Raw genomic sequence first — 144,179 nt, forward strand, 5'->3', positions numbered from 1 at the left:
TGCGCAAGGCGCACAGGATCCAAGAATTAGGCATTTCTAACAGAATCCTCATTTTATTGCTAAATAGTATTGTGACCGCATTTTACAAACGTTATTTGAGTCTTGTGCTAAGCCTTAAATAAAGATTGCAAGAAATATAGCGGCTCGTGCTTGAAGAGGCACGGGTCTACCAATGATAATACATGCATGTAAGCAGGACTGTAGTGAGCTCCATTCATGTAAATGTAAATGTAAATGTAGTTGAGCTTATATAGCGCACAGCTACCCGCAGTGGGTGTCCCGGCGCTTGCTTAGGGAACCCGTCCTGGTATTCCCCTGTGAGATAGCAGGGTATCCACAAGGTGAAAGTCAGGCATCCCGCCGCGAGGGGCCGTTGTGGAGATTAAGCAAGCTATTGCCCAGAGTGCAGAGTGTGAACCTGTGAGTCAAGGAGGCACCGGGGCGAGAATTATCGAGTCCGTGGAATTCTTAGCCCAAGACCCACCGAGGCGGGGAATTGAACCCTGGTCCACGGCCAATCTCAGCTTCCGGGTCTGCTGCCTCTAACCCCTGAGCCACACTTCTCCATTCATTGCGCGTTATACACAGCAAGCCGCCTGCAACCCAACTTGGCCGGCCGCGTTTTAAAGACTTAGAAGCCGTCTTTGGCTGCATTGTATCATGAAACAGGAAAACACAACTCCAACAAGTCCCCCCCCCCACCTCCCCCACCACCCCCCTCCCTGTCCACCGAGTAAGGAAACAAGCAATAGACTGACACCACTTTAAAGGGTTCCCTGGATGGCCTCTCACCCCCGGACTTTCCGCTTATGTGGCTGTGTTTTGTGATCTGCGAGCTGGGTATCTGCGAGGCGCAACAGTCGCAGGTAGCGAGGACAGCTCAGTTCCCTGAACTTTCCCGTAAGTAGGGTCAAGAACGGCCGCCAGAGGTCCGCAAACTCTTCACTCTTCCCCGCCCTTGCCAATGATAGTTTATCCATACCCAGTACTGTCCAAAGCCTATGCAGCCAACCAAGTTGTAGGGGTGGTTGAGCGTCCCTCCAGTGAGCCACAATATTCTGTACCGCCGCCCCCAGCGCAATTGTTATAAGCCTTCCCCTCACGGATTTCAGGGGATACATCAAAGTGTTAGGGAGGCCAAGCAGCACTTAGGCGGGGAATCGGGGAAGCTGTGTGTCTAAGTGCATGTCTATTAAGTCTAGGATTGAGGTCCAATAAGGTCGTAAATGCTCCCAGCTCCACAATAGGTGCTCCAGTATGCCGAGCTCCCCACACCCTCTCCAGCAGCGATCACTAACTCGAGGGTCCCAGCGGTGTAGGCGTTCAGGCGTGTGGTACCAATAAGTGACCACTTTGGTCAGCGTTTCAGTAAGGCCCATGTGGTAGGCTGAGTGTCTGGCTCTGTGGTATATGCCTTCCCACTCCTTGCGTGTGAGCTCTCTCCCCAGGTCCCTCTCCTACCTGGCCCTCCCCGCATTGTACGAGTAGATGTTGGTGAGTAGTAGGTGTTGGTAGAGGTCAGAGAGCAACTTTTTGTCGGATGTGCGCGTCAATAGCCAATTTTCGTACGGTGTGAGGAATTGCTGCGCGCCGGGTTTAATCGACGGGTGTAGGACCCAATGATGGACTTGCAAATAGGGCAAGCGGTCCGCCTCTGGTATGCCATAATCCTCTTTCACCTTCTGGAAGGGGAGGATACCGTTAAGGTCAAACATATGCCCCACGTCTCTGCAAGGTGTCGTCCTCCAAACCGCGAACGCCCGAGGGTCGAGGCCGGGGGAAAAGTCCGGGTTGTCGAAAAGCGGTGTCATCGGGGAGGGAAACGAAGTGAGACCCCGCCGGACTGCCACTCTGTCCCATGTGTCCAGGACCGTGCTCGTGATCTGCGACGCATAAAGATTGGGTGGCCTATGGTGGCGCGGTAAGAACGGAACACCCTGAAGCGGCCGACCTGCCACCGCCTGGTCCTGAAAGAGCCAGTGTTTACTGGACTCTAATTGGTGCCATTCCACAAGCGTGCACAGCTGGGCTGCCTGAAAGTACAGAGTAAGGTCGGGTATTCCCACTCCGCCATGTGCGGGAGGGAGTACAGCAATCGAGTGCTTAAAGCGCGGGCGGCAACCATTCCAGATGTAACGAGCCAGGTCTGACTGCGTCTTCTGAAGCCAACCCGCCGGCGGGCGCAGAGGGAGAGTTTGGAAGACATAAAGAATCTGTGGCAGCAAGGTCATTTTGGCGGCCGCTATGCGGCCCAGCCAAGAGAGTGTGAGGTGTCTCCATCTCCTAAGTTCCTCGCTGAGACGCGAGCTGAGCCTCACGTAGTTGGCGTCTGCCGTGGCTCTCACAGTTGGCGCCAGCAGGACCCCCAGATAGGGAATGGAAGAGTCAGACCACTGCAAGTCAAATTCAGCCTTGGCCTCCGCTGGTACGCTTGGTGACAGGGATATGTTCAGGGCCTCCGACATTCCCACGTTGACTTTAAAGCCAGAGGACAATGCAGAGGTATGAAGCTCAACATAGAGCGCTCGAAGAGATTGCATCGGCTCCATGAGGGAGAGTAAAATGTCATCTGCGTATAGGCTGACTTTGTGTGTGTCGCTGCCGAACGGGATGCCCTCAATAAGGCTGTGTTGCCTTATACGTTGCGCTAACGGCTCCATATACAGCGCGAAAAGTAGGTGGAAAGCGGGCAGCCCTGTCTGGTCCCCCTGCCAATCGGGAACCGTGGGGAGGTTTGACCATTGACTCTGACCGTCGCAGTCGGCTGTCGATAACAGTTAAAAATACGGTTGCGGAGAGTCTCTCCCATGCCGAACCTCTGCAGTGCCAAGTCCAGGTAAGGCCAGTGCACTCGATCGAATGCTTTCTCGGCATTGATGGTGAGGAGCATGCAGCCCGGTCTCGTCCGCGACCCAGCCTCTATTAAGTGGAGAATTCGCCTAGTATTGTCACTGGTCTGCGGTTGCGGAATAAAGCCGCCTGATCGGGTTCCACTAATTGCTGCATACACGGGGCCTGTCTACTTGCGATGATGCCCGTGTATAGCTTAAGATCGATATTTAACAAGGATATTGGCCTGTATGAGCTGCACCGATCGGGGTCCCGGCCTGCCTCAGGTATCACCGATATCGCGGCCTCTAGCAGGTCTGGAGGTATGGCACCCGGTTGATCGAAGGTATTATATAGGTCACGTAGTAGGGGAGCTATTTGTGAAATGAAATGAAATGAAGAAAGTTCTTAATAAAGCGCACTGCGACCAAGCGGCTTCCTGGCCCTGAGGGTAAAGAGCTGAAGAGTAGGTATTGCCAAAAGAGATCAGCTAGAGTACGCTATGGAAAACAAATGAGTCTTGAGAGCTTTGCGGAATTGGGAGTAGACTGGTATAGATCTAATCGACAGAGGGAGGGTGTTCCAAAAACGGGAAGCTAGTACAGACAATCTAGTGCCTCCAGTTTTACATCTACGGAACCGTGGAACAGTGAGGAGAGATTGATTGGAGGAGCGAAGGGCACTTTAGGAGTATAGGGGAGAATACGAGAGTTGATGAAGGCCGGGACAGTGCAGGTACGAGCCATGAAGGCCAGGCAGCCCATCTTAAAGAGGGATCTCTGGCAGATGGGAAGCCAGTGGAGGGATTTTAAAATAGGAGTGATGTGGGAGGACTTGGGAAGGTGATAAATGAGACGGGCGGCCTGATTCTGGATAGCCTGCAGTCGACGTAGTTCGTAAATGTAAATGTACATGTATTTATATAGCGCAAATCACTGATTTCACACAGTATCTAAGCGCTTGCTTAGGGAACCCGTCCTGGTATTCCCCTGTGAGATACCCCGGCAGGGTATCCACAAGGTGAAAGCCAGGCATCCCGCCGCGAGGGGCCGTAGTGGAGATTAAGCAAGCTATTGCCCAGAGTCGCAGAGTGTGGCCCCGTGAGTCGAGTAGGCACCGGAGCGAGAATTGTCGAGTCTGTGGAATTTTTGAGCCCGAGACGGGGAATCGAACCCTGGTCCACGGCCGATCTCAGCTTCCAGGTCTGTCACCTCTAACCACTGTGCCACGCTTCTCCACTAGTAGGCCACTCGTAGGCCGGGATGCCCACATACAGGCTATTCCCGTAATCAAGACGGGAAAGAATCATTGCCAAAATAATACGTTTGAGGGCATCAGAGGAAAAAAAGCGGGACACTTTCCGGATAATCCGGAGAGAGAGGAAACAGGAAGAAACAACTGAGCTAATCTGGGCATGCATGGAGAGGTCCCGACTGACTTTAATACCCAAGGTCTTTGCGGAGGCAGCCGGTATGGGCGGGGGCCGAAGATGGAGGGCCAAAAGGCGGCCGACCACGGGGAGATGGTAGGGCCAGTCAGGACCAACTCCGTCTTGTCCAGATTAAGCATGAGTTGGTACGGTTCATCCACTCCGAGATGAAAACTAAAATGGAGTGGAATTTAGGAAGGGAGTGCAGAGGAGAAGAGAGATCAAAAAACTAACTGGAGGTCATCCGCATATATACGGAGACCCCCATGTCAAGGAGAGAAAGAATAAGGGGACGGATATAAAGATTGAATAGAAGAGGGGACAGGGAGGAACCTTGGGGGACCCCGCAAGGAACCAAGCGGGTTGGGGCGGTATAGCCAGAGAGATGGACGGCCTGAGTCCGATCTTTGAGAAAAGAGGCGAGCCAAGAGAGGGCGGTGCCCCGAACGCCTGCCGCGCAGACACGGCCGAGGAGAATGGAATGATCGACCGTGTCAAACGCAGCGGACAGATCTAGGAGCACCAAGGCTTGAGGTAAGTTGGAGTCTGCCTTACTCTTTAGCTCGTCTAGAACGGACAGGACCACTGACTTGGTAGAATGGGCCGGGCGAAAACCCGCTTGGTGGGAGGCCAAGAGATGATTATCCTCAATGAAGGAAGAGAGACAAGATGTAATATAGCTCTCCAAGATCTTCCCCAGGTAAGGGAGAAGGGAAATGGGTCTGAGGTTGGAGGGAAGAGAGGGGTCTGAACCAGGCTTTTTTAAGATGGGGTGAACTATAGCTGATTTAAAGAATTTCTGAATGAAACCTGAGGAGATAGAGGCGTTAAGGAGGGAAAGAGGGGGGTCGGGGCAGTGAGTGAAAAGTTCTCTCAGAATGCGAGCTGTAGCACAGTCAGCTGGAGAGCCTGACTTCACTTTCTGAAGTAACGCCAGAAAAGAGTTCAGAGGGATAGGTGGAAACTGATCGAGAGAAGGCAAAGACAGAGGAAGGGTAACAGGAGGAGAAAGAGGTGGCGAGGGTGCTAAAGGAATATTGGATTTAATCTTCGCGATCTTTTCTAGAAAGAAGTCGTTCAGAGACAGATAGAGAGCATGGGAAGAGATGAGATTAGGGTTGACCCTATCGGAAGCAACTAAGTTGCGAACTATGGAGAAAATCTCTTTGGGCCAAGTCCAGGTAAGGCCAGTGCACTCGATCGAATGCTTTCTCGGCATCGATGGTGAGGAGCATGCAGCCCGGTCTCGTCCGCGACCCAGCCTCTGACAAAGATATTCTCTCTGAAAAGTAGGTGGTTTTGGCTAAAAGGATAGCCTTCTTATAGTTAGCCAGAAGAAGCTTGTATTTGGCTCGCAAGAAGGGACAATAGTTGCACCTCCTATGGCGTTCGGAACGCCTAAGGTCCAGTTTAAGGATTTTCAGCTCGTCTGTAAACCATTTTTGGGCGTCATGGGGGCGGCAGGTCTTGACTTTCCTGAGGGGGGCAACCCGATCGCAAGAGGAGGAAAGCCAATGATTCACGGCGTCTACTTGAAAATCAAGGAAAAGAGTACATAAGTCGGGGGAGAGGTAGTGAGAGAGGCACAGAGAGAGTTGAGGTCAACCCGATTCCAATTACGAGCTGTAACATTCTTGGGCAGGGGGAGTTTCTCTTGTGCTCCGAGCTCAATAGGGAATGAAATCAAAAAGTGATCGGACCAGGTGCAAGGGAGGACTGTGGGGAGGAGAATAGTACAACTAGCTGACCATATTTGATCTAAGGTATGGCCATGAACGTGGGTAGGAGAGTGAAGGTGAGGAAGGAAGTTAAGACACTGAAGAATGGCCGAGAAGTCCTTAGAGGACAGGTCTTCCCTGGGGTCGCCTGGCCAATAGTTAAAGTCTCCCAGGAGAGGCAAGCACTCACTGTCGACTGTGTGTAGAAGCCACCACTCACTGTGGGCTTTGTGGAGAGGTAGCCACTCACTGTGGACAATGTGACAAGCAGGTAAACATTGGGGACTGTGTGGAGAGACAGTCTCTCACTGTGGGCTGTATATAGAAGCAGTCACTCATTGTGGGCTGTGTGGAGAGGCAGTCCCTCACTATGGGCTGTATATGAAAGCAGTCATTCACTGCGAGCTGTGTGTAGAAGCCACTACTTACTGTGGGCTGTGTGGAGAGGTAGTCACTTACTGTGGGCTGTATGGAGAGGCAGTCAGGCAGTCACTCACTGTGGGCTGTGTGGAGAGGCAGTCTCTCCCTGTGGTCTATGTGGAGAGGCAGCCACTCACTCTTGGCTGGTGGTAAAAGGCAGCCACTCGCTGAGATGCTGGGGTCCCTCGATGGGCTTGCTGCCGAAGGACCATTTCCCATTTAGAAAACTTTGCTCGCAAGTAATATCTCGGGTGAGACTTTTATAGAGAACTATTAGAATCTAAATTCCTTTTAGACATTAGGTACAATACAATACATAGGCATTTGTAAACTGTGCAGCTGCTCACAAGGAAGCGTCCTGGTGTTAGCAGCAGGACCACACAAAAACAGGCAGCCAGCCTAGGCAATAAACAGATGAGTCTTCAACCTTTCCTAAAGACCATTTCTGATGGTGAAAGCCAGAGAGCAGTTGAAGCGAGTTCCATGGTTTCGCTGTTAGTAAGGCAAAGGGTCTCCCACCACTCCTGGACCTACGAACGCTGAGGGTATTCAAGGGCTTCAGTGAATTGGACCTCAGGATCTGCCCTGACAATAGATCCTGAGTCTTCGTCTCAGACACTGCAGACCTTTCTGCTCCAGGGCTCTGTAGGCGAAGATTAATGCCTTGAATTTGATATGGCTAATGACCAGTGTTAGACCTGGCATCCTTGGCGTGGTTTTCCCAGACTTTTCTCCTCTACCTCCTGTATTGTTTATGCTGTGCTAGTTTAGATGCTTTGGGCACTTTGCCCCTGCTGATCAGTGTCAAAGTGCAAGTGCTCCCTGTGTAAATGGATTTTGTGATTGGTTCTCCCTGATTGGCATATTTGTTTTACCAGTGGGTCCCTAGTAAACTGCATTGAGTGTGCCAGGGCTGGTAAATCAAATGCTACTAGTGGGCTTGCAGTGCTGAACGTGCCACCCACATGAGTATCCCTGAAAAGAGGTCTCACGGCTGCCACCGCGGAGCCTGTGTGCAGTTTGTTAACTGCCATCTCAACTACCCTTCCCTTTTCTTACACATAGGACACCCCTATGGTAGGCCTAAGGTACCACCCTGGGCAGGGTGCAGTGTATGTAAATGGTAGGACATGTGCTGGCGTGTGTAACATGTCCTGATAGTGAAATTCTGCCAATTTCATTTTTTACTATTGAAAGGCTATCTTGCCCATAGGACAGAATGGGGAATGCTTTTTAACATTTTACAAGCATATCTTCCTATAGGAATAAGATCGAAAAATTTAGTTTAGTATCCCTGAACCCAAGATTTAATAACACATCTTTTAGTAAAGATGGTTTTTAAATTGTGTGTTTGAAAATACCACTTTTAGAAAGTGGCTATTTTCTTGTTCAGCCATCCTGTGTGTCTCTGCTTGGTTGTGGACTGACTGTCTGGCTTTGGAGTGACAGGAGCTGTGGAGGTGCAGTGGATCCAGGAATCCGGATGAGTCAGCACTAATCTGAATAGGCCTGATCTGCATTTGGAGTGGTGGGAGGAGGAGCACCTGTACCTGAATAGGCCTGTGCCTCCCTTACACAATGCTGACGTCCCTCCCCTGTGGTGTATCTGGAGCCAAGGCTCACACTGACAATGGATGTTGTTGTGCACTTGTAGAGTGCTCCGCAGACCTGGTTTGAACTGGGCTCAGAGCCCCTTGCACAAAGAGAACAAATACCTTTTGGGGTATAAGTATCAGACCCGAAACCCCAGACCTTTAGATCATTCCTGGAATTCAAGAGGAACTTTTGCCAAGGAGAAGAGCTGGAGAGACTGAGAAGTACTGCCCTTGCTGTGTGACTGGGGTTGGCCTGCAGTTGCTGTTTCCGCCAAGGGAAAGGAGAAGTACTTTGCTGTGTGCTGTGTCCCCTGCTTTAAGAAGATCTCCAAGGGCCTGAAGTGAGCTGGCCTCCTGTTCAGAAGTCTCCGGGACACAAATACTTCACCCCAGCTCCCCTGTATTCTGCTGTGAGTTCTAGCCTGCCAAGAGGTGCCTGCGCAAGTTTTGGGCCTCTTGAGGTTGTTGCTGCTGTTTGGGAGCTATAAGAAAGAAAAAACGCAAAGTACTGCTAAAATGCGATCCATCGCTCTTCTTGCGGCTGTTTTCTCGATGCATCTCCACGGCGTGAGAAGGATTTCCACGCATCGTCGTGCCACTGTGAAAACCGTCGCAGCACCTGTCGCATCTGCAAGAATCGATGCATCGAGGGATCGTAGCTGAAGACGACCGACGCAGCAACGCTCGACGCTGCCGCATCAATTGCTGATGCATCCTGGATTTACACGCATCATACCTGTGCGGCACGCTTTCCTGATGTATCACCTGCGAAGCAGAACCATCACGAATAATCGATGCATCACTCCCCATACAGACCAGATTCGACGCAACTCGCTCTCTGTGTGTCGCAGAATTGTCGCATCGCCTCCCCAAGGTCTCAGGAGTGTTGCATCTCTTTTTTATCTGAGTCTGCGGCAGTTTGGCTTTTGGAACTTTGACACATCTATAGGAACTTTGGTGAAAAGTTATGCATCCATAGATTTCTATGGTACAAGTTATTGAAACCTTTATAAAGACATATTTTTAACTGTGTATGTTGGATTTTTGTCATTTTGGTCTTATTTAGTTTAGATGAAGTTACTTTATTTTTCTAAACTGGTGTGTTGTCCTGTTGTGGTGTTTTCACTGTATTACTGTGAGTGTTGGTACAAATACTTTACACCTTGCCATTGGGATAAGCCTGTCTGCTCGTGCCAAGCTACCGGGGGGGTGAGGCAGGGGCTATCTAAAGTGTGTATCCCCCTTACCCTGACTAGAAGCAAGGGATCCTATTTGGACAAAGGTACCTACCTCTGCCAACTAGTGACCCCCATTTCTAACAACCGGTAACCAGCGCAGCTAACAAAGATGAGCAGAAACAGACTGACGCATGGTTACCTTAAGAAGAAGGCGCTGCCGCATTTTGAGGGATCTGCAGCCGTTGCAGTAAGTATGCTGGTAAGCCCAGACATAGACTATTCACATAGTCCAAATTTGAGGTAACCAGGGCATGAACAATAGTCTTCTGTGGCATCACCAGAACCAGATGCAATATCCTCCTGAGGGAGTTTAAGGTACCAAAGCAGCTAGCCGAGACTGCTTTGACCTACAGTTCAAAAGACAAGTGAGGGTCAAATGTGAACCCAGATTCCTCACACAAGAGGAGGAAATTGGAGGAGCCCCAGCCTCTTAGAGCTATCAGTTGAGAGAATGGGGGTGGGGCTTGATAGAGGCAAAGAGAAGAATTTTATTTTTTTCAAAATTCAATTTAGGGCGGCTCTCACCTATCCAATTGCCCAATGCTTTCAGGCAATTCTTAGAAGAACTGAAAGCATCAGAGGCCTTATCAAGGGAAGAGGTGTGGCGCCGCGGCCAGGGCGACTGACACCGAACGCTGGGGCTCACGTTTCGATCCCTGGCTCTGGCGGCAGGGGTCTGCCCAGGATCATGTGACTCTGGGCAATAGCTTGCTTAATCTTCCCAACGGCCCCCAGCGCCGGGATGCCTCCGGGCAGCTGTGCGCTTTGCAAATACTGGATTTTTTTTTTCATCCAGGAAGGACAGAAAGTGCTGAACGTCATAAGCACAGGAAATCACTTTTCAGCCCCAGGCTTCGCCCAAGTTAGCCTGGGCCCCAAATACGCATTGAAAAGAGTGAGGCAAAGCACTGGGGGAATCCATATTTAAGGGTCTTTTGACCCGAAGTAAAAGGAGCAAGAAAAACAGCCTTAGATCTGTCCTCGAGATATGATTTAAGCCAGGACAGATCTTTACCTTGAATTGCAGTCTTCAACAGCCTATGCAGCTGGATAGAATGCAAGACCGTGTCAAACGCTGATGACAAATCCAATTCTACAACCGTAGCCGATGCACCCTGAACCAGATTAGACTTGATAACCTTTGGAGACCCCCAGTAAGGCCAACTCTGTACTGTACCCTAATTGGACACCCGAATGCGTATCATGGAAAAGGGAGTTTGATTCCAGAAAAAGGGAAAGCTGTCTATTAGCCACCTTTTCCAGCGTTTTGGCTACTGTGGGAGGAATTGAAAGTGGTCTGAATTTGCTAAGAGTTTTCGGGTCAGCATTAGTTTTGTTAACAGTGGTACCAGGAGGGACTGTTTTCACCCCTTCAGAACAACAGCAGACTTCCGTGAAGCGTTCAGCAGTTTGTTCAAAATGTGGTTAACAAACAGCAAAGCTGATTTCAGGATTTCAGGGAGGCAACAGTCTCGGGGCAAGCTGAACTTGCAGATGGAAGAACGTATAGGTCTAGATCTTTCATATATTACTTAATCAGGTTGTCACCCTATTTAGGGACTCACATTTCTGACAGAAGAGTGACTTCACAGAACTAACTTAATTTTGGGAGTTTTTAGGGACCAGTTAAAGGTGAATTGCTAAATTACCTTTCTTGCTGATTATGGACCACACACATGTCCTAACCACATCTGTTAGATTGATCCAAATCTTTTAAGAGAGGAAAGTGCTTTAATCCTGTGGGCTCGATTCACAGAACTAACTTAAGACAAATTCCTAAATGTACTACTTTTGGTATTCACAGAACGTACTTACTACTTTTGGTGGGATAGAGCCATGTCTTCAACTTCTTCCTGAACTGCAGCAAGTTCTCCATCTGCCTGAGTGCAGTTGGGAGTTTTTTCCAGGCCAGTGCTGTTGCAATACTAAAGCCCCTTCCTCCTGATTTAGCTCTTTTAAATCTAGACACTCTTACCAGCTTAGCTGATGAGGAGCGGAGGATACGCTAGGCAGCATACTTTAAAACGGCTGCTTAGAAACATGTTGTGTTTGGTGTCAAACACCTTGGAATCCTACCTCCTGCGGGGGAGGTATGATTCCACCCTTCTAGAGGGACTTATGTGAAACACCGGTACACCCGGTACCAGCTTTTTTGACCTGGGCATCACAAAATAGATGATGCCAGGCACAGACACAAGTCTGCCCTCCTGCTGCTGAGCCAAGCCTGACAATAGGTTTCCTGTCACAGGGAGGTGTGACCACCTCCCAGAGAGGCCATAGTGTATTGGGGCTTGGTGGATGCACTCTTAGAGTGCCAGAAAGTCTGCACTGGGGGCACATTTGGTGTCCCTGTGCATAGTCCAGCTCAAACCGGTTGCAGGAGCCATTTGCTCCTGCTCTGGTGTGAAACTGGACAAAGGACATGGGTGTAGCCACCCCTCTGTCCTAACCCTCCCCTAGGAGGGTCCCTAGAGTTAGTCCAATGCCTTCCCTGGGTATAAAGTGGGAAACCTGACTACAGGACTTTGGATTTTAAGTCAACTAAACTCTGCAAGCAGAAACCAAGTACTTCAATGGTCTACACTTCGCTGGATGATAGAAGAATCTCTCTTGAAGTAAAGGAGTTACTCCCCTGCATCAGCAGGCACCTAAAAGCATCTGACCGATATGCATATCCTGAGCTCCTGAGGACTCTGAAGATTTCTGCAACACAGGAGGTGGGTTCCCGAGCATCTCTGAGGTCGATCTGCTCTTTCAGCAATCCTTAGACCTGTATCCCTCGTGGGGACCGTGCAACCCGAATCCCTGTGCACTGAGTACTTTTTCAGCAGCATTTGCTTTTTGGCAATCCCCGAGGTTGTGCAATGGACTACTTATAGTCCCAACCCTGAGCAGTATTTCCATTGACGATCTCCAGCCTCCACTCCACGAGTGCTCTGTGGGCTGGTGCTTTGTGATTCCCTTCGCGATCGTTGGTCTTTTGGCCTGTGGGTCCTAGCGAGGGTCACTTTGATTTGCCTTGGGCTTCCCTGGTTCCAGATGTGCCCTTACTCCCCATAGTTTGGAGAGTTCCCAGGACCTTGCTGGTCCTCACAGTACGATTCCAAAAGGGGGTGGTGATGGACAGAGTATCTGAATTAAACAGAACACTCATACCCAGTCAAAAGATCAGGTCTGGTCCTCACAGTAACCTGTTTCCTCTGCCGGCATGGGTTGCCTTTGCCAAGGCTTGTTGATGTTCAATCCGGAAACTGACCCCTCAGCACTCAACAGCTCACCTCCAGACTTTGGTCATCGTCAACGTCTCTTGTTCCCCATGGCTGCAGAGTCAAGCATCATATCTTCACACCTGAAGCTCCCGGCATCGGTGGGCATTCATCTATCGAGCCCCTGGTCACCCTGAAGTGACCCAGACTCTGTCCCCTCTGCTTTCAGGTTCTTATCACCTCAGATCTAGGCTTGGATTCCACCAGACAGTTTTCATCTTCCCGGCAGCACCACACCATTGAAAACGACAAGGGTTTCCGACACCACTTGACCCCTATGCACCCGGCTCCTCTGGGATAGGTAACACGGGTACCTCAGTACTCACAAGGGGGCTGGCTTAGAACCTTGCATATTCCAAAGGGTTTGCTTGAAGTCCTCTCCGAAGTGTCCTTGAACTGTAATTTTCCGACCGTGACTTTCCCATAGAGTTGTACGGAGCACACATCTATGTTCCCACACTGCCCCCGCCCTCCATGGGCTCCCAGTGTCACTCCTTGGGTGGTTCCTTGGGGACTCAGCGATTCTATGTGCTCTAGGCACTATGTCTAGTGAAGTCATTGTTGTTATACCATTTGTTTAGTATATGGTTCGGTCTCCCCCCTGGAGCCTGCTGTGTATTGTGCTATTTACTGTTGTTCTATTGATTAAGTAGTGTGTGTTTTCTGCTCTAATCTAGTATAGGGGCTAGTAGAGAGTGTTTAGTAATAAATAACACTTGTGTGGTTCTCCTTTCATTTGAGTACTCAGGAGGTTGTGCTCTGGTAAAACAAGCTGCTGTACACTCCTTCAAGACTTAGCCTGAAGGGAGCTCTCCATAGCTACCAATAGGATAGCTTTCATAAAGGTTATCTTTGACCTCATACATCATAAGGGTCATTTGGACTGGTGCAAGGTGCCCACTTTAACTAGTGCACAGCATATACCAGCCCAATATCTCACACTCAGCCTGGAATGTATAGAAGTATGTCATCTGCGTAAAGTGTGTCATCCTCGTAAAGCATAATTCTATCCTTATGATTGTCTCCCCAGTCCGGATCCCTGACCTGTGCATCTAAGTGGAACCACTCCACCGGAGGCTCAATGATAAGGGCGAGCAATAGGGGTGTGAGAGGGTAACCAAGTCTGGTGTCTTTCTATGTCGAGAGTGGGGCCAATAATGGGTTATTTAATCTCACTTGTGCCCAAGGGGAGGTATAAAGGGTATTGACAAAACAAATATAATGAGGCCCAGAATACATTTTATAATACAATTAGCATAAAAGGCCAATGTACCATGTCAAAAGTCTTCTATATATATAGCAAAAGTAGGGCAGTTGGGCTGTGGAAATCGTGCACATGTGAGGGTATAATGTTGAGGTGCCGGAGACAATTATGAGCGCTCTTATTAGGCGTAAAGCCATTTTGATCATCATGCAGTAGTGTTTGGACGACATTATGTAATCTCAAGGCTAGTACGTTTGTACAGGATTTAGTTTCGATATTATTAATTACTGAAATTGAATTATAGAAGGCACCGAGTTGTGGGGACTTTGCGGCTTCAGAGTAACTGAAATAACCACCCCTCACAAGAAGTCAGAAAGCGTGCAATTCACAAAGGCCCCTTGAAACATCAACTTTAAATGCAGAACAACCAGAAAGGTAGATTTCTTGAAGAATTTAATAGTACACCCCGTGGGACCTGGATCCTCCCTTGACAGTGCCCACACTGAAAGATCTCTTATGATGGGATTTTGAAGTTTAGCAGGAGGAGGATTTACACAAAAATATAATATTTCGTAGTAATGGGTGAATGTCTCTGTAATATCTGTACCCTCAGTGGATACAATCGAAGGGACAATTCTTGACATATGGCCTTTGTTTGGAAGCCAGCACAAAAATTCCCAGCCTGGTCACCCACTTCATACTTTGTGAATATAATTAACCTGTCCATCCAGTAATATGAATCTTCTGCTTTAGTGTGGTTCTCGGATGTTTAAGGAGTTGAGCTGCTTTGGTATGGTTTGCATTCACCTCCCTCTTTTCTACCTGAATAGTTTGGTCTTCTAGGTCAGTATTCTCCCTCTTCCAATTTTCGAGCTTACGCCTAACCTGAGCCATGATATTTCCTCTAGTCACTACCTTGAATGCTTCCCAAGCTGTAACTACTGAGGAGACTGAACCCGCAATAACGTAAAAATAATCTATGATCTTATTCTGCAGATGTTTCACAAGAGTATCATCTAACATTCAAACTCCATTTACCCTTCAACTCCCATTGTCGATGTCAGGAGGTTTATAGGACTGGTGAATGATCGGAGAACCCACTGGAGAGAATGACATGTTTACCTTTGTCGTCTACATGAACTATCTGAACTGAAAATGGGAAGGACCTACAGAGGCAAATGGAGAATGGCGACCCCTGTGGACCACAGAGTAAATCCTGGATGATTGACATGCGTGTAAACATCCTACCCAAGAACACACACTTTGTACCTAGTAAATGAGTCTCCTGAAGTAACAGGATATCAGGGGTGTGATGATCAACAAACAACATAAATGCCCGTCTCAATTTTTAGTTTTCAAACTATTATCATTCCTTGACTTTATACTATATCCCATCTCACAGTCTGACATCTATCATTAGAATCAAAGTGATCCTGTACAACTCGCGGGAGCATGTGCCTGGTAACACAAAGAAAATGAAACCCTGAAGAATCTAAACTAAAATCCATACCCCTAACACCCCCACCCTATATTTCCATCCTAGAAGCATCAGTCTCCCCAAATCATATGTAATAATCACATGTGAAACTCAATGGCAAAAAGTGAAAATAGAAACAAGCAAGCAAAAGGATTGATGCACTTTGAATGAAGAGTCCCTTTTCTTTTCTCTTTCAGGAGCTTTGTATTGTGCAGAAAAGCTGGACATGAAGTCAGTCCTTTCATAATGGTCTCTGTTGCCACATGCGTGTTATTCCCCCTGAACCCCTGGGTATGGTGAAGACTATCTGCAGCAGGAGTAACCTCTACCCCCAATGACTTACGGTGTGCTAAATTCTTTGATGCCACCTCAGTTTATGTAGTGTTATTTGCGGGTTGAAGATATTTCATCAGACGTCCTTTCAATCCCCCGGATGTGTCAGCTGAACACATTTCAAAGGAAATATCTTGACCCAGCACAGTGGAGCAGAGGTCCTATCCTTCACGCCCATTTGTGACACTAAGAGCATCTGTGAGAAAGTGCCTCGTTTGACATGGTTAGCCCCTGTTGTTTGCTGCCTGGTTTTGATGTGGTTTCAATTTGAGTGCACAGGGTCTCCAGTGCCAGTGCTTTTTCCCAAAACATATCCACAATTGGTATGTCTGCCCCTGTAAGTCCCTAGTTAATGGTACCCTGGGTACCCAGGGCCTGGGAGCTGAAGAGGGTCCCCTCGTACCCTCCTCAGTGGGACCATGCCACTGCCCTTGCAGCTTGCATGCCCCTGGGAGAGCGAAAACAACAAGGTTGACATGGCAGTCTACCTGGGTGCCGTGCCAGACAACACTGCCTGAAGGTATAGGTAAGTCACCGCTCTAGCAGACCTCACAGCCCTGATGCAGGGTGACCTATACCACAGGTGAGGACACATCTGCTCGAGCAGATATGTCCCTACAATATTAGGGTCCATTCTTTAATATTGTAAGTGCCAGTGAAGCCAAACGGAGTACATGGGCTGGAAACTCTACAGCTCGATTTCCACAGCACCTTGATTGCTTCCGTGAACACAGGGGTGTTTGGTGCCAAACTACTACTTTCAATATATCCACACTAATGCCGCTGTGAGATTTATTATACCATGTACTCCTCAGAGGGCACCTCAGAGGTGCCCCCTGAAAACCTACCAATCCTGCTGTGGTTTCTGACCGGCTGTAGGCATTTAGCCACCACCAGACATGTTTCTGGACCCCTGGGTGGAGAGCCCCTGCTCTCTTGGACCAGAAACAATGCACATCCTGGGCCAAGGTGTCACACCTCCTCCGCCAGGATGTGCCAGTGCTCAAAGGGGAAGCTTCAAAGGCCTGCCTCCTTTGTAATATTCAATCCCATGCCTCTGCTGCTAACAGAAGATGGCAGCCTCCGGTTTACACCCCCACTTCATGTGGGAAAACCGGTGGAAAAACTTATGAGAATAAGAGATGTGCCCACCTCTGCCAATCCACCCCTCGGGTGGGGGAGGTGAGGTTTGGCAAATCTTTCAGTCCTCACCATCTTGAAGATGGTTAGACCCGCCAATCAGGCATAATTGAGGGTGTAGTCACCCCAGACAAGGTGCCAATTGGCCCTACCTGCTATTCCCCTAAAATGCCCCTAAATTTAGTATTTAGGTGGCTCCCCAGACCTGAAAATTGGATCTGCGAGGACATAAGAAGAAAGAAGACGTCCCTGCAGAGAAGACTGAATACGATGACTGCCTTGGCCCCATCCCTACTAGCCTGTCTCCAGCTTCTGCGAACCTGCAACCTGTCTTGTAGCAAGTGACATCTGAAAACCCTGGGAGGACTGCTGCCTTTGAAAAAGACTCCAATCTCCCATGGACTGCGTACCTGTCCAGAAGAAAACAACTCCAAGTGCTCCGGATCCAGCTGGAACCGCGATCCCTGCACGCAATGCCCACGGCCCGAGTCTGAGTGGCCCACCTCCCCAGTGAAGTCTCCCCAGTGATTCAGACCTTGAATCCAGTGTTGACTGACTGCTCCTGACCTCCATGACGATGCCTCTAGACTGAATCCAGAGGCTCTGCCTGATCGTGACGGGCTCAGGTAAGAAGACTTGGAAGTTGAAAGGCACCCCTGCACCCGAAGCCCCTGGGCCATGGTGAGCTGAACCAATTGCGCCCCTATGACACCCGGCCTCCCTACTTACCTCTCCTGTAGTTGGTCTCCCTCTTGCAGCCTCCGGTGAGATGCCTGCAGCCTGTTTGTCAAAAGCTCCAAACTCCATTTAAAAGCATTGGGCACCCAACGCTGATGTAGCATCCAGCTGCCCTCTGCCCCTGGTGGTGTATGCTTGGTGCTGCTTGGGTCCCCTCTGTGCTTGTGCTAACCCCCAAAGCTTAGCCTCTGCCACTGATCCATTTACCTGCAAGCAGTGTGGCTCCAGGCACCCCCAGTCTCAATTGAAAAGCATTGGGCCGAACTCTGACTCTGACCTCTACATTCGGCCGCCCCTGTGCTACTAGTGGTGCAGTTTTGGTACTCACCTAACCCGTGCTCCTTGCTGACCTTTGGGCCCGAATACTGGATTTGTAAGTGTGGAACTTACCTGTTAAACTGCATTATTGTTTTCACCAGAGGGAACATTGAACTGCTTCAAACATATTCTAAACACCAACTTTTGAAAGTGAAAAGTATTTTTATTTAAAAAGTGGTGTGGATCTCCTTATTGAGCCGTGTGTCCATTATTGGTCAATGTTGCGCAATAAATGTCTTCCACTCCTCTGTGTGAGGCCTAAGGCTGCTCGCCCGCACACCCACTAATAGAGCACTTTGGGTTTTACATTGAGCCCTGTACACTTTTGGGGAACCCCTGATCTCTGTGCATGGAATGACCACCTAGTAAGCATACCATATACAAAGCCAGATTCATACAGCTTCAATGTACATTTTGAAGGGCTTCTCTTAGTGAACGCACCTTGGCACAGAATTTGACTCACTTTAGTCAAATCCAAGAATCAGCAGAAACATAGAGAGCGCCTTTAACCACTTTCTCCAGGAAACATAAATGTTACTTCTCTCTCAGAAAAGACAGTATGCTCTATCGAGGGCAATATAGTTGGAGAAACAGCACAGCGTGAAAGTTAAGAGACTGCAGGTACTCGTAGGAATGCAAGTGAGGAACCACTTTGTGACCATTGTAAAGTTCAACAACACTGACATTAAGTGCAATTAAACTGAAACAAACATTTCATATCTTTTTGCAGAGATCAGCACTTTTCTGGTCTGAATGCTGGTAGCATGGGGAACATCCTTTACGACGCAGATGTTACCCCGCGCTACCATTACGACGCATCTCTTACAACGCAAGTCGTAACCACGACTTGCGCTGGAGGGCGCTCAAGGACAAGGAATAGTTATTTTACTATTCCAACACCTTCCCTACTATCCACGGGGACTGGTGTTGGAATAGTAAATTAAACTATTTCTAAGTCCGCACCCTACAGCGCAAGTCGTGGTAACGACTTGCGTTGTAAAACACGCGTTGTAACGGTACGCGTGGTACTAGCCCGCGTCGTACCGTCATACATCCGGTAGCATAGCTTGGCAGGAACGTGTCAGGGTAGCGCCTGCAAAGACCATGCTCCTCCCCCTTACTCAGGGGCGCAACTAGAGCCAAATTTCAAGGGGGGAGGGGGGCTACAAATATTTTCGGGGGGGGGACTAATGCTTCCAGCAACAGGCTGAGTGGAGTTGCAGGAGCTCTAAGAAGGGGTGAAAAAGCAACAAAGCCTCGCTAACCATTAACAGCCTTTTAAAGACCTGTGAAGTACTCATGTGCGGTGGCAATAAGACAGACGCTAGACCAGCCGGGCTACAGCAGCTTAAAAACTGTCTGTGTGTGCACACAGGAAGCTGTCTCAGCCTGGGCTGACACCACGACAGGGAGAGGGGTGTGGTGAGGGGGGGCTGAAGCCCTTTGAGCCCTATGGGCGTTGTGTGCCTGCCCTTACTCCAAATGAGCGCTCATGTATGTGCTTCACAGAGCTTGAATCTTTTAGACTCTTAGGAGCCGAAATAAACTATCCTACTGATGGCCTCACATGAAGTGATTGCAAAAAAGAACAAGTGATGGACTGAATGTGGATCAATGTCACACACTCCCCCAGTCAAAAGATCTGGGCCCAAATCCATCGTTTTTTTGCACTCCACACCACCCTGGGTCAGATAATGGCTTTATGCAAATCAGCTCTGACCCTGTTGCCCCATGGGAACAGTCCAGTCCGAACTACAACAGCCATATCTTTCCCAGACCGGAATCAAGCATCCGAGGACCGGACCGGTTTCGAGGTAACACCTCTCTTCAGCCCGGCTAGCTTGACTCCAAGTGGTGTGGAGTGCCTGGGACCCACGTCTGGGCATCCCCAGCGCACTTAGGGCGGCAATTGCAAAAAAGAACAAGTGATGGACTGAATGTGGATCAATGTCACACACTCCCCCAGTCAAAAGATCTGGGCCCAAATCCATCGTTTTTTTGCACTCCACACCACCCTGGGTCAGATAATGGCTTTATGCAAATCAGCTCTGACCCTGTTGCCCCATGGGAACAGTCCAGTCCGAACTACAACAGCCATATCTTTCCCAGACCGGAATCAAGCATCCGAGGACCGGACCGGTTTCGAGGTAACACCTCTCTTCAGCCCGGCTAGCTTGACTCCAAGTGGTGTGGAGTGCCTGGGACCCACGTCTGGGCATCCCCAGCGCACTTAGGGCGGCAATTGCAAAAAAGAACAAGTGATGGACTGAATGTGGATCAATGTCACACACTCCCCCAGTCAAAAGATCTGGGCCCAAATCCATCGTTTTTTTGCACTCCACACCACCCTGGGTCAGATAATGGCTTTATGCAAATCAGCTCTGACCCTGTTGCCCCATGGGAACAGTCCAGTCCGAACTACAACAGCCATATCTTTCCCAGACCGGAATCAAGCATCCGAGGACCGGACCGGTTTCGAGGTAACACCTCTCTTCAGCCCGGCTAGCTTGACTCCAAGTGGTGTGGAGTGCCTGGGACCCACGTCTGGGCATCCCCAGCGCACTTAGGGCGGCAATTGCAAAAAAGAACAAGTGATGGACTGAATGTGGATCAATGTCACACACTCCCCCAGTCAAAAGATCTGGGCCCAAATCCATCGTTTTTTTGCACTCCACACCACCCTGGGTCAGATAATGGCTTTATGCAAATCAGCTCTGACCCTGTTGCCCCATGGGAACAGTCCAGTCCGAACTACAACAGCCATATCTTTCCCAGACCGGAATCAAGCATCCGAGGACCGGACCGGTTTCGAGGTAACACCTCTCTTCAGCCCGGCTAGCTTGACTCCAAGTGGTGTGGAGTGCCTGGGACCCACGTCTGGGCATCCCCAGCGCACTTAGGGCGGCAATTGCAAAAAAGAACAAGTGATGGACTGAATGTGGATCAATGTCACACACTCCCCCAGTCAAAAGATCTGGGCCCAAATCCATCGTTTTTTTGCACTCCACACCACCCTGGGTCAGATAATGGCTTTATGCAAATCAGCTCTGACCCTGTTGCCCCATGGGAACAGTCCAGTCCGAACTACAACAGCCATATCTTTCCCAGACCGGAATCAAGCATCCGAGGACCGGACCGGTTTCGAGGTAACACCTCTCTTCAGCCCGGCTAGCTTGACTCCAAGTGGTGTGGAGTGCCTGGGACCCACGTCTGGGCATCCCCAGCGCACTTAGGGCGGCAATTGCATAAAAGAACAAGTGATGGACTGAATGTGGATCAATGTCACACACTCCCCCAGTCAAAAGATCTGGGCCCAAATCCATAGTTTTTTTGCACTCCACACCACCCTGGGTCAGATAATGGCTTTATGCAAATCAGCTCTGACCCTGTTGCCCCATGGGAACAGTCCAGTCCGAACTACAACAGCCATATCTTTCCCAGACCGGAATCAAGCATCCGAGGACCGGACCGGTTTCGAGGTAACACCTCTCTTCAGCCCGGCTAGCTTGACTCCAAGTGGTGTGGAGTGCCTGGGACCCACGTCTGGGCATCCCCAGCGCACTTAGGGCGGCAATTGCAAAAAAGAGCAAGTGATGGACTGAATGTGGATCAATGTCACACACTCCCCCAGTCAAAAGATCTGGGCCCAAATCCATCGTTTTTTTGCACTCCACACCACCCTGGGTCAGATAATGGCTTTATGCAAATCAGCTCTGACCCTGTTGCCCCATGGGAACAGTCCAGTCCGAACTACAACAGCCATATCTTTCCCAGACCGGAATCAAGCATCCGAGGACCGGACCGGTTTCGAGGTAACACCTCTCTTCAGCCCGGCTAGCTTGACTCCAAGTGGTGTGGAGTGCCTGGTACCCACGTCTGGGCATCCCCAGCGCACTTAGGGCGGCAATTGCAAAAAAGAACAAGTGATGGACTGAATGTGGATCAATGTCACACACTCCCCCAGTCAAAAGATCTGGGCCCAAATCCATCGTTTTTTTGCACTCCACACCACCCTGGGTCAGATAATGGCTTTATGCAAATCAGCTCTGACCCTGTTGCCCCATGGGAACAGTCCAGTCCGAACTACAACAGCCATATCTTTCCCAGACCGGAATCAAGCATCCGAGGACCGGACCGGTTTCGAGGTAACACCTCTCTTCAGCCCGGCTAGCTTGACTCCAAGTGGTGTGGAGTGCCTGGGACCCACGTCTGGGCATCCCCAGCGCACTTAGGGCGGCAATTGCAAAAAAGAACAAGTGATGGACTGAATGTGGATCAATGTCACACACTCCCCCAGTCAAAAGATCTGGGCCCAAATCCATCGTTTTTTTGCACTCCACACCACCCTGGGTCAGATAATGGCTTTATGCAAATCAGCTCTGACCCTGTTGCCCCATGGGAACAGTCCAGTCCGAACTACAACAGCCATATCTTTCCCAGACCGGAATCAAGCATCCGAGGACCGGACCGGTTTCGAGGTAACACCTCTCTTCAGCCCGGCTAGCTTGACTCCAAGTGGTGTGGAGTGCCTGGGACCCACGTCTGGGCATCCCCAGCGCACTTAGGGCGGCAATTGCAAAAAAGAACAAGTGATGGACTGAATGTGGATCAATGTCACACACTCCCCCAGTCAAAAGATCTGGGCCCAAATCCATCGTTTTTTTGCACTCCACACCACCCTGGGTCAGATAATGGCTTTATGCAAATCAGCTCTGACCCTGTTGCCCCATGGGAACAGTCCAGTCCGAACTACAACAGCCATATCTTTCCCAGACCGGAATCAAGCATCCGAGGACCGGACCGGTTTCGAGGTAACACCTCTCTTCAGCCCGGCTAGCTTGACTCCAAGTGGTGTGGAGTGCCTGGGACCCACGTCTGGGCATCCCCAGCGCACTTAGGGCGGCAATTGCAAAAAAGAACAAGTGATGGACTGAATGTGGATCAATGTCACACACTCCCCCAGTCAAAAGATCTGGGCCCAAATCCATCGTTTTTTTGCACTCCACACCACCCTGGGTCAGATAATGGCTTTATGCAAATCAGCTCTGACCCTGTTGCCCCATGGGAACAGTCCAGTCCGAACTACAACAGCCATATCTTTCCCAGACCGGAATCAAGCATCCGATGACCGGACCGTTTTCGAGGTAACACCTCTCTTCAGCCCGGCTAGCTTGACTCCAAGTGGAGTGGAGTGCCTGGGACCCACGTCTGGGCATCCCCAGCGCACTTAGGGCGGCAATTGCAAAAAAGAACAAGTGATGGACTGAATGTGGATCAATGTCACATACTCCCCCAGTCAAAAGATCTGGGCCCAAATCCATCGTTTATTTGCACTCCACACCACCCTGGGTCAGATAATGGCTTTATGCAAATCAGCTCTGACCCTGTTGCCCCATGGGAACAGTCCAGTCCGAACTACAACAGCCATATCTTTCCCAGACCGGAATCAAGCATCCGAGGACCGGACCGGTTTCGAGGTAACACCTCTCTTCAGCCCGGCTAGCTTGACTCCAAGTGGTGTGGAGTGCCTGGGACCCACGTCTGGGCATCCCCAGCGCACTTAGGGCGGCAATTGCAAAAAAGAACAAGTGATGGACTGAATGTGGATCAATGTCACACACTCCCCCAGTCAAAAGATCTGGGCCCAAATCCATCGTTTTTTTGCACTCCACACCACCCTGGGTCAGATAATGGCTTTATGCAAATCAGCTCTGACCCTGTTGCCCCATGGGAACAGTCCAGTCCGAACTACAACAGCCATATCTTTCCCAGACCGGAATCAAGCATCCGAGGACCGGACCGGTTTCCATCACTGTTGTGTTTGCAATTACCGCTCTAAGTGTACTGGGGATGCTCAGACGTGAGTCCCAGGCACTCCACACCACTGGAATCAAGCTAGCCGGGCTGATGAGAGGTGTTACCTCGAAACCGGGCCGGTCCTCGGATGCTTGTTTCCGTTCTGGGAAGGACATGGCTTTTGTAGTTCGGACTGGACTGTTCCCATGGGGCACAGGGTCAGCGCTGATTTGCATATCGCCATTGTCTAACCCAGGGTGGTGTGGAGTGAAAAAACAATGGATTTGGGCCCAGATCTTTGGACTGGGGTGAATGTGTGACATTGATCCACATTCTGTCCATCACTGTTGTGTTTGCAATTACCGCTCTAAGTGTACTGGGGATGCTCAGACGTGAGTCCCAGGCACTCCACACCACTGGAATCAAGCTAGCCGGGCTGATGAGAGGTGTTACCTCGAAACCGGGCCGGTCCTCGGATGCTTGTTTCTGTTCTGGGAAGGACATGGCTTTTGTAGTTCGGACTGGACTGTTCCCATGGGGCACAGGGTCAGCGCTGATTTGCATATCGCCATTGTCTAACCCAGGGTGGTGTGGAGTGAAAAAACGATGGATTTGGGCGCAGATCTTTGGACTGGGGTGAATGTGTGACATTGATCCACATTCTGTCCATCACTGTTGTGTTTGCAATTACCGCTCTAAGTGTACTGGGGATGCTCAGACGTGAGTCCCAGGCACTCCACACCACTGGAATCAAGCTAGCCGGGCTGATGAGAGGTGTTACCTCGAAACCGGGCCGGTCCTCGGATGCTTGTTTCCGTTCTGGGAAGGACATGGCTTTTGTAGTTCGGACTGGACTGTTCCCATGGGGCACAGGGTCAGCGCTGATTTGCATATCGCCATTGTCTAACCCAGGGTGGTGTGGAGTGAAAAAACGATGGATTTGGGCCCAGATCTTTGGACTGGGGTGAATGTGTGACATTGATCCACATTCTGTCCATCACTGTTGTGTTTGCAATTACCGCTCTAAGTGTACTGGGGATGCTCAGACGTGAGTCCCAGGCACTCCACACCACTGGAATCAAGCTAGCCGGGCTGATGAGAGGTGTTACCTCGAAACCGGGCCGGTCCTAGGATGCTTGTTTCCGTTCTGGGAAGGACATGGCTTTTGTAGTTCGGACTGGACTGTTCCCATGGGGCACAGGGTCAGCGCTGATTTGCATATCGCCATTGTCTAACCCAGGGTGGTGTGGAGTGAAAAAACGATGGATTTGGGCCCAGATCTTTGGACTGGGGTGAATGTGTGACATTGATCCACATTCTGTCCATCACTGTTGTGTTTGCAATTACCGCTCTAAGTGTACTGGGGATGCTCAGACGTGAGTCCCAGGCACTCCACACCACTGGAATCAAGCTAGCCGGGCTGATGAGAGGTGTTACCTCGAAACCGGGCCGGTCCTCGGATGCTTGTTTCCGTTCTGGGAAGGACATGGCTTTTGTAGTTCGGACTGGACTGTTCCCATGGGGCACAGGGTCAGCGCTGATTTGCATATCGCCATTGTCTAACCCAGGGTGGTGTGGAGTGAAAAAACGATGGATTTGGGCCCAGATCTTTGGACTGGGGTGAATGTGTGACATTGATCCACATTCTGTCCATCACTGTTGTGTTTGCAATTACCGCTCACATGAAGTGATGTCACATAACATTTGACTATGATAATGTCAGAGGAAGAGATATTAGTGAAATTATAGGAATGATGAGTACACAGGTAAAATCCAAATCATTAATACAGAAATCTAAATTAACATTACACAGAATGTATAATCTGTGCAGCCGTCAAGGTGAAATATTGAAAATGTAGCGTTATCAAAATGTGGGACAGTGGGTTTGCTGAACTCTATGAAGTGAATAGTGTCTCTCTCTTTAGTTGTAAGCGGCTACTCCGCACACAGTGGAAGTACGAGCAAGGTCACATATGGAGTACTAGGACCCTCTCCCGTCTCCCAGTGATAAGATTCAGCAAGGTGTGAGTGAGACTTCAGCAAAACCGCTAAATGTGTGAGTGTCACTCATGATGAATGAGACTTGAATGCTCTGATGTGTGCATGTCGGATCTGATGTCACTGCGGAGGCAACAAATGCAACTTGCCTAACAGTGCTACGAAGTCCTCCTGCAACCGCACATTGATGGTGCGTGGTCGAGGAGTGACTTATGCTGCGAGAGAGGGTTACCACCTTGCTGGTATATTATAGGCGTGGCATGGCCAGTATTTTAATGTTCCAGCCAGTACAAAAAGTAGGAAAATAACCTAACGCTGGTATTGTTTTTTTCAATCAGTGCAAACTTAAAATATCAAATATAAGTAAAAATCACTTGTTCAATGTGTTCTAGAACTGCCTTAATGAATCATAACTGATAGTTAAAGTAAAGAAAGACCGCAAAGCTATGTTAATAAATAATACAAACAATTTTACACAAAGTCCTATTGAAGAATAATATCCGGGCCTTTGCAAAATCTTAAAACATGACCAAGAGGTGGTAACTCTAATAAGAGCCTGTATGAAGAAGTCTGACATTAGTTAGTGCTGGAATACCCTCTCATCCTCAGACCCGGCACCGTTCACTCACTGCCATGACACCATCCACTGAGGGAGAAATCTGTGAGAGTCAGACCTGATGGTTCTGTCTTATGAATTCATTGAGACTGTAATCTACTTCATCTTTCTTTATTTTATAAGTGAAACGTTGAAGGGAGTGAGGTGGTAAACAATACAGACAAATGCAAAACTTAATTTGGGGCAAACCGTTGAAATGCTGCTTGAGTATACACAGCCCTAACAAATATAAAGAATTACCCACAGAAACAGGGAAATTAGAAAAACGTTGTCTAGATTTATTTTAGCAGTGAGTTGCATACACATTTTCATCTATTTAATGAAATTCAGGCTGTCATTTCTAATTCAATCCTGCAGACTGGAGTCGGCGGTTCCATCAGTGGCCACCAGAGGGCGCTCCTCGCCTGCTGATGAAACCACTGAGCTGCACATTGGATGAAAGGGAGAAGAGTTTCCTCTTCCGGGTCAGCGGCGGCAGAGATAGCACCAGCAGCGGTGGTGACATCATTTCCTGTCTCTCTTCGTGTGCTGCAGAGGAGGAAGGAGCCCTGTCTGGGGGCAGCTACCTCCATCTTCAGACCCCTCAAACCCCAGATCTGCCCCTCCAAACCCCCCCAGGGGGAGGAGAGAGCCTGGACACGTCTGCACAGGTCTCTGCTCAGGTAGGAGATTGTCAGCACCTTCTGCTGTGTTTGTAGAAATAGACTGAATAATCCTGGAGGGAATCTCTGCAGGAGCCGGGCTGAGCTGGGCTCGTCTATCCGGGGGCCCCTGGGGCTGACCTGGGCTCTTCTATCCGGGGACCCCTGGGGCTGAGTTGGGCTTTTCTATCCGGGGCCCCTGGGGCTGAGCTGGGCTCTTCTATCCAGGGCCCCTGGGGCTGAACTGGGCTCTTCTATCCGGGGGACCCTGTGACTGAGCTGGGCTCTTTTATCCAGGGCCCCTGGGGCTGAGCTGGGCTCTTCTATCCGGGGGGTCCCTGGGGCTGAGCTGGGCTTTTCTATCCAGGGCCCCTGGGGCTGAGCTGGGCTCTTCTATCCAGGGCCCCTGGGGCTGTGCTGGGCTCGTTTATCCGGAGGGCCCTAGGGCTGAGCTGGACTTTTCTATCCATGGCCCCTGGGGCTGAGCTGGGCTCTTCTATCTGGGGGCCCCTGGGGCTGAGCTGGGCTCTTCTATCCGGGGTCCCTGGGGACTGAACTGGGCTCTTCTTTCCGGGGCCCCTGGGGTTGAGCTGGGATCTTCTATCCATGGCCCCTGGGGCTGAGCTGGGCTCTTCTTTCCGGGGCCCCTGGGGTTGAGCTGGGCTCTTCTATCTGTTGTCCCCTGGGGCTGAGCTGGGCTCTTCTATCCATGGCCCCTGGGGCTGAGCTGGGCTCTTCTATCTGGGGGCCCCTGGGGCTGAGCTGGGATCTTCTATCTGGGGGCCCCTGGGGCTGAGCTGGGCTCTTCTATCAGGGGCCCCCCTGGGGCTGAAATGGGCTCTTCTATCCGGGGGCCCCTGGGGCTCAGCTGGCCTCATCTATCTGGGGATCTCTGGAAGAGAGGGGTGGCTTTCCTTCTGGCCCTGATGGTCTTTGTGGTTATCATTTGAGTTTAAGACTGTAAGAAATCTGCACACTGCACTTTATCTTACTGCTCTCTGTGGAATTTGTGCACACTGCACTGCTTTTTACTGCACTATGAAGAATCTGTTCACGCTTCCCTGCATCGTACTGCATAATGAGTAATCTGTGAACCCTGCCAAGCATCGTACCTCACGATGAGGAATCTGCACACATCGCCCAGCTTTTTACTACACTTTGTGGGAGATTGACAGAAGAGGATGTCAGTAAAAACGGCACTGCTTTTTGCTACCTTGTGAGAAATGTGTGCTCTGCTATATTACTAATCTCTGTGCACCGATAAAATCTGTATATTGCATTGCTTTTGCCTGCTCTATGAGGGCTGTTGACAGGAAAGCTAATGTGCACACACTGCACTGCTTTTTATTACACTGTGAGGGGTATTTAATATAAAAGAGGAAATCTGTGCAGACTCCTCTGCCTTTGACTATTCTGTGCAGGGTGTTTAGAGACCATCTGTGGTCTGCAAACAGAATCACTTTTTACTACAGTCCAAGGGGCATTTAAAAAAGAGAAAATCTGGGCACGCTGCACTGCTCTTTACTCTTCACTGGGAAAAACCTGTCCATACTGCACGTCCTTCTACTACACTTAGGGGCATATTTATTCAAAAAATCATGCCGCACATTCCTGTTTTTCCCTGCGCTAGCGCACAATGTTCTACCTAGCTCCTAAGCAGGCACCCCTGCTCCTTGTTGCAAGCGTGCGTGCATTGTAAACCGGATTGTTTTTGTGCAGAAAGGGGTACCTTCCTGCACAAAAGCATTCCCCTGAAGCCTTTTCCTCTTTCCATGTGTGCTGCAGAATCCAGCACAGATAGAAAGGAAGGAACGAGGAGGAATAAAGATATTTATCTTGGTTACACCGTTCAGGGGGATGGGTACCATTTTGACGCACTCCCAGGTCTACCAATGTTGGTGAATCTGGGAATGCGGCAAAATCTCTGGGGCGATGCGTGGGAACACCCACGCTCCTCCCATGGAACCCATCACTGGGGCAGAGTAACGCAAAGCAGCGATTTGCGCCGCGTTGCGTTACCCTAGATTTATCAGGCCACATATGGCCGTGCAAGGCGGGCTTGCGTGTCTTGATAAATCTAACTTAAGAGTTGCGTCTCTCTTGCGCTTCATTGTGCGGCTCAAGGCTGACCAACTCTTTGATATGCCCCTAAGTGCATAGGACACCACATATGGACATGCGAGCAGGGCTTGCGTGTCTTGATAGATCTAACTTAAGAGTTGCATCTCTCTTGCGCTTCATTGTGTGGCTCAAGGCCGACGCAACTCTCTGATATGCCCCTAAGTGCGGTATTTTCAGAAGAGATGACCTGTGCACGTTGCTTCGTTCTTTACTACATCACGAGGGGCGTTTACAGAAGAGGAAGTCTGGGCACTGCACTAGAAGTAGTGTTAGGACCACAGGAGGAAATCTATTTTACAGCAGAATGAGGAGTGGTTACAAAAGAGTAAATCTGTCCACTCTGCACTGCAGTTTACTGATACTTTGAGACGCCTTTACAGAGAGAATCTGTCAGTACTGCACTGCTTTTACCTATACTATGAGGGGCAGAAACAGGAGGAAAGCTGTGTGCAGTGCACTGCTGTGTATTACACTACCAGGGACATTTACAGAGGAAAACACAATGAGGGGTGTTTACAAAAGAGGAAATCTGTGTCCAAAGCACTGCTTTTCACTATATTATAAAGGGTACCTATCGATCTGTAAGGTGCATGGATGTTTACTCACAGTTCGAGAAGTGTTTAGAGTAGAGAATATCTGTTGACTACGTTTTACTCACACTACGGGGGGCATTTACTGTAGAAACATTTATAAACTGTACCACTTATTACTGACACTGATGGGTTTTTATTATACAATGGAATCTGTGCACATTGCACTGCATTTTACTCACACTATAAGGATTGCAGAAGTCAACATTGCTACACTGCACTACTTTTAGATGACAAAGGGACCGCAGCCCTTCTAGGACCGTAATTCAATCAGGTCCTCCGGCGCTACTTCAACCCCCATGAAACGCCCGACCGCGGCGCTCTATTTAACCAGACCGATGAGTCACGGTCTAACGCCCAACAGCCCGCCACCTTGAGGCCCGCACTCGCTGCACCTCAAGTGCATTTCAAGTACTCCAATGTCGCCGCACCACGGTGCTCCCCTTCAATTTTCTGACCACTGGAACTAGCTGACAACCAAGTCCTGAAGACGACCCCAAACAATAGAGGGTCGAAACGCCGTCGACTGTACAGCACATTTATTGGCGCAAATTCTACTATGGCTATTGCTTAAATGTGAATTGAACACTTAAGTCACTTGAATTGTTTACTTCACTAAGCCACCCACTGTATGATACTTGCACTCACACACTACTTGTGCTGTTCACGCTGTTTTCCCTACCACTTGCGTCGCTATCTCTCCCTTGCACACCATTGAGCACCAAGTATTTTATGGTTGTCATTTGATTTGTCTAAATGCAGTGCTGCTCCAACTGTATGATCATGACCCTGTTGTACTATTCCCTTTGAATACAAAATTAATAACAACAAAAGACTAATTGAATATCTGTCTCCTTTATTTCCTTACATGTAATGTTTTCAACATACATATATAATTGTCTACCAAATATTACCTGTTGGGATATTGTTTTTTGTTCAACCTTCTTACCCTGATCCCGGCCAGGTCTATGGGTCTTACTCCTGTAACACTTTACTATTGCATTGTTTGCGTCAGATTCTCCTAGTGCCTGACCAGTGTTATTGTATTGTTTGTATCATTTTCTCCTAGTGCCTGGCCTGTGTTATTGCATTGTTTGCATCAGATTCTCCTAGTTCTTGGCCTGTGTTATTGCATTGTTTACGTCAGATTCACCTAGTGCCTGACCAGTGTTATTGCATTGTTTGCGTCAGATTCTCCTAGTGCCTGACCAGTGTTATTGCATTGTTTGCGTCAGATTCTACATGTGACTGGCCTGAGTTACTGCATTGTTTGCATCAGATTCTCCTAGTACCTGGTCTCTGTTTTTGCATAGTTCGCATGAAATTCTCATAGTGTCTTGCCTGTGTTATTGCATTGTTTGCATCAGATTCTTCTATTACACGGCCTGTGTTATTGCATTTGTTAGACCTAGTACCATTGGCGTGGTTCTCCCTTCCTCTTTTTGACAGATTGCCTCTTCTGTTTTTGATGTTTGCTGGTTTAGACGCTTTGGGCACTGCGCTACTGCCATTCAGTGCCGCAGTGCAAGTGCTCCATGGAATCTTTGTGTTTAATTTGAGATTCCATGATTGGTGTATTTTATTTACTGTCAGGCCTTAGTATCGTGCACAGGGGTGCCCGGGCTTGTAAATCAAATGCTGCTGGTGGGCTTGCAGCACCAATTGTGCCACCCGCCGGAGCAACTCGTAAAGTATGACTCAGGCCTGCCACTGTGGAGTGAATGAATGAATGAATGAATAAAACTTTATTTGTGGTTACTCAAAACCATTAAATAAGACACCACGCAACAATAAAACATTAATTGTCAAGCCAAGGGTAAGGAAGAAAGCTTAAAGGTAAGTGAAAACATAAATATAATTAAAAACTTGGTTCGTTAGTCCATTTCTACCAGTCTCAAAGGTTTAAGAATCATTGTTCCAGGATGGTGACCTATTTATGAAGGATCATCAGTTTCTGGCGTGCCTGTTGGATGAATTTACTGAACACAGCTATGTCCTTCACTGTTTCCATTGTGAATAGATGGTAGACGGCCTCCTTTATAGATCTAATTCCGTGTCTAAGTAAAATTGGCTTTAAGTAAAGGTTGCGCTCAATAGACAACCCCGAGCAGCAAAATAGGATATGTGCGAAACTCTCTTGTTTATATTTGCATAGGCGGCACTCCGACTGCCTTGTCGCAGGTAACCTTGTGGGATAAAGGTCTTTAAGGGGGAGAGGATGTAATCTAAGCGCTAAGAGCCTATTTACTGCTTGTTTGCCCACTGCTTGCGTAAGATGGGGTTTCGAAATCTGTACTGTCTGCGGGAGGGTTAGGGACTCATGGAAGCCTTTTGCTTCCAATGCTTCCAAGTCAGTTGAGCGTTAACAAAGCCGAACCTGTCTTTTTGTCCCGCTTTTAATGGCAGCATATTTAATTAACAAGAGTTAATAGGCACGGCGCACTGCTGAGTTGATGGGTACAAAGATATGTTGAATTTCAGGGAGTTTTTAGAAAGTTTTTAGGTGCACCAGCAGGTGGCGTTACTGTCCGAAAACGCTGAATTCTAATTGACGGGTTGAGTGCATTACCTCACGTGTAGATGCATCCCTGCGTTTGGGCACACAATGATGGTTCGTAGTTGAAAAAACAACCGACTCCAGAGAGTGTAGTTTGCTGATACACTATTTATTAGTGCATTTTTAAATTGATGACTTCTCAATTTTTCAAATATATGTTCATTTTCTCATAGTTCATGGTTTGTTATTCAGTTAAAGTTAACCATGCAAGCTCCGATGCATTTCGGGCTGGAATTGCCCTTTGTCAAGGAGCGCTGTGAAATAATACAAAATTACGGACTCATCAATGATCGGCATATGCAAAATTCTTTACATTACATTACATCATCCAAGGTGACATTAGTGATGTATGCTTGTGAAAATGTGACATGCAAATGAATACGAGTGCAGTGACAAGTGTGTGCGGTGAGAACAGGGTGAGGGGTGTCTAGAAGGGAGTGCATGAAAAAAACGGTTGTGATTGAAAATATAATGCGGTAGGATCGAGGTGAAAAGTATCCGAAGATGGTGAGCCAGATTAAGAGTGGTGGTTTAAGAGTGGCTACTGGTGGATCGGTGAAGTGAACCATGCGAAGGTCAATGGGGCGGGGTGCTCAGGGTGTTGTGATGCGCTGATGCGGCGTGTTGAAAACGGTAAAACGGTGCCTCGTGTTAAGCGAGACTTACGTGTCAAGTCTAGGTCCCAATATGCGGGAGCCTGAAAATAATGGGCAAACGTTGGTTATAGAGCTCAACTAGGCAAACGCGTGGTTTGGATTCTTAAAGGCGGTAGTGAGACACTTACGGTTAGAGGTTGTTAGCGTCGCATGAGCGGGAGTCTTCACCTAGCGAAGGTTGAGGACGGCGGAGTCCATGAACTCCGCGAGGGATCAAGCGAAGTGTTCCGTGGGTTCGAGTTAAGTGAAGTGTGAAGCTAGAAAAGGGACTGGGGAGTGAGACGCCTAAGGGGCGGCCATTTTGGAGTGGAGTGAAGTGAATGGGAAGAAATGGGCAAAAAGTGCCAGGGTTAATTCGAAAGATGCACGGATCATGCAGAAGAATTAAGCCGTTGCAGGTAGCAATGTGTTTACCATGTACCATAGAGGTACTATAAATAACAACTGAATTCAAGGCGATCGTTGAGACCATATTTAATTAACTCAGGGTCCCAATTATCCACTGCAAAATTCAACTCTTCTTTGGCGGCGGTGAGGCTGTTTGACCACGGATATCCTGCTTCCAAAAAAATGTTCTTTCAGGGAGTTCTCTGGTGCCGCTTTGGTGAGGTAAAAGTATTTGCTCATTAGGGCCAGTTCTTCTAATTTTTGTTGTCTCAGCCCGAATTCAAGCCGCACTACGGTGTTTCTGGTGCAGGAGGGTAGATGGAATAGTTTTTTATAAGCCGAGCAATGTATTTTTTCCAAGGTGCTAGATAGTTGTCCCGGGAAAGCCTGCTGTGCGTAGTTCAATGATGGTATCAGCTTCGCCCTTACTACTCTTTGGATTGCTGTTGTTGTTGGGCTATGCAAATTTGCATGCAACTTCCCAAGGGCGTATAAGATGCGTTTCCCTTTTGCCCGTATTTTGTCCAGGTTGAACTCCCGGTCCCCCTGTCTCACTTAGCCAAACTTCCAAATAGTTGTATTGTTGTATACAGTCTAACATCAGCCTTCCTATCCTCCATTTTGTCAGTTTTTTGGGGGGAAAAGGCCCAAATATTATTATTTTTGATTTGGCTGCGTTCACAATCAATTAGTTTTTTGCGTTGTAATTATCCAAAGACGTTAGCGCTTTTTGAAGCCCGATTTTAGTATGATCTAATAATACCAGGTCGTCGGCTTACTGTAATAAGTGAATCTTGGTATGGGCAAGCCGAGGTGTTGCTAGTGATGCTCCTATCAAAGCTTTTCCCATGTCTGCGGTGTATAGGTTGAATGACATCGGAGCTAAGACGCATCCTTGCTTCAGGTCGCGATTAGTGTCGATTTTCTCTGTGGCTGCTGTATTTGAGAGTTTGATTCTAACCCACTTCCCTGAGTATAGAGATATGATGGCTTTTAATAGAACGGGGTCGATGTTCCAGCTTTCCAATTTCTGGCACAGAATGGAGCGGTCAACGCCATCAAAGGCCGCTGTGTAATCGATAAAACAGGCAAAAATGAGAAGAGATTTTTGTGCCACCGCCTTGTGTGTTAGATATGAGAGCGCTATGATATTATCCACTGTTGAGGCTCCTGGTCTGAACCCAGTTTGGTAAAAGGGCAGAAGGCCCTCCTTGTTGTCCCATATTGAGATGTCCACTAGTAGGGTGCTTGCATAGGCCTTTCCCTCAATATCAAGGAGAGCAATCATGCAGTAATTTTGTGGGTTAGATTTCGGCCCTTTCCTGAAAATGGGGTGAAGGAGCGACCCTCGCCAAGAGTCCGGGACATTCCCCGTCATTCGGCATTCGGTATATAGCACCGTCAGGTTTTCAGTCCAGAAGTCTGTAGCTTGCCTGAATAAGGAGCCTGGCAGGCCGTTGAGCCCTGGCGCCCCATTTGGTCTAATTTGTTTTAGAATTGTGTTAACTAGCTTTTTTTCGGAAAGGGTCGCCTGGCTCATGTTTTTTGATAAGTTGATGAAGTTAGTCAATTGTGTTGCATTCGCCAGATCTCTGCTTGGTACAATTAAACTGCCTTCCTCTTTTTACAAGGATTTCACATGGGCTGTCCAAGTGTCAGAGTCAATTGAGTTCTCCCTCTGTGAAATCCCTTCAAGTTGTTAAGGTATTGCCAGAACTCTTGTGATTTGCTGGGGCTCAATAATCCAAAAATCTTTATACATTTTGCTTCAATTTGCTCCCGTTTTTCGTCCCAAACTTGCTTCGAGTGTAATTTTACTTTTTCTTGAAGGAGTTTTTTGTCCTGGGTTGTCCCCGTTTTCAGGTAAACCCTTCGTTTACTTCGTACTTGCTTCGCACTTTCTCTGATAGCGGGGATATGGCCAAGGTTATACTTAGGATATAGTTTGACTTTGTTTGTTTTGATTTTATTTATTTTTCCTCCTTGTAGATGTGATACTAGATTATGAGCAAGTTGATCCCATTCTTCGATTGTGCCCCTATATGTTTCCTTTAATGTACCATCTGCCCATGCTTTTTTCTATTCGTCAAACTTGTTCGAAGGAGCCGTGCCCCATTTGATCCTTCTCACCAAGATATACTGTTCGACACAGTTTGTTAAACCTAGTTGATTTAAGGTATAGTGGTTGTCAGCTGTGGAGTTCAAAGTCATTATTAAAGCTGCATGATCGCTTTCCTTGCACTGTGCAACTTTATATCCTATCCTTAGCTTCTGTAACCGACAGCTTAATAAGATGTAATCTATTGTGGTATGATTATTATACGTTGGCAGGCAGAGAATTCCTGGAGAGTTATTTAGTAGTAAAGAATGGGCTGATGACAGTTGATAGACAAGCAGAAGGGCGTTAAATGCTACCGTTGCGGGAGAGTCATTACATTTGGCAGATTTTACCCCAATGTTATGGATATTGAGGTCCCCGAGAATTATCAGTTCCATGTGGGCAAATTGTAGGAGGAGGTTTTCAATATCGGCTTGTAACTGGGAAAGTTTATCCTTTGCTCCCTGTCCATGTGGGTTGTAGTAAACATTAATTAGCAATATGGTCAGAGGGCCTTTGCTTGATGATAGGCCTTTCAGAATGCCGGCCATGTACGAGTTTGATGTTGTTTTTATTTCCCGAAATTGTAGCTTCCGAGTGAGCCTGGTGTATACTGAAATACCTCCTGACGGTCTGCCAAAAATATTCTCCTTAACAGCTGGTTTATGGTATTCCGCAAATCCCGTTATTGAAACTGGTTTGATGGCCCACGTTTCTTGTATACAGATTATGTCTATTCCTTCATGGAACGGGGGGGTCACCGGATATTGTAATAAACTTGCGACTCCAGCTACGTTCCAGGACATAATAGTCGAATTCTGTCTGCCAGTTTTCTACATTTTCTTTGTGCCTAGTAAGTCTGCCTGCCGGTGCAGTGTACTATTCCTAATTTCGACGGTGCCGTGGTTAGGAGTTGTGTATTAAGGCCATGGGCACCCAGGACCAGTCTTCAATAGGGTTGTTTTGTATTGAGCAACTCCGACTGCCTTTACCCGGATTTGTGGTGACTTTAATTTGCCCATCGCTTGTTAATTTACTATTTGTTCCACTGATTTGCCCATCACTTGTTAATTTAATATTTGTTCCACTGTGGAGTGCCCTATGAAGCCTGGGGCTGCTGTGTGACTCGGCGAGTGCAACCACTCACCGGTCTGTGAACCTTCCCTTCACTGCATGTTGGTCACACCTAATGAAGATCTGCGGGCAGGGTGCGTTGTAAGTAGAAGGCTGGTCATGCCCTGGAGTGTGTGGCATGACCTAGTAGTGAATCACTCTGAGCGTGTTTTTCACTATTGTAAGGCAACCTGTTCCCCGTAGGCCAGAATGAGCAGTTTGGTTATAGCATCCTACAATTCTTACTGACTCAGGGAACCAGGTGGAGAGTCGAGTTTAGTATGCCTGCACTCAAAATGGTAAGATGCATCTTTTAGTAAAGTAGGTTTTACCATTCTGTGTTTGAAAATACCACTTTTAGAAAGACGGTATTTTCTTGCCTAACTATCCAGCCTGCTTCTGCTAGCGTGCGTATTGTGTGTCTGGGTTTGTGAGTGACAGGGCTGGGGGACTCCAGGAGGTAGGCTGCGACAGCACTTGACTGATTGTCCTGAGAGTGGTGGGAGGAGTAAGCACCTGGGTCTGAATAGAGCTGGGCCATCTTCCACAACGTTGGCTCCACTTCCTGTGGTGTGTCTAAAGACCCTGGCATGTAGAATGCACCTGAAACTGGGTTTGACCAGGCAAAGGACCCTCTGCCTTCAGAGAACAACGGATTTATGGGTATAAATACTGGGGCCCAGATCTTTGGAATCACTCTGGAACGAACAAGACAACCCTCTGCCGAGGAAGGGCACCTGGAGACCACAGGAGTTGTACTGCCCCTCTGCCTGAGCGCTGTAGTGGGTTGGCCTGTGGTGGTGTCTCTCATGCCAAGGAGCGGTAGAAAGGACCAAGGAAGAAACTTTCATTATCTTGCCGATTATTCCCTGAGGGCTAGAGTTGGGCTAGCCTCCTGTTTGAAGACGCAGGGATACCAACAACTTCACCTCCCTGTTTGAGCAAAGCTGGAACTGTTGTTTCAGCCGCTACAGAGGAACTCTGCAACTCAAGCCAGCTAATTTCGCCGCCATCTGCCACGAGACCGTGAGTGCTGCTCCGACTCGCATCGTAGACCGACACCTGCTGCTGGGCTGCAACCGGCTCTGAGATCGCCATCTGGGCAGAGCCGATCATCGACAAGAGTGACCAAGCACTCACTGACTCAACAACATCAGCAACAACCTGTTGTGCCGGCGCTGCCGTAACACCACCTCCTCTCCGTAAGAACCGAAGCCGCCCCCTGCCTGCATCCGCAGCTATGGTCCCGCCACATCGCTTTCCCCCGGAGCAAGGAACCAACTCTACCAATGTGCCACACGACATCACAGCTCCCTGACAACAAGAAGAGCCTTCGTTTGTTTTCTGAAAGGTACTGTTCTGTGAGAGTCTAGCTGTGACTCCCGGCCCAACGCTGTGCTCCTCGTAGGTAGACTGTACCCTGAGAAGTCTTTTGTGCATTGAAGCGATAACTCCTGTTGGTACTATCTGTTGCCAGAGACACTTGAAACTAAGAACCTATTTTTGAGTAAACCGTAAAGCATATTTGTACTGTGGATTTTAGCCGTTAAGGTCTTGTGTTAATTATATAAAGCATACCTATTTTTGATACATCCCGGTGTGGTGTCCGTTTGTAGTGGTCCATCTATATTACTGTATGTGTTCACAAATGCTTAACACACTGTCTCTGAGATAAGCCTGTCTGCTCGTGCCAAGCTACCAAGGGGGTGAGCAGGGGTTATCTACAGTGTGTAAACTCCCTTTCCCTGACGTAGACAAAGGGTCCCTACTTGACAGAGGTACATACTGTTACCAATTAGAGACTCCGGGTTCTAACAGCATTGTTTGCATCAGATTCTCCCAGTGCCTGGCCTGTGTTATTGCATTGTTTAAATCAGATTCTCCTAGTGCCTGGCCTGTGCCATTCCATTGTTTGCATCAGATTCTCCTAGTACACAGCCTGTGTTATTCCATAGTTTGCGTCAAATTCTTCCAGTGCCTGCCCTGTGTTATTCCATAGTTTGTGTCACATTCCCCTAGTGCCTGGCCTGTGTTATTGCATTGTGTGCATTACATTTTTCTAGTGCGTGGCCCGTGTTATTGCATTGTTTGCGTCACATTCTGCTAGTGCCTGACCTGTGTTATTGCATTGTTTGTGTCACACTATCTTAGTGCCTGGCCTGTGTTATTCCATAGTTTGTGTCAGATTCTCCTAGTGCCTGGCCTGTGTTATTGCATTGTGTGCATTAAATTTTCTTAGTGCGTGGCCCGTGTTATTGCATTCGTTGCGTCACATTCTGCTAGTGCCTGGCCTGTGTTATTGCATTGTTTGTGTCACATTATCCTAGTGCCTGGCCTGTGTTATTCCATAGTTTGGATCAGATTCTCCTTGTACACCGCCTGTGTTATTGCAAAGTTGCATAAGATTCCCCTAGTGCCTGGCCTGTGTTATTGCCTTGATTGCATCAGGTTCTCCTAGTGCCTGGTCTGTGTGATTGAATTGTGTCCATCAGATTCTCCTAGTTCCTGGCCTGTGTTATTGCATTGTTTGCATCACATTCTCCTAGTGCCTGGCCGGTATCATTGTATTGTTTGTGTCAGATTCTCCTAGTGCCTGGCCTGTGTTATTCCATAGTTAGCGTCAGATTCTTCCAGTGCCTGGCCTGTGTTATTCCATAGTTTGTGTCACATTCCCCTAGTGCCTGGCCTGTGTTATTCCATAGTTTGTGTCAGATTCTCCTAGTGCCTGGCCTGTGTTAGTGCATTGTGTGCATTACATTTTCCTAGTGCGTGGCCCGTGTTATTGCATTGTTTGCGTCACATTCTGCTAGTGCCTGGCATGTGTTATTGCATTGTTTGTGTCACATTATCTTAGTGCCTGGCCTTTGTTATTCCATAGTTTGCATCAGATTCTCCTTGTTCACAGCCTGTGTTATTGCAAAGTTTGCATAAGATTCCCCTAGTGCCTGGCCTGTGTTATTTCCTTGTTTGCTTCAGGTTCTCCTAGTGCCTGGTCTGTGTTATTGCATTGTGTCCATCAGATTCTCCTAGTTCCTGGCCTGTGTAATTGCATTGTTTGCATCACATTCTCCTAGTGCCAGGCCCTTGTTATTGTATTGTTTGCATAAGATTCCCCTAGTGCCTGGCCTGTGTTATTGCCTTGTTTGCATTTATTTATTTATTTATTTTATAACACTTGTAATGCGCACAGCTACCCACAAAGGGTTTCCCGGCGCCGGACTAGCAAAACACAGAACACAACTAAATAGAGAACAGTCAAAGGCACTTATTTGTCGAACAACCAGGTTTTAAAATTTTTTCTGAATTTCATGTAATTTTCTTCCTTGCGTATATGAATAGGCAATGTTGGCCAAGAGTTGGACCTAGAAAGGCAAAGGATCTTCCGCCCATTCTAGCCCGTTTGAACCTCGGCACCGCGAAATTCGCTGCTGTGCATGAACGGAGGTTGCGATTGGGGAGGTAGGGCTTAGCAAGGTCTTGTAAGTACTTGGGGGCAGTGCCAGCTTTGATTTTAAACAGGTAATTCAAGGTTTTAAAGCGAATCCGATTTTCAACCTTGAGCCAATGCAGGTCCCTAAGATGTTTAGTGATCCTAGCGGATCTAGGGATTCTGCAAAGCAGTCTGGCAGCAACGTTTTGCACCAGTTGCAAACGTCTTATTACTGCTTTGTTTGAGCCCAGGTACAAGATGTTACCGTAATCAAGCCGAGATGTCACTAAGGCATTGATTACGGTCTTCTGGGTAGTAGATGGTAACATCCAGACAATTTTGCGAAGCCATCTAAGAATGGTGAAGCATATGCCTGCCACTTTGTTGGCTTGCTGTATCATAGATAGGCTGTCGTCTATGATGACCCCAAGGTTTCTGACCTGATAAGCTGGAGGTGGGAGTTTACCTAATGACGTCGGCCAATGGGGATCACTCCAGAGATCTTTACTATTCCCTAAGAGGAGAATCTCTGTTTTCTCCCCATTTAATTTGAGCTGATTAGCCGACATCCAACTGAATATTTCATGAAGGCCTATTTTTAATGCAGATGGAGCAGACGAGTCAGATTTAGAAAGTGAAAACAAGATTTGAGAATCGTCTGCATTAGGTTCTCCTAGCTCCTAGCCTGTGTTATTGCATTGTTTGCATCACATTCTCCTAGTGCATGACCTGTGTTATTGCATAGTATACATCAGATTCTTCTAGTACACAGCCTGTGTTACTGCATTGTTTGCGTCAAATTCTCCTAGTGCCTGGCCCTTGTTATTGCATTGTTTGCGTCACATTCTCCTAGTGCCTGGTCCTTGTTGTTGCATTGTTTGCATCAGATTCCCCTAGTGCCTGGCCTGTGTTATTGCATGGTATACATCAGATTCTTCTAGCACACAGCCTGTATTATTGCATTGTTTCTGTCACATTCTTCTAGTGCCTGGCCTGTGTTATTGCATTGTTTGTGTCACATTCCCCATCCAGCCTGCTTCTGCTAGCGTGTGTATTGTGTGTCTTGGTTTTACGAGTGACAGGGCTGGGGGGACTCCAGGAGGAAGGGGGCGCCACAGCACTAGGCTGATTGTCTAGTGTGGTGGGAGGAGTAGGTCCCTGGGTCTGAATAGAGCTGGGCCATCTCCACAATGTTGACTCCACTTCCTATGGTGAGTCTGAAGACCCTGGCTCACCTCGACAAAGGAAGAAGACACGCACTGGTAGAATGCACCCAAAACTGGTTTTGACCAGGCAAAGCACCCTCTACCCTCAGAGAACAACAGATTTATGGGTATAAATACTGGTGCCCAGGCCCCAGATTTTTGAAATCACTCTGGAACAAACAAGATGACCCTCTGCCGAAGAAGAGCACCCGGAGACCACAGAAGTTGTACTGGCCCTCTGCCAGAGCGCTGTAGTGTGTTAGCCTATGGTGGTGTCTCTCGTGCCGAGGAGAGGTAGAAAGGACCAAGGAAGAAACTTTCATCATCTTGCCGATTATTCCTCGAGGGCTAGAGTTGAGCTAGCCTCCTGTTTGAAGACGCAGGGATACCAACGACTTCACCTCTTCTTTTTGAGCAAAGCTGGAACTGCTGTTTCAGCCGCTACAGAGTTACTCTGCAACTCAAGCCAGCTAACTTCGCCACCATCTGCCCCGAGACCGTGAGTGCTGCTCCGACTCGCACCGTAGACCGATGCCTGCCGCTGGGCTGCAACCGGCTCTGAGATCGCCATCTGGGAAGAGCCGATCATCGACAAGAGTGACCAAGCACTCACTGACTCAAAGACATCAGCAATGACCTGTTGTGCCAGCGCTGCCGTAACGCCAACTCCTCTCCGGTACGGACAGAAGCCGCCCCCTGCCTGCATCTGCAGCTAGGGTCCCGTCACATCACTTTCACCCGAAGCAAGGAACCGACTCTACCAACGTGCCACACCACATCACAGCTCCCTGATGCCGAGAAGAGCCTTTGTTTGTTTTCTTAAAGGTACTGTCCCGTGAGAGTCTAGTTGTGACTCCGGGCCCAACGCTGTGCTCCTCGCAGGCAGACTGTACCCTGAGAACTCTTTTGTGCGTTGAAGCGATAAATCCTGTTGGGATTATCTGTTGCCAGAGATACTTGAAACTAAGAACCTATTTTTGAGTAAACCGTAAAGCATATTCGTACTGTGGATTTTTGCTGTTAAGGTCTTGTGTTACTTATATAAAGCATACCTATTTTTGATACATCCCGGTGTGGTGTCCGTTTGTAGTGGTTCATCTATATTACTGTATGTGTTCACAAATGCTTAACACACTGCCTCTGAGATAAGACTGTCTGCTCGTGCCAAGCTACCAAGGGGGTGAGCAGGGGTTATCTACAGCGTGTAAACTCCCTTGCCCTGAGGTAGACAAAGGGTCCCTACTTGACAAAGGTGCATACTGTTGCCAATTAGAGACTCCGGGTTCTAACAGCATTGTTTGCATCAGATTATTCTATTACACGGCCTGTGTTATTGCATTGTTTGCATCAGATTCTCCTAGTGCCTGGCCTGTGTTATTACATTGTTTGCATCAGATTCTCATAGTGCCTGGCCTGTGTTATTGCTTTGTTTGCATCAGATTATTCTAATACACGGCCCGTGTTATTGGATTGTTTGCATCAGATTCTTCTAGTGCCTGACCTGTGTTATTGCATTGTTTGTGTCAGATTTTCATAGTGCCTGGTCTGTGTTATTGCATTGTTTGAATCAGATTCTTCTAGTGCCTGGCCTGTGTTATTGCATTGTTTGCATCAGATTCTTCTAGTGCCTGGCCTGTGTTATTGCATTGTTTGTATCAGATTTTCATAGTGCCTGGCCTGTGTTATTGCTTTGTTTGAATCAGATTCTACTAGTGCCTGGTCTGTGTTATTGCATTGTTTGAATCTGATTCTTCTAGTGCCTGGCCTGTGTTATTGCATTGTTTAAATCAGATTCTCCAAGTGCCTGGCCTGTGTTATTGCATTGTATGAATCAGATTCTTCTAGTGCCTGGCCTGTGTCATTGCATTCTTTGCATCAGATTCTCCTAGTACACGGCCCGTGTTATTGCTTTGTTTGCATCAGATTCTCCTAGTGCCTGGCCTGTGTTTTCCATAGTTTGCTTCACATTCCCCTAGTGCCTGGCCTGTTGTTGGACGGCGACCTCAGGGGCGAGCAGGAAGTGCACCTGACCACCCTGGGGCCCACCTTCCTAAGTACAAAGACGAGCACTGGGGGGAGACTTCTCAGGGGGAGAGTCTAGAATCTAGGATCGTACACACTATACCAGCACCCCACGACAAAGAGACACCACACCGTAGCTTCTTAAGAACGTTTCTTTAACTCGTGATTCAAAAGGATCTTTATGATCGGCAACGGCAGGTAGTTACAAAGAGGGCAAGGGTCCATAGAGTCTCGGTCAGGGTAGGGGTAGCGGGACAGTCTTATGGTTCAGTGTCAATATCGGTGCGTATCCGGCGCACAGCTCTCAATCCTCGAGCCGGGGGATACGATGCGATCTTTGGGGTCCAGCCGGACCAGGAGAGTCAGGGAGCCGCGAGTCACTCAGCAGGGCTCAAGCAGGAGGTCGGAGATCTTACGATCTTCAGGGGAGCCGCGAGTCACTCAGCAGGGCTCGAACAAGATGTCGGAGGTCTTACGATCTTTCAGGGGAGCCGCGAGTCACTCAGCAGGGCTCGAGCAAGATGTCGGAGGTCTTACGATCTTCAGGGGAGCAGCGAGTCACTCAGCAGGGCTCAGAGGTTCCAAAGTTGCAAGGGAGCCGCGAGTCACTCAGCAGGGCTCAGGTTTTCCAAAGATGCAAGGGAGCCGCGAGTCACTCAGCAGGGCTCAGGTGGTTCCAGCAGAAGTTCTTCTCTGCCAGGTGAGCCGCGATCACGTCAGCAGGGCTCTCGTTGTTCCAGAGTCGAATCTGCCCGATAGTCCCGGAGCATCCCTAGTTATAGGACTGCTCCTCTTTGATCTCCGGAGTTCTGGTACATCGGGGTCTTGGCACCTGGGGGCCGCTTGTTGGGGTTTCCTGCCACGCGGCCCTTTGATCCATTCATGTCAGGTTCGGGAGGAGTCCCAGACACACAGCAGGCGTGGAGCCAGCCCTCAGGGAGGCTGGAGGGGCGATCGAAACCCATCTCTCGAGGGGAGGTCGGAGGTGTGAGAGAAACTTCTCCTCCCTCTCTCACTCAAGGGGAGCGCGCTGTCCTCCAGCCAGGGTGGCGCCTCTCGGCCTAGGCCGTGCTGGATCGGGTGGCCATCTTAGATGCCGGAAAGTGGGCACACAGGACCTCCGGGCCGGGAAGATGGAGGCACGGACGGGGCAGTCCGGGGACGGGGGTGTGTAACATGGAGGGAAGGATTGGCTAGGCCGGGGGACTCAGGGGTCTGTGGTGGGGTACAGCTCGGAAGGGTGTGGCTAAGGGTCAGGGAGGACCACGCCACGAGGCCGGGTCTAACACCTGTGTTATTGCATTGTTTATGTCACACTATCTGTTAGACGGGGACCCAGAGGGTCGGCCGAATACTGGGGGAGAGGCCTCCAATGAGGGCCGTCTCCGGCGATCGTACAGACAGGTCACTTCCCTCCCCACGGATAGACACCACACCAGGATGAGATCAACACTCTTTATATATAGGTTTTGTGGCAAGGTTATCAGCGGTACAGGAGATTCAGGACTCGAGGGTCCTCTCAATTCTAGTCTCTGTAGGGAAAGGGGGTAGCGGGACAGTCTCGGTACCGGATCGGTACAGGAGGTGGCAGGAGGGAAGCTCACAATCCTCGAGCTGAAGAGTCTGCAAGGTCGGGCCGCGGCAGCGCCAGCTGGCTAGGATGAAGTCTTACAACGAAGGGGCCGTGGCCGTGCCAGCAGGCCAAGACGATGGTTCAAGCTGCAGAAGACCGCGGCAGCGCCAGCAGGCCAAGATGATGGTTTCACGAGGCAGAGGGCCGCGGCAGCGCCAGCAGGCCAAGTCGATGGTTTCACGAGGCAGAGGGCCGCGGCAGCGCCAGCAGGCCAAGTCGATGGTTTCACGAGGCAGAGGGCCGCGGCAGCGCCAGCAGGCCAAGACGAAGGGTTCACAGGGCAGGGCTGCGGCAGCGCCAGCAGTCCGTCAAGGATGAGTTCTTCTCGGTGTCTCTCGACTCCAGGATACAACTGCCTTCCTGGTCTGGCGCTGCCCCAGTTATAGGTCTGGTCCCCTTTGATGTCCGGACCCTTGCGCCTCGAGGTCGGGAGGTCCGGGATGAGGGAGTCCAGACACCCAGCAGGGGGGTGGAGCCAGCGCCCAGGGTGGCCGGGGGTGATCGACACCTGGCAGAGGAGAGCCGTTGACGACTCCTTCTTCCATTGACCTGCCAAGTGGTCTCTCTACCTCCTGGGTGGAGGTTGGTGCCTCGATGTCGGGGCCTGGCCAGGCCCAGGGTTAGGGTCGAGTTGAGGCCACGCGGCCTCGTGCTGTAGTGTCCAAAGATGGCGGCTGGGCCGGGGCCATGGTGCGGATGGGGACCAGGGCCAGCCGGTACGGGAGGGTTCAGGAGCTGGAGTCCCGTTGTGGACGGGTTGTGGATTACTTCGGGGGGTCTCCGGGGAGGCTCTTGCTGGGAATTCAGGGAGAGCCGGGGTCCGGGCCCCGTTGTGCGGAGGGGGGACGGCCCGACCACGAGGCCTGTCCAACATGCGTCCCCCCCAGCTGAAGGCAGGGAGAGTCAGCCATCCTCCTGGGGACTCTCCTCGCCGAGGCGGAAAAAGCGTGACAGGCCGTCTGCGTTGGCGTGGTCCTGGCCTGGACGATGCTCCACAGTGAAGTCCATCCCCTGCAGGGAGATGGACCAGCGCAACAGTTTCGGGTTCTCCTCCGCATTTGCATCAGCCATTGCAGGGGTCGGTGGTCTGTTTGTACCCGGAAGTGGGTGCCGAAGAGGTAGGGTCGGAGCTTCTTGAGGGCCCAGACTACGGCGAAGGCCTCCCTCTCGATGGTGCTCCATCGCTGTTCTCTGGCCAGCAGCCGCCGGCTGATGAAGGCCACTGGTTGATCGACTCCCTCGGTGTTGAGTTGGGAGAGGACGGCCCCCACGCCATGATCGGAGGCGTCCGTCTGTACAATGAATTCCCGGCCGTAGTCGGGAGCCTGGAGCACGGGGGCAGTGCACATGGCGGCCTTCAACTTCTCGAAGGCCGATTGGCAGTCCGGGGTCCAGTTGACTGCTTTGGGGCTCTTCTTGGATGTGAGCTCCGTGAGGGGCCCCACGATGCTGCCATAGTCCTTCACAAACCGCCGGTAGTACCCGGTGAGTCCCAGGAAGGCCCGGACCTCGGTTTGGGTCGTAGGGGGTTGCCAGGCCTGGATGGCAGCGATCTTGAGCTGGAGGGGGGCCACCAGCCCACTTCCCACTTGGTGTCCCAGGTATGTCACGGACCCTTGGCCAACCTGGCATTTGCTGGCCTTGATGGTGAGCCCGGCCTGTCGGAGGGCGTGTAGGACTTCCCGCAGGTGGCGGAGGTGGTCGGTCCAGTGGTGGCTGTACACAGCGATGTCGTCCAGGTAGGCGGCGCTGAATTCTTCGAGGCCCGCCAGCACCTGGTTCACAAGTCGTTGAAATGTTGCCGGAGCGTTCTTCATGCCGAATGGCATCACCTTAAAGTGGTAGTGACCGTCCGGCGTAGAGAAGGCGGATCGTTCTTGGGCCCTAGGGGTGAGGCCGATTTGCCAGTAGCCCGCTGTTAGATCGAAGATGCTCAGGTAGCGGGCGGCCCCCATACGGTCAATTAGCTCATCTGCCCGGGGGATAGGGTGAGCGTAGGTCCTGGTAACGGCATTCAGCCCCCGGTAGTCCACACAAAACCGGAGCTCAGGGGCAACGCCCGGGGCGGCAGCCTTGGGGACCAGGACGACTGGGCTGGCCCAAGGGCTGTCAGAGGGTTCGATCACTCCTAGGGCCAGCATCTTGGATACCTCGGTCTGGATGCAGGCGCGCACCCGATCTGGTACGCGGTACGCCCGGTGTCGAATAGGGGGGCTGTCCCCGGTGTCCACATCGTGAAGGCACCAGGGGGTGACCCCGGGGGTGAGAGAGAATAGGGATGCGAACCGTTTCAGGAGGGCTTGACAGTCTTGGCGTTGCTCCGGGGACAAGGCCTCGGAGAGTCGGACCCCTTCCACCGAGCCATCCTGCTCGAGGGTCCTCAGCAGGTCCGGAAGGGGCTCAGTCTTCTTCCGTCCCATTATCGGTAGCCATCAGGAGGCTGAGTTCTGAGCGTACAAAATGGGGCTTGAGTCTGTTGGCGTGGAGGACCCGTAGGGGGTTCCGTGCGGTTTCCATGTCGATTAAATAGGTGACGGGCCCTTTGCGTTCGATCACCTTGAAGGGCCCGGACCATTTGTCCTGTAGGGCACAGGGTTCAACCGGGGACATCACCCAGACCTGTTGTCCCGGTTCGAACTCAATGGAGGAAGCGTGCTGATCGTACCATTTCTTCATGTCCTCCTGACTGGCTTCAAGGTTTGCTTTGGCGATCTCCCTGAATCGCCGGGTCTGGTTGCGAAGGGCCAGGAGGTACTTGTATATGTCAGGGGGAGTTTTCTGGGGGGGCCTCTCCCAACCTTCCTTGACTAGGCTGAGGGGACCCCGGACGGGGTGTCCGTACAGGAGTTCAAATGGGCTGAAGCCTAGGGATTTCTGAGGGACTTCTCGATAGGCAAACAGGAGGCACGGGAGTAGCACGTCCCACTGGCGACGGAGGGGTTCTTCTAGGCCCATGATCATTCCTTTGAGGGTGCGGTTAAACCGCTTGACCAATCCATTTCCTTGCAGGTGATAGGGGGTCGTGAATTTGTAGGTGACCCCGCACTGTTGCCAGAGGGACTTCATATATTTTGAGATAAAGTTCGTGCCCCTGTCGCTGACGACCTCCCGGGGAAAACCCACCCGGGAGAAGATCCCCATCAGGGCTCGGCCTACCACGGGGGCCGTCACGGTTCGAAGAGGGATGGCCTCGGGATAGCGGGTGGCGTGGTCCACCAGGACCAGGATGAACCGGTGTCCTTGGGCGGTTCGGGGGTCCAGGGGCCCCACAATGTCTATTCCCACCCGTTCGAACGGGGTGGTGACGACGGGAAAGGGCTGTAAGGGTGCTTTGGTTTTTCGGCCACTTTTTCCGCTGGCCTGGCAGGTGGGGCAGGCCCTGCAGTGGTTGGCGACATCCTTTCGCATTTGGGGCCAGAAAAAGTGGGTCACCAGGCGGTCGTACGTTTTGTCCTGTCCCAGGTGTCCGGCAAGGGGGACATCGTGGGCTAAGTTCAGGAGGAAATCTCTGAAGCGATGGGGCACCACCAGCACCCGACTGGCCCCCAGTTCTGCAATCCTTTGCTCGCTGTAGAGCAGGTCATGGTCCCAGTAGATCCAGTGGGCCCCCGATGTATCCCCTGCGCTCTGGGCAAGGGCTTGCCGCCGGAGTCCCTCGAGGGAGGGACAGGTTCTTTGTTCGTGTCGGAATTGTTCCTGGGTGGGGCCCCCCTCCTGACGCCACTGTGCCAGGTCAGGGAGGTTCTGAAGCCGGTCGGATCCTTCTTCGGTTTGGGTCGGGAGACTTGCTTCTGGGGCGGCCTCCTCTGGGATGATCGCGGGAGGAGGCTCCGGCCACTCGGGCTCTTCTGGACTGGGGACCGCACGGGCGGTCATGGACCGGGTCGTGACACAGACCCATTCGGGGAGGCCCAGCATCCCCAGGTGTTCTCTCCATTCGACTGCTGCCCAGGGAGAACTTTCGAGATCGTTCCCTAGGAGGCAATCCACGGGGGCATCATCGCGGACAGTCACTTTTAGCATCCCGGATACTCCCCCCCCCATTCGAAGGGGACGCAGGCCATGCGACATAGACTTTCTGAGTTGTCGGCTGATCGGACAGGGCAAAGAATGTTCGGCAAGATTTGGTCTGGGGTCACCAGGTGACAGCGGACCGCGGTCACACTGGCCCCGGTGTCGCGGAGGGCTTCAGCCCGGCGGCCATTAATGTTGACCCACTGGCTGTACTTCTGCGTGTTGGCGGGAAGGGGGGCCCGCGGGATCATGTCCCTTTCCCCTAAGCAAACCAGGGACATGGCGGCCGGTTCCCACTCAGGTTGGTCGGTCTCGTACTCTTCGTGGTCTTCCGGGACTGGTTCTTCCCCTAGGGCGGCAGCCGCGACCTGGCGGGGTATAGTGTTCTGGTTCTTTGGGCAGTTGGGATCATTGGCGTAGTGGCCGGGTCGTTGGCATCGGTGGCAAATAATGTTGGCCCGGAAGCCGGGTCGCATCGGAGGGCTCCCTCTGCCGGCCGGGGGCGGGGGGTTGCTCGCGGGAGTCATCGGGCCGGTGTCTCTACCCCGACCCTGGCCTCCTCCTCCCCCACGGGGGCGATGGGGCCCTTGGTAAGTTCTGTGCGATTCGCTGGGCCCGTTTCGTCCAACTCGTGTGCTTTCCCATCGGTCAGCTTCGGCGGCGAGTTGTCGAGGTGTGGTAAATAAATAATTAAATACCGGTTCTATTTTTCAGGATACTCTATAAACAGATAGCTCAATAAATAAGAGTCAGGATTCGAGGTATCTTGAGTCACAGGCTTTAATCAGGCATAACAGGACAGGAACAGGACAGCCTGCATGGGAATAGGATGGCAGCTGCCGGGGGCAGGATCTGGGAGCATAAAGGATAACTTTTTAATATGGGTGCACAATATATATATCAAAACAAATGCATTACATTCAATACAGTAGGCGTAACAGTAGGTGGTTCTCGTAGCAGTCGCGAAAGATAAGAGCAAAATGGGTGTAACAAGAGGCGTGTACAGGGCGTATACATAGACATGTGATGTAAACGTAACAGAATATGTCATAAATGGGGCGGAAACATGGAGGGGGCTACCTGAGCAGCTGGGACCTCTAACCTAGTGGTGCGCGCAAACGGGCAATGACGTGTTACCAGGGAGAACTGGGGGCTATGACTTCTGCGCTAGAAGAGGAGACTAAAGTCTGGAGTGTCAGAGCGACATGTACCTATCTTATATCTGGTATCTAGTGTTTAGAGTACATGTTGATGGAATCCAAAAGTTATCAGGGCAAAGGCTACTTGATACTTAAGACTGGTGCATGTATTATTCTACATGTATTGCGGGTGCTAGGAATATTCTATGAATATTAATACAGTATTTCTCTTACATGGAGACATAAAGGCTAGACTATGACGGAAACTATTGATGCGATTCAGTAGCTTAGGAATGCAGAGAAGGAGGGCTGGACTGATAACTAGAAGCATAACATACTTTTGGCAGACTGGGAGGCAGAGCCAGGCCGGGCCGGGCACTGCGAGGCATGAAGTAAGCGAAGGGTCAGGGATACAGGTGGGGGCTGTATCGCTCCTCGGAGAGGTTTCAGGAGACAGGAGCTGAATCTGAGTCCGGGCCCTTTTGAGGCCTAGAAACGGGGACAATTCAATGAATTAACGTGCACACTGTAAAATGTGGCAACGTAGGTTACATAGGCCTAATATTCGTTGTTTTCATGATGACTGGAAACTGGCATACTAGAGATGGACACAACTGTAATTGCATCTTTAATCGATCAGAGGAGAATACATGCATATCGATCATGCACATATAACATAAGATGGGGAACACGTAGGCACATACAACATGGCAAAATTTACTTTTCCACATTCCCTCCTTGTGCCCTACGTTTCCATCAGGAAACATCTATATTCATGATACCATCTATCATTTCATATAGCATCATTTGCTCGTCTCGAATTGTCTTGGAACGGGATTTAGGACTAGGAATACAAGAGGTAGCACAAATGCCGCAAATCGCAGGGCCACATTGTATACAGAGGCAGCAACTGAATATTATCATTACTGCAATACCTAGGAATGACAATACTTTCCATCCCCAGGCAGAAATTATACTCCAGAGCCAACCGGACCATGTCCAGGTGCCTGGATTCTGGTGTAACTGATGGGCAATTTTATGAAGTCTGGTTATAGCTGAATAAACAGACGGCGCGTTATTAGGAATGAAAATGCAGCAACTAGATCCGATGACTCTACATGCTCCTCCTCTATCGGCCAGTATGACGTCAAGAACGAGACGATTTTGGAGCACGACAAATCTCATAGCAGATTGCTCTTCAGTTAAGTTACCTAGAGCGGAAGTAGTCTCATTCACTACTGCTTCAAGGGTTCTGGTTAACCTACGGATTAACTTACTATTCTGGATAGGTCCTATAAAGAAGAAGAAACCTTTATTAAAGTCTTGATATTGTTCTAGAGTAGTTTCAGTTTGATCGACAATCGGGGACTCGATCTCCCTTCTATGTCTGACGTGTACTAGATGTGTGTTTCTGTGATAATCAGATGGGGCTAGAAAAACTGGTGGCAGTAGGAAGGCAATGTAACATGTTCCATCCCAATCGAGGGGCAGACGGACATATGCGGTCTGACCACAAACAAAATAAGAATGACGTGAGGCTTTGAAAATAGATTTCCCACTGTCACTGTACTTGACAGTAGTAGTACAATCACTATGTCCTACATGTGCGGAACCATTCTTTCTGACACATAATTCGCCTTTGACTGGTAGTACTGACATAGCAGGCAAATCTGGAGTAGTATCGGACTGAACATTCAGGACCATGAAATTCGAAGAATAATTACCTAAATCATATACTTCATTTTCTAGATCTAACCCTGTTCTATGGGAAAGACCTTCCTTGTCTGGGAAACATGTTCGATTCAGAAGGGACATATCAGTTGAGGATGACGTTAAAGTGGACCATGCTCCACACGAACCATTATGTGAAAACGGATAAGGAAAGAGTGGCAGAACTCCCTTCGGTGTCTGGAAAGGGGGGAGTCGACCACACACCCAACAATTAGTGGCATTGCTGGTCTGGTGTGAATAGTGTAACATTCTGATAAATGTATTATTTCGCATAGCAAGACGATAGGATAGCTCGTGAGGAGGCAGATCACTAAATGTGTGCTCTACTGTAGCATTAGAAAACATATTTACATGTGAAATTGGAAAACATAAATGTAAAGCATAACTTGTGCAGGTAACCATAAGACTCAAGAGTAACAAAAAACTTAGAACAATAATACATTTGATAGAGTTTTGACTAACTCTCTCACTATGGGGGTCTATCTCATACATGTCAGGGACCTGTCTAACCGTTTCACCCGAGAGGGACTTAGACAATTAAACTGGCTGACTTATTTTACTAGACCGGAGTTTCTTTTTATACTCCTGTTGCGGAGTTTCCTCTAACAGGGGAGGCTTGAGTTCAGAGTCTGTTTTTAGGCAGTCTTTAGAATTTTGGCAGTCCTTTGCAAATGTCTTTTCACGCATTCCATGGAATTTCTTGATGTGGGACAGGTGGACCCATCCTTTCCTGCCCTCCAACTTCACGGCGGTCCTTGTTGTTAACAAGACGAGACGGGGCTCCTTCCAGCGGACTTGAACGATCAAAATTCCGCACCAATACGAGGCTTCCTGGAATGACTTCATGCGGTTTCACCTCGGTGTTGTCTGGAAATGTGTCGGCAACCTGTGAACGACAAGAGTGTAGGGCAGACATCAAGGAAGCTAGGTAATCTGTCAGCATATTACTGGAAACATCTGTAATACTGCGGGGTCTAGGTGTACCCCACATGTTTGGGGGGCGGCCGAATATGACCTCATACGGGGACAGACCTGATCTGGAATGTGCAACCATCCTCATGTAGAATAGAGCAACTGGCAGGGCAACTAGCCAGTCTACACCTTTCTCTTTACATGTCTTGGCAATACGGATTTTCAGGGTCTGATTATGTCTCTCTACGAGACCGGCTGCTTCAGGATGGCGCACACAATGGAACTTCCACTGGTACCCTAACAGAAGGGAAACATGCTTCATGAGCTCAGATGAGAATGGCTGGCCGTTATCTGAATACACGACCCTAGGGAGTCCATAGCGGGGAAAGAATTCACGAACCAGCTGCCTGGCAGTGGTCGCGGCTGTGTAATCTGGGACTGGATATGCTTCTGTCCACCTGGACAAAGCGCATACAACTACGAGGACATACTTGAAACCTCGACATCGCTCCATCTGAATATAATCCATCTGGAGGACTTCAAAAGGGTGGTCAGGAGGCTGGAATCCACCTTGTTCCACCGGGACACTTTTACCTGGATTGAACTGACAACATATCATACAGGTGCGGACTTTCTGCTTGGCTGCAGCTCGTAAATGCTTGTTGAACCAAAGGTTCTGAATACTGTCTAACATAGCTTTTTCTCCTAGATGTGCTGGACTATGTGCGGTATTGATAATGACTTGAACCATAGAGTCGGGGAGAAACCATGTGGCTTTTCCCTTCGTCACCCATCCTTGATCTGTCTGGACCCCTCCTTGTTCGGACCATTTCTTGATCTCTTCGGGAGTGGCATGTAACTGTATATCTATGACATCTTGTGTAGGGTCCTTAACTGTCATACAAGTAGTCGGATCTGGAATGAGTGTCTGTGTTATGTTAACTGGAATGTCTGGGGTCTGAGCTGTAAGCTTGGCTGTTCGATCTGCTAGATCGTTTCCTTGGGAAATGATGTCAGTGACTTTCGTATGTGCCTTGCACTTCATGATAGCGATAGCTGTCGGTAAATGTATTGCATCTAACAGAGCTTGAATGAGGAGACCATGCTGAATCTTGGTTCCATGAGAAGTCATGAAACCTCTCTCCTGCCAGAGCACTCCGAAGTCGTGTACAACTCCGAATGCATAACGTGAATCTGTATATATGTTTACTTTCAGGTTCTTAGCACGTATGCAGGCTTGGGTCAGAGCAACTAGCTCTGCAGCTTGAGCAGACAGGGTGTCAATACGATGTGTTTCTATAACTTCGGTTTCAGTAGTCACTGCATACGCGGCTACTAGTTCTCCTGTACTTGTTCTCATACATGAACCATCCACATAAAGTGTCAGGTCGGGGTTAGGTATTGCAATATCTGTCAAGTCTTGTCTTGGCTTTGTCATGGTGTTAACAACTTCCACACAGTCATGTGTGGCAGGATTTGAAGTAACTGACGGTAACAGTGTAGCAGGATTTAGAATGTTGCAGCGTCTGATTTCTATGTGTGGCTGGAACAGTGTCAGTTCATAACCTGTTAAACGTGCAATTGTCAAGTGCTGAGTCTGTGTTCGGTTTAAAAGAACTTCCACGGAATGTGGAACTTGTACTGTCAGGGAGTGTCCTAATACTATGGAATCACTTTGTCTGATAGCTAGAGCTGTGGCTGCAACTGACTTGAGGCACGCAGGCAGAGCCTGGGCTACTGGATCTAATGTGCTCGAAAAATAAGCACAAGGTTTGTACTGTCCTGCTTGATCTTGTGTAAGAACAGATAATGCAGTACCATCACGTTCTGTGACAAAAAGTGTAAAAGGCTTACTGTAGTTCGGTGTTGCTAGAACAGGTGCTTGACATAAGGCTTTCTTTAATTCATTGAAAACAAGTGTATGTTCCTGGGTCCAAGGGAGGACAGTCGATACGGCTGCCTCCTGTGTCGTTAACTGTATCAGTGGCTTGGCTAGAAATGCATACTGAGGAATCCATTGTCTGCAATAAGAAGTGAGGCCGATAAAAGCTCGTACCTCCTTCTGTGTCTTGGGCTGTGGAAGACTCGCTATTAACTGGATACGGTCTGGTGTCAACTGCCTACCCCACATGGACAGTAAGTGTCCTAAGTATACCACTTGCTGGACACAGAATTGTAATTTCGAAGGGGACACCTTGTGCCCCATCTCGGCCAGAAAATACAGGACTGTGAGTGACGCTCGCTCGCAGTCACGTTCAGAACGGGCTGTGATCAGTAGATCATCGACATACTGGAGCAGGGCAGTGTCAGTTGGCATGTGAATATTGTCTAGTTGTCTCTTAAGTGCTTGACTGTAAATGCTAGGACTTTCTGTGAAACCTTGAGGAGCTCGTGTGAATTTATAGCTCCTTCCATTTAAACAAAAAACGAAAAGGTACTGGCTGTCTGGATGAATGGGGACACTGAAAAATGCATTCTTGAGATCGATAACAGTGAAAAACGTAGCTTCAGAATCAATGGCTGTCAATAGGGATGAAATATCTGGGACTACTGGGTACTGAGGTATAATACATTTATTATGTTCTCGAAGGTCAATAACCAATCGATATACTGGAGGTGCATTTGGATCAGTACGTTTCATGACTGGAATGATAGGAGAATTACATACATTGGAGTCAGTTTCTACAACCACTCCTTGAGCAATAAGCTTGTCAATAATTTTGGATAAGGCTGCTACAGCCTCAGGTGGCAATCTGTACTGTCTGATTCGTGGCAAAACTATACCTTGCTTGAGAGTCACACAATGGGGTGTGATGTGCATATATCCTACATCAGTTGGACCTTGCGCCCATAGATGCTGTGGTACATTCAGTAGTCTTGGATCAAAATCACGTAATACATAGTGACCTTTAAAGTCACGTAAAAACAATCGGACTCCTTCTGGGGAACAGCATATAACTGCTCCTAATTCTTTTAACGTCTTGATGCCTAATAAATTTTCGGGACATGCTTTTGTGAGTAACAAATCAGTAGTTCGGGACAATGGACCAACTTCTAGAGTAACTGGTTTCGAAATTTCATTAACAATAGGCTTTCCTGAAAATCCAAGGGAAACATTTCTAGAGCCTGAGAGCGGAGCCCCTGGAACCTCGTCATGACTGATGGTAGTCCTACTTGCCCCTGTATCAATCAGAAACTTTCTGTCTTTCCCTAATACTTGACTGTGTACATAGGGACCCTCTTGATCTACAGGTATCTCGATGAGAGGCAAGCCTACCTCCCTCTCTAGGCTGTTTCATGAATATTGTTGGTAATCTGGATACTCTGACTGTGCATACTGGTACATCTGCTGGGTAACATGCTGTGTTGCAGCGATAGGCTGCTGTGCTGGAACTGTCTGTTGTGCATTCTGTGGTGACTGAGAAGTCTGTGAAACTTGTTCTTGTCTAGGCGGACGTGGTCTTTCTTTAGTTTTACCAGTAGCTATGTTGTATTTCAGAACTGCACACTCGTTTATAAAATGACCTGGCTGTTTACAGTAATTGCAAGTCCCTTTAACGGGAGCTGCAGGATGACTGGCTTGATTCGGACTCCTCTTCTGACTGTCCTGCGGAACAGATTGTGCAACTAATACTTTCATTTTCGTGTCTTTCATACGTCTCCTTTCGTGTTCTTGCTCTTCCCTAATTCTATTCTGGTGATACTGGAGCATCTGTAACATTTGGGACGGAGTATTAGCTTGCCAACTACTTTCTACTTTCAAAACTCGATTTTTAACTTGTGTACTTGAATTCTCGACTAGTTTGGTAACAAAAAGATGAGGGTACGACTCGCTACCTGTCTTCAGACCACTGTTAATAATAAAACATTTTTTCAAATCTAGAATAAAAATCACTAGTGTCTTCATCCTGTTTCTGTTTACATGCTGAGATTGCATCCCAATCTTCCTTTTTCGTGGTTAGTAACCTTGGCAAAACCTGAATCAATAACTCGGGCAATTCTTTAACTTTACCCCCTAGACCGGTACCTGGTACTCGTGAATTATCTTCAGCTTCTAGAGCTGTCCAATCTATCTTTTTCTCTCCCACCTCCCATTCTTTTTCCTTGAGTTTTTCATATACCCCTGCGGGAAACAGGACCTTTAACATTTTAATGATATCAGGATACGTGTATTCTCCCATACGGAGCATGTCTTTTAATTCTCGATGGAACCCTGCTGGATCTTTGTCGTGACAGGGAATTAACTTCTTCATCTCTAAGAGTTCCATCTTGGTGATAGGGGTGTAAACAAATACTCGTTCTAGATCCCCACCCGTCGTCCTAACTGGGTGTACTTCTCGTAACGGATGCTGTCTATCTATGTACAATGATTTACTTTCTGGAGGTGAGACATAAACAAAATGCGGGTTCAGAAACGTTCTATATTTGTGGCGCTGTTCTAGAATGATACTAATTAGATCAGTACCTAGACCTCTCCATCTATACTGGAGTAACTCGTTCAGAACATCATGTAACGGACCTGGATCCGAATGTTGTCCCTCATACAGGGTAATGAGGTGCTGGATCATATACATACCCACCAGTCGCTGCTCGGCTGGGGGCAGTTTCAGAAACAATTGTGCCACTATTTCGTCTGGAAAAGTGGTAGAATCAGTAGTCCATCGGACTGCTGATCGGGCTAGTTCTTGTTCATGCATGGTACTGAGTTCACTATAACCGATTCGTGATTTCAGAATGTGATCGGTAGCTTCAAATACTTGTTCAAGAGAACCTTGTTCTGGTGCTGGAGGAGGGAAAACTTTCTTGTGTTCTAGGCGTGAATGTCGGTCGGGAAGTCTAGTTCTACCTACATACGCTATTCTGGTAGGATTCTCGTCGTTTACCTCTTCAGTAGAAGAGTCGTTTTCTTTCTCGGTTGCTTGTAGTGCTTCACGTTTCTCGTGTAACTTTATTATTTCTCTACGGATTTTCTTGTACATACTCTCTATACAGTTCTGGGTCTTGTGTCTTCCCTCGGCTATATGGTCACTCCACCTGGTCAGGACCTTCATTTCTTCCGGATCTTTTTCCGGATAATCTTGTTCTCTTATTAAACAATTAATTAGAAACTTTAAAAGCATGAGCTGGGTCTCGGCTTTTCGTTGAGCCATGGCATCGCCAATACTTTCTGGATCTACTCCTGTACGGATAAAACGATATATTCTGTCTAGATAACCTTTCATATTCGGCAGGGTGTCCAAATATTCGGTCACCCGTCTTACACGCAGTGAATATATGACCATATTATCATCACCTGGGACTGGATCATAACGGCATTCGGTAAGAGCTCGCTTGATATCGGCAACTGACTGATGCTTGGGCGAACGCTGTAACGCTCGGGCATGTAGCTCGATTAATGTCACACGTCTGTGCTGAGGCGGGGTTCCAGGAGGACTTCCCCCCGAGGCCCCTTGACTAGAATCGTCGACGGGTATTATACGGGCTGGGAGAGTGACTGATGTAGCGGGCATGTGTACTGTAGGCTGGACCGGGGGTGCCGTAACAGGTACTGTAACGGGTGCCCCGGTGGCTGGAGGAACAGGAATTACATTATTTACAGGAGCTGGCGGGACAGGATTGGCATATTCTGGGACTGTATCGTCCAAATAGGACGAGAGAAAAATATCGGCTGCGGTTGGTTTGTGACGTAGCTTAATCGGAACTAATGATGGCGGAAAATTACTGGATGCTTCCGGGGTTGCTTTTGGCAAGCCCTCGGCAAGAAGAGGATACATACCCTTAATAAGGGCATTTCTCTGTCTGTCTGACTGTTCGACTTTAACTCGTTCACCTACTTCGATTAATTCCCTTTCTTGGGCTCTTTCTGAGGATTCCCTACTTAACTCTGTTTTTCTGAATTCCTTTTCTGTTCTTTATGAGATTCTTTGCGCCACAACTCGATGGCATCTTTCTGGGACTGTCTGGATTTCTTTTTCCACAATACTTCTTCTACTCGCATGATGCACTCGGCATCCCATGTGCCTGATACAGGTCATCTATATTTCTCTTCTAGATCTTTAGTATACTCGACCCATAAGTCTAAGTACAATATGGCACTTAAGCCATGCTTATGATACATAAAATGTCCTGGACTGTCCCTAGGCGGGACAGGAACTGCTTCCTCGAGCAGACCTTTTCTAGTTTTTAACTGATGTAACTTCGAGAATAGAGGCATGATTTAGGCTGGAATCTGGACACAATACAATACACAATAAACACAATAATAACTTGAAAAACAAATCACTCATACCACGACATTGAAAACACATGAAATAACATTTAAAATAACAGTTCGGACAGAATATTACCTGGAGTACTGAGAACAGAACACATGAATTTCTCGAGAACAGAACTTACTGGAATGACTAGATGCACTGCTAAAACAGTACGAAACTTACCGGTCCCATAAAGAGACACGTCAGGACCCGCATCCACCTAGGTGGACACTTCGTGTTGGATCTGCGTACCCAAACCCACGGACCAGAGACAAATTAATTGACCCTGTCTAGATACTACCCCAGCAACGGTACTCACCGGGCAGCAAGAACGGAAGGCCTCGGACTGGACTGGACTGCTACGACGACGGACTACGAACTTCGGACTTCAGTTACAGGTGGGCCTCCGGATACCTCGGACCTTGGACTCTCGGCTTGGGCTCTGGTCGGGACTCGCCGCGTTCCTCCACCGCCTCGTCTGGACGCTGGACCGCAACCTCCGTCTCCTCCGTGGGCCTGAGGGATACTTGAAGCAGAAATATCTGCACGTGCACGGTATGGTTCCGTCACGGCTGCAGAGGATCAGGGGGCCTGCGTGGCTTCTCCGGCGCGTGGGGAAAGGGCAAGTCCCTATTCGGGCGCCATTTATGTGGTCAATAAATAATTAAATACCGGTTCTATTTTTCAGGATACTCTATAAACAGATAGCTCAATAAATAAGAGTCAGGATTCGAGGTATCTTGAGTCACAGGCTTTAATCAGGCATAACAGGACAGGAACAGGACAGCCTGCATGGGAATAGGATGGTAGCTGCCGGGGGCAGGATCTGGGAGCATAAAGGATAACTTTTTAATATGGGTGCACAATATATATATCAAAACAAATGCATTACATTCAATACAGTAGGCGTAACAGTAGGTGGTTCTCGTAGCAGTCGCGAAAGATAAGAGCAAAATGGGTGTAACAAGAGGCGTGTACAGGGCGTATACATAGACATGTGATGTAAACGTAACAGAATATGTCATAAATGGGGCGGAAACATGGAGGGGGCTACCTGAGCAGCTGGGACCTCTAACCTAGTGGTGCGCGCAAACGGGCAATGACGTGTTACCAGGGAGAACTGGGGGCTATGACTTCTGCGCTAGAAGAGGAGACTAAAGTCTGGAGTGTCAGAGCGACATGTACCTATCTTATATCTGGTATCTAGTGTTTAGAGTACATGTTGATAGAATCCAAAAGTTATCAGGGCAAAGGCTACTTGATACTTAAGACTGGTGCATGTATTATTCTACATGTATTGCGGGTGCTAGGAATATTCTATGAATATTAATACAGTATTTCTCTTACATGGAGACATAAAGGCTAGACTATGACGGAAACTATTGATGCGATTCAGTAGCTTAGGAATGCAGAGAAGGAGGGCTGGACTGATAACTAGAAGCATAACATACTTTTGGCAGACTGGGAGGCAGAGCCAGGCCGGGCCGGGCACTGCGAGGCATGAAGTAAGCGAAGGGTCAGGGATACAGGTGGGGGCTGTATCGCTCCTCGGAGAGGTTTCAGGAGACATGAGCTGAATCTGAGTCCGGGCCCTTTTGAGGCCTAGAAACGGGGACAATTCAATGAATTAACGTGCACACTGTAAAATGTGGCAACGTAGGTTACATAGGCCTAATATTCGTTGTTTTCATGATGACTGGAAACTGGCATACTAGAGATGGACACAACTGTAATTGCATCTTTAATCGATCAGAGGAGAATACATGCATATCGATCATGCACATATAACATAAGATGGGGAACACGTAGGCACATACAACATGGCAAAATTTACTTTTCCACAGAGGTTCCGTCAGTTTACTGTCCAGGAGGTGTTGCCGGAGTTCGATGAAGCAGTTGTTAGAAAGGTGCTCCCATACGATGAGGTCAAAAAGCTGCTCATAGGTGGTCACTTTGCTGCCCTTGATCCACCCCTCGAAGGCTCGGCTAAAGAAGTTCACGTATTCCACCCAAGTTGTACCCGGGATCCGCTTGCAGTCGCGGAACCGCTGGCAGTACATCTCGGGTGTGAGTCCGTAACGAGTGAGGAGGGTGGCCTTCATGTGGTCGTAGGTTGTCATCAGATGGTCCGGGAGTTGCAGCAGGGCGTCTCGTCCTTCGTTGACGAACCTCCCCCATAACCCGGCTCCCCAGTCGCTCCTGGGAATCCGGTGGGAGGTCATGGCTTTAAACCACTGCTGGATATCATCGTTCTTGTAGTACTCCCTGATGACATCTTTGGGGATGTGAACCTTGGGATCGTTAGTGGCAGGCAGGATCAAGCGTTCGGGGACCCCGAGCTCTTTGTTCTGTTTCTGAATCTCTAGTTCCTTGAGGTTGCGCTCATGTTCGTAGGCTAGCTTCTTTTCCTCTAGCTCTCTCTGTCTTTGCTTCTCTTCTCGCTCCTCTCGGAGCCGTAAGTGTTCCAGCGTTATTTTTTGTTCCGCCAGTTTGAGCTCTCCGTCTAAGCGAAGTCGCGCCAGTTCCAATTCATGGAGTCTGCTTTTTTCTCGTTCTCGGACCTCCTCTGGGGAGAGACCCGATCTTCTTTCTTCTATCGGCGTGGGGCTTGTTTCGGGGTTTCGTGTTTGGGGTACGGCCGTACCCGTCTCTGCCCAAGATTCCAGGGCTCGTTTGAAGTCCTCTTTCGTGCTCAGTCCTGTGGTTGGAAGGCCAAGTTCTATGCAAAATTGTTTCAGTTCTCGGTGGTTGTATTCTTCCAACTTTTCCATCTGGAATTTTTCCGTCGTTCCGCTCTCTTTTGTTGTCATGGTGGTTGTGTGTCGTGGGGCGAGTGACCCTCTGTACGATTATGCGTCGGTTCGGATCGCGCCGCTGGCCACCAATGTTAGACGGGGACCCAGAGGGTCGGCCGAATACTGGGGGAGAGGCCTCCGATGAGGGCCGTCTCCGGCGATCGTACAGACAGGTCACTTCCCTCCCCACGGATAGACACCACACCAGGATGAGATCAACACTCTTTATATATAGGTTTTGTGGCAAGGTTATCAGTGGTACAGGAGATTCAGGACTCGAGGGTCCTCTCAATTCTAGTCTCTGTAGGGAAAGGGGGTAGCGGGACAGTCTCGGTACCGGATCGGTACAGGAGGTGGCAGGAGGGAAGCTCACAATCCTCGAGCTGAAGAGTCTGCAAGGTCGGGCCGCGGCAGCGCCAGCTGGCTAGGATGAAGTCTTACAACGAAGGGGCCGCGGCCGTGCCAGCAGGCCAAGACGATGGTTCAAGCTGCAGAAGACCGCGGCAGCGCCAGCAGGCCAAGATGATGGTTTCACGAGGCAGAGGGCCGCGGCAGCGCCAGCAGGCCAAGTCGATGGTTTCACGAGGCAGAGGGCCGCGGCAGCGCCAGCAGGCCAAGTCGATGGTTTCACGAGGCAGAGGGCCGCGGCAGCGCCAGCAGGCCAAGTCGATGGTTTCACGAGGCAGAGGGCCGCGGCAGCGCCAGCAGGCCAAGACGAAGGGTTCACAGGGCAGGGCAGGGCTGCGGCAGCGCCAGCAGTCCGTCAAGGATGAGTTCTTCTCGGTGTCTCTCGACTCCAGGATACAACTGCCTTCCTGGTCTGGCGCTGCCCCAGTTATAGGTCTGGTCCCCTTTGATGTCCAGACCCTCGCGCCTGGAGGTCGGGAGGTCCGGGATGAGGGAGTCCAGACACCCAGCAGGGGGGTGGAGCCAGCGCCCAGGGCGGCCGGGGGTGATCGACACCTGGCAGAGGAGAGCCGTTGACGACTCCTTCTTCCATTGACCTGCCAAGTGGTCTCTCTACCTCCTGGGTGGAGGTTGGTGCCTCGATGTCGGGGCCTGGCCAGGCCCAGGGTTAGGGTCGAGTTGAGGCCACGCGGCCTCGTGCTGTAGTGTCCAAAGATGGCGGCTGGGCCGGGGCCATGGTGCGGATGGGGACCAGGGCCAGCCGGTACGGGAGGGTTCAGGAGCTGGAGTCCCGTTGTGGACGGGTTGTGGATTACTTCGGGGGGTCGCCGGGGAGGCTCTTGCTGGGAATTCAGGGAGAGCCGGGGTCCGGGCCCCGTTGTGCGGAGGGGGGACGGCCCGACCACGAGGCCTGTCCAACACTATCTTAGTGCCTAGCCTGTGTTATTCCATAGTTTGCATCAGATTCTCCTAGTGCCTGGCCGGTATTATTGCATTGTGCTCATCAGATTCTCCTAGTGCCAGGGCTGTGTTATTGCATTGTTTGCATCAGATTCCCCTAGTGCCTGGCCTGTGTTATTGCATTGTTTGCGTCACATTCTCCTAGTGACTGGCAGTTGTTATTGCATTGTTTGCATGAGATTCTCCTAATACACTGCTTCTGTTATTGCATTGTTAGCATGAGATTCCCCTAGTGCCTGGATTATGTTATTGCATTGTTTGCGTCACATTCTCCTAGTGCCTGGCAGTTGTTATTGCATTGTTTGAATCAGATTCTCTTAGTGCCTGGCTTGTGTTATTGCATTGTTTGCATCAGATTCTCCTACTGCCTGGCCTGTAATATTGCTTTGTTTAGAACCCGAGCCAGGCGCAGGGATATAGATCGGAGCGCACGCGACGGAAAGTAGAAGGAGAAGCGCCTCTGAAGATAGAGGGGCCCAAAGCCATGGAGAGCACGGTGGGCCAAAACCAAAGATTTGAACCTGACCCTGTCAGCGACAGGAAGCCAGTGAAGAGATCGTAATTGGAGAGCCACACTGTTCCTCGCCGAAATGCTCAATAGTAGTCTGGCGGCCGCATTCTGGACCACCTGGAGCTTTTTAAGCAGGTAGCCAGGGGTGCCAGCATAGAGGGCATTGGTGTAATCCAAGCGAGATAAAATCAGGGCACATGTAACAGTTTCTCTTGCCGCTTGAGGGAGAAGCGGAAAGAAAGTCCTCAGAGTCTTAAGGAGGCCGAAACAACATCCTGCCAGTTTCTTGATGTGAGTTGTAAAAGAAAGACTCCCGTCAAACCACACTCCCAGATTTTTGGCGGGCTGTCCAGACGAGAGGAGAAGCGGGGAGTCAGGTGGCCACAGCTGCTCGCGGAAGTCAGTGGGAAACTTCGAATAAAGCAAGATCTCAGATTTTTGTTCGTTGCACTTAAGCTGTACATCGGCCAGCCATTTAAAGATGGAAACTAGGCACTGTTGCGCCGCTGAAACGGAGTCCAATGTTTTGTCCCAGGTAAATAGCAGCTGCATATCATCCGCATAGGCCATCACCTTAGCCCCAAGCTCCTCTGCCAGATATATCAGTGGCGTAACATACATTTTAAAGAGGAGCGGGCTAAGGGAGGAACCCTGCGGGACTCCAGCTGAGGGGAGGAGGAAAAAGCGGGGAGCCAAATCTGCTCGACCTGCTCCCAATAAAGTGTATATTACTGCAAGGATACTGCACAGTTCCTGCAGCTGTAGTCCATTAACTATTTATGTAGAAACAGGCAGCACAACATGTCTACCAGAAATTTCTTTAAGTCAGAAATTGTATGTTAGAAATGGGGTTACCAATTCTACGGGGGTTAGCATGGAGCAGAGCGGCCAGGCCAAACTCATGAGGACATGTGTGAAGCATCCACGCAGTACGCACAGACGATACACCAGGCACACCACAAAAGAGACACAACACCACTTCTGGTTGGAAAAAGAATAACTTTTGTATTAGGTCCAACCTGCAAAGGTAAAACTCAGTAATGCACAGTATTCACAATAGGGCGCCAACGGGCGCCAGGGCAATGGATACCAGGGGGAATATTTACAGGGAAAATGGGCAAAGCAAGAAAAGGGTGAGTCCATTAGTTTCCAGGCTGAAATAAAAAGAACGTTATCAATTGGCATGAAACATAGGGTCAGTATTGCAGGGCAAACACAGGCATTAATCCTTGGCATCACCTTAGCAGTAGGCTGTAAGCATAAAATAAAACATTAGGAATAAACCCATTTTCACTTGTATTAGCACCTCCTGCAAAAGGGAACAACAGGCACGCAATACTACCATCTGGCCTAGGCAGGCAGAATCACCGTTAACATGGGGCATCAACTTAACATCTGGCATCACCCTTAAGAAAAGCACATTAGGTACATCAGTGGTAACAGGGAAACCCTAGGCATCAAAACCTTAGGCAGGACCTGCTGTAAATAAACTTCATAGCCTGACCTCCACTTTCGGCATGGGATCAGGCTCACTCTTTACTGCAGGCACAACCCTATCCCGGGGCGTAAAGCATTGAGGCATTTCCAACATAGCCCCCTTCCTAACAGGTCAGGCGTCCTACATGGGGTGGCCCTTAAATTATTAATGCCCCAAATCGCTGCCACTACCCTCTGTCCAGCGGGGCAGTGATGCAAAGGCGTCTTGTGTGGGTGGCACAAGGGAGTCCCTCTTCTGGGGCTCCCTGAATATCGATGGTCCCTGGGACGGGCACCAACCCTGTGCCCCGACACACCCCTCCACCACAATCTAATGGAGCCCCCACTCACCGGGCTCCTGATGTCCTTGGGGGATTCTGCAGGGCTCTCCTCAGCGCATGAGAGCCCTAGGGCAGCTCCTGGGATCTATGCGGGCCACAGGGGGCCCACAAGGCCTCACTCAGGCCCCTGCAGCACAGCGCTGGACTCGTGGCAGCACTCAGGGCTCTCCATCCACCGCGGGGGCCCCGACAGCACTTCGGCTTCGTTCCGGCGGTTTCCTCTTGTGGGACAAAGACCATCTGGGTGGGCTCCCGCTCCGTTCGCTCTCCACGGGGCTCCCTCGAGACTCCAGGAGCCACGCAATGTCTCTGCTCACTTTGAGCTTCACCCGCGTTCCCCCGCCCTCACGGGGACCTGGGGCTTAGGGTTAGCTTCTTTTCCGGCTTCTTTCCTGCCTCTCAGCCAATCAGCGCGCGACTTTCAGGGGGCGCCCCGTCAGCAGCGAATCTGTGTGCGGCGGCTGGGGGGCGCGGCCGGTGACGTCACCGGCGCCCCCCAGCCACGTGATGCCACCCGTCCTGGCTTCTGCGAGGGCCAGCGCGGCTTCCTCAATGCCACGGCGGCCCTCTCCTGGCTCCGTGGGCCGCCGCGAGGGTCCAGTCACTAGTGGCACTCCCTTGATCAGTGACCCGAGGTCGCGGCAGTGATCCCAGGCACGGCGCATCTTCAGACGGCCCAAGGGGCCGCGGCGGTGAGTTCGGCTTCGGCGCAGGTACGGGGTAGGCACCCGCTGAATAATTATTTATGAAGCGGGGGTAGTTGATCACGCCACACGCGGGGTAGGCACCTGCGGTGCTTTTGCGCCCACAGTTCTTCTGCGGCGGTGAGTAGGGCCTGTAGCGCGACTTGGGCACAGCGCTATGAAAGGGGCAATAGTGCTTAGAAGGGCAGCAAGGCAGTCCCGGTCACGGCGCTCTGGGAAATAATAGCGCTTCAACACACACATCTCTTAGGATTGAGGCACTTAGGGGGCAGACAGCAACTCCAGCGCGTGGAGGCTCAATGATTCTTGCAGTCCCAGGCAGTATAGCACTTGACAGGTGCACCAAAGGCAGCAACTCTCCCGGTCCACAACGCTTCTTCTAGGCACAGCGCTTTAGGATTGTAGCACAAGGGGGGGGGCGGACAGTCCCAGCAGCAAGCCCCAGGGTAACACTCCTCACCTCCTGGGGGGGATCCAAGATGCTCCTTCCCTTCTAGGGGCTTCGGGGCGCAGCGCTTGATTGGCATAGGGTCCCGGCACTTCAGGGCCCTAGGAGGGCCCTCCTTCTTCAGGGGGCCGGGAGACAGAGCAGTAGGCACTACTGGGCCAGGTCAACAGCCAGTGGGGGCTTCATCAAAACAGGGCGGTAGGCTGACACCAATCTCCACTGCAACGTGGCCCTCCTCCTGAACAGCAGCCTGAACTCTTGAAGTGGGGCTTCCACTAGCCCTGGGGACAGTAGAGGGGTGATAGATGGTTGCAGGGCCCAGCACACAGGCCCAAATGGCGGTCTCCCCTGGCAGCAGGTCCCCTCACGTTCCTGTTCCAGCTCTGTCTCTGCACATGGTGGCCCTTATTTATAACACCCTCACCCCACCTACCAGACAGTGCCAAAACCTTCTAGAATTCTCATACAAACTGGTTTAACCCCTTCAGTGCTAATGACAAGGGTAACTCGTCATGGAGTTTCCATTGGTTTCAATGGAAATTCAATGATAGTGTTGGGGATTGCTTAGCAGCCAAGTGGTTAAACTGGCTCAGGGGGAGGAGTAGAGCACCCTGGGTGCCAGGCTTTCCCTCCAAAAGCAGGGATCGCTGGGTACCTAACGACTAGACTGCTAACTTACTGCAGTCAGGTGGTACAACGCACAGCCATGGCATCCATCTTAAATGCGACATTTCATGAGGGTACATTTTACACAATGGGGGTAAATACGTGCACACCATTGCATCACATTATCACATTAACATGACTGCTCACACCACACATGGCCTATACAGTAACCTTTACCATTGGGGAGACATCCTTAAATTATGGGGGCGAAAAGCGAAAAAATTGGGGGAAAAGGGCCAGGTCCAACACAACTCCCCCCCAGCCAAAAGCCAGGGTAGACCAATCATTGCCTTGATGGGCTTCCCTGCTTGGGTTGGAAAAAGTTGGACGCAGGCCCGTAACTACAGGAGCACCTGCAGTTTCTTCTCCACTCTGCAACCCAATGGTTCTCTCTCGCAACCCTCCCATACCAACCAAACCATCCCACTGAAGCTCTCTAGCGGGATGTGGCCAGGACCGGCCAGTAGGCCATCCAGATGTCTCTGGCGCTCGCTCTCTCACAGAGTGGGAGCCTTTAGCCTCAGGCCCGTAGTACCCTTTGACCACTCTCCTCCTACCAAACTGCCACTGGTCCTCCCACCTGGGGTCCGATCCCTCAGGCTGACCAGCACTCAGGGGCGAGGCTCTCATCCCCCTACCTCTTTTTCTGGGGTTACGCCCTCTCCTCCTACGCGGGGCACCGTCAGAACACAAATCTCTCCCCAACCTAGAGTCGAAACCCTCAGGTTGAACTGGTGACAGGGGCAAGTCCTCCCTCCCACTGCACCCCCTCCCAGAGTTCTGTACCCTCCTAACTGGAGTAGTACCCCTGAGAGTCAAACCCGGGGGGACACTGTTTACAGACGTCCCACCCGCCAGGTCAGGCAACCCCTGTCCCTGGCCTCCCACCCCCGGATCTATGCCCTGTGGCTGGACCGGTGACAGAGGAGAGACCTTCCTCCCTCTGCACCCCCTCCCAGAGTTCCACACCCTCCTACCTGGAGAAGTACCCCTGGGAGTCAAACCCGAGGAGACTCTGATTACAAGTGCCCCACCCTCCAGGTCAGGCAACCCATGAACCTGGAACCCCAGTCCAGGATCTAAACCCTGTGACTGGACAGACCCCCGAACATCTGGAGCTCCGATTACAGATGCTCCGGGTTCTCCTGACATGAGGGGATACCTTTCACTGGAAGGCACATCAGGACAGCATAGGCTCCCAACCTGGGGTCCCCTTATGGAACTCTCCAGGCCCTGTGACTGCGGTTGGGGCACTTCGAGACACCTCCCCGTCTCACTCCCTCCTATAGATGGGATATGAGGCCCTACAACCCTCTCACTATCCTGGGACCTAGCTGGGCTACTCCTCACCTCTCCCGCCTCGCTGGGTCGGAAGATGCCTGCACCACTTCCTTCAGGATCACTCCCCAATGCCCTCTCAGACTCTCTGACCCAAAGGTCTGCCTCCCGTGCAAGTTCCCTGGGGTCTGAAAACCCACACTGCAACAGGTGATGACGCAGCGTTGGAAAACAATTCTTTAACATGTGCTCCCTGATAACTGCATGGCACAGCCCTTCCCAATCCCCCACTGCTCTACTCACCACCCAATCCTCCAATGCAGTCCAACACTCCTCTGCAAACTCCTCCCAGGACTGGTGGGACAGTTTTCCCCTGCCCCCGAACACTAACCTGTCCCCCTCTTCCTGGGAATCAGGCACCGTCTCCTGGGCTCTGGGAGTGGGACTCCTTGCACTGGACCTACACTCGCTGCCACCACTGGATCCCACCCTCACTGGTGAATCCAGACTCCTGAAACCACTCTCAGGGGACAACCTACCCACCTGAACAAGTCTCTCTCTAGCGAAGGCCCTCTCCGCCTCCGCCATCCTCTCCTGTGCTAGGACCTTCTCCGTTTCTAGCCTTTTCTCTTCCACCCTCAGTGGCGCTAACTCCTTGACATTCCTGAGCTTCTCCAGCGCCAGCTGATACTCCCTTTCTTCCCTCCTATCTACCCACTCTTCTGGGGACAGGGAAAGGGATGGGGCAGTGCCCCCGGGACTGAACCCAGCGTGGTGCTCCCTATCTATGGTGTCCTCATCAGCTACCGGCGTCTCTGCCTTATCCATTTATTCCTCCTCATCATCAGAGTAACCACCATTCAGGGTTATGGCCTGGGAGCCCTCCCTCAGGTCTCTACCAAATCCACCCTTCAAATACGCGCAGGGGTAATCAGACAGGTCCCCAACTGGCTCTAAGGGGTCCCCCCCTTGAGAGCTTCGTAAAGGAACAACTTCCTTCTAATGTTGCCTACTGGGGGATCCCTCTCTCCTTGCAGAAATACAAAACTTCCCGCTCGGTGTAATCCATGAGGTCGTCCTCATTATAAACCAACCCCTTCCTGACAAGGTATACCCGGGATACACCACCCACAGGGCAACAAGGGGACACAATATAAAACACCTTCAGCAGGAAATACAATAATTAGGAAAACAATCATCAGCAAAAACGCAATAATCCCCACGAAAAGACTGTGATTACTCTTCAAAGCTCTATTTGCAGTGTAACCTGTGGCCGCTGTGGTACTGCGCAAACACAAGTCCTATCCCACCGCTCGCCAACAATGTTAGAAATGGGGTTGCCAATTCTACGGGGGGTAGCATGGAGCAGAGCGGGCAGGCCAAACTCCTGAGGACATGTGTGAAGCATCCACGCAGTACGCACAGACGACACACCAGGCACACCACAAAAGAGACACAACACCGCTTCTGGTTGGAAAAAGAATAACTTTTGTATTAGGTCCAACCTGGAAAGGTAAAACTCAGTAATGCACAGTAATCACAATAGGGCGCCAACGGGCACCAGGGCAATGGATACCAGGGGGATTATTTACAGGGAAAATGGGCAAAGCAAGAAAAGAGTGAGTCCATTCGATTCCAGGCTGAAATAAAAAGAACGTTATCAATTTTCATGAAACATAGGGTCAGTATTGCAGGGCAAACACAGGCATTAATCCTTGGCATCGCCTTAGCAGTAGGCTGTAAGCGTAAAATAAAACATTAGGCATAAACCCAGCTTGACTTGTATTAGCACCTCCTGCAAAAGGGAACAACAGGCACGCAATACTACCATCTGGCCTAGGCAGGCAGAATCACCTTTACCATGGGGCATCAACTTAACATCTGGCATCACCCTTAAGAAAAGCACATTAGGTACATCAGTGGTAACAGGGAAACCCTAGGCATCAAAACCTTAGGCAGGACCTTCTGCAAATAAACTTCATAGCCTGACCTCCACTTTCGTCATGGGATCAGGCTCACTCTTTACTGCAGGCACAACCCTATCCTGGGGCGTAAAGCATTGAGGCATTTCCAACATAGCCCCCTTCCTAACAGGTCAGGCGTCCTACATGGGGTGGCCCTTAAATTATTGATGCCCCCAATCGCTGCCACTACCCTCTGTCCAGCGGGGCAGTGGTGCAAAGGCGGTCCTGGGTTGGTGGCACGAGGGAGTCCCTCTTCTGGGGCTCCCTGAATACACGATGGTCCCCGGGGGGGACACCGACCCTGTGCCCCGACACCCCCCACCACAGTCTAATGGAGCCCCCACTCACCGGGCTCCTGATGTCCTTGCAGGGTTCTGCAGGGCTCTCCTCAGAGCATAAGAGCACCGGGCAGCTCCCGGGATATATGCGGGCCACACGGGGCCCGCAAGGCCTCACTCAGGTCCCTGCAGCACAGAGCTGGACTCGCGGCAGCACTCAGGGCTCTCCATCCACCGCGGGGGCCCCGACAGCACTTCGGCTCGTTCCAGCGGTTTCCTCTTGTGGGGCACAGACCGGCGGGGTGGGCTCCCGCTCCAGTCGCTCTCCACGGGGCTCCCTCGAGACTTCGGGAGCCCCGCAACGGCGGCGCTCACTTCCGGCTTCACCCGGGTTCCCCCTCCCTCACGGGGACCCGCCAATCTGTGTGCGGCGGCTGGGGGGCACGGCCGGTTACATCACCGGCGCCCCCAGCCACGTGATGCCACCTGCCCGGCTTCTGCGAGGCCCAGCGCGGCTTCCTCAATGCTGCGGCGGCCCTCTCCTGGCTTCGGGGGCCGCCGCGCGGGTCCAGTCACTAGCGGCACACCCTTGATCAGCGACCCCGAGGTCGCGGCGGTGATCCCAGGCACGGCGCTTCTGCAGATGGCCCAAGGGCCCGCGGTGGTGAGTTCGGCTTCGGCGCCAGTGCGGGGTAGGCACCCGCTGATTAATTATTTATGAAGCGGGGGTAGTTGATCTCGCCACACGTGGGGTAGGCACCCGCGGTGCTTGTGAGCCCACAGTTCTTCCTGGCCCCTGGCTGTGGCAGTGAGTAGGGCCTGCAGCGCAACTTGGGCACAGCGCTATGAAGGGGGCAACATCGCTTAGAAGGGTGGCAAGGCCGTCCCGGTCAGGGCGCTCTGGGAAATGATAGCGCTTCCACACACACAGCGCTTAAGATTGTGGCGCTTAGGGGACAGACAGCTTCTCCAGCCCCAGCGCTTGGATGCTCAATGCTTCTTGCAGTCCCAGGCAGTATAACGCCTGACAGGTGCACCACAGGCAGCAACTCTCCCGGCCCACAACGCTTCTTCTAGGCATGGCACTTTAGGATTTTAGCGCAAGGGGGGGTGGACAGTCCCAGCAGCAAGCCCCAGGGTAACACTCCTCACCTCCTGGGGTGGGGGGGTGTCCAAGATGCTCCTTCCCTTCTAGGTGCTTCTGGGTGCAGAAGTCCCCCGGCCCCCTGAAGACGGAGGGCCCTAGGAGGGCCCTCCGTCTTCAGGGGGCCGGGGGACAGAGCAGTAGGCTCTACTGGGCAAGGACAACAGCCAGTGGGGGCTTCATCAAAACAGGGCAGTGGGCTGACACCCTCCTCCACTGCAGCGTGGCCCTCCTCCTGATTGCAGCCTGAACTCCTGAAGTGGGGCTTCCACTAGCCCATGGGGACAGTAGAGGGGTGATAGATGGGTGCAGGGTCTAGCGCACAGGCCCAAGTGGCGGTCTCCCCTGGCAGCAGGTCCCCTCACGTTCCTGTCCCAGCTCTGTCTCTGCACATGGTGGCACATCCTCCTTATTTATAACCGCCTCATCCCACCTACCAGACAGTGCCAGAACCTTCTACAATTCTCAGGCAAACTGGTTTAAACTGGTGCCAGGCTTTCCCTCCAAAAGCCAGTTTGACTTTACTGAGGGAAGGGTTGAGTCGAGGGACAAAAAGAAGAACATTCAGTTTGTGATACCTGCACTCTCTGATGGTCCTCCACCCGCATCCAGCCCTGTAGAAGCGGGGGCAATAGGTAATGCCTCCACTCACTAAAGGATTCCACCCCTATCCAGCCCTCTGGAAGAGAGGAATATGATTTCGGACCCAGGCGATGGGTCTTAGAAGTCGTGTAGGAGTAGTGTGCGGGCACTAACCCATCAGGCCAGGTGGTTGGACCACCTTTGTACTTTGTAAGACGTCTGATGAATGAGACAGAGGAGTTTGAAGTTGACCTGTTTTTCATCAAGGAATCAGATGATAGTTCTGCACCCTAACTCTTATCATGGCCAGCATATTCAGACCAGCATATTCTGAAAGTGCCGCTGTAGCTGAATATTGCCCTAGGGGCCATCACCTACCCGAGGCTTCTTCAAAATTGAAAGTGGGGGAGGCTCGTACAGCCTCCCCCACTGTCAAGGAACTACTACCTCCCCTGTGTTTATTTAATTATAATTGGGGGGCTCTTTGTCTCCCCACCTGCCCTGGTGACAGCCTCCTCCCTGGGGCTTTCTCTTTACACAAAGCATGGGTCATGCAGACCCCCCTTCCTCCGCCCTTGGGGCTGCCACCTTCTCAGGGCTTTAAGTTTTAAATAATGAGGGGCCACATAGAACTCCTGGAGCCCCGTGGAATGCCACCTCCCTGGGCCTTTTGTCAATATGAAAGGGGGAGCCTGCACGTTCTTCCTGGAGACCCAGGGACCACCTCTCCAGGGCTCTAATTTTAATTGATGTGGGGGGCCACACAGACCCCCCTGCAATCCCAGGGACCGCCACCTCTTTTTTGTTAAATGTATTGCGGGGGTCACATGGCCCCCCGCAGCCCTGGGGAAAATAGGAAGAACCTGCAACCAATAATTGCCCTGAGCACCCTCACGGCAGACTCCTGCTATGTCCCGGGTGCCCACCCCTGGGACATAGCTGTTTGTTGTGACTTGAAGGGAGCTATACCGCTCCCGCCAAGCCACTGCAAACTGTGATCCACTTCTAGCAAGCGAGAACAGAAAAAAATCCTCTTGCTTGCTGAAAGTGAGGCACAGAGAGGGAGCTACATGTTAGCAGTTGCCTCTCTGTCAAAACAGTGCTGGATCTTGCAGGAGGCGGGGAGCTGACAGGGACTGCAGGGACCTCGGGACTCCCCCCATGGTCACCAACATACGTAAGTGGGTGCCCTGTGTGGGAACAGGGCACCGAGAAGAGAGTCTGGAGGATTGGGTCACAGGGACCGAAATCAGCCCGGGAGGGGGCCCCGCAGACCCCTTTCCCTTATTTATTTATGTTTTAAATAAAATAAAAAGGCCTGGAGGGCCAACAATTCCTCCTGGTACTGCCAGTATGTCCCACACAGCGGAATTGCTGAGAGGTCTTCCGAGGCCATGCCCCTTTTCTCCCCCACTCTGCAAACTCGCCTCCTGTGCACTGCTGGTTAGGGAAGGAAGTCCCCTTGGATGCTGAGGGTCATTGGGGGCCAATAAGCCTTTGTGTTAACTCAAGTAAGTCCCACAGAGTGTGATTGCTGGGAGGACTTCGAAGGCTATGCATATATATATATTCACAGAAAAAACCATAGGTTATAGACCATATATAGTTAGGAATTAGCATTTACAAAACCTTGAAAATTCACTGAAAAAACCATAGGTTATAGACCATATATAGTTAGGAACTAGCATTTAGAAAACCTTATTTTACTCACACAAAACCATTGAAATTCCATATATAGTTAGTTGCACTAACTATATATCGCGCACCCGCAATCCACTGCTGATGATGTCACATATTACATCATTCATGACATGGTCAGTGACATCACTGATGACATCACTGATGACATCTCAAATGACATCACTGATGACATCACTGATGACGTCTCATTTGGCATCATTCTTGTGCTAATACGATAAACTTCTTCAGACTCTAATATAACCTTAGATACACTCAGTGTATACAGACACTCACACACTGCCACTCATCCATGGAGTTACTCACACACCCAGTCAGTCATGCAAAGAAACAATCTCACCTCCATTTCTTCAACTATACAGTTATACACACCTTACTTATTGAAACATATACTAACACATATTTACTCTCTTATACAATCCCTGATACAAGTTCACAATGATCGATACAACCACTCACTCAGTGGCTCTCATGCACAGTTATTTATATATGCCAACTCTCACATGTACTGTGTTTGACATATGTACTTACTATGACATGTAGCATTGAGATATCCATTCACTCATCAATACACTCATGCACACAGTCAACTGCCCATGTAGCTGTTTCCACATGCACTCTTGAACTCATACACCTAGTGAATAAACTGCTCACACATCTATGCACAGAGTCACACACCTTCCAGCCACCCCCACACAAACTCAATCTCCCATAGAAATACTTGGGCAACCAATTAATAACACATATAGCCTCTCGTATAGCTAATGATCAACACATGCAGCAGTTTACATCACAACAGACATAATGATGCACAAATTAAGACAGTTTAGTCACTAACCCGTGCATTCAGTAAGACGCATTTAATCACTCACTCATACAGTCAATCACGCACCTACTAAAACCTTCATTCAGACACTTATACATCCACTCATTCTTCAATATGTAAAACATATTTAAACTTTACAGAAACACATAATCACTGGATGTTGTCATCAGTGATGTCATCAGTGATGTCACTGACCATGTCATGAATGATGTAATATGTGACATCATCAGCAGTGGATTGCGGGTGCGCGATATATAGTTAGTGCAACTAACTATATATGGAATTTCAATGGTTTTGTGTGAGTAAAATAAGGTTTTCTAAATGCTAATTCCTAACTATATATGGTCTATAACCTATGGTTTTTTCAGTGAATTTTCAAGGTTTTGTAAATGCTAATTCCTAACTATATATGGTCTATAACCTATGGTTTTTTCTGTGAATTTCATTGTTTTTTTAACAGCTAATATCTGTAGCTGTAAAATGTATTCTTCTTTAAATCCAAAAATATATTTTATATGTTTATGAATAATTTTTTTTTTAAATATTTTTTTTTCTTCGTTCCCGCTTCGCGAATCGGGAAGCTTCCCGTTAGCTGACCTTGATGCCGCGAAATAGACCGCGAGCCGGTAAACGTTTCTTTACCGCAAGTGCCGCGTTAGAAAACAACATCGTGACGCCTCCCGTCCGCATGACGTTCCACGTTGTCGCGTGATACGTCATATGACGTGCTACGTTAGCGAACTGGTACGCGAAGCGAGTGCCAAAGCGCAGGTTTCTGGAAGCAAACCGGGAGGCCCTGCAAAGCGCTTAACGTAAACACAGCAAGTCATGTGACTTGGTAATAACACTTTTCATTGGTTCATTTCACTTTTGGTTTCCTAATGATGTAAGACTAGGTCATATAATCTAAAATGAACACTTTTGATTGGTTGAGAACTCTTGTTTTTCCCAAATGATGAAAATCCCTCCTTCTTTCCTCACTCTGACTTTCATCATTGTGAGAGAAAGACCCTTTGTGATCACTGAGCAATGGCTTCTTTAGTAGCTTCAGCTGGTGCTTCCCCACCACCTCCACCACATCCAAGGAAGAGTGGACCACCTGCTCAAGTTGTAATTCAACAAGAAGAAGAAGAAGAGGAACAGGAGGACGAGCACGAAGAGAGGCAGTTTTTGCCTGAGCAGCCCAAGACGTCTCACCGGAAAGAAAACTTCATTTGGCAATTTTTTAAAATTCCCAAAGGTCAGAAAAAAGTAAATGCAAGATACGTAACTTGCCTTATATGTCAAGATAGACTGTCCAGAGGGACCGACAAAAAATACAGTTTCGGAAACTACACAATGCATCGCCATATGACTAGGTGGCATCCTAACAACTACAGTGCTGCACAGTTTCGGAACGACCTAGATAATCTCCCTATTATGGCCAGAAGATCTGTTGTACCGGAATTAACGGGACCAGAGGGCAGGGAGATGGTGCCAAATATACAAATGAGATTTGGTGAAGTAAAACACACCTGCGTATTTTGCGATGGATTCATTTCCTACGGAGAAAGAAGCATCACTCTGATCAACAGAGCTATTGACTATCATATGCAAGTTTGTCCGAAACGCCCAAAATAATAAATACTTCTTTTTTTTGTTTTGTTGCTCCTGTTGAGCCCTTTACAATGAATCGTTTTCATTGCCCCCTCCAAGAAAAACCCCAAAAAATATAAAACTGTTCCGAAAAATTCAAAAACATTAAAAAAATGTTCAGAAAAATAAAAAAAAAAGTTCTTTTCAGAACTACCTCCCCGTTATTAAAAAATTGGTACAATATTTGGAACTGTGCCAACCTCTATTTCTCTTAGTTCGCTTCCTAGTTCGCTCGCTGGTACGCGAACTGGAAGCGAACCAAAAACAGTAAGTATAAGGGAAGGAAACACACACTTATGTTAAAAGAAAGACAGCTATAGGGGAGTAAACTAGAGATACTATTACCCATAATCCACTACTGATGATGTCACATATTACATCATTCATGACATGCTCAGTGACATCATCAGCAGAGGATTGCGGGTTTTTTGGCAACATGCCTTATCCACGGTTTAATAACGCTGCCTTTTGCTTTATATAAGTTTTCAAATTGTATGAAATATATACCAATAGGTCTTTATGAACCTTTAGGTAGTGCTTTTGTTCATGAGGTCTGGTCGCTTCCATACACATACAGATGTTTCAAAGATGATCAAGAAGTTTATCTGAATGGAGAGGAATGCACTGAGACGCCAGATCATTCACTAATGTGTAGGCACATACAGTTACACGATTCATGCAACAAACACCGACCAAATATGGCTTGCGTGTTGCAAGGCACGCCAGTTCCTGCTATCATCCCCACGTTCAAGTTGTTGGAAAATGGTAGTTATTTGATGCTCAATAATGAAGATTGTTCTGAGTTAATTAAAAGTATTCCTTTTATCGTAACAGTAAGTGAACGGGTTATTTGCTGCAGAAATGTTCTATTTCCTCCCACACATGAACATAGGGAGTTTTCAATCTGGCCACAAATACCAACCTTGGGACACGTTTCAACGGCATGACAAGAATAAGAGCTCTTTTGTCTCAGAGAGAGGTGGCCTTGAGTTCGGCCCGTGAAACTTTCGTACTTCACATAGCGAACACCCGTACACAGGTTTGCCTTTCAATTTCAGCAACATGTTTCCGACTATCTTTAACGCATCCTCCACAAAATCCCTGGCACACTTTTTTAAAGTTGTTACCAGTGGTCTCGTGACTTCATTTGAGAAAATCTTTGGAGTCATCCCTGCTCCCTTTCATTCCATTTTCTCCACTCTGGTTCGTGGATTGCATTTTTACTTGCATTACCAGCGGACGCTCTTGTGCTTTTTTACATTTTTAAATATGGATGTCCCTCCTATGCAACCTCCGACCCTGCAGCTGCTGACACTGTTCCGCAATCGCATGCTAGAATATTATGGCACAATGCCGTTGGCGATATTAAGCACGGCATATGGATTATCTTTTCGGTTCTCCTACTTCACCTGTGTCCAGCCTGTATTTCACTGCCTGACCTGTGATTTCGATTGGGCCATTGATTTGTGTCTCTGCGGACCGGTTTCTCCTGACGTCGACTTTAATCAGCTGATGACTCCTATCATTACTCACGAGTTGATTTGTCCTGGCGAAAGGATTATGGCTGTGGCATTGATGCATGGACTACTTGGTCCCTGGAATTTACTGGCGGCAGCACAGTCTTTCTTGGAACACAGCTTTCTTGAAAACCCACCGAGCTGTCCTCTGATGGTGATAGAGGATCCGGTGCTGGGAGAGCACGTATGTTCTTTTCCGCTTTTAAATTGGATGGCTGAACTGTTTTCGGATGAAGACGGTGACTTCCTGTTGGAGGCTGTTGCAGCTTATTTTGCATACACAGTTATGTCATAGACCTTTTTCATGTTTCATATGCTGAGTACTAGCATTTCATTGACAATTCATTGACTTAATTGTCAAGTTTTTATTATTTACCTTGCCTATTGGCTTAAGACTCGATAAAGTACTTGGCTGTTTTATTTTTCTTTAGCATTGAATTTTCCTAGTTTTTAATGCTTTACCTTGCGGACCGTCCACATATAAACTTGCAATCTGCTCTCATGAGATGGCACTTCTATTATCTTATTCAGTTCGTTTCCGGATCATGAGGAGGTGTCATCTAGGTCCTGGATATCTTTACACCGTGTTAAGTTAGCATGGGCTCATTACCGGTTTAAACGCCATTTTTCCTTTTTTGCAACTTCTGCACACGACATTTAGTTGTTGCTTTAGCTTTCCACCTAGTAGTTCATCGTGGTTTACATGAGAATAATATGTTATTGGTCTACTATCTGCTTTACTTGTTAAACTATATCTGTACAGCGAGTGCTAAAGTTTCAAGAACAACACGATACAGAATTGTTATGAGGTCTGATCTCCACGACTTCATACTCATAACATAAGTGCAACTTCTGCCAATTCTGGGCATGAGGCGGGTTTTATATTGCTTTGCCGAACACACATACACAACAGTTGATGCGGTTCACATGAAGAGAGAGCTGGTGTATGCTGATGTGATTCCTTCAAATCTAAGACACTAAAGTATGGGCACGCCCTAAACCAACACAAAGAGACCTTCTTAGCAAATAATATAATATGTGTATTAGGGAGGGTGAGATATAAGCAGCCGCGGGCCGTGGAGGGAGTTACGGTGAGGCAGGGAGGCGGGGAGGGGGAGAAGCAGGGTGGAGCCCTCTCTACCTTGCCCCTCCCCCTCCCCGCCTCCCTGCCCCACCGTAACTCCCTCCACGGCCCGCGGCTGCTTATAAGTGTTGCTAACTCTTATTCATTTACAGCATGTTAACATACTATCACCATTCACTTTTTATGTACTAGTAACTATGCTGGTAATTTTGCTACTGATAATATGTGTACTTGTATTCTCCACCCTGCTTCTCCCCCTCCCCGCCTCCCTGCCTCACCGTAACTCCCTCCACGGCCCGCGGCTGCTTATAAGTGTTGCTAACTCCTATTCATTTACAGCATGTTAACATACTATCACCATTCACTTTTTATGTACTAGTAACTATGCTGGTAATTTTGCTACTGATAATATGTGTACTTTTATTATCTAAGGTACTACGCCTGAGAAGACGGCATTAGTAAATAAACATTTCAAATACACATGTGTTCTTCTTAACTCCATGTTCTGGTTTCTAAGAAATATATAACGACCGACTGTTCATGAGTTCCACGTATCCTGAGGTACTATAAGTTCATATTCTGGATTGTCTAAACATTGAGAGTTTGTTATATCCAATGTGACACTGTACCTAGCTTGCTAAATAGTTTTTGATTACTAACGTGAGTTTTGGGACACCCTAATTCGCCGAGGTTCCAATCCTCTGTCCACAGTTCTGTGTGAGAACAGAAACCCTGCGACAGGGGCACCCCCGACCCTTGCTGGACCTTCATCACACTTGCGATACAACTCCAGCAATGCGCCACCTTTACGGCACAGATACATCACGCATCTGTGCTGTTTTTGCCCCGTGATGCGCCGCATTGTAAATGCAGCACACCATAGGTGACGGAACAGCGGCACAGAATGACTAACACATCCCTGGTGATGCGCCAGTCATCATAAATCTATCCCTATGCTTCTTATCTTGTTAGAGATGAACCGCCATATGTATCATCAAAGTTATTTGCATTTCCTAAATAGCGAACTTTAAGGAATAAATAGCGATTCTTTACCATTCCTAGTTTGCGATGAGCTATTTGCTAATTAGCCGAATGTAGCCCAATGAAGCCCAATGTAGCCCAATGTAGCCCAAAGATGGCCGCCAGACACACAAAAAAACAAATGTAGCCCAAATATCAGCCAGATGTAGCCCAACTATAGCCCAGTGACAGAATGACCAATCAGCTTCGCAAACCTCCGTTACGCGAAGCGGAGCGCTGTTACAGATATATATCTTTTTTTGAACGTTAATTTCTCAAAATCCACTGGAGCACATATATTGAGACCTAGCAAAGGCACATCGGGCTACCAGTCCCTAATATTTTGCCAAGTTTCGTGCAAATCCATTCAGCCGTTCAATTATTATTTTTATTATTTTTTTTTGCCCCGCGGGGCCCTTTTAAAACCTCCACATCAAACCTAGGGGGTCAGCGAGGATCTACTATGCCCCCTTATAGTTATTTCCCCCTTTGTTTTGACCTCCTCTTGTCTCTCGATCCTACCGAGAGACAAGATGGCGGCCGCTACGGACTGTTTGGAATGTTGACAGACGCCGGAGAACCAATCAGCTTCGCTTCACAAAGCTCCGTTGCGCGAAAAGTCCGCGAACCAGAGCGCTAACCGGTCCGCTGTTACAGATATATATCTTTTTTAAAACGTTAATTTCTCAAAATCCACTGGAGCACATATATTGAGACCTACAAAAGGCACATCGGGCTACCAGTCCCTACAATTTTGCCAAGTTTCGTGCAAATCCATTCAGCCGTTCGGGCTAAAAGTGAGGCCAACCGCCCTATGGAAAACTCAATGTTAAAAACACGTTTTGGGACCCCCCTTTTTTCTCGGCCCCCACTGGACGAACCCCCCCCAAATTTTCAAGGGCTGCTCAGAAACAAAATGTGCCATTTTCCTGAAAATTTCAGCCAATTCCGTCCACAAACGCCAAAGTTATTAGACATAGAATTTTCAAAAAACCCATAGAGAAAAAATCCTAACTATATATACCTACTGGCGACCGCCAGTAGGTAATATATATATATATATATATATATATATATATATATATATATATATATATATATATATATATATATATATATATTTATTGCCAGTAGGTATATATAGTTAGGATTTTTTCTCTATGGGTTTTTTGAAAATTCTATGTCTAATAACTTTGGCGTTTGTGGACGGAATTGGCTGAAATTTTCAGGAAAATGGCACATTTTGTTTCTGAGCAGCCCTTGAAAATTTGGGGGGGGTTCGTCAAGGGGGGGCTGAGAAAAAAGGGGGGTCCCAAAACGTGTTTTTAACATTGAGTTTTCCATAGGGCGGTTGGCCTCACTTTTAGCCCGAACGGCTGAATGGATTTGCACGAAACTTGGCAAAATTGTAGGGACTGGTAGCCCGATGTGCCTTTTGTAGGTCTCAATATATGTGCTCCAGTGGATTTTGAGAAATTAACGTTTAAAAAAAGATATATATCTGTAACAGCGGACTGGGCAGCGGCCCAGGACGCGTACTTTTCGCGCAACGGAGCTTTGTGATGCGAAGCTGATTGGTTCTCCGGCGTCTGTCAACATTCCAAAAAGTCCGTAGCGGCCGCCATCTTGTCTCTCGGTAGGATCGAGAGACAAGAGGAGGTCAAAACAAAGGGGGAAATAACTATAAGGGGGCATAGTAGATCCTCGCTGACCCCCTAGGTTTGATGTGGAGGTTTTAAAAGGGCCCCGCGGGGCAAAAAAAAATAATAATAATAATAATCGAACGGCTGAATGGATTTGCACGAAACTTGGCAAAATATTAGGGACTGGTAGCCCGATGTGCCTTTGCTAGGTCTCAATATATGTGCTCCAGTGGATTTTGAGAAATTAACGTTCAAAAAAAGATATATATCTGTAACAGCGCTCCGCTTCGCGTAACGGAGGTTTGCGAAGCTGATTGGTCATTCTGTCACTGGGCTATAGTTGGGCTACATCTGGCTGATATTTGGGCTACATTTGTTTTTTTGTGTGTCTGGCGGCCATCTTTGGGCTACATTGGGCTACATTGGGCTTCATTGGGCTACATTGGGCTACATTTGGGCTCCAACATATATATAGGCCAATGTAGCCCAATATATATTTTTCAAAGTTAATTTTCGTAAAAACCACTGGAGCATATGTCTTGAGACATAGCAAAGGCACATCGGGCTACCAGTCCCTACAATTTTGCCAAGTTTCGTGGAAATCCATTCAGCCGTTCGAGCTAAAAGTGAGTCCAACCGCCCTATGGAAATGAAGGAAATGAATGGGTAATTTGTAATTAGCAAATAGCTCATCGCAAACTAGGAATGGTAAAGAATCGCTATTTATTCCTTAAAGTTCGCTATTTAGGAAATGCAAAAAACTTTGATGATACATATGGCGGTTCATCTCTAACAAGATAAGAAGCATAGGGATACATTTATGATGACTGGCGCATCACCAGGGATGTGTTAGTCATTCTGTGCCGCTGTTCCGTCACCTATGGTGTGCTGCATTTACAATGCGGCGCATCATGGGGCAAAAACAGCACAGATGCGTGATGTATCTGTGCCGTAAAGGTGGCGCATTGCTGGAGTTGTATCGCAAGTGTGATGAAGCTCCAGCAAGGGTCGGGGGTGCCCCTGTCGCAGGGTTTCTGTTCTCACACAGAACTGTGGACAGAGGATTGGAACCTCGGCGAATTAGGGTGTCCCAAAACTCACGTTAGTAATCAAAAACTCCTTAGCAAGCTAGGTACAGTGTCACATTGGATATAACAAACTCTCAATGTTTAGACAATCCAGAATATGAACTTATAGTACCTCAGGATACGTGGAACTCATGAGCAGTCGGTCGTTATATATTTCTTAGAAACCAGAACATGGAGTTAAGAAGAACACATGTGTATTTGAAATGTTTATTTACTAATGCCGTCTTCTCAGGCGTAGTATCTTAGATAATAGAAGTACACATATTATCAGTAGCAAAATTACCAGCATAGTTACTAGTACATAAAAAGCGAATGGTGATAGTATGTTAACATGCTGTAAATGAATAAGAGTTAGCAACACTTATAAGCAGCCGCGGGCCGTGGAGGGAGTTACGGTGGGGCAGGGAGGCGGGGAGGGGGAGGGGCAAGGTAGAGAGGGCTCCACCCTGCTTCTCCCCCTCCCCGCCTCCCTGCCTCACCGTAACTCCCTCCACGGCCCGCGGCTGCTTATATCTCACCCTCCCTAATACACATATTATATTATTTGCTAAGAAGGTCTCTTTGTGTTGGTTTAGGGCGTGCCCATACTTTAGTGTCTTAGATTTGAAGGAATCACATCAGCATACACCAGCTCTCTCTTCATGTGAACCGCATCAACTGTTGTGTATGTGTGTTCGGCAAAGCAATATAAAACCCGCCTCATGCCCAGAATTGGCAGAAGTTGCACTTATGTTATGAGTATGAAGTCGTGGAGATCAGACCTCATAACAATTCTGTATCGTGTTGTTCTTGAAACTTTAGCACTCGCTGTACAGATATAGTTTAACAAGCAAAGCAGATAGTAGAGCAATAACATATTATTCTCATGTAAACCACGATGAACTACTAGGTGGAAAGCTAAAGCAACAACTAAGTGTCGTGTGCAGAAGTTGCAAAAAAGGAAAAATGGCGTTTAAACCGGTAATGAGCCCATGCTAACTTAACACGGTGTAAAGATATCCAGGACCTAGATGACACCTCCCCATGATCCGGAAACGAAGTGAATAAGATAATAGAAGTGCCATCTCATGAGAGCAGATTGCAAGTTTATATGTGGACGGTCCGCAAGGTAAAGCATTAAAAACTAGGAAAATTTAATGCTAAAGAAAAATAAAACAGCCAAGTACTTTATCGAGTCTTAAGCCAATAGGCAAGGTAAATAATAAAAACTTGACAAATAAGTCAATGAATTGTCAATGAAATGCTAGTACTCAGCATATCAAACATGAAAAAGGTCTATGACATAACTGTGTATGCAAAATAAGCTGCAACAGCCTCCAATAGGAAGTCACCGTCTTCATCCGAAAACAGTTCAGCCATCCAATTTAAAAGCGGAAAAGAACATACGTGCTCTCCTAGCACCGGATCCTCTATCACCATCAGAGGACAGCTCGGTGGGTTTTCAAGAAAGCTCTGTTCCAAGAAAGACTGTGCTGCCGCCAGTAAATTCCAGGGACCAAGTAGTCCATGCATCAATGCCACAGCCATAATCCTTTCGCCAGGACAAACCAACTCGTGAGTAATGATAGGAGTCATCAGCTGATTAAAGTCGACGTCAGGAGAAACCGGTCCGCAGAGACACAAATCAATGGCCCAATCGAAATCACAGGTCAGGCAGTGAAATACAGGCTGGACACAGGTGAAGTAGGAGAATCGAAAAGATAATCCATATGCCGTGCTTAATATCGCCAACGGCATTGTGCCATAATATTCTAGCATGCGATTGCGGAACAGTGTCAGCAGCTGCAGGGTGGGAGGTTGCATAGGAGGGACATCCATATTTAAAAATGTAAAAAAGCACAAGAGCGTCCGCTGGTAATGCAATTAAAAATGCCAATCCACGAACCAGAGTGGAGAAAATAGAATGAAAGGAAGCAGGGATGACTCCAAAGATTTTCTCAAATGAAGTCACGAGACCACTGGTAACAACTTTAAAAAAGTGCGCCAGGGCCTTTGTGGAGGATGCGTTAAAGATAGTCGGAACCATCTTGCTGAAATTGAAAGGCAAATCTGAATTGAAAAGGGTCTGCACCTCTGTACGGGTGTTCGCTATGTGAAGCACGAAAGTTTCACGGGCCGAACTCAAGGCCACCTCTCTCTGAGACAAAAGAGCTCTTATTCTTGCCATGCCGTTGAAATCTGTCCCAAGGTTGGTATTTGTGGCCAGATTGAAAACTCCCTATGTTCATGTGTGGGAGGAAATAGAACATTTCTGCAGCAAATAACCCGTTCACTTACTGTTACGATAAAAGGAATACTTTTAATTAACTCAGAACAATCTTCATTATTGAGCATCAAATAACTACCATTTTCCAACAACTTGAACGTGGGGATGATAGCAGGAACTGGCGTGCCTTGCAACACGCAAGCCATATTTGGTCGGTGTTTGTTGCATGAACCGTGTAACTGTATGTGCCTACACATTAGTGAATGATCTGGCGTCTCAGTGCATTCCTCTCCATTCAGATAAACTTCTTGATCATCTTTGAAACATCTGTATGTGTATGGAAGCGACCAGACCTCATGAAGAAAAGCACTACCTAAAGGTTCATAACGACCTATTGGTATATATTTCATACAATTTGAAAACTTATATAAAGCAAAAGGCAGCGTTATTAAACCGTGGATAAGGCACGTTGCCAAAAAACCCGCAATCCTCTGCTGATGATGTCACTGAGCATGTCATGAAAGATGTAATATGTGACATCATCAGCAGTGGATTACGGGTAATAGTATCTCTAGTTTACTCCCCTATAGCTGTCTTTCTTTTAACATAAGTGTCTGTTTCCTTCCCTTATACTTACTGTTTTTGGTTCGCTTCCGGTTCGCGTACCGGCGAGCGAACTGGGAAGCGAACTAAGAGAAATAGAGGTTGGCACAGTTCCAAATATTGTACCAATTTTTTAATAACGGGGAGGTAGTTCTGAAAAGAACTTTTTTTTTATTGTTTTTGTTTTATATTTTTTTTATTATTTTTCGGAACATTTTTTTACTTTTTTTGAATTTTTCTGAACAGTTTTATATTTTTTGGGGTTTTTCTTGGAGGGGGCAATGAAAACGATTCATTGTAAAGGGCTCAACAGGAGCAACAAAACAAAAAAAGAAGTATTTATTATTTTGGGCGTTTCGTACAAACTTGCATATGATAGTCAATAGCTCTGTTGATCAGAGTGATGCTTCTTTCTCCGTAGCAAATGAATCCATCGCAATATACGCAGATGTGTTTTACTTCACCAAATCTCATTTGTATATTTGGCACCATCTCCCTGCCCTCTGGTCCCGTTACTTCCGGTACAACAGATCTTCTGGCCATAATAGGGAGATTATCTAGGTCGTTCCGAAACTGTGCAGCACTGTAGTTGTTAGGATGCCACCTAGTCATATGGCGATGCATTGTGTAGTTTCCGAAACTGTATTTTTTCTCGGTTCCTCTGGACAGTCTATCTTGACATATAAGGCAAGTTACGTATCTTGCATTTACTTTTTTCTGACCTTTGGGAATTTTAAAAAATTGCCAAATGAAGTTTTCTTTCCGGTGAGACGTCCTGGGCTGCTCAGGCAAAAACTGCCTCTCTTCGTGCTCGTCGTTCTGTTCCTCTTCTTCCTCTTCTTGTTGAAGTATAACTTGAGCAGGTGGTCCACTCTTCCTTGGAGGTGGTGGAGGTGGTGGGGAAGCACCAGCTGAAGCTACTAAAGAAGCCATTGCTCAGTGATCACAAAGGGTCTTTCTCTCACAATGATGAAAGTCAGAGTGAGGAAAGAAGGAGGGATTTTCATCATTTGGGAAAAACAAGAGTTCTCAACCAATCAAAAGTGTTCATTTTAGATTATATGACCTAGTCTTACATCATTAGGAAACCAAAAGTGAAATGAACCAATGAAAAGTGTTATTACCAAGTCACATGACTTGCTGTGTTTACGTTAAGCGCTTTGCAGGGCCTCCCGGTTTGCTTCCAGAAACCTGCGCTTTGCGACTCGCTTCGCGTACCAGTTCGCTAACGTAGCACGTCATATGACGTATCACGCGACAACGTGAAACGTCATGCGGACGGGAGGCGTCACGATGTTGTTTTCTAACGCGGCACTTGCGGTAAAGAAACGTTTACCGACTCGCGGTCTATTTCGCGGCATCAAGGTCAGCTAACGGGAAGCTTCCCGATTCGCGAAGCGGGAACGAAGAAAAAAAAATATTTTTAAAAAAAATTATTCATAAACATATAAAATATATTTTTGGATTTAAAGAAGAATACATTTTACAGCTACAGATATTAGCTGTTAAAAAACCAATGAAATTCACAGAAAAAACCATAGGTTATAGACCATATATAGTTAGGAATTAGCATTTACAAAACCTTGAAAATTCACTGAAAAAACCATAGGTTATAGACCATATATAGTTAGGAATTAGCATTTACAAAACCTTGAAAATTCACTGAAAAAACCATAGGTTATAGACCATATATCGTTAGGAATTAGCATTTAAAAAACCTTATTTTACTCACACAAAACCATTGAAATTCCATATATAGTTAGTTGCACTAACTATATATCGCGCACCCGCAATCCACTGCTGATGATGTCACATATTACATCATTCATGACATGGTCAGTGACATCACTGATGACATCACTGATGACATCTCAAATGACATCACTGATGACATCACTGATGACATCTCATTTGACATCAATGACCACATCACTGATGATATCATTCATGTGACAATACAATGCATCTCCTCACATTTTAATATAACCTCTGTTTCACCCAGTGTTAAATACAGAATATAATTTTTGAAACCATTGACACACCAATACTAGTTACTACATACGCACTCACTGATTCCTACGTCTACACACACCTTCACTCATTCACCCATACAATCATTCATACATACAATCACTCATCTTTACAACACTATCATATGCACTCATACACCTATACAGACACAGTCTGCCACTCATCCATGGAGTTACTCACACACCTAGTCAGTCCTGTAAAGAATCAATGACACTTCCATTTTCTTGTCTATACAGTTAAACATAGAGCACCTTACATTTTCAAACATATACTAACACATACTTACCTTGTTATACAATCATTGATACAAGTACACATTGATCTGCACAGAGTCACACACCTCCCAGCCAGCCACACACACACTCAGTCTCCCATACAAATACTTGGACAATCAATCAGTAACCCATATAGTTAATCATATAGCTACTGATCAACACATGCAGCAGTTTACAGAACAACAGACATAATGATGCACAAATTAAGACACTTTAGTCACTAACCCATGCACTCAGTGAGACATATTTAATCACTCACTCATACATTCAGTCATGCACCTACTAAATCCTTTGTCCAGACAATTATACTTCCACTCATTCTTCAATATGTAAGACACATTTTAACTTTACAGAAACATACAGTCACTGGATGTTGTCATCAGTGATGTCATCAGTGATGTCATTTGAGATGTCATCAGTGATGTCATCAGTGATGTCACTGACCATGTCATGAATGATGTAATATGTGACATCATCAGCAGTGGATTGCGGGTGCGCGATATATAGTTAGTGCAACTAACTATATATGGAATTTCAATGGTTTTGTGTGAGTAAAATAAGGTTTTTTAAATGCTAATTCCTAACGATATATGGTCTATAACCTATGGTTTTTTCAGTGAATTTTCAAGGTTTTGTAAATGCTAATTCCTAACTATATATGGTCTATAACCTATGGTTTTTTCAGTGAATATATATATATATATATATATATATATATATATATATATATATATATATATATATATATCGAGTGACTTTACATTGATGCTGAATGACTCTGCCGTAAATGGAATTGTATCCTGTGAAGGCACGTTATTGGCATGTTGGTTTATATAACCAAAAAAGAATGAGTAACTAATTGAAAGGCATTAAAGGATTTTGGACATTTTACACAGACAATCGCAAAGGATTATGGTTGTTGGGGTCTCTGAAAAACCAGCTTAACATGCGAAGTGAATAAAGTGAAAAAACTGTTGAGAGTGCAGAAATATTTTGTCAATGGATTAACAACTACATAAAATATTGAAACGTTGACACTTCACGCTGAAATTCATATGTAATATTTTAACAATTGATCCACTACCACTCTAACAGTGACGTGGAATGCTGGAACATCAAAGTCCTACTTCAATGTTTGGTTAAGTTATGTTTAAAAATAGCAAACAGATGTTAATACTTACTAGCTGTATGTGGTTATGACTCGCAAGAGTCAAAATGTGTTATGCCAGGAGATTTGCCTACATAAAGGATTATCACTTATGCATGTTTGGATATGCCTGTTTGCACGGACAGAGGGGTGCATGTTTTAGTTTTGGAATATATGGGTGTTACGCGCCCTACATGACTCAACCTGAGAGGCTGGGTGTCCCTAACATTGCTGCCTTTTGGATATAAATGTATATATTTTACCAAGTGGTGATCACCAGTAAGTAGTACCTAGTTTCCATAACACATGCATTTTTTGTTTTGCTAATAACTTTGGTTCCATTTGACGAATCTTTATGAAATGTTCAAAACTATTTTTCCACTCACATCAGCTGCTCTCTGGTAAGTTTTGGGGGGTGTCTAGCATGGGCCAAGAAACAGGGAGTTCCCACAACGCTCTTTTCCACTATGCAATTTAACATAGGGATTTTAGACACGACTACAGCCCGACCGCTGAACGGATCCCTGCCAAATTTAGCAAAAAACTAGACCTAAGTCCAGAAGGATCTTTTGCTAATTTGATATATCTGTTCAGTAGTTATGGAGTTATTAAAGAAAAAAGATGTATCTATATCTAGGGAGACATGGGATCCGCAGATCGGGAAGATCTTGTGCTGCGATTTGATTGGTTGCCACCACTTCAACCCGGAAGTGGTGGCACCCATCGTGGGACTCGACCCGAGCTAAAAAAAAATCCATTCAGCAGGGTAGCAATACCCCGCCACCCTAGGCCTGGGGGCGGGGTCCCATAGGGACCAACCTAATGCCAAAAATTATTTTCTTTTTGATTTTGCTGCAAATTCACGGAGGACCCGGGATTTTTTTTTTTAAAAAGCTTGGGCTCCCGTGCTTGTTTTTTTTTATATGCTCCGGGTGGGCCACGTCCCGGGGAGATTAATTGAGTAGTCTATATATTTTGGGGGAGAGGGTTTGTGTGGCCCCCCTTCCCCATCCCCCAGGGCCTGGCCTTTAAAATAAACTGGGAGAGGGGCACGCAGGCATTTTGGTCCCGGGGCCCTCAGGCCCCAGCCGTTGTTGAAAAGGGAGAGGTGAGCATGCAGCCCTCCTCCCACAATATTTATGGAGGAGGGGGGCATGCAGCCCCCTCCCTGGGCTGAGTTTGGCCCCGGGGACCCCATCACCTGTAGCTTGATCATATTAGTAAAGGGGAGGGGTGCCGGAGGGGGGCTGCAGGCCCTTTCTTAATTTAAAAAGGTGCTGGGCCAGTGATGGGATATCGGGCCGAAAACAGACCAGAGAGGTGGGTTGTGTGCCTCTCCCCCCCTTTAGAGTACGGAGGGGGCCCAGGAGATGGGGTACCAGAGACCAAAATCAGGCAAAGGTGGGGGGCTGCGTGCACCCCTCCTCGATAAATATTGTGGTGGGCCACCAGGGATGGGGTCTCTAAGGGCAAAACCAGCCCAGGCAGGGGTCCAGGTAACCTTCTACACCGCTAAGATGGGATGGGGTCCCTAGGGCAAAAATCAGCCCAAGGAGAGGGACATGTGCTACCCCTACCTCAAAAAATGTGTCGGGGGGGGCGTGGCCAAGATGGCGACGGAGTGAGACGTCTTCCAGAGTCCCTCCGGCGCCGAACTCAACTTAGCGTTGTATAGCACCTGGAGCTGCGCGCTATCGGCGCCCCCACTGCCTGCTGTGACCCCCAAGGCGGGGGGGCTAGGTCCGGTGCCGCGTACTCGTCTGACGGGGGCTCACAGGAGGACTGCGACGCAACAGCGGTCTGCGGCCCTGCGATCCCCGGCCTCGAGTGGAGAGAGGGGCCGGGCTTCCTGCGCCACGGAGGAAGAGAGCGGACGCTAGCGGTGAGCCGCACACAGGAGTGACTTCGACGCCCTCGACTCGCCCCTGCCGGGGGTGTAGCATCGGGCTCCGAGGAGGGGCAGCCTCACCTAGAGACTCCAGTGTGGCCGGTAGGAGGTTGCCGAGTGCGGAGGCCGGCGGGGGTCTGCGGAAACCGAGGCTGCTCTGCCTCCCCCCCCCCCCCGGTCCCTGATCTGACTTAACGGAAGGGGCTGCCTTGCCGTGGGATTCCCCCCGCGATACTGTCCGCGTGGGGAGTGCGCCCGGCGGTGCTTCTACGGCATTTGGTTTGTGCCTCGCCGAGGTGCTACGTCACTGCAAAGCGCCGCCATTTGCAAATCTGGACTACGTGCGCCTGTAGCCCTGGAGGTACGGAGAGGGGCTCTGCCTGGAGTTGCTCGGCAGCGGGTACCAGACGGACCATCTGGGACCCGGCTTGAGAAAGGACCTGATTAGCGCATGGCTACGGGACGGCGCCCACACAAGTGAAGCTACTGCCTGCAACGGCGCGCATCCTGGCAGAGATCGATTGAGGTGAGGAGTGAGCCCTAATCTCTGGAGGGTCTGGCTGGCGGGGAGCCCTGCGGAAACCGTCGCATTGGCTGTGCCAGTATTGGTGGAAGGGAACTGCAAAAGCACCCGGCCTGAAGAAGTGGTGACTCGTGGCCTACGCCACGTGGTGCTCGACGATCCTCGAGACGCTTGTGGCTGGCGGCGACGCCTGAGGCGGACTTGGGAAGGAGCAGGGCGCGCCTATTGGGCACGGACATGGGAGCCCCGCAGCCGCGGTAGTGTTCCGTCTGGTCCCTGGATCGGCCCGGCGGTTCTGGCAAGGAGCTGACACTATCTACGGGGGGCTTGCGACGTGTCCCCGCAGCGAGTCGGGGCCCTCCGCCGCCGCTGCTGGGTGAGAGATTCCCCGATGCCACGATGTCCGCGGCGCAGCGTAAAGGGAAACCTGGCAAGGAAGCACCACAGAAAGGGACCCAACAGCCAGCGTCTCCTGGTCCCAGCGCGTTTCCCGGACCGACCGACGATGAGGCTCCCGCCACCAAGGCCTTTATGAAGGAACTCTTTGCCGCCATGAAGGAAGACATCTCAGAGCTCCGCTCTCAACTAGCCTCGGACCTCCGCGAGGTGCGAAAGGATGTGGACGGCATTGGAGAACGAGTGGCTACCCTGGAGGATCACGACCTCAGTATGGCGAACGACGGCATCAACTACAACAAGACGTAATTAGGCTCACAAAGCAGAACCTGGATCTTCAGGCGCACGCGGAGGACTTGGAGAATCGTTCCCGCCGGAACAACATCCGCATCCGAGCAGTGCCATGGGACGGAGAAGCTGGTGACCTGCGGGGGTATGTGGAGGCGCTCTTCCTACAGGTTCTTGACGATGAGGGAGTGAGTGCCATCAGGATGGACAGGGTCCACAGGGTTGGCTTACCCAGACGCGGAGGGGGGCCTCCCCCCGATATTTTGGTGTGCGTCCGCGACTTTCAACTGAAGGAGCGCATTCTCCGGAAGGCTCGGGAGCTCCCTTCTTTACAATTCCGTGACCATCGACCCCAACTGTTCCAGGACTTGGCGGCTTCAACTCTCCAGAAGCGACGAGAGTTCCGTCCTATAACCTCCTATCTCAAGGAACATTCTATATCTTATTCCTGGGGCCACCCCTTTTCGCCTCATCTTCAGATGGCAGAACAGACTGGTGCAGGTCCGGTCTCTTCAGGCGGCCAGGGACATCTTAGGCCTTGACGATGCTTCCCCTGCCTCTGAGGACGGGGGCTCCCCTTCGAGGCAGAGGCGCCGGTCGCCATCTTGGCAGAGAGTGGGCCGAGACAGGAACTCGAGACGGCCTGATCGCACGACCAGCTTCCAGGAACGGGGTGCGGCGGTTGCCTCCGTCGCATCTGTGACGGTGCCATCGACGCAGGGTAGCTCTGGGGCGGCTTGAGCCTCACAGCGCAGCCTTATGGTGCCGGAGGGGCCCTTCGCCTTCAGGTACTGTGGGTAACTTGTACTTTTGGGAAGACACCACAGTCCGGCCCTCGGAGGGCACACACACTGGTGCCCCTTCCCCTACCGTGGGGGGCGTCTACATTGCCCTCGCGTGGGAGCTATTGTTACTTGTTTGTATCCTTACCTAGCTATGCAGGTTTTGGGTGGGGGGGAATCCGGGATGGTATGTTGAGGGAGTGGGGAGGGGGGGCTGTGGGGGTGTTGGGGGGGGGGGTGGCGTTGGGGGGTGGTGGTGACCGGAATGCGTGGTTTGGTATGACTGTTGCTTTTGGTTTGATGCTCCTTTTGGGGATTGTCGGCGCGCGACTTGGTTGTGGTGCCATCTCTGCTCCTTGTTCAGGTGCTGTAGGGCAGTTGCAGCTGTGGGTGGGACCTCTGGTACAGCCTGAGGATGGGCTCTGGATGTTGCTCAGGGAGGTGGGATGGCAGCCTAACGAGAGGAGTGGTGGGGATGGAATGCGGGGGGAGGGTCAAGCGTGGGAGAGGGGAGACGTGTTGGGTTTCGTCAACAAGGAGATAGCTGTTCGACTGGATTCACTGCTTTACGATGCCGGTTACTATTGGAACTTGGAATGTGAAAGGTCTGAACTCCCCGCAGAAGCGCCAGAAAATTTGGAAATACTTGATTGATCATCAACTAGATGTGGTGGGCCTCCAAGAGACTCACTTGGCGCGCAGAGATGAGCTACGCCTTAAGCACAGGCATTTCCCCCTTATTTACAGATCTTCGGCCTCCTCTAAACACAGGGGGGTGCCCTTCTGTTTCGTGCGTCCCTCCACTTCCAGCCCATGGGGGTGAGCTGCGATAGGGAAGGCCGCTGGCTGATGGTCAAGGGGTTACTGCATGGTAGGCTCTGCACTTTTGTGGTAGTGTATGTCCCCAATGCGGGTCAAAATAGCTTTCTCCGAGATTTGCTGCGTAGGGTGGGGGACTTTGTGGAGGGGCACTTGTTTTTGCTTGGTGACTTTAATATGGTGTGGGACAGGGGCCTGGATAGCTCTGGCGCTCAGAGATCAGACGCCGGCCTGTTTTCTGCTGAGACAAAGCGACTGGTGGATGAACTGGGCTTGATTGATGGCTGGCGCTCTCTGCATCCCCAATCTCAGGATTACACCTTCTTCTCTCATGTCCACCATTCCTATTCCCGCCTCGACCATGTCTTTTTGAGCCAGGCGCTAAGGGGAGATGTCCGCGACTCCAGCATTTTTCCATTGTCTGTGTCTGATCATAGCTTGCTGGTCCTTGGGATACACTGGACGGCCAAAGGTGACAACCTTCGCAAGTGGTACTTTCAGGCTGCGCTGATTCGGGACGACACCTCCTGCAGAGAACTACGGAAGGCCATTCGAGACTTCTTGTCACTTAACCCCGTCTCGGACACGTCTATCTTCAACACTTGGGATGCTTGCAAGGCCTCGCTACGGGGCACTTGCCTGGCCCTCAATGCTCGCCTTAATAAGCTTAGGAGGGAAGAGCGGGAAGGGCTGGAGGCAGAAGTCACCACTTTGGAACGGGTGCACAAACTTCGCCCGTCTCGACTGACCCTTCGCCCCTTGACAGCGGTTGGGGGAAACTAAGGGCTCACTACAATAATCGGGTGGAATTCACCCTCCTGAGGCTCCGGCCTCTCTCGTATGCTCAGGGAAACAAGGTGGGCCGACATTTGGCACGTCAACTTCAGGATAAGAGGGAGAGGGAATACATTGGAGGCATCCGGGGCCCGGCTGGTGACCTGCACCACCGAGATGAGGACAAGGCGGCCCTCTTTGGCCGCTTTTATGCCGATCTCTACGCGGGGGATGCCCTCGATTCTGAGGATCAGGCAGGTTATCTGGCAGAGCTCCCCATCCCCCAGGTCTCTGCAGAACAGAACGATTTCTTGGCCGCCCCCATCTCGAGAACGGAGGTGCTGGACGCCATCAAAGCTCTGAAACCCCAGAAAGCGCCAGGTCCCGATGGCTACACCGCCCTTTTCTACCAGACCTTCGCATCGGAGGTGTGCGACTACCTGGTCTCCCTCTTTAATGAAATGGCGTCGACCGGGAGGACTTCGGGAACTATGGCGGAGGCGGATATCTTTGTTATCCCTAAGATTGGGAAAGACCCGTCCAACTGCTCGTCATATCGACCGATAACCGACCGATAGCCCTTCTTAATATTGATGCTAAGCTATATTCCTCTATCCTTGCACATAGGCTCCAGGACTTAATGCCGGTCCTTATCCATCCAGACCAATTCGGCTTTATCAAGGGCCGACAGACCCTTGATAATATGAGACGTGTGGTCCACCTTATAGAAAAAGCCAATAGGTTCCATATTCAAGCAGTGTTGGTCGGTCTTGACGCCGAGAAGGCCTTCGACCGCGTGGACTGGGGGTTTCTATTTCGCATCCTGACCGCCTTTGGCTTTTCAGATAAATTTATAACTATGATATGGGCAAATTACAGCGACCCCCGCTCTAGAGTGATGGTCAATGGACGCCTATCCACCTTCTTTTCGCACACTCGGGGTACACGACAGGGCTGTCCCCTTTCCCCCTTACTCTTCGCGCTGAGCATTGAGCCGTTGGCGCTAGCAGTGAGGGAACATGAGGGGATCCAAGGTCTCCCCTTTACCGGTGAGCAACACATAATCTCCCTGTTTGCGGATGACGTTTTGCTGTCCGTGGGGGACCCGGAGCACCCGGAACAGAAACGCCGACTCGAAAGAGTCATCGCCGTATCATCCCCGCACCCCGGGGACCTACTGACCTTTAAGGCTATACTTGCCTTAAACTTAGAAGGCATGGAACAAGAGACCAATACTTACATTCCTACCTCACGAAGCAGTGTCATTATCCAGTTCTTCAACCAAGGTTCTCCATATCAACTCTGGATAAACATCGGTCCATTCATGTGGAATCCGTGTCTGATTTTCGTCAATACCCGGTCTTGAGCGGAGCCGGGTCGGAATTATCACCGGCACCGCGACCTTTGGTTTAATACCCTCTCTCCTACAGCCCTGATGAGTCGCGGAAACAGTGTGGTTTCTTGCGACGAAACACGTGTCGGCTGGCTTGTGTTGGAACAATAAAAGAAGAAACGATTATTTTGTGGACAACTTCTTCGCCCTTGAACTTTTGAACTTTATGTCCATTGGGACATCGTTTTAACTTTAATTCTCCTACAAGTGTGCTGCAGTTTTTTGTTTCTTTACTTGGTGTGTCCTCAAAAACACATCGTGAGGGGTTACAGGGCTTTGCCTCTCTTCTGCATGCACCTTTTGCATTATAGCTTCCAATTGTGCGTCAACCCAGTAGTGCGCCCAGAATTTCCCTCACATCTAAAATCCTGTTTTTGATAATTACACTCACTCCCGCATGTCCAAGCGGTCCTCTGTCGCTTCGAGGGGGTGGCCGGTTTCAAAGTCAACTTTGATAAATCGTATTTCCTCAATCTCACACTCCCTGCGGCAGAGGTGGAGCGGGTACGACCGCTGACCCCTCTGTCTTGGGCGACCACCTCTCTCCTTTACTTGTGAGTTCGGCTGACGCCTTCCATAGGGGGGTTGTTCTCTGCGAATTACCCTCCACTGCTGGCTTCGGTGCGAGCAGACTTAAACCGTTGGAAGCTGAAGTACATCTCATGGCTGGGTAGAATCCACGCTCTGAAGATGGTCCTCCTCCCCAAATTTCTGTACCTCTTCCAGGCCCGTCCCATCCCGATAGATCTGGACTTCTTCCGGCGCCTTAAGACCTTGATGCTGCGCTTCACCTGGCAGGGGGGTCGGGCGCGTTTTCTCCTTTGCTACTCTGCGGCGTCCGCGGAAGGAGGGGGGGGGGGGGTTTCCCCGATATGCACCTCTATCACAAGGCTGCGCAATTGCGAGTGTTGGTGGAATGGTCCCAACAACTCTCAGAAAAACACTGGCTGCACATGGACAGGAGTGTCACAGGGAGGTCCATCTGGGACCTGGCTTGGAAGCCTAAGGTGGACAGACCCAGGAACGCTTACATCAGTACGCCCACGAGCACGGTACTGAAAGTATGGGACACAGTCTCTGGCGATGATCGCTGGACTACGTTTCCCTCCACATTTACACCGATACACTTTAATCCGGCTTTCCCGCCGGTGCTGCAGGAGGGCCCCTTTCAACTGTGGAGGGAAGGGGGCTGTAGGGCCCTCACACACCTGTTTCACGGTTCTGCCCCACTCACCTTCGCTAATTGCATGAGGGACTATGGCATCCCGGCCACGGAGCGATATCACCACCTCCAGCTTCTCCACTGGGCTACCTCCTCGGGGATAGGCGATGCGGCCACTAGACCCCTGTCCCCGTTTGAGGCCTTTATCCTCCGCACCAACACTATGAAAGGCGCTATCTCCTTCCTTTATAACTTGCTCCTTACCACTGCTGTGGCACCTCGTCCCCGCTATATGGGGCACTGGGAGGAAATTCTTGGGAGAGATGTTACGGATGAGGAATGGTCGGGTCTTTGGCGCGACATTACGACGCACAACCACTCCATAGAACTCCGAGAAGCTCATCTCAAGACCCTCATGGATTGGTACTTATACCCATCCATGTTACATCGCATATTTCCGGCCTCTTCGAACCGCTGCTGGAGGGGCTGTGGCCTCTTAGGTGACTTCCGCCACATCTGGTGGGACTGCCCGGTTATCCGCCCATATTGGGATGAGATTTTGTCCCATATCAAAGATATTCTTGGGTATCCGGTGGCAGACTCCATAGCTCATGTCCTGCTGGGGCTACGGGACCCCGCTCTCGAACGGTAGAACAGAGCCGACAAACAAATCTTGTGGCTCTGCCTTGGAGCTGCCAAACTCACCCTGGCAGCAGCCTGGAAGAAACCAGAGGCCCCAGCAATATCCTTGTGGCACGCGAGACTGTGGAGACTATTGAGTATGGAACGAGTGGCGGACATCTTCCTAGGAGCCTTCAAGAACTTTATGTTTCATTGGGGTCCCCTGGTCCGATTTCTCTCAAAAGGTCTGCCATCTGCTGTATGTCCATCCACACTTCGCACGCTTCATCTCTTCCAGATATAACCATGGCTGTATGATTGTTAGAATGCATGTGTACACTTGTCACCACCACCGGGGGCGGAGGGTAGGGAGGGGGGCGGGGGGTATAGTAATTATGTTAATTGTTGCGACTCCCTCACGGCATTTGGAGGCTGCAGCCTCTTCTGCACTGTATCCATCGCCTTCCTCCCGATGCCCTTCTTGATGGAGCCCCGGATCCTCCGGATTCGGAGGAGGGAATGACTTTGATGGACATTAGAGACTGATCTTTCAAGTGCACTGTGGTACCTGTTATGCCGATTATACTGTGCTGTTTGCCTCTTCTATATTCCTCATGTGGGATGAGCTACAGGGCTGTCGCTTGTATTATTTTCTCTGTTCTTCAAAACAAATACAAATAAAACTTTTACAAAAAAAAAATGTGTCGGGCTCCAGTTGATGGGCACTTTTGGCCCTGGCACGGGGGGCTGCGTGCCTCCTCCCCATTAAATATAGTGCTGGCCCCCGTGGATGGGGACCCCCTTCGCTGAAATCGTCCCGGGGAAGCACACACTTTTCCCATTCTATTTTGAAAGTCTTCAACAATGTTGGTTGTACTACAAAGTAATGTGTTTTTAACCACTCTGTATTTGTCTCCCTTTCCATTGCCCTGTTAGCCCCTCTCATGTGCCTTGCTTGTCATATAATGTGTTTTAATATTATATGTAAGCGCCATTCTTGGAAAATCTGAAGCTCACCCCCTGCAATCTTACGGACCAAGCTACGATCCTGCATGCCAGTGTCTCATTATTACCTATTTACTTCAGTGTCAATGAGGTGTGTGCTGGTTTATGAATATCTGTTTGTGGGTGTTAGTTTTTAGGTCTCGACTCAAAGCATTGCTTTAGCAATGCTTGTTTTGTCGAGATTTCTAGTAAGTGATCTTAAAAGTCAGCCAAGGGGGATTAGTCACTGTTCATGTGAGAAAGGCTCGTGCACAAACCAGCCACGTCACACACCACCATTTGTCTGTGCCTCCCGTCACACTTCAAAACTGCCGCTCCCCGCCCGCATCAGACTTCAAAGGAAAGCGTTCCGCTCCCCCGCCTCCCCCAGAGCAATGCAGAGAGCTTGTTATTTATAGTCTCCATTTACCACATGTTTATTGTGGCTTTAGTTTAGGGATTACCATAGTAACACGTATACCCCACCAGGACTTTCAGGCTCTGTTGGCCACTCGCTCATTATGGCTCCGTCTAAGATGGATTCCCAGTCATGGTGTGCTAGACTATGGCTTGAGGGCACCGTGAGCCTTGTGTTTAATTTTGCTTCTTCTTAGATTTCCGTAGATATATGTATGCTGCGCTTTGGGTTTGCCTAGCTCTAGCTTTAGCCCTTGAGGACTCTGTAGTGTGTTCATGAGGTTCTGCAGTAGAGCATGTAGTGTGTGTCTATGTCTTACAGACTGCTTGGTAGACCAGCAGAAGGAACATTTGCTCTCCATGCAATGTGCTTATTGTCTATCTATGACAAATTGTGTGCAGATCTGATCGGGCCGATGTTCACAGCTCTGCCGCTGCAGTTCCAGCCTTGGTCGGAGTAGAGAGTATACAAATGTTTTCGAGCCACATTTACTGTGTAATTTATCAACTTACCATGTTTATTACAAAGAGGGAAGATAGCGTGCAGGAAATGGTCAACACATTTTCAATATCGACTTGCGAGCTGCAATGATGTCTGCTCTGCCACCATTTACTCCGGACCCTCACCCTCACCCTCACACCTCCTCACCCTCACACATCCTCACACCCTCACACCATCTCACCCTCACACACCCTCACACACCCTCACTCACCCTCACTCACCCTCACACACCCTCACTCACCATCACTCACCCTCACCCACTATCACTCACCCTCACACCTTCACCCCCTCACCCTTACAACCCTCTCACCCTCACTCCCCCTCACACCCTCACACCCTCTCACCCCCTCACACCCACTCACCCTCACCCCCTCACTCACCCTCACCCCCTCATACCCCCTCACTATCACACACCCCCTCATCCTCACTCACCCTCTCACCCACCCTCACCCACCCTCTCACCCACCCTCTCACCTCCACACACCCTTTCACCTTCACACACCCTCTCACCCTCATCCTCACACACACTCTCACCCCCTCACACCCCCTCACTCTCACACCCCCTCACACACCCTCACCCTCACACACCCTCACCCTTACTCACCCTCTCACTCTCACACCCCCTCACCCTCACACACCCTCACTTACCCTCACACACCCTCTCACCCTCACACACCCTTTCAACCTCACACACCCTCTCACCCTCTCACCCCCTCACACACCCTCACTCTCACACCACCTCACACAACCTCACCCTCACACCACCTCACCCTCACACACCCTCACCCTCACTCACCCTCTCACCCTCACACACCCTCACCTCACTCCCCCTCTCCCCCTCAAACACCCTCTTACCCTCACACACCCTCCCACCCTCACACACCCTCTCACCCTCACACATCCTCTCACACCCCCACACCCTCACACCCCCTTACCCTCACACACCATCACTTACCCTCACACACCCTCTCACCCTCACACACCCTTTCAACCTCACACACCCTCTCACCCTCATACCCTCTCACCTCACGCCTCACACTGCTGCATGGCACACACTGCTGCACGCGGCACACTGCTGCACGCGGCACACTGCTGCATTACTCATACTACTGCACACTGCTGCATGCTACACACTGCTGCCCGCTGTACACTGCTGCTCACCTCACACTGCTGCACGCCTCACACTGCTGCACTACTCACACTGTTGCATGCTGCACACTGCTGCACGCCACACACTGCTGCACACCGCACACTGCTGCACACCTCACACTGCTGCACGCCTCACACTGGTGCACGCCTCACACTGGTGCACGCCTCACACTGGTGCAAGCCTCACACTGGTGCACGCCTCACACTGGTGCAAGCCTCACACTGCTACACGCTGCACACTGCTTCATTACTCACACTGCTTCATGCTGCACACTGCTGCATGACACACTGCTGCATGCCACACACTGCTGCATGCCACACACTGCTGCACGCCTCACACTGCTGCATGCCTCACACTGCTGCACGTCACACTGCTGCACGCTGCACACTGGTGCATTACTCACACTGCTGCATGTTGCACACTGCTGCACGACACACACTGCTGCACGCCACACACTGCTGCATGCCTCACACTGCTGCACGCCACACACTGCTGCACGCCGCACACTGCTGCACGCCGCACACTGCTGCACGCTGCACACTGCTGCACGCTGCACACGGCTGCATTACTCATACTACTGCATGCTGCACACTGCCGCATGCCTCACACTGCTGCCTGCCTCACACTGTTGTACACCTCACACTGCTGAACACTGCTGCATGCCTCACACTGCTGCACGCCACACTGCTGCATGCTGCACACTGCTGCATTACTCACACTGCTGCATGCTGCACACTGCCGCATGACACACTGCGGCACGCCACACACTGCTACACGCCACTCACTGCTGCGCACCACACACTGCTGCATGCCACACACTGCTGCACGCCACACACTGCTGCATGCCTCACACTGCTGCACACCACACTGCTACATGCCACACACTGCTGTACACCACACACTGCTGCACGCCTCACACTGCTGCACGCCTCACACTGCTGCATGCTGCACATTGCTGCATGCTGCACACTGCTGCATGCTGCACACTACCGCATGACTCACACTGCTGCACGCCTCACACTTCTGCATGCCTCACACTGCTGCCACTGCTGCCCGCCTCACACTGCTGCCCGCCTCACACTGCTGCCACTGCTGCCCGCCTCACACTGCTGCCCGCCTCACACTGCTGCACGCTTCACACTGCTGCATGACACACTGCTGCACGCCTCATACTGCTGCACACTGCACACTGCTGCATGCCTCACACTGCTGCACGCCACACACTGCTGCACGCCACACACTGCTGTACACTGCTGCACGCCTCACACTGCTGCACACCACACTGCAGCACACTGCACACTGCTGCACGCCTCACACTGCTGCACGCTTCACACTGCTGCACGACACACTGCTGCATACCACACACTGCTGCACGCCACACACTGCTGCATGCCACACACTGCTGCATGCCACACACTGCTGCATGCCACACTGCTGCACACCACACACTGCTGCAGCAACACACTACTGCATGCCACACACTGCTGCATGCCTCACCCTGCTGCACGCCTCACACTGCTGCATGCCTCACCCTGCTGCACGCCTCACCCTGCTGCACGCCTCACACTGCTGTACGCCTCACACTGCTACACACCACACACTGCTGCACGCCACACACTGCTGCACGCCACTTACTGCTGCACGCCACTTACTGCTGCACACCACACACTGCTGCATGCCACACACTGCTGCATGCCACACACTGCTGCAGGCCTCACACTGCTGCACGCCTCACACTGCTGCACGCCTCACACGGCTGCATTACTCACACTGCTGCATGCTGCACACTGCTGCACACCGCACACTGCTGCACGCCACACACTGCTGCATGCTCACACTGCTGCACGCCACACACTGCTGCATTACTCACACTGCTGCATGCTACTCACTGCTGCACGCCTCACACTGCTGCGCGCCTCACACTGCTGCGCGCCTCACACTGCTGCATTACTCACACTGCTGCATGCTGCACACTGCTGCACACCGCACACTGCTGCACGCCACACACTGCTGCATGCTCACACTGCTGCATGCTCACACTGCTGCACGCCACACACTGCTGCATTACTCACACTGCTGCATGCTACACACTGCTGCACGCCTCACACTGCTGCGCGCCTCACACTGCTGCGCGCCTCACACTGCTGCATGCCACACACTGCTGCATTACTCACACTGCTGCATGCTGCACACTGCTGCACACCGCACACTGCTGCACGCCACACACTGCTGCATGCTCACACTGCTGCATGCCACACACTGCTGCATTACTCACACTGCTGCATGCTACACACTGCTGCACGCCACACACTGATGCATTACTCACACTGCTGCATGCTGCACACTGCTGCACACCGCACACTGCTGCACGCCACACACTGCTGCATGCTCACACTGCTGCACGCCACACACTGCTGCATTACTCACACTGCTGCATGCTACTCACTGCTGCACGCCTCACACTGCTGCATGCTCACACTGCTGCACGCCACACACTGCTGCATTACTCACACTGCTGCATGCTACTCACTGCTGCACGCCTCACACTGCTGCGCGCCTCACACTGCTGCGCGCCTCACACTGCTGCATGCTGCACACTGCTGCACACCGCACACTGCTGCACGCCACACACTGCTGCATGCTCACACTGCTGCATGCTCACACTGCTGCATGCTCACACTGCTGCACGTCACACACTGCTGCATGCTACACACTGCTGCATGCCTCACACTGCTGCGCGCCTCACACTGCTGCGCGCCTCACACTGCTGCGCGCCTCACACTGCTGCATGCCACACACTGCTGCATTACTCACACTGCTGCATGCTGCACACTGCTGCACACCGCACACTGCTGCACGCCACACACTGCTGCATGCTCACACTGCTGCACGCCACACACTGCTGCATTACTCACACTGCTGCATGCCATACACTGCTGCACGCCTCACACTGCTGCGCGCCTCACACTGCTGTGCGCCTCACACTGCTGCATTACTCACACTGCTGCATGCTGCACACTGCTGCACACCGCACACTGCTGCACGCCACACACTGCTGCATGCTCACACTGCTGCACGCCACACACTGCTGCATTACTCACACTGCTGCATGCTACTCACTGCTGCACGCCTCACACTGCTGCGCGCCTCACACTGCTGCGCGCCTACACTACTGCACGCCTCACACTGCTGCACGCCTCACACTGCTGCACGTCTCATAACACCACCACATCACTCAAGGACACCACCATATCACTCTAGGACACCACCATCACCACCATATCACTCTAGGACACCACCACATCACTCTAGGACACCACCACATCACTCTGGGACACCACCACATCACTCTGGGACACCACCACATCACTCAGGGACAGCACCACATCACTCTGGGACAGCACCACGTCACTCAGGGGCACCACCACATCACTCAGGGACACCACCACATCACTCACAGACACCACCACATCACTCACAGACACCACCACATCACTCAGGAACACCACCACATCACTCAGGAACACCACCACATCACGCAGGAACACCACCACATCACTCTGGGACACCACATCACTATGGGACACCACCACATCACTCTGGGACACCACCACATCTCTCTGGGACACCATCACATCACTCTGGGACATCACCACATCTCTCTGGGACACCACCACATCACTCTGTGACACCACCACATCACTCTGGGACACCACCACACCACTCTGGGACACCACCACATCACTCTAATACACCACCACATCACCCAGCCCAACCACATCATCACTCAGCACCACAACAGCATCACTCAGCACCTCAACAGCACTGTCCTTGCTTGCTACCAACAAGCATTGCCATAGCCAATAGGACTAGCATTAGGAAAGTGTAAGCTATTGTCTTTGTAAATAACAATGCTATTAATTTATATATTTTCAAAGGCAACACATATTACAAAAAATTGTCGTTTACAATACCAATAGCTCATACTTACCTAATGCGAGACCTATTGCATTGCAAATGCTTGTTTCTATTTGTAGTTATGTGTTGTTATATGCACCAATGTGGGTGGTTATTTGTCTCTGTGTAACGCTGGGCAATAAACTCCGCTCCGCTAGCGGAAGTTGCGGCGATTGGGTTACTACGCATTTTATTGAAAACACGGAATTCATGCAAGAATTCCCACTCTGCTACGCAATGGAGTTACCTACTGTACCCACAACCCTTTGGTAAATTACCTTTACCTTTACATGCTAAAAAAAGCAAATAACCAATTCACAACAGTGAACTTTGAAAAACATCAGGCAATGAGAGAGGTGATGATTTTGGGTTCACCCCTTACCTAGGGGGAGGGCAAGCAGATGCCTTAAATACAAAGAGCATATCATGCTGAATGATTCGGTGGTTGTCCCATCCTCCTAGGACCACCCCAAGCAAAGTTATGGGCAAAAATACAATGCCAACCAAAGGCCCAGCAAAGCATTACGGGGAAAGATTCTAGAGTTTAGTGAATATTATTGTATTAGCTCTCAGCTGAGCCTGAGAGCCTGCCCCCTGGGGAGGGTTTTGATATTGGATACTATAATATTCACTGCACTGTAGAATATGGTCCCATAATGCTTTGCAGGGTCTTTGGTTGGGATCGTATTTTTCCCATACCTGTGCTTGGGGTGGTCCTAGGAGATTGGGACCACCACCAAATCATTTCAGCATGATATGCTCTTTGTGTTCAAGGCATCTGCTTGGTCCTTTCCCTACGTTAGGTAGGACCCCAAAATCATCACGTCTCTCACTGCTTGCTGTATTTTCATTTTCACTTTTATGAGATGATTATATGCATTTTAGCATGTAATAATGTTACTTGTCGTTTTCCCTAGGGTATGTGAGCATTCTATTTTCTTAATTGTGGTGAGATGGAATGGAGTTGCGGAGCAGAATTCACTGAGTTTTTGATCAATTCCACAGAATTCGGTGTAGTGGTACTCCGCCAACTACGCCCACTCTTATCTGGGTGTTCATATTTTGTGTGTGTGTTTTTGGACCTGTGCAAACCTTTGTATGTGTATTTCTTTGTAGGTACACCCTTTTCTGCCGTAGAAGATGGAAAGCCTCTTTTAATGAGGTATTCCCCAAGCCTGCCTTACAATTTAAAAAGCATATTAAATGAGATTAGCACACCCGCAATTTTCTATTTAATCACATTTATCCCAAACACGGATTGTTTTTCCTCCATTCCTACTTTCAAAGTAGAGGCGTAGCTTTCGTTTGCGCAGCAAGTGCAGTGGCACCAGGGCCCACTGAACTCCTAATTATTGCTGTATTTCACAGGTTAACATGGGTCAAAGAGGGAATTTCTTTCTTGGACTAGAGCCCCTGACACACTGGCTACTGCTGTAACCTAGCCTTGCTGGAGAGCAAATGTTATTTGCGAGAGGGATGCTGTATGAAAGAGTGAAGACTCGTTGGATATTGTTCTATTCGTGAAATACATCTGCTTTAGAGTTGGGAATGATTATCAGCTCGTCAGTGGCGGGAAGTTCCATCAGGGAGCATGGCAGTGCTTAACAGGGCTGAATGTGAACAAAGCTAAGTACGGGAAGCTGCCCAGCGCATTACCTTTGCTTGTGTTCTAGGCCTTGTCATAAAGTTTGGCCAACTTAATTAGATATGGTGATCTCCTGTATGTGCTGCAAGCAAGTACTGCAAACACAACAATGATGGACAGAATGTGGATCAATGTCACACATTCACCCCAGTCCAAAGATCTGGGCCCAAATCCATCGTTTTTCCACTCCACACAACCCTGGGTTAGACAATGGCGATATGCAAATCAGCGCTGACCCTGTGCCCCATGGGAACAGTCCAGTCCGAACTACAAAAGCCATGTCCTTCCCAGAACGGAATCAAGCATCCGAGGACCAGCCCAGTTTCGAGGTAACACCTCTCATCAGCCCGGCTAGCTTGACTCCAGTGGTGTGGAGTGCCTGGGACTCACGTCTGAGCATCCCCAGTACACTTAGAGCGGTAACTGCAAACACAACAATGATGGACAGAATGTGGATCAATGTCACACATTCATCCCAGTCCAAAGATCTGGGCCCAAATCCATCGTTTTTCCACTCCACACCACCCTGGGTTAGACAATGGCGATATGCAAATCAGCGCTGACCCTGTGCCCCATGGGAACAGTCCAGTCCGAACTACAAAAGCCATGTCCTTCCCAGAACGGAATCAAGCATCCGAGGACTGGCCCGGTTTCGAGGTAACACCTCTCATCAGCCCGGCTAGCTTGACTCCAGTGGTGTGGAGTGCCTGGGACTCACGTCTGAGCATCCCCAGTACACTTAGAGCGGTAACTGCAAACACAACAATGATGGACAGAATGTGGACCAATGTCACACATTCACCCCAGTCCAAAGATCTGGGCCCAAATCCATCGTTTTTCCAATCCACACCACCCTGGGTTAGACAATGGCGATATGCAAATCAGCGCGGACCCTGTGCCCCATGGGAACAGTCCAGTCCGAACTACAAAAGCCATGTCCTTCCCAGAACGGAATCAAGCATCCGAGGACCGGCCCGGTTTCGAGGTAACACCTCTCATCAGCCCGGCTAGCTTGACTCCAGTGGTGTGGAGTGCCTGGGACTCACGTCTGAGCATCCCCAGTACACTTAGAGCGGTAACTGCAAACACAACAATGATGGACAGAATGTGGATCAATGTCACACATTCACCCCAGTCCAAAGATCTGGGCCCAAATCCATCGTTTTTCCACTCCACACCACCCTGGGTTAGACAATGGCGATATGCAAATCAGCACTGACCCTGTGCCCCATGGGAACAGTCCAGTCCGAACTACAAAAGCCATGTCCTTCCCAGAACGGAATCAAGCATCCGAGGACCGGACCGGTTTCGAGGTAACACCTCTCATCAGCCCGGCTAGCTTGACTCCAGTGGTGTGGAGTGCCTGGGACTCACGTCTGAGCATCCCCAGTACACTTAGAGCGGTAACTGCAAACACAACAATGATGGACAGAATGTGGATCAATGTCACACATTCACCCCAGTCCAAAGATCTGGGCCCAAATCCATCGTTTTTCCACTCCACACCACCCTGGGTTAGACAATGGCGATATGCAAATCAGCGCTGACCCTGTGCCCCATGGGAACAGTCCAGTCCGAACTACAAAAGCCATGTCCTTCCCAGAACGGAATCAAGCATCCGAGGACCGGCCCGGTTTCGAGGTAACACCTCTCATCAGCCCGGCTAGCTTGGTGTGGAGTGGAAAAACGATGGATTTGGGCCCAGATCTTTGGACTGGGGTGAATGTGTGACATTGATCCACATTCTGTCCATCATTGTTGTGTTTGCAGTTACCGCTCTAAGTGTACTGGGGATGCTCAGACGTGAGTCCCAGTTACTCCACACCACTGGAATCAAGCTAGCCGGGCTGAAGAGAGGTGTTACCTCGAAACCGGGCCGGTCCTCGGATGCTTGTTTCCGTTCTGGGAAGGACATGGCTTTTGTAGTTCGGACTGGACTGTTCCCATGGGGCACAGGGTCAGCGCTGATTTGCATATCGCCATTGTCTAACCCAGGGTGGTGTGGAGTGGAAAAACGATGGATTTAGGCCCAGATCTTTGGACTGGGGTGAATGTGTGACATTGATCCACATTCTGTCCATCATTGTTGTGTTTGCAGTTACCGCTCTAAGTGTACTGGGGATGCTCAGACGTGAGTCCCAGTTACTCCACACCACTGGAATCAAGCTAGCCGGGCTGAAGAGAGGTGTTACCTCGAAACCGGGCCGGTCCTCGGATGCTTGTTTCCGTTCTGGGAAGGACATGGCTTTTGTAGTTCGGACTGGACTGTTCCCATGGGGCACAGGGTCAGCGCTGATTTGCATATCGCCATTGTCTAACCCAGGGTGGTGTGGAGTGGAAAAACGATGGATTTGGGTCCAGATCTTTGGACTGGGGTGAATGTGTGACATTGATCCACATTCTGTCCATCATTGTTGTGTTTGCAGTTACCGCTCTAAGTGTACTGGGGATGCTCAGACGTGAGTCCCAGTTACTCCACACCACTGGAATCAAGCTAGCCGGGCTGAAGAGAGGTGTTACCTCGAAACCGGGCCGGTCCTCGGATGCTTGTTTCCGTTCTGGGAAGGACATGGCATTTGTAGTTCGGACTGGACTGTTCCCATGGGGCACAGGGTCAGCGCTGATTTGCATATCGCCATTGTCTAACCCAGGGTGGTGTGGAGTGGAAAAACGATGGATTTGGGCCCAGATCTTTGGACTGGGGTGAATGTGTGACATTGCTCCACATTCTGTCCATCATTGTTGTGTTTGCAAGCAAGTACACCATCCCACCGAGATATTAAGGCGTTAAGAGCCCTGTTCGTTGGGGAACGTTACTTGCGAACCACAGAGAATTGAAGGTGGAGCAGCCATAAAGACAAGCCCGAGGACAGTCTGGAGGTCAGCCAGCGTGTAAGCCTCATTACGTATAATCTCTTTAGTTCAAATGGGGCTGGTAAAAGCAGATATCTGCCCCACCATAAATATGAAATCTGGAAATATAGAGAATCTTTTTACTTTAACACTGAAAACTGCCAACATTTCTGTGTGACAATGTGGGCGAAATGAGGAATTAGAAGGGGAATTGGAGCAGTATATCACTAAACATGTAATAGGTGATTAGGTGGAGACTGTAAATGTGTAGTGTTCATGTGATGTTTGTTTTAATAACACTGTGGTTGTGGTACACTGGGTTGCTCGGTTGAAGGCGTGAGCCGAAACGCGTAGGCATCCTGTGTTGGATTTTGCTGCATTATAGAATTAATAAAACAGTAGTGAGCACTTGGACAATGGTTTGTCGTCTTCGTGGCACACGGAGTGAGAGTACGGCTGATCGTCCTTTGGATAAAGTCATTTTGAGGTGGTTTATGGCAGGGCCATTGTTGTAAATCATTATGCGTGGTTAAGGCATATGCATGGTAAAGACTTGCATGGTTAAGGCATATGCATGGTAAAGACTTGCGTGGTAAAGGTGTTACGTGTTTAAGGCATATGCAGGGTAAAGGCATACGTGGTTAAGGCATTTGTTGGAATGTATGACATTATAATTAGTCTAATCCTGCACTATCTCTTGACTTGAAACTAGACCCTGAGCCTTGATAAACTGGACACAGACAGCCCAAAAAAAGTGTAAAAGTACGTGTAGTGGGAAGGTCATGCCACATTGTCATCACATGCTTTTCCCAGTGCATTGTACCATTTCCCCAGTTATGCTCGCATAAATGGTGCTATGAACCGTATAGCACTACTCGCCACCACGTTTAGAGGGTGATCCATTTCTCTTCCTACCCTGGAAGGAGAGTTACTCCCGCATTTTGTTAAAGTGAAACTCTAAGTGTCAGAAAGAGTCAGATTGGGGTCTGTGAATTTTCACTTATTCACAAGTTAGCGGTCATTCACAAACTGACAAGGTGAAGCATGCGTGAGCTACATTTACTAGTGTGTGATTCTACACATGCAAAACATTTACACCTGGCAGCAATCACCTGACTAATTTTGTTTTCAAACATTGTTGAAAGAGCTGCTTAGTCCTAAAAACTCCAACTCTTTGAGCATAAATAAGATAAGCTGCAAACAACTCATCTGGTGACACAGTCAAGCCCACTGACACCAAGAGAGAAACAGTAATGATGGTTATTCACAGGCCCTGGAAAACCCCCATGTCCTGCTCATCATACAGACCCATCTCCCTCCTAAAAGCTCATGCTAAACTATTCACAGGCATTCTGGCACACAACTTAGACCATTCATAATGGCCTTATGACTGCAAGCCACAGCAGTGGTGAGATAATACTGTGCCATTAATGCAATGGATGCTTTCCAACACTGAGAAGACACTGGACACAATGTCCACCAAGGGCCCGATTTATATTTAGGCGGATGGTTTATTCTGTCATAAATGTGGCAGATGTCCCGTCCACCCTATTAAAAGTACATTATATTCTGTGGCAATTGTAATAAAGCGGACGGGATCTGTCATGTTTGAAGCAATAACCTGTCAGATAAACTCTAAATCAGGCCCCATGTCTGCAGCAAGTGTTGTAGAAGGAGCGAGAACCAGCATTATAGGAAGAGGGCCTAGGAGCAGATATAGTCCCAGAGGCACTGAAGCACCTACCAGTTCACTTCCTCTGTTTATACCCCATAAGCACCCACCTGTGCACCTGCTCTGTTTGTACCTCATAGGTGCCTATATGTGCACCTCCTCTGTTTATACCTCACAAGCACCCACCTGTGCACTTCCTCTGTTAATACCTCACAAGCACCCACCTGTGCACTTCCTCTGTTTATACCTCATAAGCACCTCCCTGTGCACCTGCTCTGTTTGTACCTCATAGGTACCTATATGTGCACCTCCTCCGTTTATACCTCACAAGCACCCACCTGTGCACTACCTCTGTTTATAGCTAATAGGCACCTTCCTGTGCGCCTCCTCAGTTAGTACCTCCCAGACGAGCTTCTGAGATGAAGCTTGTGAGCTCCGTACTGCCAACCACGGCCTCCTGACTATCAGGCCTTTATCTGCATCTGCTGTGTGCTCGCTTCAAGTGTGTGTCCTGCCTCACCCAACAATGAACCCCGTAGAGTGAGTACACAGACTGAGGGGAGTAGGGGAGCTGAAGGACATGGAATGAGGTAAAACTGGATAAAAGAAATATGGGAATGGAGGAATGTGACTCACCTGTGAACAATCGACATCCCCTTTCGCTCTACCAAAGCCCTGTTGAGTTTCAAAGTATCAACCTGGCCTTCAGACAGACAACAATAAGTCAAATATCTTGTAAATGTTGAAAAACAAAAACAATTATTTATATGCACACATCTGTTGGATGCTTGATATTACAGAAAACCCTGGAAGGAGCTGCTGATTGAAATACAACAGGATCTTAACTTTAACTACTTTAGGAAGAACTAAAGACTCACTTTTTAAGTTGTCTTTCAGGGCAGAATCCGTCAATAGTTCAAGGGAGATGGGTATATATTACGCTGATAGAAAATCCACCTCAACTCAGGTTAATGCTCCAGTCTTCCAGGTTACAAGGATCCAGAAATGCTTGAGCCAGGAGGGCTGTAAAATGTGTTGAAGGTGACTTAGGACCTTATTACGAATGTGGCGGTCTTCCAATGGGACTACCACAGCGGAGGTACCAGGCAAACTGCCAAGCCCATTGAGAGCCCGCCGCCGGATTATGACCTAAATACAGGGTGGTTGGGCGGTGCAGCTGCCGTCTCTCGGCGGCTGTATTAGGCTCATTAGAGAGCCTAAACAGCATACCACCACCTTAAGAGTGCCTGCAGCACGTTCCTGCACCATGTCATGCATGCCACACTGTGCAGGAACAAGGGTGCAATTCCATAGGGTGGCACAACATGTGCCCCCTGCATGCAACCCCAGGAGCAGAATCGGCCGGGGCCCTGTGAGGGCCTCCTTACCTGCATGTCCTTTATCCTTTTCATGGTGGGGTCCCCGCCAGGAAAAGGGCGGTGAATATGCAGACCGTAATATGCTCGGCGATGTCGGCATTGGCACTGCCAACATATTCAGGGTGTTTGCAGACTGCCTCCACAGCGGGATCCTTGATCCTGGCGGGAGGGGGCTGTCCCACCATCACAATTATAATACGCCAATCAGTCTGCCAAGATGGTGGCATTTGGACCGCAACCCTGAGTACGGCGATCATTAGGGCCGTCGCACTCATAGAAAGACTCTTAATGAGCTGCAAGGTAAAGGCAGGAGTTGGCATTTGAGCTGATCCAGTGTGAACAGGAAAGCATTGTGGAAAAAGGTGTCTGGAGTTACCTCTGTCATATATACTTCCTAAAGAGCTACCTTTGTTATACACTTTCTGAAGAGCTACCTTTGTTATACACTTCCAAAAGAGTTACCTTGGTTAAATACTTCCTGAAGAGTTACCTTTGTTATACACTTTCTGAAGAGCTACCTTTGGTAGCTACTTCCTAAAGAGTTACCTTTGTCATGTATACTTCCTGAAGAGTTACCTTTGTTATACACTTCCTGAAGAGTTACCTTTGTTATACACTTCCTGAAGAGTTACCTTTGTTATACACTTCCTAAAGAGTTACCTTTGTTATACACTTCCTGAAGAGTTACCTTTGTTATACACTTCCTGAAGAGTTACCTTTGTTATCCACTCCTGAAGAGCTACCTTTGGTAGATACTTCCTGAAACTGAATTAACGGCAGCGCTTCCTGATTCCTCTCTTTTTCCACAATCTGTTCTGTTTAAATGAAATCTTGTCCATGTGTATCTACCCAAAACTGTACCTGTAGCACGAGTGCTCTGTGACTGCCCTTTCGTTAGTAATTTACTCTGAACAATGGTAAATCACTGCCTTTTCAGAAGTAAATAAGATGTGACATGTTCAACCACAGTTTTAATGAAATATCCATGTATGGTAAAATGTTCCTTACTAAATTTCAAATATGGTAGAGAAGAGATGTCTTCTACAGCTGGTTAAATATTGTGTATTCACATTCTATTACATTTGCATTTAGTAATATTGCATTTCTTTACATCCAACAGAGAATAAGCCTTAAGTGCACGGATTGATTATGAATAATGAAGATAACACATCAAACCTGCAAAAAGTATCAAAAATAACGAGCTCCAAAAACATCAGTGCAATCAGAGGCAGAGGACAGATCCAGGAAGAAGCAGTCAAAGGCAATTCAGTGAGTGTCCGCGTCTGAGATCTGCACCTCGACACCCCAAGACGAAGAAATGACCTCAACAAAACCAAGACAACAACACTGACAAACCACCTGCTGCATAAACAAGCGTCCAACACCAGCGTTGATCATGAGGCCGGTATGAGAGTTGGAGGAAGGTCTCGTGTCTATTTGGGATCCATAGCTTGGAACAAACTCCCTCCTCAGCTTTGAGCTGTTAGCAACATGAAAATGTTTTAAAAAGGTTGAAAATCTTTTGTCCATGTTTGAAACAAACTGATTTACTTTCTTTTCTGACCTGTGCTTTGCCCCGGGACACTCTTTGGAGTAGCTGTACACATTACGAGTCGCTTCACCATCATGATATTGCTAGAGCAGTGCTTCGCTATCTAAACTGGCGTCAGACCAGCATTCAGTGCTCTAGGTGTATTGCAAACACTTTCTAGCCAAACCGCAGGCACCAGGGAAAAGCACAATGAAGTGGAGCCAAACAACTGAAGGCTAAAGGAAAGCGGAGTTCTGCTCTCTGAAGTACAGAGTATTGTCCCAATTTGCACCTACCGGAAGGAATATTAAGCTTTACCCGCAAGCATGCAAAGCCCATATCCAATCTAAAGATGCAATCACCCACAAGGAAGTCTTACTGATATTATGAATGTGGCAGGTATTTAGTGAGTCTTGTATTTTATTGTTAAATCGGAAATATCACACACATACAGGGAATGTGAAAATAACGCAAGTGGTTTATTAACTATGCTGACCCTTCAGGAAACACGGTCAGGAGAAAAATCGTGCAATTGCACTGAATATGTCAAGAACTTTAGCCAATTAGAAACCATAAAAGAGCATCAGCGAATACAAACATGGGAAAAACCATACCATTGCACTGAATGTGTGAAGAGCTTCAGTCAGTTAACAGACCTCCGAAGACATCAGCGAACACACACAGGGGAAAAACCATACCATTGCAATGAATGTGTAAAGAGCTTCAGTCAGTTATCACATCTCCAAAGACATCAGCGAATACACACAGGGGAAAAACCATACCATTGCAATGAATGTTTAAAGAGCTTTAGTCAGATATCAAACCTCCACACACATCAGAGAATCCACACAGGGGAAAAATCCTACCATTGCAAGGAATGTGTGCAGAGCTTCAGTCTGTTAGCACATCTCCAAACACATCAGCGAATACACACAGGGGAAAAACCATACCAGTGCAGTGAATGTGTGAAGAGCTTCAGTCGAAATACAGACCTCCACACACATCAGAGAATACACACAGGGGAAAAACCATACCAGTGCAGTGAATGTGTGAAGAGCTTCCGTCGGTTAGCAGACCTCCAAACACATCAGAGAACACACACAGGGGAAAAACCATACCAGTGTAGTGAATTTGTGAAGAGCTTCAGTCACATTACATATCTCCGCATACATCAGAGAATACACACAGGGGAAAAACCATACCAGTGCAGTGAATGTGTGAAGAGCTTCAGTCAAATGACACACCTCCACACACATCAGAGAATACACACAGGGGAAAAACCATACCAGTGCAGTGAATGTGTGAAGAGCTTCAGTCACGTTACATATCTCCGCACACATCAGAGAATACACACAGGGGAAAAACAATACCAGTGCAGTGAATGTGTGAAGAGCTTCAGTCGGTTAACCAGCCTCCGGAGACATCAGCGAATACACACTGGGGAAAAACCTTACCATTGCAGTGAATGTGGAAGTAGTTTTACTTACTCTTCAACATTAAGAAATCATCAGCGAGCTCACAAAGGGGAAAAGAATCTTTTAAATCCTAAGCAAGCATCAGCGAACACACGCAGAAGAAAAGCCATTCAAGCGCAGTGAATGTGTGAAGAAATGTAGTCAATTATCAAGCCTATGTAGACATCAGCTTGCACACACTCTGTAAATACCGTACAACTGTAGTGAGTGTAGAAGTACCTTTAGTGCATCTTCCGCATTAAGGATTCATCAGTTAATGCACACAGAGAAAAATCCTTTCAGGTGCAGCGAATGTGTGAATATCTTCTGTCAGTTATTAAACCTACGGATACATCAACTAACACACACAGAGTAAAAAAGAGCATTGCGATAAATGTCAGAAGTGATTTTGTCAATTGCGAACACACCTGGGGTAAACGTTACAATTGCACTAAAAGTGTGACGAGCTTTTGTCAATTTCTGATCCTACATAGCCTCAGCGTACAAACACCTTCATTTAACTCACTTAGAAATAATCCTAGAGATGCAATGAATTCAGAAAGAAATTAAGAACATTAACAATAATATTGACTCATCTGAGGACATAGACAGGAGCAGAACAGTGCAGTTATTGTGAGATGAAGGAATTACAGGAACAAATATATAATTATGTGGGATATTCAGATACCAGATGAATGAAGACTCGACTAGAAGAAAAGAAGAAAACCAAAGATTTGTAGAATAATAAAAGTGTCTGTTCCCAGTGATTGTTCACTTCGGTACACATAGAAAAAAAAAGTGATATAACAGGAAATCCACTGGGAGACTAGCACAATGTGGAATAAAAGAAAAGAAACACTGGTGGTTTTTATTTAGCGATGAAGAGTTACAAAGGAAAACATCCAAGTGTTCCTGTTCATGCTACCTGTAAAAGTGTAGGGATGAATACGTAGTATAAGTGAGTTAGTTGCTCAAGCGCCATTTTGCTGCTTTTTCACATGACACTACATGTCTCTGTTTTTATAAAGACAAACTGCTTGCTTTTCCTTCACATGAGAATGATCTGTTTTTTACATCTCTAGACTCAGACTGCGACCTCAAGTCTGCACAAAGTGTTCAAGGTTAAAATAACAATGTATGCTGTTGATGCAGGTTGATCGGCCCACGCTCTAGACACAACACGAACACAGCTTCTCATTTCTGATACTCTGGTGCTTTTAATATTGCATTGCATGCATGAGACTGGCACTTGGAAAAAACTTTCAATCTACAAAGAACTGTGCTGAGCTGGGATGTGATTCACTTCACCTGACTTTGGAGGTATGCGGTCCCCGTTTTAACCTAGAGATCCTCTATTATTATAATACCTAGCAAGGGGAGGGTAGTACACAAGGCGCTATAGACCAGGTTCCACTATCATTATAATATGATTTCTCCCTTTGTATTTTATGGAATTGTAACAATGCTGATTGTATTGATTTTTTTCATATTTTTACTTATGTTAGCAAATATACTGCATCTTAGAGCACGTAGTTGAAATAAACATTTTAAACTGTACCTTGTCTCTGATTACTCACATTGTGCACATTTATGAGAATAAAAATGAAAGAGTGTTCTTGATTCCCACTATTCCTGAGAGGTCCCAAAGTCACTTGTTCTGGGTTTTCCAATCATTGGTAGCTTTGCTGTAGTACGGAGAACGAATGAGACACTGATGCTAGTTGGATAGGGGTTCTGGGCACTGAGGTGGGTTTTTGGGGTCTCGCCTCTGTCGGTCTCCTTGGACAGCTTTTCTAGTCAGGCTTCCCCAGGAGGTCTCCCATGCTGTTCTCAGTCAAGAGCTCCGGTAGAACCTTCCAGTCGACCCCGGCCGACCTACTCGCCCCTCGGCTTGGGAGCTCCGGAAGAGTCCTCCAGTCGACCCCAGCTGTGTCGCTCTTCTCTTAGCCCGGGAGCTCCGGACGAATCGGCCAGTCGACCCCTGCCGAGTTGTCCCCCTCTCGGTGTGGGAGCTCCGGAAGAGTCTTCCAGTCGACCCCGGCAGAGTTGTTAGCCTCTCAGCTTGGGAGCTCCGGAGGAACCCTTTAGTTTGCCCCAGCTGAACTATTCTCTTCTCAGCTCGGAAGTATCATCCAACTGTCTCCAGCTGAGCTGCCTTTCCTCTAGTCTGGAGGCTTTGGAGAAATCTCCCAGTCGTCCCTGGCAGAACTGCTCTCCCCTTAGTCTGGGAGCTTCGGGTGAACTCTCCAATCGACCTCAATTGAGCTGTTTCTCTTTTCCACCTTTTGAGGAGTTCTGTAAATTGGCAAAGACTGTATCATGTGGCTCTCCGCTGGATCCTCTTCTGCATAAATTCTGGAAACTATTCCAGGAAGAAATTTTCTACCCTGTGTACTCTATCTGCCACCAGTCGCTTGTTACTGCGACTGCTCCGGAGAGTTGGAAGCTGGCGGTGGTCTCCCCCCTCCTGAAAAAACCTACACTCGACCCCACCTGTCTGTCAAATTACAGGCCCATCTCCCTGCTCCCTTTTCTGGTTAAGATCTTGGCGAAGTTGGTTACCCGCTCTCTATCCAGTTTCCTAGAGGATAACACCAGGTTGGATGTGGCCCAGTTTGGGTTCAGGCCAGCGCATGGGACGGAATCTGCGTTGGTGGCCTTGTTGGATAATCTTCGTTCGCGGGTCGACACAGGTCGGGCAGCCTTTTTAGTGTTGCTCGACATGTCGGCCGCGTTCGACACGGTCAGCCACTCCACCCTCATTGAGAGACTGGAGGAGATCGGGGTTATGGGGCTGGCCAGGGACTGGTTAGTCTCATACCTTAACAACAGACAGCAGGTGGTGGCTTTGCCGCCTTTTAAGTTGGATGTGCGGAAAGTTGGGCAGGGGGTACCGCAGGGCTCGGCCATCAGCCCCATATTATTCAATCTGTACCTCTGCCCTCTGATCATATTGATAAAATCTTTCGGCCGACGATACCCAATTGGTCTTTTCTTTGGAGGGCAAAGACGCTGTCTCTTTAGAGACATTCCACCGCTGTATGACTGCCACATCGAACTGGCTGCGCTCCAACTCCCTCCAGTTCAATGGATCTAAGACGGAGGTGCTGTACTGCTCCAATGACCGTGTCCCGCCTGCACTACCGGATGATTTCTGGCCCCCTTCCTTCTCCGGGGCTGTGACTGCAGCAGAGTCTGCACGAATTCTGGGCGTCATGTTTGGCCCCAACCTACAACTGGACATCTTCGTCAACAAAACCGTAGCCACCTGCATGATGCTGCTTTGGATGTTGCGGAAAGTACTACCACTGCTCCCAGCGCAGGCTAGGCCAGAGGTAGTGCGGGGCCTGATCCTAAGCAGACTGGATTACTGCAACGCACTGCTCCTGGAGGCGCCTAGTAAGCTGGTGGGCAAACTGCAGCGGGTCCAAAATATGGCAGCTACGCTGGCACTTTCTCGACCGCGCGCTGCATCTTCCACCACGGCACTTCAGGATTTACACTGGCTGCCTGTACATCAGCGTATCCTTTTTAAAGCATCCTGCCTGGTTTTTAGAGCTTTGCATGGACAGGGCCCAGTTTTGCTGCAGAACTTATTCTCTTGGTATTCCACCTCTCGAAGCCTACGCTCCTCCTCTGCCTGTTTGCTGACGGTCCCAGAGTTCAGAGGATAAGGATGGGTGGGCGGTCGTTTAGCTTTGTGGCCGCCAGACTTTGGAATTCTCTCCCGCTCTTGCTAAGGAGTCAGGTTGAATTCCCAGCTTTTAAAAATAGGCTCAAAACCCATCTGTTCCCAAGAGCAGTCTGAGCTCTGCATCGGTGGTTCGGCTTGTTGTGTCAAAGCGCCAGGATACCCTCCGGGTGACAGCATAGCGCTATATAAGTATGCAAATACATACATACATACATACAATACACTGAGGTCCTGGTTTCCTGCGCATAGTTCTGTGCATGAGCAAAATCCCCGCAACATGGCGCCCAACGTCTTGATTAGTGCTTGTATCTGTCCACAATACCCTCACCACTGTTTTCTTGAGATTTATAAAAAAGGTTCACGTTTTGAATAACTACCCTTTTTGTGCTGCAATTTATATAAATAGTTTTTCTTCTCTATATCCTTATGTGTGATATTGATATAGCTCAGCATAGTCAGGCAGCGCTCCGGCGTCATCTGACGCAGTTTGGAGTACCAGACGATGGTATGTCTGTTATCTTTGTGGTGAGTGCTTTTCTACTCTTGGGTCACGTTTCCTGCAATAAATGCGGATGAGGATATGTTCCAAACATACACTCACACTGCGATTCCTATGAACTATACTCCATATAGGACACGAGATTCCAATTTCGGCATGGCAGCATCGTGTTTGGTTTAATGGCACCCTCCCCCACTCCATAACTCCGGTTCGGTTAGGACCCTTGTCAATTCCTGGGGCCACTGTGCCAGTCTTAGCCGGGTTCACACCATATCCACGTTATCTCAATGCCCCGATTGACGACTTGTGTCAACTTTATACCTCTTTTGTTGGGGTACATAGGGCTTTAGTTCATTATGTTTCTTGCAGCGCAACACGTTGGACCGGCCGGGATGCCAATTAGTCCCGTCATGGTTAATTCGGTTAATTCGGTAATGGGAAAGCACCCCCAAACTAAGTACGAAATGCCTTATTGGCTTGCTGAGAAATTTGACTAACTGGAAGCAATGTTTCCTAATACCACTCCTGTGGAAAAACACAGGATTCTCACAATTAGCTTGCAGAAAGACTTATTGCCAGAGGTAACAGATTGTGAGAATTGGGGTAAAGTATTTGCAGCAGTATATGCAAAGTGTTTCGGCATGCTGTCTATGACTGTCTTGCCCTCTGTGATCAAGCGTGTTCAGGATGAGCACAGTCCGGAGGCGGCTGTCGAGTTGAGAATGAGGCTCTTTGGAGTGTTTGATGTAGTTGCTGATCTCATCTTTTGTAATGTAAAGGGAGATGCGGTTAACTTTCAGGTGTTGAATGCTTTGCGCCTTGTCCCAGACGTCGTCAAACCCCGAACATTACCGAGAATTATTGCGGAGGCTTATAAGACCATTGGTCGCAATAGTTTGGGTGTTAAGCCTTTTGCTAAAACGGCAACTCAACCGCAGACTCAGATGGCAAAGTCTACTAAAGACGACCGTCCAAATTTTCCAAAACAGAATTGGAAGAATAAAAAACAGAGGAAGCAGCAATAGAAACAGGGGTCGCGTCCGGCCTCGCCAATAGCAGTGTCTACTAAGCGCACTTATGATTTGTGCAACCACGCAAGAATTAGGTCTCCTGATAGATTTCAGGTACCTGAGCAACATTCTCGTCGTTCTTCAGAGGAAACATCGGGCACACAAGCCGGTGGTGGAGAACACGGCAGGGGTCGGGGTGCCCCAGAAGGGCGTGAGCGGCCCCGCCCCTCTGATGGTAAAGGCAAGCAGGACGACTTGCCACGTTAACGCCTTCATTTTCAGAAAAAGAAAGTTGCTGCGTTAACCATAAGGTATGCCACGGCTAGTGAGAACATAGCTTCGTAACCTGACATGGACATTAACGCTGCTCGACAGCGCAGCGGAGGTTACAATAGTGCGGCAAGCACTGCGGCCATATCTGAAGGCGACAGCAACTGATCCTTTTATCAATCAATCAATCAGAGTACTTGTAAAGCGCGCTACTTACCCGTGATGGTGTCATGGGTTCTTATGCCATTGCAAGTTAATCCCTTTAATTATGCATGTTCTCGTATTGTGTGACAAGTACTGTTTATTGTGTGGCAAGTACTGCTAGTGATTCATTTGTAGCTAGCAATGTTTGTTGGTACATTTTCTTGCAGCTAGCAATGATTGTTACTGTTCAAGTTTTATGCACGTGTAGAACTGAATAGAAGAGCCTTTTCACTCTCACGTTTTGAACGGTTTCCTGAATACACGTGAGCAGGTGAAGGAACACCCAAGCAAAGACTATAAATACCCTGCCCTCGCTCACAGTGTTGCTTCGCTTCGTGCAACAGCATCACCGTGAGTGTTCCTGTTTGGCATCTGAGACCCGTCTGATTCAGTCCCTTTCTTTTGGTTCCGCTTCCCTTCCATCTGGAATTCCTCCCGCTAGCTTCTGTTCCCGATTCCCTTAGAAAACCTCAGTTCCCGTTTTTCCTTTAAAAACTTACCTTCCCCTTTTGTGATTCCTTCGTCGTCCTCCGCTCTCCGAAAGGCACCGGAGGCTTCAGTTCCCTCGATCTTCAGTTCCGGTTGAGCCTTCTCTCGTCGATCTGATTTCCTGTGTAAACAAGTAAGAGATCTGGTTACCAAGCAACTCAGGATCAAAAGACAAGCATTGGTAAAGACAAGCTTCTTATTTGTAAAAGACTCGAGAGCTGGAAAATCATTTTCTTGATTGTAAAACGGATTTTTGGAACTTCGCATATATTTAAAGCAAGTTTATTTTCAATTTTCATATATTATGAACATAGTTGATTGACAAATCAATATAGAAAATCGTTATTGACATTTCAGCAGAGACAATAACTGTTTTATAAAAAAAAACCTAAACAGTGTTTTGAAGATTCTTTAAGTCACTTGTATTCAATGTATAATTTGACATAGGAGAATTCGTATGCAGGACAGAGGTTAAACTTCCTAAAAGGAGGATATTGTTGTTGTTTCTTTTTTTGTCTTTTATTCTCAGAATCCCTTTTAAGGAAAGCAGCACACACTTGTCAGGTAGGCCACGTTTGGTGTGAAATTGAATACTAAATCAAACACTAACCATTAACCAATGATTGCTGATATCTTGGTGCATTGTTTGGATTATTCATTATTCATTTTATTTGCGTATTGATCTTTAACACCTTGACCGCGGCGCCGTAGCCGCGCCCTGTGCTGGACATTCCAGAACAGGGCGCGGTCGTGACGGAACCGTTCCGTCATCAGCACAGCTCAGCCGTGACTGATGACGGAACGGTTCCGTCACCAGCATCGAAGGGGTTAAGGCATTAACCCAGAAGTATTGAAACCTGACAATCATAGGAGTGTTAGAAAGGGCTTCACAGATATAGGTATGTAATAGTAATTTTAGCATTATTTCAGAAGAAAAGCAAAGTGTTATTTTGAGACTTGAAGGATCGTTGTTATTTTGTGAAGGTACGAATGAACCTGAAGTCTTGAACACTTCAAAGAGAAACCGAGCTGCCATCTCAGGAAGAGATCCAGTGTTGTTTGTCTTGTTTCTCTATCCACTTCCCCTTTCCCTTGTGGATTACGTAGTTGTGCAAGTGCTTAACTCCTTGCTGACTGATTAGTTCATAGGGGGGTTGGGAGCGTGCATCTCCAAGAAAGAAACAACAGGAACCTCGTGTGTGAACGCTTGACAGAGGGTCTCAAGGCGCTATGGTGAGGGGGGTGCTGCTACTGCTCGAAAAGCCAGGTTTGAAGTGTCTTCTGAAAGCGAGTAGGTCTTGGGTCTGCCCTATGTGGGTAGGGAGGGTGTTCCAGGTCTTGGCGGCGAGGTAGGAGAAGGATCTGCTGCCGTAGGTCATACGTTGGATGCGGGGGACAGCGGCGAGAGCGAGGCTGGCGGAGCGGAGCTAGTGGGTTGGGGTGTGGAAGCTGAGTCTGCTGTTCAAGTAGGCTGGTCCGGCGTTGTGGAGTGCTTTGTGTGCGTGGGTGAGGAGCTTGAAGGTGATCCTCTTGTCGACGGGGAGCCAGTGTACGTCTCTCAGGTGGGGGGTGATGTGGCTGCGGCGGGGACATTGACAATCAGTCAGGCGGAGGCGTTTTGGATGCGTTGTAGTCGTCGTAGGTGTTTGGCTGGGATTCCTGCGCAGAGTGCGATGCCGTAGTCCAGTCTTGTGCTGATGAGGGTCTGTGTCACCGTTCTTCTTGTTTTGGTCGGGATCCACTTGTAGATCCTGCGGAGCATGCAGAGGGTGTTGTAGCAGGAGGAGGAGACAGCGTTGACCTGCTTTGACATGGAGAGGTTGGAGTCGAGGATGAATCCTAGGTTCCGTGCATGGTCAGTGGGTGTTGGTGCTGTTCCCAGTGTGGTCGACCACCAGGAGTCATCCCAGGCTAAGGGGGTGGGTCCGAGGATGAGAACCTCCATCTTGTCCGAGTTCAGCTTCAGAAGGCTGCTCCTCATCCAGTCGGCGACGGCCGTCATTCCCTCGTGGAGGTTGGTTTTGGCGGTGTGTGCGTCCTTGGTGAGAGAGAGGATGAGCTGGGTGTCGTTGTGGCGTAGGTGATGATGTTGAGGTTGTGATGGCGGGCCACTTGTGTGAGGGGGGCCATGTAGACATTGAACAGTATCTGGCTGAGAGATGAGCCCTGGGGGACGCTACAGATGATGTCGGTGGCTTCAGATTGGAAGGGTGGGACTCGGACGCTCTGGGTTCTGCCAGAGAGGAAGGACGTGGTCCAGTCAAGGGCCTTTTCTTGGATTCCGGCTTCTAGGAGGCGTGTCTTTAGAGTCCGATGGCAGACCGTGTCGAAGGCAGCTGACAGGTCCAGGAGGATGAGGGCTGATGTTTCGCCATTGTCTAGTTGGTGCCTGATGTCGTCTGTGGCGGCGATGAGGGCTGTCTCGTGCGGTGGTTTCGTCTGAATCCGGACTGGGATGGGTCCAAGATGTTGTTGTCTTCCAGGTGGCGGGTCAGTTGCATGTTGACGATTTTCTCGATGACCTATGCCAGGAACGGGAGCAGGGAGATGGACTGGAAGTTCTTGAGGTCCTTGGGGTCCGCCTTGGGCTTCTTGAGGAGGGCGTTGATTTCGGCGTGCTTCCAGCTTTCCGGGAATGTCGCTGTTTCGAAGGAGATGTTGATGACCTTCAGTAGTTGGGGTGTGATGGCTGCGTCTGCTTTGTTGAATACGTGGTGTGGGCACGGGTCTGACGGAGATCCTGAGTGGATGGAGTTCATGGCCTTGCTTGTCTCGATGTCGTTGACGTTGGACCAGGAGGTCAGGCGGTTGGCACTAGTAGTGCTCACAGGGGAGGTGGAGTCTGGCGTAGTCGGGGTGGTTGTGGTGTTGAAGCTGTCGTGGATGTCAGCGATCTAGCGGTGGAAGAAGATGGCTAGTGAGTCACACAGTTCTTGTGAGGGCGGGATGTCGTTGGCGTTGGCGCTGGGGTTGGAGAGTTCCTTTGCGATGCTTAAGAGCTCCTTGCTGTCGTGTGCGTTATTATCCAAGCGGTCTTTGAAGGAGGATCTCTTGGCTAATCTGATGAGGTGGTGATGTCTGCGGGTGGCGTCCTTGTGGGCTGCGTAGTTGTCCGGTGTGCGTTCATGGAGCCATATCTTCTCCAGTTTCCGGCATGTGCGTTTGGAGGTATGGAGCTTGTCGGTGAACCAGGTGGCTCTCTTGGTGGTGTGGCTGTAGGAGGGTTTCATGAGCGGGGCGAGGAAGTTGGCGCAGTCGTCGATCCACTGTCAGAGGTTGCAGGCTTCGCTGTCTGGGTTGGTGGGGTCGGTGGGTGGGTTCTGGGCGAGAGTGGTGATCAGTTGGTCATAGGTGACTTTGCTCCAGCAGCGGCGAGGCAGCTGTTGGGTGCGGTGTGCGTGGTTGGTTTATTGAAGGTGAATGGATGCAGCGGTGGTCGGTCCAGTGGAGTTTGGTGGTGTGGTCGAAGTCGACGTGGGTGCCTGTGGAGAAGACAGGGTTCGGCGTGTGGCCGGCTGCGTGGATGGGTGCGGTGACAAGTTGTCTGAGGCCAAGGTTGGCGAGGTTGTCGATCAGGGTTGCGGAGTTGGCGTCGTTGTCACAGTGGAAACTACTGACACTACGTGGCTCCCCCTGACAGACTATATGATATAGTTCTTGTAATAGAAGGTGACATCCAACGTGTAATAAAAGGGATTTTTTGGGAACATCTGACCTCTACATATGACATTCTATTAACTGAGGCAGACTGGGCCCTGCTTTTCGTTTTGGCCGCTACAAGAGGGGATGAGATAACCCTCCCTAGTTTTCTGCACACCGTGCCCAAGGAGCAGTCCACAGAACTTTGCAGAAGAGTGGGCTCTGGTGCTTGCACCTGTGTTGTACCTTAGTCAAGTCGGGTGGGATAAACTTTCTCCCAGACATGAGATTCCATTGCGGTCTATGCCACAGCCACAACCCCAATATCCCATGCGGCGAGAGGCTAAAGCTCCTGTTGCGGAAATCATTGAACAATTAGAATATGAAGGTTTGATTGAGACATGTGTATCACCCATGAATAATCCTCGTTTCACTGTTACCAAACCTGATGGGTCGTACTGCCTGGTTTTGGATTATTGACATTTAAATTCACATTGTCGTACATGTGCGGTACAGAGCACCCACAGTTCAGCTCTCGTTGACAGTCTGGTGCGAAAAAGATTTAAGACCAAACTAGACATATCAAATGGCTTTTTTAGTCATAATCTGTCCTCTGTTAGTAGTCAATGGACAGCGTTCACTTGTGGCGGCAAACAAAAACAATTTAAAATATTGGCTATGGGCTATACAAACAGCCCAGGCGTCTTTGCCGCAGGTGTCGTCTCTTTGTTAGATGGCAGTGATCCTGATGCGTACTCGTACATTGATGATATTTATCTCATGGATGACAAATTATGGCCGCATTTGTGTTGCATTGACCGCATCATAGTTATGTTTGCGCACTTTGGTTATAAATGTAACTTTGCAAAGTCACACATTGCGGAGTACACAGTGTTGTTCCTGGGCTATGAGCTCAACAATGAAGGTAGAAGTCTGGCACCTCACTTCCTGGAGAAATGCGCATGTTTACGGTCTCCTGCAACTCTGAAAAAACTACAATCCTTGCTGGGATTTTTTAATTTTGGGGTACTTATATTCTTGATTATGCCCAGCATATCAAACCTATATATGCTTTGATACAACCAACTTTTACCAAGTCATGTTGGCTGCCTGAACATTCAGCTATTCTGCCATTTTTGAAATCTGATCTTCTTGAATCTAAGTACTTATTGACTCATGATAACCACACTAACCTACAAACCTGGTAATAAGAATTGTGCCTGGTGCCGTGGGTTTCACGTACTTGACGTTTAATGAAGGAGACACAATTCCTATCGCTTACAAGTCACACTTGTACACTTCGGCTGAAAAGCAATTTTCTTCTGTCGAGAAAGTTTTGACATCTGTACAGATGGCGATTCTAAAAGAGAGAGCGCTGTCACAAGAAAAACGCATGTTGGTTGTTACACCTTATCCTGCATCTGAAGCAGTGATGAAAGCCAGTGTACCAAATTCGAAAGTTACATATCCTAATTGGATACAATGGGCAACTTCGTTGACATCTCCGGATGTCACATTTATCTTTGACCCCTCATTGCAAACTCAAGAGTTCTTACAGTATGAGTTTGTTCATCCTGCTCCTCTGTCCATGCGCAGGCTTGAGGATTACCATTGTATCATTTAGTCTGACGGTTCAGCGCAACCGGCGATAGGATCTAAGTATTCTTATTCATTGACCTGCGCAACCGTGGCTGGTACCATGGTGAATGGAGAATTCAAGTCTGATGTCGTGCACACGCAGACATTAGGTGACTGTACCGCCCAGTTGGCAGAACTACGTGCTCTAGTGCTTGGGTTAGTGAGCATGAGGGGTAAAAAGTCCCAATCCCTTACTGGCCGTTTATGAGCAATGGTCCCTCTTTTTTGTCAAGCTTGCCCTCGGGATGGGGCCTAACCCCCTATTATAGCAACATTTGAGAAAGGTGTGTCAGGGCAAGCTTTGTTTTTAATAGTCTATTATAGAAAAATTCCAATCGCACGAGATGACTTGTACCAGCATTACACCAAAATCAGGGAATCCCTATTCATCCACAGAAAAGTACAGCCAGATATACTTCTTCAACCTGATTAGTAACGCCCTGAGGAAGCCCCAGGCCGGATGGCCATGTAACGGGTGAAACAAGTGTTGGCTGTTCTCCCACGTACTATCACGACTATAGTAACACCTTTATTAAAAGAAAGAAATGAACCATCGTGTGATTGGAATTTTTCCATAATAGACTATAAAAAACAAAGCTTGCCCTGACACACCTTTCTCAAACTGTGCTCTAGCGCTTGCATTGGAGTTTGCTGACCCTCGTGTGACTACTTTAATTGTGAGTAACTCTTATTCCTGTGTTCAGTCCTTCAATAAAAATGTATTCTTTTGGACTCAGAATGACTATCATGATTCCAAAGGTGGCACAATTAAGCACAAGATGCTATTGGTTTGAGTCGCAGAAGTAAAGAACGTCTGCCTCTCGTAAATGTAATTCATACTCTTGGTCACCAGCATGTAGGAGTACACGCTGTTGGCAACAGTCTTGCTGATGAAGCAGCAAAGACCGCAGTAGCAACATATGTAGTAGCAGCAGTTACAAGGTCCAACAGTAAGATTGATGATGACATCTTGGCAGCTATCGTTGCTACAGAGATCGGTGATAATTACCCTAAGGATTTCCCTTCTAAAAACTCATCATTTAAGTCCTGATAAAGTTCCCTATGTGAGAATTAACAACGTTGGTGACCGGCTTATTCCCGACGTGGAACGCAGGCTGTCCTTGATAACAGTCGCTCACGAAGGTATAGCCTCGGCTCATGCCCGCGTTTCAGCGTATGTCTCTATCTTACAGCAGCGTTACTGGTGGCGTGGATTGTATAAATGAACTTGTGAATATGTCCTTTCTTGTTATGTATGTCAGCAGATTAAACCTTCAACTGCTGCTCGGCTGCCACAGACTCAGCTGTACATATCTAATAGACCACTTGGTTGTGTTTATTTACATCACTACTGACCTTTTTCTGCTGATACTGCATATAAGTATATCTTACCTGCAATGGATTCATGCACACGTTTTCTCTGGGTTTGGCCACAAAGGAGTGCTAATGCTTGAACTGTCATCAGAGATTTGCATGTCTTTGTGGGAATTTTTGCATGTGGGACCGTCCATTCTGATCAGGGTCCAGCGTTCACCTCTAAGGCATACAAGGAAGCCATGGGGTCTTTGGGGTTGCAGGTGAAATTGTTGTCTCCATACCGGCCTGAGGGCAATTCTGTTGTGCAGCGAATGAACCGTTACTTAAAGCAAACTTTGACAGCTAGGGTTTTAGGTACTACGTGCACTAAATAATCTTCCTAGAAGATCTCTGGGTGGGCAGACCCCATACGAAATGCTGTTTGGCATAAAAATGTTTGTCCCAGACCTTGATGGTCTAGACATGGTGGCGACAGCCGTTCCCTTTGACGTAGATAATAATTCTGCTGTGTTACAGAACCTACAAGAGACTCGAGACAGTCTTGCAAAGGAACACTTGTCCTCCAAATATGGAGTTGAAGCTGCTCTACAGATTCCGATAGATTCAGGTAGTTAGCTGGCTACCCCGAGTCGGTGACATGGTCCGTGAGAAGGTGGAGAACAAGGAGTAGTTCAGCCCCTCGTATGATGCACCCGTTCCAGTGCTTGGCATGCAGGGTACAAGAACAGTCATTTTACCACTACTTCCTGGTCGCTAGGGAAACAGGTACGACTCCATTGACAATGTCAAACTACAACGAGTGACCAATTCCTCTTAGTATGACTCCTGCTGTCTCTTGTACAGCACTGCTGAGAAATTCTGTTTTGGCCTCGACTGACACCAACAGGCCTGACCTTGCTATAGAGATGTCCACAGTCACTAATCCATTATTAAATTTGCCAGCTGGTGATCCACATGAAGATACTGAGTATACATATCCCACAGATTTGTCATTGCCTGGTGTGTAGACAAGTCCAGCTGACCAGTCACATTTTTCTTTTGACTCTGACTCTATAATATCGAGTGTACCATTGAGGTTTTCTATTTTTATTACTTTGTTTAAAAGACATGTTTTGGTTCCACCTTGGACTTACATCTGGTTGGTTCTCATCTCCTTTTTTTGTTCTTGTCGATTGGATTTGTGATGGTATTTTTTCGTCTGGTAAATGAACACTATATAACTGAACGATCAAAAATTAGATTAATTGATGGAACTTTGGCCCCACACTCCTCATCACACATCATGAAAAGAGATCAGACTTTTGTAAACATCACTGCCTAGCCCATGCTAGATGTTGTAAAATTTTGAGATGCAGTAAAATTTCGAATTCATGGACCCACAGAGGTGGTTAATGTTCCTAATGTACTTCGTGTTTCAATGGGAGATGTTGTGAAACAAAACATACGTTCTGATGATTGGGATGTCCAAGCCATTGAAGCTCTCTTTTCTGATTTGAAATATTATGCTGCCTTTCATGCTGAGGATTTATATTTAGACTCCGCAAACTACGCCGACTTGTTCTGTTACCAACACTCTGGCCATCACTTTCTGCATAAGGCTAATACATTTAGATATGTGGTTAATTACACCCAATGGGAACATTGTCCTACTCCCATAGAAGGCAGTTCAAATACCCTTTTGAATAAATTCACATATTTTACTGACTCGATCTGTCTAACCCGAGCTCATTTTATTTTAAATGAAATTACAAATCAAATTCGAAAGTGAGGCTTACTCACACAAAATTGTTGCATTCCAAATCCTTTGCGGATCAGTTAGCAGTGGGTTGCTACAAGCTATGGAATGATACCATAGATCCTAAATCTGTTTGGAGTTCTAGACCCTGGCAAGTGCAGGGCACTGAAGCTTTACACCAAGCATGTCTTATTCTCGGCCACATGTTGTTTTTAAATAGTACGATCTCACAAACAACTTGTCTTGGTTTGGCCACTTCAAAACACATGAATACCCCTAAAATTCCTAATCTGCATGCTTACCCTAATTGGAACAATCATACCGATAGGTACCTTGATGAATTACAATCTTTAATTTCTAACTCCTCCTTTAGAATTTCGTCACTGGATCCTGAGGGTTGGCTGTTGTGGCCAACAAGTTCTGATTCTTGTCAACATGGCTTTCTGGGTTTAGCCCCTGGCCTTACACAGGACAGAACAGATCCCCGTTTTGAAACTTTCCCTTCAGTTACCACCTAGTCAGTGGGGAAATGATGTCAAAATTGGCTGAAACATTCCACCCTTTCGTCTGTTAAACATCATTTACCTTTGTTGACCGACAATGTTGATTTAACTGATTTTGTTAAGGGTCCTGTGAGTGGAAGATCTAAAAGATATATATTTGTGCGATTTACAATGAAGTTTGGAAACTGTCTCAGGTTGAGGCTGCTTCCCGTTTAAGAGCAATAGACCAAGCTAATTTGGAAAAAGTGCTTGCTGTCATTGATAATAGCATTAACGCACTCTCTTCCAGGAATTACACCTTGGATAATATTGTTTCATCTGTTGTGGATATTGTGTAAGATGATGTTCCTGTTTTGTTCCATGGTCATAATCAATTGCAGTCCATCACGCAGTTTGCATTGACCTTACAAACTTTAAAATCTGGGAAAGTGCCTTGGGACTACATTAATATTTCGTCAGTGTTTTTACCGTTTAATTTAACAGAAAAATAACAGTTCGTGTCAATGAAGGATGCGTCACATTCTCGATTGCACATAAAAAAATTAGAACCATTACCATTTTCTGTAGCCGAATCTAATTCAGCTGTTGGTTCATCCATGGTTTAATAACATTGCCTTTTCCTCTGTTTAGGTTTAGTTTATGTATGAAACACTATGCCCTGGGTGGATATGAACCACGGGTACTGCTTTTCTCCATGAAGTTTGGTCTCTGCCCTTCTCATACAGATGTCGGAGGGATGGCTAAGAGGTTTACTTAAAAGGGGAGGAGTGCACATCCACACCTGATCATTCATTCGTATGCAAGAATGTTCAATTGTACAGCACGTGTAATGTGGAGGCTCCGAATTTAGCTTGCATTTTGAAGGGAATTCCTGTGACAGCTATCGTACCAACATTCACACTATAAGCAACTGGTAGCTATTTGCTTTTAAATAATGAAGCTTGCTGCGGGATGTTGGCTGGAATTCTGAACATTGTCACTGTTTCACAGCGAGTAGTTTGCTGTAAAAATGAGCTTTTCCCACCCCCGCATTGGAGGCTTGATATCTCTATGTGGCCTTTCATTCCGACCCTGAAAGCAGAGTTCAACAAGTTGAACAGAATAAGAGCTTTATTGTCTCAAAAAGAAGTCGCTCTCACTTCTTCTCATGAAACATTTGTCCTTCATGTTACTAAAACGCGTACAGAAGTACACGCGCTTTTAAATAAGGATCTCCCACTTCATTTTGGTGCTTTAATTCACACTATCTTTAATGCCTCGACCACTACAGGCCTGGCCCACTTTTTTTAAACTGTTAGCTCCAGCCTTGTGACCTCATTCCAAACTATATTTGGTGTGATACCGGCATTTTTTCATTCTATTTTTTCCAGCGTATTTGGCGGCTTCCCTCTAATTCTCGCCTTGGCTCCCGGTGTGCTGCTGTCGATTTGCTTGCTTCAAAATGGCTGCACTGTCTGTGTCAAGAGACAGCCGACCCAGGCTCACGCAGCTTCATGATCGAAAGCTTGAACACTATGGAGTGCTGCCATTGGGCTCATTGCGCGTGGTATATGGATTATCATTTCGCTTTTCATACTTTACTTGTGCTGAAAATGACAGAATGCTGGCTTTGCGCTGCCTTTGTCTGCTTCGTACAGCCCTGTGCCGTGAATGTTTCCGCACTGCCAGTGCTTCTTGAGCTAGCAGCACCAGCAGCAGGCTCCTGCTCACCTCTCCCATCCTACACTGGAAGCACTAGCCTCTATGACCTGTGAAGAGGTGGTGACTAAGAATAGTACAAAACAAATAGGCACATTTTCAAAAATGCTTTATTATCCCTAAATTAAAATTTCATGTTGCCAGGTAGCACCCAAACATACTGTTTTCTTGTGGAAAATGGCTTTGTTTGGCTTTTATAAGAATGTTATTTATCGCTGTAACATCAAGTTACTGTTTGATGAGATAAGGAACGGGAATGACTGCCTTGCACGGAGGCAACATCTGGACCGTAACAATAAACTAAATAAGTAGAAAACGGGTGCCCTGCTGAAACATGATGCGGGGCGCTCGTGTGAAGAAAAGTAATACGGTGTGGATATAAAAGCAGTAGTCCCCAAAGGAGCATATATACAACTAAAGCATAACAAAACTGTAGTTGGCCGGTGCTCCTGAGAGAAAACCGGAAGAGATGTTACAGGAGTGTCAGCCAAATCAGAAGCCAACAAAGAAGAGTGATGGAGGAGTAAACCAATGGCAAGTAGCCAGGTGGGATCACACTCCTTGTAATGATTACAGCAGGTCTTGCAAACAGCGCATGCGCTGATGCTCAACCTAATAAAAATGTTATGGGGCAGAGTGGGCACACCCGAAAGGAATCCCCCCTTTACAGGCTGGCCACAACATGGCAACATGCCTTGGCAGCCATTACAGGACTCTTGGACATACCCTTTGAAATTAAAGGATGCTAACTGTTGCAATATAAATCATTTGTTGATGGTACCATACTTATTTTGGGTATTGCGGTCTGTGCTAGGCTGATTTTACCCTGTGAAAAATGCTACCCTCAACTGAGATTTCATAAATCATATATAAGAGAAAACAGTTTTCTCATGATTTTCTCAGAGGGGTTATGGAAGGTGCTCCAAAAGCTAAAATGCAGAGCATGTATTCTGTAATTCCACACTGTCTTTCTCAGCCATGTGAGAATAAAGTCTGACATTCTCAGTAAATTGTGCACTTCAAGCAGGAGCAGTGAATGTCAGCTGATATACAGTGTTCTACTGCAGCCTCCCAGAGTGTTCTAAAGAACAACTAGAGCGCTAACAGTATTAATTATGATAAAACTATGGCACACCTGAAGCCATCTTGATTGAATCAAACTGATAAACCTAAAAACATTTCATTTAAAAAGGAACAAAAAGAGGCAGCTCATTTTGTCATAGAAATTATGGTTAGTGCCGTAGAAAGCAAAATTAGAAAACCTTTTTAATGAGTTTTCACATATCTTCTTCTATTTCATTAAAACGTTTTGGCACACAGACCGAAACATGCACTTTCAACGCCAGCAGCAGATTGCCAGTTAACTCCCTGGCGATCAGCAGCTGTACCACAGTGTTCTAATGAGCAACTAGAGTACTAACGTTCTGAAATTATTTCAAAAGTGTGGCACAGCTGAAATTCATCTTGATGGAATTGAAGTGGAAAACTGAAAGAACTTTCTACTGAGGATACTGCAGTAAGGTAAACATTTTCTAGCTAACGAAAAGGAAAGTTTAGATTCTTTTATGGACAAAGAGCCGATGATTATGCATATCGTTCATCACTTTATTAATCCAGCAGCATTCAAAGAACATCTTAATAAAAAACAGCCTTAACTACATTTCCCATGAACCACCAGCGACTCCAAGAAAGGCATCGAGAAGCGCAGAGGGAGCATGGAATCCTAGGAGCAGCATCGAGCAGCGCAGAAGGAGTGGGGAATCCAAGGAGTGTTGTCAAGCAGCACAGAGGGGTGAAGGAAGTTAGCCGTTTAGGGTCACCCGGGTCACTAATGACCACCTCTCAGCCTACCACACAAAATGAAGAGTCTGTCAGACGGTAGACAATACAAACCAAATACTGTTTATTCAAAATACACTCAGAGTGGAGCCCGGTTTGCCCAGTCACTAGGAGTGCTGCAGAGGGACTGACATCAGCAAACATAAAGATACATTATGTACATTTCAGAACCAATCAAGGCACGCCCATCATGGAATTTTCCAAGCAGATGTAGCTAAACAGTGAAATACAAGGAGTAAGTTCCTGTTAATTACCTGCTGCGCTGACTGTTGTTGTTTCTGCCCGGGGAGATCGAGGATCGCGCGCCAAGCGATGAGGGCCGCCATTGCCTGCATCAACGCCGGGGGGCAAGGAGACCACACTACCCAGTATCCATCGTGGCTGCTGACGCCGCGCTTCGAGCCAGGAAGCACTTAAAGCTCGCCCAGGGCTCCCGCAGCGCGGGACGCGAGCGGGCATGCTTGTGTGCTGCCCGTGAGAGGCCGAAGGAGGCCGGGCTGGGCCACCCCTCTTAGCGATCCATTAAGGTGAGTGGCATTAAACAATATGGGGAAGCATACAGTAACATCAGGCCCAAGGCCTACTATTACCATTGACAGTATGCTTGAAAGAGCTGTTAGTATCGTCTCATCGGAGATTGAACTAACAGAGAGGAGACTTTCCTTGGGCCTATCAGTATCCCAGCTGCATTTGCCTGAAGGAGCTGAGCCGGGTAATTTAAATGCCCCTCTCCCCCTGACACCTAATGTACTAATTACCACCACCTGCCATCGAGAAACGTGGCCAGTAGGTCCTGAGATTGATGGACTCAAGCCAATGTCAGCACTGGGAATTTGACCCCAAATACTCAAGCAATGGGGGCAAAAAGTAAGAAAACTCTGTCAAAACCCACTAGCAGTAAGAGGAAACAGCCACCTCATCTAAAATCCCAACCCACACCCTTGAGTTCGTGGATACAAGGGTCCAGTGCTGTGTCCCCGGGCTCTATTGAGCAAACAATCGATATTACTGTGGACTTGACTACATCAGAAGCCGCAGCTAACTCTACCCACACTCAGACTGAGCACACCATTACCCCTACTATTCGTGTTAGGCCGGGCGATAATTCAATTGATACCATAGTGGACTCCGTTTACGAATGTTTAAAGAATTTAGTAGATAAACAATTCAATGCCCTTTTTAAACGTTTGGACAGACTTGAAAAGAAATCTGATAAAATGCAGTTACTATTGTTGATAAAATTAGGGGGGAGCAGCACTTAAAACCAATGGAAATAACTAATCAGAGTATGCCACAGCAGATTGGTGACCGTATGCTACCCACTGTTAATACTGTTAATACTGCTTGGGATATGTGTGGTAACCTTAAGAGCAATTCCCTCCCCAAATCTATTCATAGCTTGATGCCTTTGTCAAGCGCAGCATTTGGCAATAATATCACCAGTAATAGTTTGCCTTACAATTTAGCATCAGCTATCCCCGTGCCGCTGGTCCCCACACCCACAAGTACAGTAATTGCCCCAAATACGCTCCCTATTTTTGATAAATCTGATAACAGTCTATCTGCAGACGTTCTTCATTTACCACCTGAAGCTTGTCCTTGTGTTGTAATTCCAGCTGGCGCCCCCCCTCTGAAGAAAGACCAATTTGAGTCTTGGGAACAACTCAGTAATAAGAGCATTGATTGGGTATCCAAGCATAAAGGCCTAGGGATGGTAAATGCCAGCAAAATATTAATGGTTCGACGAGTGGGATGGGTTGGACCCTCCGATAAGAACATCATAGGGGATTGTATAGTCGTGAATTTTAGACGTCCTTCGTTGGTGAAATGGCTACTGCGAGCACAAACGTTTCAAAACAAATCCCCAACTCTCATACATTCACTACCCCTGGGCTTTTTCTACAAACCTCTTCTGGTCCCACATAACTTTACTATTCCTACACACACCTCACAGAATCGGTTCGCTGTTCTGTCCAGCCTGGAGAGTCTGGACTGACTATCGAATCGATTATCGATTGTTGCACCTGAGCCCATGGAACTTTCAATAGCTTGTCCCGTTGTCACTGAACCCAGATCCCAAGATCCTAATGTAAGTGTGCTTAGTTGGAATATTGCAGGATTAGCAGCCAAGCTAAATTCCATGGAGTGGCTTGATCTGGTTAGCAAATATGACATTCTAATGTTCCAGGAGACATGGAGCACAAAGGAACTGTTTTTAGAAGGGTTTGTGTGTCACAACAGCATTGTACCTCGTCCAAAAATAGGTCGCCCAAGTGGGGGTCTATCAACATGGATAAAGATTTCAGCTGGGGGGTAGCATAAAACCCGTGGTGACAAACAACGAGAATTTCCAAGCCACGATTTATTCACGGGGGCTTCGATATGTTTAATACATTTTTATAATAATGATTTTACATCACTACCAAACTGGAATTTTATTAATTTGTTTGAGTGTATTGATAAACTAGAAGATGAACACATGTATGACAAATTGGATGGAATTTGCCTAGGTGGGGATTTCAGTGCACGACTTTTTAGCGGTTCTGACATTATCACCATCGCCCCGGTTAGGAAGCCCATATGTAAAAGAGGGGTGGAACTTCATAACCATGTATCCTCGCGTAATTTAACTAATGTAATGGAAAGGGTCGGAGTACATTCAAACAATCACCCATTGCCCACTTATAGAGGACATGGTAGTTCATCTACAATAGATTATGTTTTTATATCATCCTCACTGGCAAATCTTTTAGTAAAGGCTGAGGTTTTATGTACCAGTCAAGGCGATCACAACCCAATTCCGACAATGATCAGATTCTTCTCCAAGCCTACCACCCAAAGAGAAATAGGGGCTAAATATTTAGTGGCATCCACTGACAAACTTAGAGTGATCTGGAAGGGCATAGATAACAAAGCTTTATTTGTAAGCATGATAAAATTGTATCTCTCACTTATAGAGACATGCTTATGAAGTAGCACTTTTGGTGCAGAGATCATTGAGGCGTTCAGTAGTTTATGTATCGGTATCAAACATATAATCTCAAGACCAGCCAACAACACTAGCAAGAATCCCAAATGGTTCGACGGCACATGCTCGCGGGCTAATAGAGGACTGCTGCGTGTAGCATTACCGGCTACACCCAGGGACATAACTCTAGTTAGATCACTAAGAGCCTGCTATAAGAAAGCAACCAAACTACGCTCAGATGAGATATTGAAAGAACGCTGGGCTAATCTTGCTAGTGCGGCGACACTCAAGGATGTAACTGGATTTTGGAAAGCAGTTAAAGCTATGAGGTCTATGGGCTTGGATATTACTCCCATGAGTTGTAATATAACGAGTGAATTATGGGAGGAGCACTTTGCCAGAATCTACACGGTACCTATAACGACCTCTAATATTAACATGATCCCGCCAGTCTTAAAGGTCGCTATAACAGTAACTGAAGTTGAGGATGCCATACATCAAAGTATAGGGAACAAAGCCCGAGGTTCGGATGGTCTACCAATCGATCTTATAAAACACGAACCGGATTTTTGGGCTCCTCTTTTATGTAATGTTTTTAATAATCTGACTAATACAGCTATCCCGAGCACTTGGTCGACTAGCATTATTGTGCCCAATTTTAAACAAGCATTTACAATGCAATGGTCTCGGCATTATTAAAGGTAGAGCTATTGGCATTGTTCATGACATTTTTTTTTTTTATTATAAATAAATGGCATTGTTATTTACTTTTTCCCATAGCATCAGCGAACAAACACTGGAAAAGATAATACAATCAGGGGGGCAGGGGCACGAAAAACGGCACAATCAGGGGACAGAAGGCACGGCAAACGGCACAATCAGGGGCCAGAAGGCAAGAAAAAACGGGACAATTAGTGTGCAGAAGGCAAGAAAAACGAGTGCAATCAGGGGGCAGAAGGCAAGAAAAACTTGTTCACAGCTCACACAGCAGAGTGAAGAGCAGAGTGAGTGCCAGAGTGACTGTGAGTGCAGAGTGACTGTAACTGAGAGAGCAGAGTGAGCGCCAGAGTGACTGTGAGTGCATAGTGAGTGCAGAGTGACTGTGACTGGGAGTGCAGAGTGAGTGCAAAGTGACTGTGAGTGCAGATTGAATGTGAGTGCAGAGTGAGAGCGAGAGTGACTGTGAGTGCAGAGTGAGAGCAGAGTGAGTGCGAGAGTGACAGTGAGTGCAGAGTGAGGTCGAGAGTGACAGTGAGTGCAGAGTGAGTGCGAGAGTGACAGTGAGTGCAGAGTGAGTGCGAGAGTGAGTGTGAGAGTGTGAGAGTGACTGAGTGCAAAGTGAGTGCCAGAGTGAGACTAAGTGCAGAGTGAGTGCCAGAGTGACAGTGAGTGCAGAGTGACAGTGAGTGAAGAGTGAGTGGAGAGTGACTGTGAGTGCAGAGTGAGTGCAGAGTGAGTGCGAGAGTGACAGTTAGTGCAGAGTGAGTGTGAGAGTAACTGAGTGCAGAGTGAGTGCAGAGTATGAGTGAGTGCAGAATGAGTGCAGAATAAGTGCAGAGTGAGAGTGAGTGCAGAATAACTGCAGAGTGAGTGTAGACTGAGGGCAGAATGACTGCCGAGTAACAGTGAGTGCGCAGGATAAGACCACACACATAAGACCACACACATAAGACCACACACATAAGACCACACACATGAGACCACACACATAAGACCACACACTCACCACCAGACACTCACCTCCACACACTCACTACCACACACTCACCACCACACACTCACCACCAGCCGTCACTGCAAACTTTCACCTGGCACAAACACAACCAGCCATCAGTGCAAGCTTTCACCGGGCACAAACACCATCAGCTGTCAGTGCAGGCTTCCGCCAGGCACACAACACCAGACATCAGTGCATGCTTTCACCAGGCACACACACCTCCAGCCGTCTGTGCGCGCTTTTACCAGGCACACACACCACCAGCCATCAGTGCATGCTTCCACCAAGCACACACACCTCCAGCCGGCAGTGCACGCTTCCACCAAGTACACACACCACCAACCGTCAGTGCACAATGTCTACAGGCACACACACCACCAGCCATCAGTGCACACATTCATTGTTAACGCATCCACAATTAACTATTGTAGCAATCGCAGTATGGTGCACTCTACTTTTAAATATATTAACCTAAAGCGCAGCATGCCACCATTGCTACAATTCCAATCCAACCCACATAATTCCACTGCACACCACATGCATACACTCCATAACACATGGCTAAAAGACATTGCCATTTACAATGCCATTATCTCTAACTCAAATAAATCTGAGACGTATTGCATTTCTAATGCTTGTTTAATTAACTTGTCGAACATATATCCAGCTAGGGTTGGATTTGGAAGGCGGCATTCATCTGGTTGCCAAAGCCAGATATTGGCCATTTCTTTCATCCTGAGCTGCAGTAGCCCCTCCCCATCCTACTAGCATCAGGACGTCAGCTTCTGAGAGCGTCAGGACGGTGACCGTCCTGACGCTCTCAGAAGCGGTCGCTCCCTTCGCCCACAGCCTTCACCTGGTATCGTTAATTACGCTGTGGACTGGTCTGCTGCTTAATATCTGCTAGCTCCTAGATTGATTAACGCTATAGCGCGATAACCATTGTGGAACTTTAGAAAGATTTAGAGCGCTTTTAGGGGTTTGCAGCACTGTGCTCTGAATCGCGCATTTGCAGCTGTAGCGCTATTTGTGCAGCGTTATTTAAAAGTGCATTGCCTGTATCTTAAAGCGATTACTGTCCCAGCCATTATTTAACTCTGTGCCCCAGCCTATCTCCACTTTCGTTTTTCGCTGCCATTTTACTTGTTGTGGTGCCTCGGAGCCCGACCTCCACAGCCCGCCCCGCCTCCCAGCTGACCCTCCCTCGCCCCTCCCGTCCCAATATCCATATATGACAGATGCACTTGCGCGCAGCGGTCACGCGCAGCGGTCACGCGCAGCGGACGCGCCCTATGCGCGCCGAAGGTGCGCCAAAGGTAAGCCCGTCTACGCCCGTCCGCGCCTGGACCGCGCCCAGCGCCAGACCACCTGTCCCCCTCAAAACCCACTCCACCCGCATTACGTACGACTCCGCCACCCTCTCAGCACTCAACCCCGGACGCACACCACAATGCTACGAAGCTGCCCCCGGACCTACCCACGGTCCCTTTGCTTGCCACTCCTGCAAATTCACCAGCATCATAACCCACACCAAATCCACTAACCCCAAACACAGCTTCGACTCCAACCACCTGAAGTGCATCCTGCTGAACACCCGCTCGGTCCACAGACACGCCACTGAACTCTGGGATCTACTCGACACTACATCACCGGACGTCGCCTTCCTTACTGAAACATGGATGAACGCATCATCAACACCTGACATCGCCATTGCCATCCCGGACTATTACAAGATCATCCGAAAAGACCTCACCGTCCAAACAGGAGGAGGATTCGCCATCATCCATAAGAACACCATTAAAATCACGACCAGCTCCGACGATAACCTTACAACCGCCGAACACCTCCACTTCCAGATCCACACCGACCATAGAACCACTCTCAGAGGCACCCTCATCTACAGACCTCCAGGAACCCGTAAACAATTCAGCGAAGACATCACTGACTTCATCAGCCCACATGCCCTCGCCTCCGAGAACTACATCCTACTAGGAGACCTCAACTTCCACCTGGAAAAGAAAAGCGACAGCAACACCCCCACCCTTCTTGACAACCTGGCCAATCTCGGCCTCAAACAACTTGTTGACACCCCCACCCATGTAGCAGGACATACGCTCGACCCAATCTTCACCTCCAGCAAACTCATCTCCTTCGACCGCACCACAGCTCTCCATTGGACGGACCACTGTTGTGTTCACCTCAGTTACAAAACCACCTCGACCCACAACCCCACACAACCTATTCCCCGAAGAAATGGAACAAAATCACCTCCGACCAACTCCTCACGTCGCTCAACCAAAACTCCCCGCCCTCTCATCAGACCCAAACCAAGCTGCCATCAAATTCAAACAATGGATGTTGGAATCGGCCGCATGGCGTGGCCCTACCCCCCGGCATGGCGGGCCCAGAACGACATCAGCCCTCCACCGAGCCTCGGGCGACCCCTGATGCCCGACCCGGCACGCCTTAACATTGCCAACACTGCCGGTCCGGCTACCATCCCGGACCACCACTACCGGCCTTACTCCATCTTGGGCTCCCCACGACATGCACCACGTCCTGAGCACGAGGCGCGCCCGACTCCATCTTGGACCCACCACGTCAGGAACACGTGGCCTCGGCCCGCGGCCCAGGCCCCAGCGAAGCCCCGACATCAAGGCACCAAGACCCACCCAGGTGGTCAAGTGGCCACTCAACAGATCCGAGAGGAAGGGAGTTTCAATGGGCCTCCAGCCGTCCCCAGACGCCTGGTATCGATCGCCCTCCGGCCTCCCTGGGCGCTGGCTCCACCCCCCTGCTGGGTGTCTGGACACCATCATCCCGGCCCCTCTGGCCCCCAGGCGCGAGGGTCCGGACATCAAAGGACACCAGTCCTATATCTGGGCCAGCCCCGGAGTAGGACGTCAGTTGTTTCTTGGACTGGAAGCCCTGCTGACGCTGTCGCGGCCGACACCAGAAGAACTCATCGACCCGTAACTCGAACCATCTTGAGAGCCTGCTGGCGCTGCTGTGGCCCACCTTCGAACCATCTTGAGAGCCTGCTGGCGCTGCCGCGGCCCACCTTCAAACCATCTTGAGAGCCTGCTGGCGCTGCCGCGGCCCACCTTCGAACCATCATGAGAGCCTGCTGGCGCTGCCGCGGCCCACCTTCGAACCATCTTGAGAGCCTGCTGGCGCTGCCGCGGCCCACCTTCGAACCATCTTGGGAGCCTGCTGGCGCTGCCGCGGCCCACCTTCGAACCATCTTGAGAGCCTGCTGGTGCTGCCGCGGCCCACCTTCGAACCATCTTGAGAGCCTGCTGGCGCTGCCGTGGCCACCTTCGAACCATCTTGAGAGCCTGCTGGCGCTGCCGCGGCTCAACCTCTTGGAACCCCCCGGCTCAGGGATTGAGAGCTGTGCGCAGGGTATCCCTTCCTACACCCGAACTAAGACTGTCCCGCTACCCCGTCCCTTGGTACGAGACTTTACAGATCCCTCGATCTATCGTGTATATATCGCTAAAGACCAGCAACCTTTATTCTTGATAAAGATTAAGAACTGATCCTCTTTGTGTGGTGTCCGTTTGTAGTGTGGTGATTACTCTGCTGTACGATCCTAGGAGAGGGCCCTCACCCAGGAGGCCTCTCGGTAATGCTCAGCTACGTCTCAACGGAGGGGTGGACCTAGGGGTGGTCAGTCAGACATCTTCTGCCTCCCCCGGGAACGCCTTTCTAACATTGGTGGCAGGGACGGGATCCGAGCCGACGCAGATCGTACAGAGAGTGATTCACCCACTACCGAGAAAAACACACTACGACCATGACCACGCAGGAAACAAGACCAACTACAGAATTCCAGAAAGAGAAAATGGAAGATTACAGTCACAAGGAGTTAAAACAATTCTGCAAAGACCTGGGCATCGCTACCACTGGTCTAAGCACCAAGGAAGACTTTAAATCGGCCCTACAAGCATGGGTAGAAGCCGGTGTCCCGCCACCCCAGAACGAAGATAACCCGGGCCCGAACGGACGCCCGGACACCGACGCGCCTCCGGCGGGGGAAAGACCCGCAAACCTAGACACGGGCCTCTCCCACGAAGACGCCCGAGAACGAGAGAGGAACAGGCTCCACGAGTTGGAGCTCACCCGACTCCGACAAGACGGAGAAATACAACTAGCTGAGAGGAAGTTAGCCCTCGAGCAACTCCGATTGGAAGGAGACCTAGAAGAAAGACGAAGGCAAAGAGACCTCGAGGAAAAGAAACTCATGCTCGAGCATGAGCGTGGCTTAAAGGAACTAGAGCTCAAGGCCAAAACGAACGATGCCAACACATCTGAGGGCAAGACTTCGCCCCCTCCTATGGACACAAAGGTACACATACCCAAGGATGTCGTCAAAGAGTACTATAAGAACGACGACATCCAACAGTGGTTCAAAGCCTATGAAGTAGCCATGACCGCCCATTGAGTACCCCTCAAGGACTGGGGCGCCGGCCTGTTGGGGAAGTTCGTCAACGAGGGGAGAGACGCCCTGCTAGAGCTCCCCAATGCCGAGATGACCTCGTATGAGCACATGAAAACCGCTCTCCTCACTCGCTATGGACTCACCCCCGAAATGTACCGGCAGCGATTCCGAGACTGTAAAAAAATCCCCGGTACCACTTGGGTGGAGTACGTGAACTTTTACAGCCGAGCCTTCAAGGGGTGGATCAAAGGCAGCCAGGTCACCACCTTCCAGCAGTTGGTCGACCTCATTATATGGGAACATCTTTCCAACAACTGCTTCATTGAACTTCGGCAGCATCTCCTCGACAGCAAATTGACAGAGCCACGAAAACTCGCTGTCGAGGCTGATAGATGGGTGAGCACCCGAGTCCCCCGGAGCCCGATGGGAGACTACGGCCGGGGATCCCCGGGGAACCACCGACCACGAGGCGGCGGGGGAGGCCAGAGCAGAGGCCAAGATCCCCCCACGGGGCCCTTCCCTGCCTCCACGTCCCCATCCCTGGGCCGAGGGGGGGTCCCTCCAGCGCGACCGGGGCCCCGCCCGAATGTTACATGCCTAGATGCCAGCGACAGGGTCATTATGCGAGTGACCCCCTTTGCCCTATGAACCAGCGACCCGGCACCACCGGCCCTCCGAACCGCCAGATCGCGGCAGCCACCCTGGGTACCGAAGGGAGCGAGGAAGAAGACAACAACCCCGAACAGGCCGAGTGGGAGCCCGCCGCTATGATCTTGGCATGCCTGGGTGATCGAGACATGATCCCCCGAGACCCGATCCTAGGCAACACCCAGAAATACCGCCGATGGGTCACAATCAATGGTCACCGGGCCGAAGCCCTCCGTGACACTGGGGCCAGCGTGACAGCGGTCCGCTGCCACTCGGTAACCCAGGAACAACTTCTACCCAATATCCTGTGCCCGGTACGGTCGGCGGACAATTCCGAGAGTTTGTGCCAGATGGCCCGCATCCCCTTCGAATGGGGGGGGGGTAGCGGGCATGCTGAAAGTGACCGTCCGAGACGATGCCCCCGTGGACTGCCTCCTCGGGAACGATCTGGAAAGTTCCGCCTGGGCCCACGTTGAGCGGAGAGAGCATCTGGGGATGCTGGGCCTCCCCGAGTGGGTCTGTGCGACCACTCGATCCATGACCGCCCGGGCCGCCGCCCCGATTGAGGATGCTCTGCCGGAAGAACCAGAGTGGCCCGCACCTCCACCGCCCGCCGTCCCCGAGGACGCCGACCCTGAACCCGGCCCCCGGGGGCCCAGCCATGAAGACCTTACCGAGCTCGGCCACCTTCCCGAACTAGCTCAATGGCGCCAAGAAGGTGGCCCCACTCG

The 144,179-nt window shown here is 49.0% G+C and overlaps 1 protein-coding gene across 1 annotated transcript; it reads left to right on the plus strand.

Annotated features, from left to right (window-relative positions):
* The first annotated feature begins 25,115 nt into the window (after positions 1-25,115).
* On the plus strand, positions 25,116-116,660 carry LOC144756244 (uncharacterized). The gene is made up of 2 exons (XM_078645923.1): positions 25,116-26,777; positions 113,272-116,660. The coding sequence occupies exon 2, from the start codon at positions 114,171-114,173 to the stop codon at positions 115,278-115,280; it is 1,110 nt and encodes a 369-aa protein (XP_078502049.1). The 5' UTR covers positions 25,116-26,777; positions 113,272-114,170; the 3' UTR covers positions 115,281-116,660.
* Positions 116,661-144,179: the final 27,519 nt, after the last annotated feature.

This window comes from Lissotriton helveticus, chromosome 1_1 (assembly GCF_964261635.1).
Source record: "Lissotriton helveticus chromosome 1_1, aLisHel1.1, whole genome shotgun sequence".
NCBI lineage: Eukaryota > Metazoa > Chordata > Amphibia > Caudata > Salamandridae > Lissotriton > Lissotriton helveticus.

Bases quoted from the DNA above. Each gene is read 5' to 3' on its own strand.
- LOC144756244 (XM_078645923.1), top strand. From the start codon at position 114,171: ATGCTGACCCTTCAGGAAACACGGTCAGGAGAAAAATCGTGCAATTGC.